This window comes from Dasypus novemcinctus, chromosome 1 (genome assembly GCF_030445035.2).
Source record: "Dasypus novemcinctus isolate mDasNov1 chromosome 1, mDasNov1.1.hap2, whole genome shotgun sequence".
In the NCBI taxonomy this organism is placed as follows: domain Eukaryota; kingdom Metazoa; phylum Chordata; class Mammalia; order Cingulata; family Dasypodidae; genus Dasypus; species Dasypus novemcinctus.
Window position 1 is genome coordinate 93137502 of NC_080673.1, and position 144179 is coordinate 93281680.

The window sequence follows — 144179 nt, forward strand, 5'->3', positions numbered from 1 at the left end:
TTGGACTGGTGTTTCTGTTTTTCTCTTTCTTCCCCTTTTTCTTTTTCCCCTTCTTCCTTCCTTATTTTTACCCAGTGTACCACAGTGCAGAGTCATTATGTAAACCCCTGTCCTCCTGATGACCATCATGTAGTCTTAGCTCTACAGATAAATACATATTTAATACCAGACCTTATTTGTATTTCCCTCCAAAACGGGAAGAGTTTATGAAACAATATTCTCTGACTTCTTGCATTCACAACTATCTTGTCTATAACAAAATATGTCGCAGTGTGGTTTAGCCTGGTTTGACCTTCCCATATGTAATGTTACAATATGTAGTTTCAAATATTTTTGTAGTTCTTCTTATTTTAGAACAATTTCTTAAATTATAGACTTTAGTTTTGTTCTGTTTCATTGCTTGGGTTTTTTGAGGAATACTGTTAAGAATATGTTGGATCTTCTTTTCTTATCTCCTCTATTCATTATTGTTCTTGAACTTTATCTCTTTCTTACTTCATTTTCCTTTTTATAATTTTCCTCCTTTCCATCTTCTATTTCTCTTAAGGCATAGCATGTTACTCTTCTGTTCTTTCCAGTTTAATCTTCATTTCTGAAATGATTTATCTCTCTTTACAAATCTTTCTTTACTTGAAAAATATTACTGAGGTTCTTCTAATTCTGATTTATGTTGTTCTTTCATAGTATCTACTTTTTATTAATTTATTTTAGCATATTTTGAAATATTAGGCTATCGTTTTTAGGTGTTTTGTTGGCATTGCTTTTGACAATCAAATTTGACATATTAAATTCATACAGAACTTTGTCAGAATTCTTTATTTATTGTTATAGACAATTTTTATGTTAAATATGCTTTTCTTTACTATCAGAGAGAGGGTTGAGCCAGAGCAGTTTTCTAGCTTCAGCGCTGTAGTATTACCTGTTGTTTTTATGAGATGATTTTTAAAGTGGCTTCATACTTTTTATGATCTACCTTCCCCCTTCAAGCTTTTATCAAGACTTTGTGTGTTTCCCTATTTCCTTGAACTACTCAATTTAGATTGAGCATCTTTATTCCTTGATTTAGAACATGCATAACCTACCCCTTCTAGTTTTATCAGCTGTTCTTTGGATTAACTCTGTGCTTTAATGAGTTGGAGAGTTTGGACTTCTGTTGTTTTCAGAGCCCCATTGCTTTCCCTTAACTTCTCTTTCACAGAAATGGATACTATGTGGGACCTTTTATTGATTCCTTCCACCACCACCCCCTTATCACCTAATTTTATAACAGATATTTGGGCTGTGTTTTGTTTTTGCTATTCTACTGTGTTTTTTACTAGTTTTATGTAGCACTATGGGAGTAAAGAAATAAATAAATAAAACACTGCTGTGTCCATAGTCCATGATCCTATCTTAAACATTTTACCCATTGACTTTTTGAATAACAACACCCCTTTCTGGGGGGCTGCTATGTTTGATGGTTTATCTGAAATAGTAGAACAAAGGTTATATCAGGATGAATGGAGTGAGAAGGAGAGTAGCTTGTAGAAATAGTTTTTGACAGAACCAAGACAAAAAAATATGTAAATATTGTTTATTAGCATAGTGGGGCAGTCACAGGAACGAAAGTAAAGATAAATACCAAGGACTTCAATTTTTGTTTTACTTTTGCTGACTGCCAGAGTATATGAGAATCAAATGGTAGGAAATGAATTAAGTAGATTTTATTAATTTCCATTGCATTCTGGACATTCATAACACCAGTTGCAGCACTGCACCTCTACCTTCATTTCTGAGTAGTTTGGAAGAGCTGTATGGTAGATTTTAATGTCCCATAAGGAACCTCTGCATAGGTTCTAAGAAAAGAATATGAGGAGTGTATGTGGCTCAAGTGGTTGAACTCCTGCCTCCCACATGGGAGGCCCCAGGTTTGGTTCCTGGTGTCTCCTGAAAAACAAAAATAAAAACAACAAGCAAAATAAATGAAAAAAAAACAAAAACAAAACAACTCAGGGGAGCTGATGTGGCTCAGTCGTTGAGCTCCAGCTTCCCACATATGAGGTCCCGGAGTTCAATCCCTGGCCCATAGTACCTAAAAAAAAATATGGTTTTTGTGTTTATTCATATAAGGTAAAGCTTTCTTATTTTAGTTTTTTAACTATGCAATGTAACATTTGAGGAAATTTGCAACCTTTTCATGAGAAGTGTAGGTGGAATTTTTTGTCAAGCCTTCTTTCAATAACACTGGTATAGGAAAGGCCTTTAAACACTTTTCGCCAGGAAAGTTATTTGAATAATCTCTAGCTCATCATTTTACTCTTACCATTGGTATATTTGCATTACTGCATGAACTTGGACCTCTCAAAGTCTTTCTGACTGAAGGTTGTTAATTACAGTATAAGGTCATTATTTTCTTCTCAACCCATTATTAAAAGTTAACAAGAACTTTTCTGTTGTGAGAGAATAATATGATGGATTAAAATGTGTGTCCCCTATATGTATAGATTTGCTGACACTGGTTTACTTAGAGGCATTTGAACATTAATGACCTTTGAAACAAGAAAATCAGATAATCATATCTGCTATATTCAGACTTTGCTTTACAAATAAGTGGCAATACTATACAAATTAATGTATAATTAGCAGTCTTCAGCATGTTAAAGAGAATGATGCGTGTGGACTGTACTAAATATTGCTTTTTTTGTGGGAGCTTGGAGCTGTGGGCTTTTCAAATGGAGGACTTGCTAAAATTGTTCTAAATTATAGAGAAATAATCAGTTGATTTAGCGAATTTGAAAGTAATACTTACAAGGTTCTAAAAAGTATTTTGCCTTCTCATGGTAGTAATGTCCCAGTTTGCATATCCCTGGTCATAGTACTAGTTCTAGCTTTGGAGGGGGAGGGGGGGGGGAGAAGCATACCCATAATTGTAAAACAAAAGGATAGTTTTCAAGATTTGAATAATTCTATGACTATTATACAATACACCTGAATACTTAAAATGTAAGTTGATCTAAGATTTTAAAACTTCATTTTCTTTTTAATTAAATTTATGATATTGAAAATCAGAGAACAAGGCCCATGTAACTCTAGCTTTCAGTTATAACATAGAATATTCCAGGAGTTATTACTTGATCTCTGGTGTATACAAAGCTGAGCATATATTCTTCATAATAATTACAAAAATAGTGTTTTGTGATCTTCAGAAAGAACAGTAACATACCAAATTTGAGTTTATGCCAATTCGGATTTCTTGATAATTTAAAGACTCAGTGTTCAAGTGCACAAAAAATAAAAAAGGATTTCACACGCAGTTTCAATGAAATTAGATATTCCCTCTGCTTTCATATATTTAGCACTGCCTTGAGCTAATTAAAGGTACTATGATTCCAAGCGGCTATTAATTTACTGGGTAAATTGAACAAATCAAATTAAGTAAACGGACAAATTAAGTTAGTAACAGAACAACTTGCTGATTGCTAGATCACTTGATATTTGTCATTTCCTTTTACTTTGATCTACAATGATTTCATATTTGTATCATTTACTCCTCTGTCTTATTGTTTCCATCTTTCATTAACTAGGGACATTTTTAAAATACAGAAATGGCCTTATCGTCTTGGCAAATATCCTGATACCGTATTCTTTGTTTTCTTCAGGGCCCTGGTAGAATATTAACAATCACATTCAGACTCAGTTGGCTGTGTTTAAGCTTGCCCATAAATCTTACATAGAGGGAAGGTGAGAGAGTTAATATCATTAACACAAGCCCAAAGTTAAAATGATAATAGAAAAGATTTAGATAACATTTTTTAAGTAGGCATATGACAAATCTTTCCTGCTAAGTTCAGGAACTGTGAAGACTGCTATATATCGTCATACAGAAATGCTACTCTACACACAATGGGTTTAATATGCACTAGGTATATAAAATCATCCTTATAGCAGAGTGCCCTTTTTGGTTCTTTGCTATAAAATCATTCAGTCTCTATAAAGCTTTATTACATTAGGCAAAGCTGCAATACATGTGCTTATCTACTCATATTTTTGGTGTTATTTGTAACCCTCTCCCAGTGATTTATCCTGTCTTTTTCAGAAGAAACAGTTTTGGGTTCTGCAGCAATGAGGCAAAGGCAGTTCCATTTTCTTCTGATGGATTCTCCTTTTTTTATAAGCACTCATTTTTATTGTTGCCATAACTCCCATCTATAACTACAAATAGGACCCACTCTGCTGTAAGCTACTCATTGAACTGTACATTCATATTTTCAAAGACACTAATTATTGGATACAAATATGAGATAATATACTTAAAGTACTTAACAAGCCTGACACATAGTAAGCATTCAATGTATTTTGACTATTATTTTTATTATTGTTATATATTCCAAATCAGTTACCTATACAACTCTTTAAGCTGATTGAAGTTTAACATCTTGACTTTTTTCATACCCTCAACATGTTTTTAAGCTAAGGCATTGTAACCCATTCTTAGATTATCAAATGGTAAAATCTATGATAGAGTGATCTTCCAAAGACAAACTACACACGATTTACATTTCCTATTACCAAGCCTAACTGTGCTTCAAATACAAAGTTTGTATTGGCATTTGGGAACCTATTTCTTTATTATTTGCAAATAGTTTTCCCACTATTTTTCAATCCATGCCACGTTTATTTTATGCCTGGTATGAGTACAATTCAAATTTTTCCATGTTCATTGGTCATAGATTCTGAAAACTGATCAGGAACAAACTCACTCTATTATGACTGGATTTTTTAATATTCTGTATTTCAAATTACCGAATTCATTTTTAAATGAATAGATTGTCAGATTTTAAATAGTTTCCCCATTTGAGTAATATGTGTTTTGGAAATAATCTGTAACAATAACAGGGTTGAAATCAATCCGTCTTGTTGTTGGCAGGTTGAGGGCTCACAGATCATTTTGCCCAGTTCACTGTGGTTTCCAACTCTGGGCAGTTACCAGTTGATTAAAACCAATGAACCAACCAATGCAATTCTCCTCCAAATAACAACAAGATGAAAAACAGGCACTTTAAACTTACTGGTACTGGATTCCTCTCCTGGGAGGTCCTGTGAAAAATACAGCAGCTTTCATCTCCATTGTGAAACCCCTTTGGGACCTGGAGCTTGAAGGAACTAGCTTGAAAACCACTAGCTCAGATCATCTTAAAGATGAGATTTCATGCAATAGAACCTCATGTAAGAATTAACCATATTTCCATTTTTACCACCAATGGATTACTTGGTACTTTGGTTTCCAAAGATGAATTTTGAAACTGCCTGCCAGAACTCAGCAGTGAAAGTGAGTGGACGAAGAAAGACATGCAGTGTGTAGAACCAGAAGAAATTGAGCATCATGAATGGAAAGGTATGAGCTCAAACATTTGGAGACTGTTTTTAATTCTAACTCCACCTAAGATCTCTTACATGTACAACAGTGAGTAGAATTTTATTCACGTGAATTTCAGATTATGCTATTTGCATTTTTTATTATTTGGTTTCTGACTTGAGGGGAAGGATCTATTTAGTAATTCTCTTTCATTTAGTGATAGGGAAATAATTTAGAAAATGTCTGATTTGCCAAAGATGAAAAAAACAAACCAAAACCAACAAGCCATGGTCTAAGCATTTGTTATGTTTCTAATTGATTACTGTGAAATCCCTTGAAATGTTTCACATAGGCATGCTGTGTCAAGCACAGCTAGTGACTCATGTGAGTGAATGAGGCCTCTCATTAGTTGATTCTGTTGAAATAAGATACAGGCAGAAAAGGGTTAACAACTGAAACTAAGATAGGGATCAAACAGGAGATGCAATTTTTCATATCTGGTATGGAAATTACTCCTACCAAGAAACACACAAAAATCACAACATCAGTGCTAACTTACAATTATTGCAAATTGTTTAAAATATAATTGACAGAGCCACACGGTAGAGTTTTTCCTTAGGCAGGATGAGAAACATAAATCTCTCATGTGATAATACCCAGACTGTGAGAATATGGTACCAGGTAACTTGTTTACCGTGGAGAGAGGATATCCATGTAGCCACCTTTTCCAAATCCTTAGCATCATCAAGATCCAACCATATCGTGGAGTACTTTCATGTTCATTCTGTATGGGCAGGATATTTGGGGTCCTACAGGACCTACCAAAAAGTAATTCCCCTTCCCAAGTTTGCCATGGCACCATACTTCTGTTCTCTCTAATCTAAAATGACCCTCATTCGTATCATTTCTTTGGGTTCAACCACAAATGTAGAAGTTTTGTCTTCAGAGGGCACTATAGAAATATACACATAATGTCTGAAGAAAGGAAAGTCTCTGGAGAAATGTCTCTAATCTTTTATTTCTCCCTCATAATTGCATGAACTCAAGCCAGCTTGGAAGTTGCAATAAGAGGGAACTCTGAGACTGACAGCTTTCAGTGGAGAGTAAGAACAGAAGGCTCACAGCAGTAATTTCTGAGAGGGGCCAGAAACAGATTTTAGTCAGGCCTTGTTTGACAGTGGCTGCAAGCTTCTCCAGGGCCAACATCCTGACTTACTCACCTCTATATCCTCAGGGCCCTTCACTTAATAAATGTGCAGGGAATGCATAAGCAACTGCTAAACAGACTTTTGCAGGAACTGATCTCTAATACAGGGAGGCAAATAATGGGATGAAAGACAGTAATGACTAGTAATCCAGAAAGAGGGAAGGAGGCATACAATCTCAGTGATTAAATATTCAGAAGGAAACCAGAATCTGGAAACAAATCCTGAGAATGTTGTGGCTTTTTTATGGAATCAAAATGACTCCACAGATGGAGGAAAAGAGGGAAGAGGGAATTCACAGCTAAAGGAGAAATTGTTCATAGAAGCACTTTCTTCTGTGTAAGAAGACCCTATCCTTACTTCTGTACAATATCGTTTTAATATATTTACTCGCTAATGATGCTATTGCAAAAAGCATGACAATCTATTTAAAATTTTAGAAACTTAAATATTTTGAAGTAGGCCGCAAATACTGGCTTACAGGCAATATGGCACTCTGGTGAAGAGCACAGACCCTGGGGTCTGGAAGCTTGAAGTTGAATCATGGCTCCACCATCCTTAGCTGTCTGTGTTTGGATATACTGCTTAGCCTCTTACAAGAAGAATCATCTGAGGGTTAGCCCCAAGATCAGAAGTACATATTAGTGCATTTCTTTAAGATAAACTATTATGCTATCTGTAAAATCTTTTGAACTTACATCTTCTAATACTGGTGTTACTTGGTGGGTCAGAGCATGGCCTCTGGAACAAGTTCTCTGGTGCATATTCTGAGTCTAAGAGTTAATGTGTCTGTGTGGCTGGGGGTCAGTTCATTGCTTTGTGCTTTGTTTTCCTCATCTATAAAATGAGAATAATTTAGTATCTACCTCATGTGGTTGTTCTGAGGATTTCTCAGAATAAGACAGATCAAACACTTAGCACAGAGCCTTGCACAGTTCTCAGTAAGGTTTGCTGTATTTACGTAGATTACCGATGGCTTATATGCTTTATGCAAGCACACAAGCATACACATCAAGATATATTTTCTACCATCAAAAAATGAGTGTCTTCTGTGTTAAGAATCTATGCAAAGCATAATATATAATCTAATATATAAATAATATATAATTGAATATATAATCTATATAAAGATTCTAAGACCTTGCATTTGGTTCTTAGGCAAGGCCTTTAATACAAGTACCAGATATGTACAGACAATACAGACAACAAAACAAATGTAAACTAGGACAGAATGAGATGTATCTCCCATCTTCTGCATCACCTCCCTCAGGGTAGCTATGGTGGATTCCAATCCTGGGCCTTCTCGCAGCTCCCTGCCATCTTCCATGACTTCCCACTTGCAGTGCCTGGCTTCTCCTTCTTGTTTCTACACCTTTCCACTGCTGGTCCAGGATTTTGAGGGTTCTGACAAATGCAGAGGAAATTGAAGTCACTGTTCCACATCAGTCTCACATAGAAAAGTTCTCTTTGCTTTTCAAATCAGATGATCTTTTCCAACCAACAAAATGAAAGGTGAAAGACTTGTGAAAAATGTAAAAACAAACTACAACAAACAACCTCATTTATGGGAGAGAGCTAGTGTGGAATAAGGATGTGCGTTCCTGATGATAATAACCAAGTGAAAAAATATAGACTAATGTAAGATGGTTACATTAATAATCTGAAGATTAATAATCTGAAGGAAATCACCAACAAAAGAAATCCTTGTTCTAGCTCCTTACATGCTTAGCTCCTTTTTATTTAATTTTATTTTTTATTTTTTGATCTGATAGATCATAAGGTAATGTTTTGAGATGGGATCAAGGGGAAAACTTATATTTGAAAAGGAGAAATAAAAAAGACAAATATTTATTCCTTTATTCCCAAGTAAAATGTGCAACTTTTATCTTCATACTTAGGGAAAAAATACTAGAAAAAACACATGGGGGTTATGACAGTAATCCAAAGAATTATGTTTATTTATAGTGAGTTGATTTTGTGTATGTGAATCTTCTTGTCTACAGATGGGTTATATATGTCTGTTTCTGTTAATGTACATGACATAATTACACAGAAAGCATTTGGGTCATGATTGAAATTACTGTTTGCCTTCTTTTTTAGCCGACAGTGTAATTGTATATTTTTTAGCATTAGATTCCATATTATGATTTTGTTTTATAGAAAGAATGCTTGTGCAAGTAAATTTCATGTGAACTTTAATTTTAACTGTGTTTGTAAAAGTTTGCTTTTAGATCTTTTTTGGCTGTTGTGTTAGCCTGTGAGATAATCTCTTTATTTTGGTACCCAAAGCTGAGGGGGTTCTTTAGAGTAAATGCACTGAGCTTGGCATCACCTTTCATGTCAGCAGTACTTTTGAGAAGAGGTAGGCCTGTGTATTATTTTGGTTGGAAGTAAAGCAATAGGTAAGTGAGAGAAACAGGCCAAGAATCTTCAGATTTTCTCTTGGTTCATCTGAGTTTGTTCTTCACATATGGTTAATATCCACATCCTTCAAAGTGGTTATAGAGTGATTTGTTGCCTTCATATTTAGAATTATTATTTTTTTGTCTTTGCTGCAAAAATTCTCTCCAGAAACATCTGAACCAGTAGAATCCTAACTTGCCTCCATTTCTCTAATGTTTTTCTGCTTGGCAAATCAGAATGAAGGGAAAATACACTGCTTTGTAAAATCTAAGCCCTGAATCCCAAATACATAATCTTTAGGACACTGCTTATTTTTCCCACCTTCTATTGGTGCCTGGTTAGCTTCTTTACAAATTCATTCCTGGGCGTACATTTAAAAAGTGGGAACACCTTTAAAATGTGAAAATCTAAGAAGCCACAAGATGATCTAAATATGAGAAAACTTAGACAGGTCATCAAATTTTAATTTCTGTTTGTTTATTTTAAAAAAAATTTTTTAAATATAAAAACTTTGTTAAAGGGAAGAATTACAGGACTTTGCAGGGCAGACAGACTTACAGGTCCTGGGCAGAGAAACGTGGGATACAGGAACTGCCAGGGAGAAACCAGCTGTAAACACACACTTTAAAATTCCATGCTCTTAAGCGGAAAATAAAGGAGTCACGAACGGTCCCACTTGGCGGCAACATGTTAAATATGTTCTCCTGTACGTGCAAGTGTATGCCAGGACCAGGTGTGAAAGCTGAGAAACCCAGGTCCGAAAATTCTAAAGAGGACTATACAGGGAGCAGCCTCTTTTCCTCCTTGCCAAGCAGCCACCTTTTAACTCCAAATCGCGACGTGCACAGCCTCGATTTCCCGGTGCCTGAAAAGGAGAAATGCAACAACTTCCGGACAACGCCTTCCCTCGCCCACTTCTCCCACTCTCCTCCCACCCCCACTCCCTCCTCCCCCCAGCAAGGATGAGACTATCTTAAAATTGTTTTGGAAGCCTTGATGCTAAGTGGCCAAACCTCTCCAAGCCTGGAGCTAGCCTGGGACAGCTTGTGTGTCCTGCACCGCGTCCGCACTTGGTGCCGCGGCTGCCACTGGCGCCCCCAAGCGCCGCGCTCCCCAATCCCTCCCGTAACTGCCTTCGACCTTCACAGAAGCTAATCCGATCTGGGCGACTCGTGGGCTGGCAGGAAAGGTTTCTTATGGAATTCCCAGGAGCTAGGATGTAGGAAGCTCCCCGCCGTTGCTCATTCTTGCCTGGGATTTCCTTTTCCTAAAGACGACAGTTGATTGGCAAGGGTAAAGAAGTCCAGCCGAATTGTGATGTCCAAACCCTCAGATCTACCCAGGGAAATCTCTTTCCTCCCACTCCCGAAGAGATTAGGCAATCGATGTGCAGGTTGGCGGGTGGGGTGGGATGTGATTAGAAAGACCCATAGGCCTCCTGAAGGGAAGAATCCGAACATCTCTCATCCCATTATTCCAAAGTTCTGATCCCAGTCCGTTGGGTACCCCGTGGCGCACCTACCCAGCCTCACACACCAACCGGGAGCCACTGGCTAAAAACCAAACTGAGTACACACAGACAAATAGTCATACCCCAAGCTTACTTTTCTCAAGCTCCTGTAGGGCTTTTCCAGCGCTTCTCTCGGCGTCAGGGACTCAAACAAGGGTGGTGGATGTTTTGAGGCGAAGTGGCTTGCTTCTCTCCACTTCCACATTTGCCCTCCGCCTGTTTTCAAAGGTCCCTGCACAGACTGAAGCTGTCTTCAGAAATCAGGAGCCCTCAGGCTCCCAATTGTGGAACCGAGATTCAGCAGTGAGGGTGGAGGAGGAGCGGGAGGGTGAAGAGCGGGAGAAGCAGGACCGAAAGCCGAGGAAGGAAAGGGGGGGGGGGGGCGCAGTGTGTGCTGAGAGGAAGGGGGACGGGGCGTGAGGAGGGGTGGGGGAGAGCAGCGTTTTCACTCTTTGTCACTCTTGAACTGGGGGCGGAGGTAAAAAGAAACCCACAGTGGGAAGCTATAAAAAGCAAAAGGGTCGAGGGGAGAGCGCAGAGGGAGAGCGCTAGACCACGCGCAGCGCCAGCCGGCTCCCAGGACACCTCGCAGAGTCTCCTACGGCGCGTGGCTGCCCCCCGTGAACAGGGGACCGACGTTTCGGAGCGAGTGTGTGCGTGGAGGAACTCTTCTGGCTTCGGACCTCGAGCGTCTGTCTCGGTGGCAGATTGCTAACCTTGAAAAGAAGGACTCGTGCCCCTGCAAAGGTTGAACATAAAGGGTAGGGAAAGAAAGGAGAGGAGGGAAGAGCAACTGAAGTCGAAGGAGAAGGAACTAGAGTGGATCACCTGAGCTATTAAGAGAACTCGGCTTCTGGCGGGACTAAGGAGGTGAGGGGCAAAGACGGACGCCAGCGGTGTGGGCAGCGGAGCTGGGTCTACTTGCACCTCGGTCACGCCTCCTTGGCGGAGAAGGCGCCCCGCCTTTGATTGCTTCCAGTTACAGCAGAACTTCCTGCCCTGGTGGAGAAGTGGGTTTCGCTTGGGTCGCACTCGCACTCCTGGCCCGAGGAGTAAGACTGAGTTCACACGGCCCTGGGCTCCCGAAGCCAGGAGGGGTTGGGGGAACAAACTCTGCGAGTCCCCGCGCCCGAGCGAGGGGCTCGGTGTTGGGTCTTGGGCTTTGCGCCTTCCCGGGGACCCCTCGCCAGGAGATGGCCGCGCTGATGCGGGGCAAGGACTCGTCCCGCTGCCTGCTCCTACTGGCCGCGGTGCTGATGGTGGAGAGCTCACAGCTCGGCAGCTCGCGGGCTAAACTCAACTCCATCAAGTCCTCTCTGGGCGGGGAGACGCCTGCCCAGGCCGCCAATCGATCTGCGAGCATTTACCAAGGACTGGCTTTCGGCGGCAGTAAGAAGGGCAAAAACCTGGGGCAGGTAGGAAAACCTCCCAAATACACTCTTCAGCCAGGAGAGGTAGGGAGCAGCTCTCTTGCGCGCGCCGCGCCGTTAGCGTGTGAGCCCCGCGACTGTCCTAGCGCGCTCCCAGGTGTGGCGCACGCCGCCGCGGGGGAGGGCTTCGCTGAGGCGCGGTCTGTGCCGGCTGGGGTGGCTGAGTGACTGCAGGTTCTGCAGGGCGCGGAGGGGAGGTTTAGGGTTTGTGTCCCCTTTGCTCTGGAACTAGGGCATGCACCAACATCTAGTGAGTTCTCATGGAGTGGTCAGAATGGTCCTTCTTCAGATTTAATACTGTGATGACGATGCTGAAGATGGTAAAGCAGCTAACACGTAGCAACTACTATGTGTCAGGCACTGTTACAAGCGTTTTACATATATTCACTCCTTTAATCTTCCCAAGAACTCTGTGAGCTAAGCGCTACTTTTCCCGTTTTGCAAATGAAGAAATTGAGGCACGGAGAGATTGAGTGACCCCCCAAGGTGCACAGCTAGTAGAAGTGGCAGAGCAGGATTTGAATCCTGACAGTTTAACTCCAGGTTCTGGAATCCTAACCATTACATTTTAACGGGTTCTCCTCCCCTCAACCCCTTTCTCCCTTCAGAGAAGTAAAGACACAGAAAACAGCCCTAGTAGACTTGCATTTCTCACTTATGCAGAACTGTAAATAAATCATCCAGAGGAAGCAAAATGATGAGATGACAATGACAGTGTCATAGGCGCCAGCGATAGGGGCGACGGCGACAGCGTAAGGCGGCCGCTGGAGGCGTTTCTGCGTGAGGGAACTTTCCGCCGGCGTCTCACAGAAACTGATTGACAGACACATGCAAACAGTTACACAAACAGACACACAGAGACTCATGAGCGCTCACACTCAGCACCCGCTGTGACCAGCGCGCCCCGGCTAGGAAAGGGGGCCCTGTGGGCCACGGAAACCGCGACAGCTTCCCCTTCCTCTCCTTTTCTTGGAAGCCCAAACCGAAAGCCAGTTTGCCAAACAGCAAACGCACCTCCCACAGCACAAGTGTCAATCAATTCCCTGCAGCAGACTTGCCCTCAGATCTCGGTTTCCTTGTTGCCTCCTGGAGTCTGGTGCGCGCTCTGCGCGCTCTCGTTGTCATTTGCCACCGCCAACCCAGTCCTCAGGGCAGGCGGGAAAATAAACGTTGGCGGCGCGGGCCAGTCCTAGGTGGACAAGGAAGGAAGACTCGGTCCCCACTTGGTCCCCTACTGCCCTCTCACGGGGACAGTTTTGTTTGTTTCTCCGTTCCAGAATGCCTTCGGACTTTGAATTGTCAAAATTTCCAGCAATCCTCTCAAAGGAATACCAAGTCCTCAATTACAGAATTTTTTTTTTTTAAGATTTCAAGGAAAATGAGAAATCATATATGTATACATATACATATCCTTTGTTGTATCCATGCACGTGCACCTTAAGTACTTTCCGCTCTCATCCTCTTTCCTTGGAAACACACTGAAAGTGTGTTTCTTAGAAGTCAGTCCATCATGAGAAGGAGTAAAGTTTAGAAAGAGGATGCTCTTCTTACAAATCAGAGACCCTTTTCTAGTGTTGCTGGCTTCAGTCAGCCTCAAATTCTGCATTACTAGTTGATTAAGAGAATTTAATGCTTAGTTCTGTCAAGGACAGAGGGATGGAACCGCTGATCTTTTTATTCTAAGCCATGTATATTAAGTGAGTTCTTGTAAAGCACTTTCTCTTTCTGTCACATAATTGGGCCCTAATGTCTGATGTTCTTCCGTCTGTTATCAGCCACATCAACACCATTCCTTGACTGACCATGGTGTAAGCCAGAGTAGACTGAGGGATGCACCATAGAAACTAGTTTATCCCTTAGGTTTTAATAATGCTTCTTTATATGCTTATGTGCAAAATATGCATGTTTATTATTCTATCTCTCTAAACATCTACTTAATTATGCTTCTTAAAGAGTTTGCAACTTTACTTATATCTGCTCAAATTGAGGATTTGTTTATTTATTTTTCAAATGTGTTTTTCTGATTATGATATACTCTCCAGAACTTAGAGGTGCTACAAAATATATTTTGTTATATTTGCCACCTATAATATCAGATCCTTGAAATTTAACACTGGGTTGTGAAAAAATTTGTAACAGGTGACAGTAAAATACAAGATTGAATTAATAGCAGGAAGATAGTTGGTAAATGGAAAGATTATCTTTTGTAGATTCTGGCTTCTCACTTGGTTAATGAATGTGTCCTATTATAAAATAACAAATAGAAGAAGTCTCTTTCTTTGAAGAGGGAAGGGCGATTCTTTGAATGTTTATGGTCTCTTTATCTTCTATATTCTGTTGACTATGTGGTCACTAAAACTCTTAATACTCCTATTTTGATTAAGGGAATGAAAATTAGAAAGAATATTTAATTTAAAAAAACAACAACCCTCCATTCAGAAAGGAAGATACCCCTTCCTTTTACAAGGAAAAACTTTTATATTGACCTGTAGCTGAGTTGAATTTTTATCCATCATATGAGAAAAAATAGGATCAAGAAGATGGGGCCAAAGTGCCAACTGACTAAATAGCAAATTATGTAGCATTATCCTGATGTCTGTTCTCCCCATGTCCTTGATTGATGATTTTGAAATACCTCTTGGGGAATACAGGAACAAGAAACTGTGAGGGTGCAACTTCAAGCTGGCAGATAAGAAACTTAGTCCTTCACTGCCCTTTTCTTCAAATGGAAAATCAAGAACTGTCTATTTGAATTTTCTAATTTACTTTAAAGATATAAACTAAAAATATATTTTTCACCATTTTGGGAGAAATTATTAAGCAATTTATTAACTCATTAATCTACAAAGGTGAAAATGAGATTAACGAGGTCCCCAAGGATTTTCAAGATTCATCACAGCTTGAATCCTTAGGAAGAGAAGCATTCATATTTATAAGAATTTGACTTATTCTATAGGTATGGTGGATTATTTGTAAATGGCCTCTGAAGCATGTGTCCTTGAATTTTAGGAAAGATTTAGAGAGCCCAGAGAGAAAACACACAGTTCTCCAGAGTGTTAAAATTCTCAGTTTTAAGTTTGCCTTCCGGGACACAGCTGTGGTATATTATGGAAACTGAAAAATTGAGAGATGGTAGTATTCAGATGAATGATACAGAAATAGCAAAAATGATTTTGCTTGAATTACTTACATAAAATTTTAATTTAACTTTCCTTGGTAGCTCTTATTAACGTGTTTTAATGGATACAGTATGTATGTATATGTATTTACGATAAATTAAGTTGTACAACTGTTACTAAGCTTCACACACACAACATATGTAATTTTAAACAAAATCTTGAACATCATGTGGGTAAATAAATTTTGATTAAATATGCTGTTACTCAACTTCACCTCTAGAGTTTGAACTATCAACTTTTATGGGATACTTCACAAATTTAAAAAGCAATTTTAAAAAATCAACTTGCCTTTGAAATTCCCAATTATTTTATGTGAATTAAAATCCTCGTGGATTTGTGTTTATAATTGCTTTTTTATTCTTTATTCCTCACTTTCTCTTTTTAAGATAAGTAGATGAATTTAATTTTAATCCAATGCTGTAGCATTTTGCAATATTTTAAAAAAGTGATGGATAGAACAGTGACAATTATATTTTAAATGTAGATAAGTTTCTTGGCATGGGTTTTTCAAAAGAATCTGAAACTGGTTTAACATAAATTCAGATTCCATGGTATCTTAATATAACTTGGACACTTGAAGGACAATGGTTTGGATGAAGTTATGTTTTAAGAAAAGAATACTTGAAATATATTGGAACAGAAGCTTGAGGGAGTCAGTTTGAGGGCATTAATATTTGTATATTGCATTTTCTTTAATAAAATTCCTGTATTTATTTGTATATGTGGATACCCATGGAAGTTGAAATAAGCTATATGCTCGATTTTCTGCAGTTGATCTAATCTCTTTTTAAAATTTGCCATGACAAGTTTTTTAACCCCAGCCCAACTTTCCCCTGCCACAGAGCAAATATCTGCTATTTCATCTCAACATCAAACAATGCTAAATATTGAGAAAGTAAATCATTTTTAATGTTAAGTTTTTCAAAAGAATTTTAAAAGATTTTAGAATGAGCCGCACTAAAGTTCCTTTTCATTGATAGTTGATACCAGTGGAAAGTTACCTCATGATGAATAAGAAAAGTATTTTAATAATAATCTAAGTATGAGCATCCATCATTTTATTTTTGTGCTAGACTAGAGAAAGCATAAGGACAAGGTTAGTTAAACTCATTCCAGCTGTGACTCCGACCCTGCCACAGTCTCTGTTAGAATTTCTCCGCTACAAAATTTTGCCCCCTGTCTTCCTTCCCACGATGTTAAAAATCTTATAGTTGCTAATGTAGAGAGAGCAATCTAAGAGAAGGGTGTATTCTGTTCTAGGAAAAGACTGGGGGCTTCCTCTTCTTTTCCCTATACAACCATTTTAAATGTAAGATAAAATAACCTCAAATTCTAGAAGTCACTATAGTATTTTAATCTATGTTTTTTAGACTCCAGGTTTTTACGGCTGTTCGTTCTTCGATATGGATGTAACATTGAACATGAAGTCTTATTTCTGCCTGTGCCCCTGACTACCCTTTAAAATCATTTTACTTCATTAAGCCTATATTCATTTGTATTCATCTATAAAAGGAAATAAATAAACCCACTCCTAGTTTCTTATCTAATTATTGAAAGGATTTATGAGATATTTGTTTCTGCCTGAGCTTATTACTGAATTATTTTTTAAATCTGAAACAAAAAACAAAAGAAAACAAGCTAATATGAATTAATAGATTGTTTTTTGTATTGTGTTTTAACATTGTATAGAAAGATATTAAATATGAAACGTGTAATGAGAAATTAGGATGACTATTTATGGTAAGCACTATTCTATTTTCTTTTTCTCTTCTGTCTGTCCTTGCCAGGGACAAGAATATGGCAAAATATTTTTCTGTAATTGTTGGTTTTGCTAGGACAAATACAAACCATTCTTTCAAAGATAGAATTTAATTGACATAAAATATAAGAGGTCTTTTTGCATGTACGTATGTATGTGTGTGTGTGTGTGTGTATGTGTGAGTGATATGAAAATCTGTCTACCAGAAAAAAATTCAATATCCGAATATTTTAAATAGTGGCTTCCCAATGAGTCTCTAAGGTTAATAACTTTGGGTCACTGCCCACTTTTTTGGGTTGAAATCAATGATGGGAAGGTCATGAAAAAAACACTAATGTTTAATCAAATATCTTGCAAAAACACCCACCTAATAAATTCTTTTCTTAGTAATGGTAATTTAAACCAGAGAAAACTGTAAGGCACAGGAATTTCAATAGCATGCCTAAATTGTTGTATTTTAACTTAAGGAATTAATTTATGTATCCCTAAAAACAGAATTATTACTCTTAACACTTATTCCACAACCACTAACTCTTTATAATAGATTATATGTGGTGGCCTAAATATTAGTTTTGATTTATCTATATTCTCCAAATAAATAAATACAGAAATAAAATCAGCTAAAATACAAAAGTAGTAAAAAGTCAGTCTTACTTATCTCTGCCATGTAGACAAATAAAAGGGATACTTGTGTATCAGATATCTTTTAAAATATATTATAGTACTTTGTTTAATTGGTTCTTTCTATTAATGTATTATGAATTAGTACAGAGAATAAGTTTAAATATTTTGTAATTATAAAACATTTTAAATTTCCCTACCCTGTTGAAAACAAACAAACAAAATCAGTGAATGAATAAGTACATTAAATTGCAGCACAACCAAAACATTACAATTAGGAGAAGTGATTTCTCAAAGTGGTAGATCTGGGAAAACATTTCCTAAGAGACTTTACTTTTTCTTATTATCCTTTATTATTTAGAATAAGAATGTTCTTTCTTCTGTGGACTGGAGGAAGTGAGCGATCCTCAGAACATATTATTTCCCTAAATTGGCTTGCAAGTTAAACTATAACATCAATTAAAATGAGTTACCATCTAACGGTTTCTGTCACTGATCTAAATACTTCACTTGAATTAACTCTTTTAATCCTCTCAGCATCCCTTTGAAGCAGGTCCTAATATCAGCCTTAGTTTATAAATTACTGAATATTTTATAAGTGATGGAACTAATTTCTCTGAGACGTAGAAAGGTTATGCAATTTGCACAAATCACAAAGCAGTATGCGGAGTAAACTAAAATCCAAATCTAGGCAATCTGAAGTTAGAGTCTACTTATCTTTATCTATAAGACTGTACTGAGGTTATTCTGGATTTAAGTGGAAACCTGAATATTTTTTTCACCCTTCCTCTCAAATTTTCCAACGAATAATCCTACTTTCACTAAGAGTTGCAAGAAAATCCATACCCTCAGTTGCTGCCAGCTACTACTCCTAACAGTCCAAAGGAGGTTATGATTTCTTGGATACTAAGGCAGGCACCATAGCTGTTCATTAGTTTTAGCTCTGCTATGGGAATTTGACTGTCATCAAGGGATACACACACATGCATGCACACATGTACACACGCATGCATACACACACCTTTATTTCATCTACTCTCTCCCATTAAATTATGGTACTGGCCCAAGTAGAGGGGGATGCTACTGTGATAAAACCTATCTTCTCTTCTCTTCTCGTGGCAGCGACCACACACTCTCCACCGCCCATTTCCCTGCATCTGGGTGCCCCCAGAGGACCACTGACAGCAGTGAGGAAGAGTCCTTCTCAGTGGCCTCTCCATAACGGCTTCAAATAGATTTGGCTGTCTTCCCTCCCACCGTAATGTGAAAGGGAGAAATTGAGAAACTGTCTAGATTTGGAATTTGCATTTACTTCTGCCTCTTCCCTTACTTTTGACCCCTCCTGCCTGTCTGTCAGAGAATCAGATGATCTGTATCAGCTCTACAACACTACTGGTTTCCAATTGGGGCTCAGCATTGACTAGCTTAATGACTTTTAAAAAGCCACTTAATTTCTCAGCTCCTTTTTTCCTCATCTCTAAAATAGAGATAACAATAACAAAAACAACCATAACGCTAATACGTTACCTGCTGGGCACCTATGAGGATCACATGAAATAACACATATGAAAAACTTTGAAAGAGGAAAGTGCTATATGGCATTGTGCTATCACTGCTGAAATAAAGCCAAGTGATTGTGCACTGAATAGGAAGTGGCTGCTTAAATCTTCCCACAGAGTGGTGCAGGGCAGGGGTGAGTGAACTAATGCATGTCATGTACAAGACAGAAACAAATGAACTTGAAAACACTAAGGTCACATTATGAAAAACAAAACAAAACAAGTTAAACACAGACACATTTCTTGTTTTGCATGCTATCATTAAGAGGGTTGGTAAATCAGGGTTTTCTTGTAGAAACTAAGTGGATTGCTGGTAATTAGTGAACGTTTGGAGAGAACACAGAAGCAAGTGTACCCCAGACATTAAAAATATAACCACCAATAAATGGAGTTGCTCACAGCAAGGAATATTAGTTATTTAACCACAGGAACCAAAATAATTTAACAACCTATTAGGATCTCCTGCCAATAAAATATTTGATATTCTTCAAAGCAAAATAGCCTCTGCAAAGGATAGATTCTTGGCACCTTCTGCATGCGCCGTGTCTGGGGCCCAGCTATCTTGCTGGAAATTTGGAAGGCTGATGACTCTCTTGAATTGTCACTGACAGTCTCTTCTAGAAGGACCAAAAACTTGGTACTCATTATTTCCATCCCTTTTCTTTTGATTTCTTTTTGTTTGTTTGTTTTATTTGAGGTAATTTGGAAATATTTTAATAATGTTAAGAGTGAAGTTTATGTCATTGCAGCATGTTACCAATTTATTTGAGCATATTGAAAACAAGCTGTTTACCAATAAGTCTATCTGGTAATGGACTCAAAAACTTTACTCTTTATTCAAATGGGAAGGCAGAGATAAAAATTGACATTTAAAACCAACTTAAAATGACAGTTCACATTCAAATAATTGTCTTCCTTGTGCATTTTCACATCACTCATCTAACCCTTTGCAATTTGGCTCAACAGTCATTCCATTAATTTGTATCTTGACATCCAAAGCCTTTTTTTTTTTTTAACAGTAACCTTCCTCTGAACTCTGCAGCCTCTTATATATCCCTTATACCTATTTTCTCCCCTTGTTTATGTAACATACACTGTTTCTGTTCTCCTCTCTGGCTCATTCCTCTTTATTTTCTTCTCTGATTCTTCTCAATCGTCTACCCATAAATATAGGCATTTCCTCAGATTCTGTCCTCTGTCCTCTTGTTTATCTGTACCAATATCTTTCCTTTACTATTTGCTTCTTTGGATTAACTGGTCACATGTAAAGTTATTACCTTTAGCTTGATTAAACTCCTGACCTCCATAGCCTGTTCAACTATTTTGGGGGTCCTGACAGGAACAAAAAATTTTCATATCAAAAATTAAAACTATTATGATAAGCTAATAATGTCAGTAGTAAAGAAACAAAATTTTAAGGTTTTTCATGGCTATCAAAATGCCCTCAGTTCGACTAGTGTAAGCCCACAGGAATCAAGCCTGATGCCCAAATTCTTTCCATGCTCTGGTCTGTGAGGAAAGAAAATTGCATAGGCTTTTATCAGGACAGATGTTCTTTTTGTTTCTTTAACCCTCATTATCTGAGTGCTGAGGATTAAATGGCCTTCAATTTCTTTCTCTATGATGGGTCTGTTTTCACAGAGATTTTTGTTTGATTAGAATGTGTAATTATCTGTAGTTTATGCTCATAAAATCTTACATAATTTTAACATACCCATGTATGTTTTAAACAATATATAATTTTAATTTTTGTAGCTTATAAATCTTGAACTATATACTAATGAGTAAATTATTTTGCTATTTTCTCATTTATAAATGGCCAGTTGTTTATAGTGATACCCTCTCTTCTCACTTACTTTCAACCTGATAAACTGATCAAGCAAGGTGGAAACTTAGGTATAAGGGAAAGAGTGGGCTGCGGAATTCAGAGGGTGATTACTGAAGAAGAGACTCTGGATTTTAGGAGAAAAAATAATGCAATATTTAATAGTTGAATAAGAGAATTCTTCAAACGTGTTTAACCATGATTTTTCAGGATGAAGAACTTTATAAAAAGAACCAAGAAAACATGTACAATTGACTAAAATAGGACCTAGTTTAGTGATATGAGACACACTGGAAATCACCTCATTTCATCTGTGCATTTCACATATGAGGGAACCAGACTGCAAGATGCTTCATGATCTGCCCAATGTACTGCACATAGTCAGTACCTGTGACTAAGAAATTTTCTGTGGAACTTGGATCATCCAACTCCAAATAATCAAAAACAATGCTTCCTGTTAAATGTATAAAAACAAATATCTGTAGAAGAATTAAATTCACTTGTGTTGAGCTGATGAGAAAGCTGACAGGAGAAAAATGATAGATATAGCTCTCTTTCATCTCTATGTTTGTGTGAATCAAAATGTATTATCAAAGAAGACAATGTCATGATTTCAGCTGTGTCAGAATTTAAACTAAATTAGCAAAAATGGGTTTGACTATTATTTTTTTGTTTCTTTTGCAATCATCACACTTTAATGTCATGATTAACAAGAAGGCTGGCTGGAGAAAATATGCACTGGAAGAAGAGAAGCAAATCAATGAAGGGAAGAAAATAATGATAGGATACTAAGAATACAGACTGCGTGACCTTTGTCCAAGCATTGTCTAGGATAAAAAAAGCATTTCTGACAGCGATCCACAGAAATAAAGACATTTTGCATTGTGACCTAGCTCTCACACACACTCACACAAACATGTACACACATATACACTCCTGAAAAAGAAGTTTTTAAAAAAAACATGTAAGAATGGGTAATGCATGGTGACATTTTAAATGTTAGCCCTTTCCTCTGTTTTGCTCTGGGTTACACTGTTCTATTGTTCTGTTCTATTATTTTTTAAAAAGCTGGTCATGACTCATTGAATTGATTGGTCAAAAACTGTGGTTTGAAACCACTGATCAGGTAGAGTATTACTCTTACTGCTTAAAAATCAGCAGTATTTCAAGAAGACACTGTCTACCATCTCAAATCTCTCCTACTTTCCCTTTAGCAACTACATTTTGGCCTCTAGCCTACACTTGATGGACTTACTTCCCAAGGGATGTGCTGAACATCTTTCCTCTCTTTACTCCCAGGAATAAATGAACAATAGTGATGGTGTTTTGATATTTTGAAGGTTCAGATATATAGTCTGAATCTTGTTATCCTACACTGATTTTGCTCCCTCTGAGTGTATGCCATGTGTTCAGGCATAAAGTGTATTGTCAAACTTTTTAAAGAAGATTCTGTTGAAGATGATTACAATTTCTACAAGGGACACCTGGTGAACCTGAAAGAACACTGGATTTAGATTCAGAAGATGTGTTTGACCTAGTTTTTAGTGTGATGGACATTAAACCTTTTTTTACTCTTTTATGAGCATTTATGTGAATGATGGAGATATTTTTCCACTATTATCAATTTTACTTTATTTGCCTTTAAATACAATGTTTTCTTTCCGCAAACAAACACTCCCTCTTTCTTCAGCTATTCCCAGGTAACCTCTAAAGTTTATTTTCTATTTGCAAATTTGCCATTTCTAGTCTTCTTTTATAAGTGATATATGAAATTTGTCTTTATGTGCCTTGATTATTTCACTGAGTATAATGTTTTCAAGATTCTTTCATAATACAACATCTCATAATTTCATTCCCTCTTATGGCTAAGTAATGTTCTATTGTGTGTAGGTACCACATTTTGTTTATCCATTCATATGCTAATGGACACTTGGACAGCCTCTATCTTTTGACCATTGTGAATAATGCTGCTGTACACATTGGTGTACAAGTCTCTGCTTAAGACCCTGTTTTCACTTTCTTTGGGTATATACCTAGAAGTAGAATTGCTGGATCATATAACAATTTTATATTTAACCTTTTTTGGAACTGTCATATCGCTTTCCAGAGTGGGTGCTTCATTTTGTATTCCTACCAACAATGCCTTACAGTTCCAATTGCTCTGCATTTTCTCCATTTTTCTTTTTAAAAATAATAGCCATTCTTGTGTGAAGTGGTATTTCATTGTAGTTTTAAGTTGCATTTCCCTAATGGGCAATGATTTTCTCATATGCTCTTTGGTCATTTTATATTTTCTTTGGAGGAATATGTGTTCATGTTCTTTGTCTTTTTGTTGTTAAGTTGTAAGTGTTTTTATTTTTTTTTTATTTTTTTTAAAAAATTTTTTATTTTTTATTGACTTTGTAATAATATTACATTAAAAATATATATGTGAGGTCCCATTCAACCCCACCCCCCCACCCCCCCTCTCCCCCCCCCCCAACAACACTCGTTCCCATCATCATGACACATCCATTGGATTTGGTAAGTACATCTTTGGGCACCTCTGCACCTCATATACATTGGTTCACATCATGGCCCATACTCTCCTCTATTCCATCAAGTGGGCCCTGTGAGGATTTACAATGTCCGGTGATTACCTCTGAAGCACATCCAGGGCAGCTCCATGTCCCGAAGACGCCTCCACCTCTCATCTCTTCCTTCCTTTCCCCATACCCTTGTCCATTATGTCCACTTTTCCCAATCCAATGCCACCTCTTCTATGTGGACATTGGATTGGTTGTGTCCATTGCACCTCTATGTCAAGAGGAGGCTCAGATTCCACCTGGATGCTGGATGCAATCCTCCCATTTTCAGTTGTAATCACTCTAGGCTCCATGGTGTGGTGGTTGTCCTTCTTCAACTCCATCTTAGCTGAGTGTGGTAAGTCCAATAAATCAGATTGTAGGTGCTGGAGTCTGTTGAGGCTCAGGATCTGGCTATCACATTGTCAGTCCAGAGATTCAAATCCCCTAAATATATCTTAAACCCCAATGTTAACTGCACCTCCAGCACATTAGCATGAAAGTCTTATGAAGGGAGATCCCATCTGAGTCCAGATTCATCACACATAAACACCATTTCCAAAGAGGGGCCATCTGCCCTGGTAGTTAACCCCATCGGCCATGACCATAACTCCCATGGGTTGTAAGTGTTTTTAGATATTTTTTGTATTAGACCTTGTATTAATTTCCTACCTGCTAAAACAAATGCCATACAATGGGCTAGTCTAACAACAGGAAGTTATTGGCTTATAGTTTCAAAGTTTAGAAGATTTATTTCCTCCTGGGGACAGTACCTTCTGGGTGGTGGATAATCTCTGGGTATCCTTGGCTTTTCTGTCACATGATAAACCATATGTTGGTGTCTTCTCCTTTCTCTTCTGGGTTTTATTGACTTCTAGCTCTGGCTGCTCCCCATGGCTTCTGTTCTTGTGTCCAATTTCCTTTGCTTGTAAGGATTTTAGTTGTATTGGATTAAGAACCATCCTCATTCACTTTGGGTACATCTTAACTAACAGCATATTCAAACATCCTATTTACAAATGGCTTCACATCCACAGGACCAGGGGTTGGGATCTGAACATGCATTTTGTGGGACATATGAATCAATCTCCACCAGGCCTTTATCTGATACTTAGTTTTATCTAATACCATTAAGCTTTAATTTTCTTATCAGTAAAGTGGTAGTATATTAATGGTGCCTTTTGCCACCTCTTGGTACAGTACAAAACATTGCTTATCTGCATCAACATCGTTAGAGATTGTTTTAAGAAAAGGAAATGTAAAGCCTTTCCAACCTTACTTTATGAAGAACAAACTTAGTTTACATAGTGAGATTCAACCCAAAAAGTAGTTAATCCAGTGCTTTTTATGATTCTGGAATCATAAATTCAGTTTCTATTTTGATGGATTACCCATTTTTAATAAGTGGAGAGACTGAAAGTGGAAGCTGCTTTTAGTTTGTTTTCTTTTATTATTTGTTTTGATTTTCTTGAATTTCTTCAAAATTTCAATATTATTTGTAATAATTATACATTTTTGGTTAAATTTAGTCATTTTTTATTCTTGCAAGCTTCAAACAGCTCTCTTCTATGCTGTTAGAATATCAAGCCAGCAACATTCAAGAAAAGCCCTGTGACTTTTTTTCCTTATCATGTTGGGATATGGTACCATAATGTGTGTGTGTGTTTAAACATCCTGGAAAGGCATGACGAGGGTCAGCTGTAATTGAGAAGGTGAACTTCATAGAAATCAGTGTATTTTAAAGCTCTTAAACTAAACTTGAGGGTCACAGGTCAGACACATTATATTTATGGGCTTCAGAATGGATAAAGTTCAGAGAAAACTCCAATTGTAAAGTCAAGTTGTGAAGGTGTGAAACCACACAGACTGGAATGGGGAAATAAATTTTGTCAAAAACTCTTCAGAAAGGAAAGTGGATGTCTTGCAAGGCTGTTGAAAATATATTCTTGTATTGCTATGCAGCCATTTCCCAGCAAACAATGTAATATCACCAATTATTGATGTTACATGCACAGGAATATCAGAGTAATGTAGTAAATATAAATATACATGTCAAAATATCAGGGTAAAGATACTGTGTTCAGAGATCTAGTATGGCTCCTTCTTTATGCTATAATAGTTTTCCAAAAAAAAAAAAAATGGATAGTTTTAATTCAGTCAGGTCTGAATGCAATTTTTGACTTCCAGTCTCCTTGGTATATGAGTTAAAGTAATTGATTTATAAAACATGATTATAATTCTTTATATATCAATTAAACTTGATGGTTATTATGTCTAGAAAAACTGCAGAGTAAGAAATTATAGTTGGAAAAGTAAGGCAAAAGATTATAGGTTATCAATTATATGATTAGATACTTGGGGATACGGTTTTATCCCCATCTTCCCAAGGGGTACGTACACTTAGATGTCTGACAGGCAACTCAATTTCAACATGTCCAAAGCATTGGGTTAATCAATGGGAATTTATTCGCTCACAGTTTGAAACTGGGAGAAAAGTCTAAATCAAGGTGTTATCAAGGCAATGCTTTCTTCTTGAAGACTGTGGTATTCTGGGTTTGGCTACTGGTGATTCTTGGTCTTTAACTTGTCATATGGTAAGGTACGTGGTGGCATCTCCTCGTATCTCCCTTCTCTTCTGGGTTTTCTTGAGGTTCAGTTAATTGCTTCCTGTAGGTTTCCAGTAACAGAATTAAGACCTATCCTGATTCGGCTTGGCCACTCCTTAACCAAACTAACTTCATTGAGAAGTGTTTACTTGAAATGGCTCACATCTACAGAAATGGATTAAATTTAAGTACATGTTTTTCTGGGGTATATATACAGCTTCAAGCTACTACACTCTACCATCTGGACCTCCAAAACACATATTCTTTCTACATACAAAATACATTCACTCCATTATAACATACCAAAGCCTTAAGACACCACAGCAACAATGCTGAGTATAAGGTCTCATCAGTGTTGATTATGGGTAAGGATATCCAGTTCTCCCAGCACCATTTGTTGAAGGGCATATTCTGTCCCAGTTGAGTGGACTTGGTGGCCTTGTCAAATATCAGTTGGCTGTAGTTGTATAAGTCTATTTCTGGACTTTCAATTTGGTTCCATTAGTCAATATATCCATCCTTGCCTATGATGTCTGGACATCCTTGAATGTCCCTCAGCACTCACTTTTGTTTGAGGATTTGTTTACTCTGACAGTTAGTGAAATCTGCCTGAGGTCTGCATAAATGTAACCTCCAGAATAACCTCCCACCTCTCTTTGAAATCCCTTAGCCATAAAACCTACTTCGCATTTAATGTTCCCCCCACTGGTCAAGGTCTTTCTCCAAATGCATTATTGGTTAGCCCTTAATAATAATACCTCATTGCCAAGAAGGCTCATCCCCGGGAGTTATGTCCTAGAAAACAAGGTTACTGCTTCCGATATATGATGGGGGGATGGAATGGGGATATTGGAAGGAAAACAGGGGCCATAGGTTCCCAACAATTCAGAAAACCAGCAGGGCATACTCAAATTAGCTTTAGCTTTCAAAGTCTGAGAGTCATCTTTGAATCTATGTTTTGTCTTCTGGGCCTGATGAAGCTATAGCTCTACCCTTTTAAAGTACTTGTGCAGTGTCCATGTTCTCTCTGAACACTGGGATGAAGTGTTCCAAGCAGCAGGATGGTGATCATACTTTGCAATCCCCGGGGCACAGATCTCACCATCTCTGAGTACTGGGGTAGCAACACTCTCCCTGAACCATGGGAGGAAGTCCTGTTCCCTCCAAGTGCCGGAGCAAACCAGCTCTTTCCACACATGAGTGGGCCTACTCTCTTAGCTTGAGGGTATGCCTTCAGTCCAAATTTCAGCTTCAATGGTTCTGCCCTTTAAGTTATTCTTTCCTCAATTTGGCCCTTCTCTGTCCCTTTTAGTCCAAGCTGGCAGTGGTTCCACTCATAGAAATCTATCAAGAAACTTGTCAACTTCACGTGAGTTTACAGGTGTCTAAACCATCAGGCAATAGAGACTTCCATAGATCTTTCATGCATAACAGCTTTTCCAGTCTTTATTTCCCCTAATGCGCACTATTTCTATGTTCAGCTAAATCCTTACATGAGAGATTTTTCTAGATAGGCTCAGAATTATCCAAACCATCAATTTCTGTGTTTGTGTCTGTGTGTGTGTACATGGGTGTGCCTAAGAGATCAATTCTCAGTTTATCCATTTCCTCTTTCATTTCACTGTAAGCTGAAGGAGAAATCAGGCTGTGCTTTCCATACTTAGCTTGGAAATCTTCTCAGATAAATATACAAGTTCATCACTGTCAAGTACTGCCTTCCATACAACATCAGAACTCATTTTTGCCAAGTTCTCTGACACTTTAAAACAAGGATCAACTTTCTTCCAGTTTCCCAAAACACATTTATCATTTTCTTCTAAGTCATCATTGGAAGTACCTATAGTGTCACTATGTCTACCAACAGTCTCTTCAAAGCAATCTAGGCTTTTTTTATCGAGTGCCTCACAATTATTCAATCCTCTACCTATTACCCCAGTCTAACATCATTTCCACCTTTTTTTTTTTCCTATTTCCAGTAGCAGTACCCCACTCCTGGTAGGAAAATCTGTGCTCCTTTCATAGGCTGCTCAAGTACATACCATGAAATGGGTTAGGTTAAACAATGGGAATTTATTTGCTCATGGTTTGAACCTGGGGAAAAAGTCCAAATCAAGGCATCATCAGGATGATGCTTTCTTGCCAAAGACTAACATTCTGAGACTGGCTGCCAGCAATCCTTGGTCTTTAGCTTGTCACATGACAAGGTACACAATGGTGTCTTCTAGTCTTTTTCTTTTTTTCTGGGTTCTGTTGAGGTTCAGCTTCTTGCTTCCTGTTGCTTTCTCTCTCTGTGTCTGAATTTCATTCCAGTAATTAAATCCAGTAATAGGATTAAGACCCATTCTGATGGGGACAGACCACACTTTAATTGAAATAACCTCTTTGAAAGGTCCTACTTGCTATGGCTTCACATCCACACAAATGGATTAAATTTAAGAACATGTTTTGCTGTGATATATAAAGCTTCAAACCACCACACCACCCAACCACTTGGCCAAGACAGAGATGGTCTAAATTTCCTTTTTTCTGTCCCTCTTTCTAAGCAATTATTCTCTAAACTATAGTATTCTACTTCATTAATAATGATCCCTTTTGTTACCTCATTGTCATTCCAACTTTCAGTACCTTGATTCAGCCTGTCATCATTTATAAAAGGGCTATTATAATATTGTAAATGTTTTGTACTTCTCCAAACCATCTTCCACACTACTTCAAAAATGAGTTTTCTAGAATAAAAATCTAATCATGCATTCTTCAACTTATGTCCATTTTCTATAACAGGAAGTCTAAATCTCTCAACATGACATGTAATGTCATCAGTTATCTTGCTTCTTATTATTTTTTTGCCTCAAGACACACAGCTGATGAGTGGTAGAGATGGGATTTAAAACCAGGCAGACTTACTTGTGTCTGAATACATAATCTGTATGTTATGCTTCTGCCTTATATAGGTTGGAGGCCAGAGAAATTGGCTAGAGACTTTTTATTGGTAGACTTCAAAATTCGGCTGTAATTAAAATTCTCCATGTAAGGCAGTTAATGTGCTAATTAATTACTTATTTCTTAAGTATGTTTGATGCTATGATAACAGTCAACAAACACTTACTAGACACATGCACTCTTCTGGGTGTCAGGGTATATATAGCCATAATAGCAAATGCAGTGCATTTGAAGAATCTAGTTAGAATGTTAAGTTTCAAAGATGCCCCTAGAAGTTGTCCAGTTTATGCCTCTATTTACAACACAATATTAGAGCTGGACAACTTGATGAATTTTTCCTTTTAAAAAGATGTCTAAGGATGAATATTTAAATATTGCATGTTTTGGTGATATGGCTAATTTTAATGATGTAAAGAATGGGAATATTCCTCTTTCTGCTGTAAGAAGAGCATAAATAAAAGTCATATTCCAGTCTCCATATAACAATCTTTCCTCATTAAGAGAAAATGTAATCAGGTTATTTATTCTTTATTCTTCACTAAATTATACTCTGGTTCCACTAATAGACAATCAGTTGACCTAAGCCAGTAAGACTATTTCTGTAGCCTGTTAAGAAAAAGGGCTGCTAGTGTTGGACATTATGGCAATAATGTATGGAAGTTGTATCTGTTCATCTTTTCCAAAAAATTTGGAACAAATTAATGCATGATTTTTTCTTTTGTAAATCCTTCCCTGCTCCCTGTGGAAGTATTTGTAAACTCATTTGATAGCTTACAAAGCATTAAAGAAGCAATAGTGGGAAAGGCAGGCTCACAAGGAATTAGAAGGATGGTAAGAAATAAAGCAGCTATGACTATACAGGAGTGTAGAAGTCAGTGGTGATCTCAGAATTGGATCACGGAAGGGAGAGCCTTAAGTACAGGGAGTGCATTAAGTAAGGGGACAAGATCTTACCAAGGAACAGACTGTGTGCTGAAATATAGCAAAGAAAGAAATTTGACGCATAAATTTTCAAGTTTAAAATGATAATGATTTTTATCACCCTTAAACTTTTTTTTCCCAAATCAGTCACTGCAGAAAATTCATCCCCTTGATATTGTCATTTAGACAATTCTTGTTCAACTAAATTCAGAAATAGTTTACCTATTTAATTATCTTAGCCCATAAACAATGTTACATGTATTGATTAATATATGATATTCAAAATACTTGTCTCTGAGAGGCTTCCTGTTGTTTGCATAAACCAAATACACTACAAAAGGTGAGGAAGGTTGAAAACTGTGGCACAGTTTTTGAAAACATTTCCAAAAAGTTCCAGAAAGCCTTTTGAGTCATAGAAGCATTATCATGGTTATAATGGTAACCCTTTCAGTGTTGATTGCTTTAAGGTGGAAAACCCCCACTTGGGTCTATAAAGTCTTATAATTAACCCCCCCCCCCCAATAAAAAAGGCTGTCATACTACTTTGTGATCAAGTCTTCTCCATTAGAAGGTCCTGGTCAGAATTTATATAATATGGTTGCTATCTCCCAGAGACTCATGGTGTACAGGAAGCAATTAATGAGTGTAGGCCAGCAACATGTTCCCCACCCAAAACCCACTCTTTTCCTGAAAAAGGAGACAGGAACAAATCACACCCAGTGCAAATCCCTAGAGTCCAGTCTGGGGACACACGCTACTTCATGTGCGCCTTGTTAGTGAAAATGTGTCCACCAAGGGAAACAAAAAAACAAACAAAGCCTGTCAAAAGTTGTGGTTTTTTTTTTTTCAATGCAAACATATCCTATTAAATTTTAAGAGGAAAAGCTAAACTGCCTCACTCAGTAAAAATGTTTTGCAATTGTTCAAATGAATTTAATACTCCCAAACTCTTTGGTTATCTTTATAAATTTCCTTGCTTGTCTATTTGCCTTGCTGCTGTTTTCCCAATACTCTTCAGAAAGAAATGGCTTTTTTTTTTTTACTTGAAAATTACATTTCCAAGGGGGGTCCTTGCCACAGCAGTTGCAACACATTGTAACTGAACTTTAGCCTGTGTTGGATCTCATTGTTAAAATCACAAGTGAGCAACACTTAGGTCTCATGCCATATCCATCCTACTGATTGACAACATATTGGAGTACGCACTGTAAATTTTCTTGTTAGAAAATACAAGTTTTCAACATAAAAGAGCAGGTATATTTGATGGCCTGGCACTTAGAAAATGAAGTAAGTCCTAAAAACGTAACGCTGGTTCTTAGTAGGCATGAATAAAGTAAAGTATACCCCAATCTTATCAGTAATTTGCTTTTTAAAAGTACGTTCCTGGGAAACTCAAGAGATTGTCTGAGAGGATTGTCTAATGGTGGGATAGACATTCTGGATTTTCAAGGAGTACTGAAAATCTAGGAAATCAAAGCAGGGTGAACAAAAGATTGATTTTACCCATGCTATCAGGTGTAAGAATTACTCACTCAATGGAAAGCTCCTAGCAATCATGAGTAGTGTGATTTAATGTAAGGATCTGAAAGAGTGATAGTCTGCAGATGAGATGCTTGAAAAATAAATAATATAGGAGAGTTTTTTTGTTTTTTGTTTTTGCTGAGTTAAGTAGAGAGACCACTTAGTTTTTTGTTTTGTTTTCAGTGTTTAACATCTTTATAGAAGTGTGCCTGCAATCTATGGAAATATTGCTGAAAGCTACTGTGACTCAGAAAAAAAATTATACACGATAAATAGACTGATCTCCAAATCACAGTCATTGCCTATCCATGGGTAACCAAGACTATCTGATATTATTATATATTGCTCTCTATATGGAAACATTGTTGCAGTCCTTATCTGTTCATCTCTGAAGAAGAAACCAAACTTATCATAGCATTCAAGGGGAATAGGTAAAAATCTCCAAATAAAAGCAGAAAGAAGATTTTAAAAACCTGGTAATTACTAATGGTTACTGATAGGTAACAGATTACCAAACAAGCACTTAGAGATAATTCATGGAAAATTCAGTCCCCTAAAATTGCAAGGAAGTGAGTATTGGTTTATATTCTTCTAGCTACAACTTTTAGTGAAGAAAATAAAAGGCGATTAATACTATCTGTTCAATAGATTCAGGATCATCTGCCATGTTTTCTCTGACCATATTTTCATTATGATCAGGAAGTCAAAGTATGGGCTGAATGTGTCATTATGTTTTTGTAGGGCTAGAGAGGAGTAACATTCCCTAGGCATTCTGATTGTTACAAGCCCAGAAACAGGATCATGGATCATTTTTGGAATGTGCACATGCTTAACACCTGGAATTTTCTGAGAGTTATAGTCATATTTCAGAAGTCACCAGAAAGAAAAGTTAAATGCTGATCTGAAGGAAAACTTCTGAGGCAATTTTTCTGGAGTTAGTAATATAGCATCTCATGGACATAATCCTTTAATCCCTTCTTCCTAAATTTGTTTATTTTAAAATGCGAGAGCGGCTAAGGATGTCACTGTCGAGCTGTGGGCTTTCTCTTCAAAGAATCTCATCCTTCAAACCCATCCTTAGCAAAGCCATTGGCATTTCATGTGCCAAGCAGATGGTGTCCTGCCGCACTGGCTGGCCCCATGTGCTGCCGGGTCTATCTGGTACACAGGTGTTCTGATGTGGACCTTCTTGAAATTCTGAAACCACTCTCTTTTCCAATGGGAATTACGACTTGGCTATGCTACTTCCCAAGGACAGCAAATATACTATTGCCCTAATGAGAACAATACTGGCAAAGGTTTTAACATAACCCTGTATCTCAGGTTTAGCTGAGACCAAAGAGGTAGGGTTTGTTCTAAGTCTGGGCCAACTTTCTGGTTTTTATTTCCTCTTTTTATTTCTTTATGTCATACATGTTTCTTCTCTTTACCTTTCAGAATTTTGGGTACTTCTGAAAAGGATGGGAAAGTCCAGATGAGGGAAAAATGCTGCAGGAATAAAACAAACACTAAAAATTATACATGAAATTGGTGGCTTTTATATTAATAAGTAAATATTGGAAAACCATTTTCTAATGTTAAGTTGTTTAATAAGTTTAAAAAAATGAAGAGGACAAGACAAATTAGTAAAAGATTTTTAAAATGTAGGCAACAAAGAAGATTTAGTTGCTTTTCCTTCCACATAATCTTTTACATAATCATTTCAGTCTCACCAAAAATATTTCTCAGTGCAGAGCCCAGATGTTTTGAAAGGTTTTTTTTCCCAAGAAAGCAATATTTAAGAGCTTTCCCATAACTTTCCATCTTAGTAGCAGCTGTCTCTAATAAATGCTTATATTATAATGAATATACTAGGTAGGAAAAACAGTAGTAAAAATAAATGAGAGAAGTAAATGGCACTATATTTTAGAGCTTTAGATTGTGTTCTTCCTCTGTATCCATTTCCCTCTCTCTCTCTTTCACAAAAACAAAGTTTTTCAAATTTCATCTTATTTACTAAAATCTACTCATCTTTACTCAAATATCTCCTACAAAATTGATTGACCTGCCTTTGGGTAAGCAGAAGTAATTACTCAGATCAAAAGGGATATATTGTTTTTGTATTTATTTTCCTTCAGCTCAATCTCTCAAAATCTGAAAGTCTGAGAATGCCCCAATGCCTTCATTGCTTAGTTCATGTGCTGGTAACAAGAGCCGTTTCCTTCCCATACCCAACCCTTAGAACTTTTTCAGTGTTAACTGATATTTCAATTAATTTTTAATATTTGTTTACTTCTTCCCTTTTTGTTCAGAACTCTTTGACCTACCTCTGTTTAAATAGACATTTTTTTCAATATAGTTTGAAATTTACATTCACCCACACAGCCTATATTTTCATATATGTTTTCATACAAATTAATATTTTGGTTACAAACCATTTTCTATCCCTTGGCCTATCTGAATACATATCAATTTCATATATGACCTAATCATTCGAAGCAGGAATTTTGCCTTATCCACAAACCTAGGGACTCTCATCTGCTTAAAAGCAGTGTGGCTAATATATTTTTTATGTGGCTTTTAATTTTTTCCCTAATGATGCTGAGAAGAGTTGAGGGAAATTATAACTCTGGGTTTAATCTTTCCTTACAAAGGAAAATATATTGGCAAAACATAAGTGTAGGGAAATGAGTCCATGGCAACTCAGAATTCATAATGATTAGAAAGAGAGATCAGATATGTAACTTAGATTTGAGTAATCTTGATTTCAAAAACTTTGGAGAAGATATGAATGAATCCACAGCTTAGAATTTCTTAATAAAAAATCAAAATACCTAAGAGTCCTAGTAGACTCTTAACAAAGAAGGTTAGGAGGTATATGGAGATATGTGGAAAGTGTTCTCGGTATGCAACAAAACGGGAGTCTTTAGAGACCTCAAGAAACTGCACAGTGATGAAAATCAGTTCAGAATTCAAGAAACACGTACGTACGCACTCATATATGTATGTACATCCCCTGGAAAAACCAAACCAAAGCAATTTACAATAAAGAATTAACCTTGGGTGAATATAGAAGTAGTTCTGACCACAGAGCATGCTAGTTTAAATGTTGCTTTGAACCAAAAGGGAGTGGTCTATTAATTAGGGCAAGGGCCATAAGGTTAATGGATAAATTATAAGTAGAGTAGAACTTCAAAATTCCTATTTTGCTTGCATACTTTCCCCATCTCAAGCTCCTTAACTTAATCATATCTACAAAGTCCCTTTTACTATGCTAGTAATATATTCACAAATTCTTGAGATTAGGGGATGTACATTTTTGGGAAGTCTACCAGAAATAAAAATGTTATTATAATAAATCTGTAATTTCTTTCAAGATGGGTCATCATGCTACAAAAGAATAAACATTAGTGCACTAGCAATGAGTTCCCAAATAGATGAGCAGATGGAAAATAAGGAAACTAAAAGTTAATTACAGTGGAGTAGATGTAGCTTAGTGGTTGAGCACCTGTCTCCCACATACCAAGTCTCTAGGTTCCATCCTGGGTACCACCAAAAAAAAAAAACCAAACCATAACACATTAATTACAGAGGAGTGACTTTATTCCACCATTGCTGCTAATCTAAAAGGAATCATACAATATGGAGGAAATATGACTTTTATTCTATATAGAATGGTGAATTTGATATTGAATCTGGACTAGATTATAGAACAGATTATAATATAAAATACTTAAGAAACAACACAAGTTTACTCAGAATGAACCATGACAAATTAATGTGAGGAAAGCTCTGATATCAATGTGATGTTTAGTTCTCACCATCCATAATCCCTCCATTTGTGATATAATGGTCTCACAGCTCTAGATTCCATCTATATGTCAATGGTTCCCATATTTATATTTTTTGACAAGAGCTCTCTTCAAAACATCAGTCTATTTCCAAAGTACCTCCTTAACATTTCCACCGATAGATATCTCATACTGAACATTTCCACATCCAATCTTTTCCATTTTCCAAACCTGATACACCTTAGTTTTCCCCATCTCAATTTATGGTAAATCCATTTTTCTAATTGCTCAATCAAAAGCCTTGGATTTAACTTTTTTTTCCTCACATCTAAATTCAGCCCATCAGAATAGTTTATTGGCTTTTCAGAATATAGCCTCAGATCTAAAAAGGCATCAAACCTACAAAGATATGAGAAAGTTACTTCAGAATTTGAATTAGACTGAATAGGATACACAGAGGGCAGTGCAGAACTTCCTAAAAATATAACTTCTTAAAAATGTGAGAAACATCTTTATTGTATAGCCTAGGAGCTGCTTTACCTTTCCACACTTAGAATTTTAAAAGATTAATATTCTAGAAACCAATGAAATCATCAAATCAGCCACTGTCAAGGCAGCAAAAATTACAGAAGTGGCACTTGTTAACCATACTGTATAAAAACAAATGCTTCATAAATCATGTTCTTCGTAAGACTTGGATTCCTCAAAAAATATTTTTAGTAATTAGACTAGATCAAAACCCACAAATTAGCTCTGTTTTCTTGGTGCCTTCCAAGTCTTATTGAGTTTTTATCTGTTAGTATAGCTAGCAGTGGCTGTCACACCAGCAAGAATAGATTCTTGGATTTGCCATTATGTTCTCTAATGGTCTGATGATGAAATGTCATTTATTCCTCAAACCAAAGACTTTCAAGTAACTTTGCGTTAATTTGATTTCTTGATTTTTTTGTCATGTAGGGTTAGGGAAAGTAATATCACACATGAGGTGTTACAATATTGTTATCACATTGTTATCACATGTAATTGTTATAATTGATAATTGTTATCATCCTGCAGAAATGTAATGGGTTCTTTTTTTTTTTTTTTTTTTGGGAGGCACCAGGGATTGAATCCCGGGACCTCATACATAGGAAGCAGGTGCTCAACCACTGATCATTGAGCTACACCTGTTCCCCAAGGGTCTTTACTGTTATCATAAGCATTAAATTTATCTTCATTTATGTCATTCACATTATCTACATGATTTATCTAGCATAGTGGTACATAGGCATTTGAGGAAATCTGTAGTTCATTTAATAACTAAAAATATCTTATTTTGCCTAACTTTAAGGTCATTCTCTGATTTGCATTTGCAGGAATTAATATCTGAGTCTCCAAACAGGAAATATAAAGCTAAATAATTCACACTTTGGTATTGACAAATTAACCAATGGAACAGAATAGAGAACCTGGATATAAATCCAGGCATAGATCATCAAGTGGAGATGGAACTATTTAAAAAGTGATGAAAGAAAAATTGAGTATCCATATGGGAAAAAAATGATATTGTAACTTTAATTTATTCATATAAAATTCAATTCTAAATGGAGTAAGTGTTTAAATGTAAACAGAAAAAATTTTAACATTCAGAAGAAAATATAAAATAATATTTTTCAAAGCTTGGAGTAGGAAAGAATTTCTTGGGCTAGACACTAACCAAAAAGATTGATACATTTTATTACACTAAAAGTAAGAACACTGGTTGATAAAAAAAAAACCATAAAGAAAATAGAAAACAAATCACTGACTGGTAAAAGATGTAAACAGCACATATAATTAACCCAAATCTTCGATGACTAAGGATTAGTATCCAGAATATCCAACAAATTAGTGAGGGATTAAAAGGAAAAAAAAAGATAAGCAATCCAGTAAAGAGAGTAAAAACCATGAAATGTCATTTGATGGAAGAGTTTAAAAAGGAACAATAAATGTTTGAATAAAGTCTCAATTTTATCAATAACAAAGGAAATACAAATTAAGATATTGAGCTTTTATTTTGTACACATTAGGTTATCAAGAATTAAGCAGTTTGACAATATTAAGTATGTAGGAATTTATATGGAACTTTAATATATTGTTCACGGGGGTTTAACTGTTTTGACCACTTGGAAAAATCTTGTAAATCTGAACTTTTATATATCATATGGCCTAGAAATTCTACTCCTAAGAATATAACCTAGAGAAATGTTTGAATGTATGTACCGGGAGATATGTACAAAAAGGACAATCAGCAAAGCAACACAAATATTCATACATTCATACATTAAGGTATATTAACACAATGGAATGTTATTGAGCATTAAAAAATAAATAAATGAACTCCAGTTAAAAGGAAAGCAGACTTGGCCCAGAGGTTAGGGCGTCCGTCTACCACATGGGAGGGCCGTGGTTCAAGCCCCGGGCCTCCTTGACCCGTGTGGAGCTGGCCCATGCATAGTGCTGATGCACAAGGAGTGCCGTGCCATGCAGGTGTGTCCCCCGAGTAGGGGAGCCCCACGCACAAGGAGTGCACCCCATAAGGAGAGCCGCCCTTCGGGAAAGAAAGTGCAGCCTGCCCAGGAATGGCGCCGCCCACACAGAGAGCTGACGCAGCAAGATGATGAAACAAAAAGAAACACAGATTCCCGTGTCGCTGACAACAACAGAAGCCAACAAAGAAGACGACGCAGCAAATAGACACAGAGAACAGACAACGGGGGGTGTGGGGGAGTGGTAAATAAATAAATCTTTAAAAAAAAAAGTGAGCATAAATGATGCTTGGAAATACAAGGTTTAGTGACAGAAACAAATCAAGAAAGACTACATATGACATCTTAAAAAAATAAATTACCAAGACGAGCAAAGGAAAACTAGATAATATTCAGGTTAGTGTTAATTTTGGGGAGAATCAAGAGGTTAGGTGGTACAGGGGCAAAATAATAAATAGAGGCAAATTATTCATCTTGTTCTAGTTCTTGGGGTCGATGATGGGTTCACAGCTGTGCTTGATAACTTTCCAAGGTTTAAATATATTTGCATGGGTCAAATATATTTTAAAGATAAATATTTTTAAAAGGTAATTTAAAAGAAAGAGTTGAAAATCTTTGTTTAACCTAATGTGTACAAAATAAAAGCTCAATGGGGATCTTCCATTCAGGTGGACTATTTACAGATGGGAGTCCAGAGAAAGGTAAATACCTCTGAACACATTCTCCAAAAATAGCATCGCTTTAACCGTAATTTTTAGAGGTCATCTGTTGATTACAGCATGATAAAGAGTATCAGAGAAAGTCACATGAAAGCAGGACTCACATTACAGAGAATGTCATCAAAGCTTTCATGAGTTTGCTCCTCCTCAATGACCAGTCCTATTCCCACTCTCACATAACCCTATCTTCTGGCATATTCCCCTGACATATGAACCTGGATATCCCTCTGCTCATTCACCATCTCTGAAAATATCATAGTTTTGAATGTTTTTCTACCCAACCCAGCATCTATATTAAATTTTCTTTTATTAATAGAAAAAAAAGCATTAATGGCTCCAGGAAATAAAACTTTCTGTACAATGTCTCCATCTTACTTCTGTAACTTCATAGGAAATTGGACAGACGTGAAATAACTTATAATGAATGAGGAGAATAATGAATTTTAAGGTCTCAACCCTGACTGACATAAATACGGAATGACATTGATTTGCATCCTGTTTACACAAAATTGCTGCTGAATTGTTCTACTGGGAATCTTATTAAACCGATTTGCTCCTTGGGTTCCTTACTTGTAAAGTAGGTGATAATTCTTAAGTTGTAGTAAAATGAGTTGAAATCTCTTTAAATTCTGTGCTTAAACGTTCCCTTCAACAATTTTATACATGAAGGATTATGAGCTCTTTCAGGGGTTTCGTTTTGGATGTATTTTGGTTATTATGCTTCCAGAGTAGTAACTTCCTATTATGAAGGTAATGGGGTGCTCCCCTCTTTAAGAGCAAAATAGAAAATTACTTTTTCTAGTTTATTGACATAGAGAGTAGTCTTATTCCAGTGGTTCTCAAAGCTTGGCTCATGGACTCCTAGTGTGCCCTGGACCCTGATAGGTTTCCTGAAAGATCAAAACTCTTTCCAAAATAATACTAAGATGTTATCTGCCTTTTTTCACTGTGATGACATTTGTATTGATGGTGCAAAAGCAACAGTGGGTAAAATTGCAGATTCCTTAACACAAATCAAGATAGTGGTGCCAAACTCTATGAGCAGCCATTGTACTCTTACTGACAAACTCATGTTTTAAAAAATGCCATTTTCTCTGAAGAATGTCATTGATGAAATAGTAAAAATTATTAATATTGTAATATCATTACATCTTGTGTAATACTTGAGTTGTGAGCGGAACTAGCTGCTTTTCTTCAGAACACCATTTTTTACCTGAAAGAATGACTAACAAATTATAGTTACTTAGACTTAGGTATTTAACAGACATTTTTTTCAGAAATGAACAAAGTGAACCTGTTGCTTCAAAGAAAACTACTGACAAAATTTGTTGCCATGGTAAAATTTAAGCTTTCAAGTAAAAATTAAAATTTTGGAAAACTCATATCCACCACCATGTGTGTGACATTTTCAATACTTAAGACTTTTCTGATCAGATGAGTGATGCTCTTAATGAATGTGATTTTTTATATTGTTTAATGAAATACATTAACATTTGGAAAGTCTTGAGAGTTATGAAACAATATTTTCTAAATAATCATTAGATGATGTCACAAAAATTATGGTGTAAGATAGATCAAAGGATTGTAATATAACGGAATATGAAGGGTTCATTAATATGGTTTCAGATTGCATGTTATAATTAGCTTTTACAAAACTACTATTGTCAAGTTTTGGTGTAGTTATCAAAGAAGAATATTCACAATTATCTTAAAAAGGTATTAAAATCCTCCTTTCCTTTCAAACCACATATCTGTGTGAGATCATATTTTTCTAATCTGCTTCAACCAAAACAACATATCAAAAGAGACTGAATGCAGAAGCAGGTAAGAGAATTCAGTTGTCTTCTGTTAAATAAAACATTAAAGAAATTTCCAAAAATGTACATCAATACCATTCTTCTCAGTACACTTTTGTTTTGGAAAATATAGTTATTTTTCATGAAAAATATGTTATCCATGTGGACAAATAATGGGGGTTCTGTTGTTATATTTTAATTAATGAATTAATCTATTTTGAAATTTTATTTCTAATACAGTAACTATAGATAGATAAAACAAACAAAAATATTCTTTGGGACTCAATAATGTTTAAGACTGCAAGGAACCCGAGACCCCCAAATTTTGGAACAAATTCACTATAAAAATTCTCATTCTTTCTCTTCCACTGGTTAGGAGCAAAATAAATAGAAACTTTCAGGGATTTCAGAACTTAACAGGAACACTAGAAAGGCAACTTGATCCATTCTTTTTACATCTCTAATTATATATTCTCTTAACTGACATTTGTTGAAACCCTCTTATATACCAAGGTCTGTCCTAGAACCAAGAAAACAGGAAAAGACAAACATCTCTGTTCAGTCTTAGAAGGAATATTTAAATTAAATATTGGGTTTAGCTTATATTGATAACAGTGAAAGATTAGTGTGAAAGCAGCAATGTGTACTTAGTATGTTATTTAAATTTAAATACAAGAAATTAAGTATTATCTGTTTTTATTGTCTTATGTTTATTATATTTAAGTGTCTTAATACATGATTAACCTATACTATGAAAGGAAATTATTGGAAATTTTATAGTGTTAAGTTTGAGGGGCTTTAACTAAAATTCATGACTGTAATTTAACTCAGAGCACACACCATAAGTACAGACATCGTATCGTTGCAAATGTTTCTTACCCTGTGGGAAGGTAGCCTGCTTGCAAGTAAATCAAATCATTTAAATGGAAAAAAAATAATTTTTTTGGTTTAGTTTTGTCTTGCTGTTTTTTAAAAGTGTATAAAAGAGCTAATTGAAAGCTATAAAGTGATGGTAAACTTAACAGATGGCAAATGCTTTGGGATCTTTAGAGGGAAATAAATCCTTTTGAAATATAAAATTTGTTAAATTGAGGTATAGTCACCTGGGGCCAAATTCTTATTCTCTGTAGTTCTAGAGAATTTCCACAAAATTGCAGACTTAGAAACTGGTTAGCAGTTACTCATTTAAAGAAAAATCTTCCTTAACTAAAGAACCCCAAACTGCTTTTGCATAACAAAATGCCTGATTTCACTTTGATACTCATTCAAGAACATCCTTCCAATGCTGTGTCAAAGTGAGGGCTTGTATATTTTATTAAAGTGACTTACTTGAAAAATACTGCTGTCCCTCTGCCGTCCCCCAGCTGCGAGTTCCCTTGCTGAAATGATTTCATAAATTTATTCTGAAATAAAATTTCATTTTTTTCCTTTGCCCTACCCCTTCCAGCTGCAAACTCTTACCCTGTTTTGTGCAATTAATACATATGTTTAAAATAAAAACTCATCTTCCCCCTCTACCCTTCCAGCTGCAGATTCCCAGCCCTTTTGTGGTGTTTCAGCTTTTTGTTTGTGGTAATATTTCATGAATACAGAAAAAGTTCACAATCTCTGGTACCTCTTTCCAAGCTCATACTGTTATCCAGGACTCTCAGTTTTTCTGATTGCTGCGAGAAGATATAAGCCCAGGCCCTCCCTCAATTGTAAAATTATTTTTAAATTCCATTATTTTAATTTTATTTTTTACTTTTCTCAGGCATCAGTTCATTGTAAAATGAGCTTTAGCCAATGGTATTTTATAATTTTCAAGAGTTTAAGTTTAGGGGAATTTTTTTATCTGTGCTTGAAAATGAGACCTTTGAACTGATATTTCAGTAGATAACTTATAATTCCTTAATGCTAAAAACTCAGGTATATGAAAGCATTTCAGTGTTGCGAAGATGCTTGGTTCAATATGGTATCCCTTGATGTTCACTTTTGTTTCTACTTATTTATATTTGCAAACAAAACATTCTCTGTTATTTGACAGTTCATGCAAAGACATTACAAATGACCAAATATTCTTGCTTATAAAGCAATGAATGAATATTTCTGTTAGAAGATCCAGTTTTGATTATATGTTTTTGCCATCTTTCTACACCTGACAATTACTATTTAATAAAATAGCAAATCTAGAAAACTCTTCTATGCTATTGCTATTATAGCAATTTTGTATGGCTTATAAATTTCATAGACCATTGCCCCTGAGAACTTGGAAACAAGTGTAAGCCCGATTAGGCATTAAATAAATAATTTAAATTTAAGTTTATAGTCATTATGTAAGTTCATGCTTTGACACCTGCTTTGTAGAGAAGGTTCAATTTGAGTGTGTATGTGTGTGTTTTCACAGTATCTTTATTTGTGTGTATGAAACATTGAGGACTTTTCACCCACTCCTTTCTATCCTCTACATTGTGGTTTAATTTCCTTAACATGACTTATCATTAGTCTGTGACTTCCCAGACTGCTTATCTTTGCCTTGCATAGCGTTCTCCTTCTTTTTCCCATTATATTTTCCTTGGATAAATTTTACTTATCTTCCAGATTTTACTTTATACATAATTTTCTCCAGGAAGTCTTTCCAGACAAAACAAGACTCCCTTTTGTGTGTTTCAATAACACCTTTATTTTTACTCTCATTGTAATTGTTGCTAATTTTGGTCAATTTTATTCCTCCTCGCCCACTCCAACCTAAACTGATGGATCATATCCTTTCACCTTTGTATACCCTAAACTAGCACATTAACAGACACAAAGCTGTGTAGTTAACATGACTTGAGTGAATGATTTCTAGGTGAATTAAAAGTCTTTGAAAAGCCCTCTCTACCCTGAAATGTGATTCTATATTGCTTTCATCTATGTGGCTGCTTAGGTTTTAATGTGGATGATTAGAGATTATCCATTTTTCTTCTGGCCTTGTTTTACAAGGGCAGAAATATAACTAAGGATGTTACAGTAGAAAGCATTGGAGATAGATCAAACAAGATGAAGCCAGGAAAGGAGTAAGTTTCAAGGAGTCTAGCTTGTGAAGCTTTCTCAGTCGGGGAATTAATACTTCTCAAGGAATCCACAGTTTTGCATTATCATGGACCTGGGATGCTAGGGTTCCTTCAGCAACTGCCTCCTGCCTTGTGTTTCCCTTGAGCACCAACAGTATCAAGCATGCCTTTGTGCATAAATACTTATCACATAGCATGACTTCACTCACTAGAATACCAGCTCCTGAATTACACACTGGAATCACCTGATGCCCGGGCTGTACCTCTGACCAATTACATCAGATCTCTTGGCATGAAATCCAGGCAGCATTAGTGAGTGAGGTTCTTTGGGTAATTCCAATGTGCAGCTAAATTGTGATCTACTTAAAGATGACACTAGGACTGCTGATTTGGAATCATACCCAAATTTGTAAGCATGTCCAAGGAAAGGCAGGATGACCTCTTTGAGTTAAAAAATCACCTCAGTTTGTGAGCTATAACATCATCACACCTAAAGTATTTGATTTCTTCTCAAATAATTTCTTATTTTGTGGTGGTATAATTTTAAAATGTGTTTATATACATACTGATGGAATATCAATTTTGAATAAATGGAATCATTCTATTTTCAGGAGTGTGAAAATAAATGTGCTGCTTGGGGAAGGAAATGCAATTCATAAGAAATGATCTGTTTCCTTAGTGCTACCTTCCTTGGGTTCATGTTGAAAAAGAAACTTGAAATTATCAGGATCAATGTAAAGAGAAAAGATGTATAATGAGGTTGTCCTTATACGTAAGTGCTTGCTGTTGACATCAAAATAAAGTTCTGTCCAGGAACCTCAATTAACAAAACACAAAGTTAAAACTCAAAACAAACAAATTACCTAAATCATGAATTCAGGATTGTCCTACTTGGTAAAAAATAATCAATAACCTAAAAAGCAAAATTGCTATGATAGTTGCTATTTCAAGGTATTTGCATCCATTTCTTTAACTCATTAGCTCTGAAAAGTTGAAGTGAAGCTCTATTTTTAAAACTATCTGCTCTTTATAATGTCTAAAACATGGTTCTTTTGAAAGTTTTCCGTCTATCAGTGTTTGCCTTATTTGTTATATTAACTCACCTTATTGTCCTTCATTCTCTTCCTGTAAAATAGATACAGATTACAATCAAGGAAGGCATTGAAAACAATATTTTGGCCCAAAAATCTTATTTCACTGTTACATATTTCCTTAATTTTCATTTGATTTTCTTTGTATAAACACAGGCAAAACCAGAGATTCTCAATGGCTTTTTCACTGGTTTTTGTGATGCTTTCATTTAGTCAAATTGGGAGTTATACAGTGTGTATGTGTGATGGTGGTGGTGGTGGGCGGTGGAGCAAGCACCTGCACTCAATTCAGTCATCAAATGAATTATATAGAATTTAACACTTAACAAATAGTGTGCATTTAACATGATCTTGGAGTCACTAAAGATTTCAACCAGATCCTGGAAATTTGACCCAGACAGAGAAAACTTTTTGGTTACCAAAAGATTGTTTGCTGGAGGTTTCTTTTTCCCACAACCAGGTGTTGCTAAATATGGAAAGAGGAGCTGAGACCAGGGAGGACTTGCTCCTTGGGGTTTAGTTAGATATATAGAAAAATAGACTGCTTTGAAATTAACATTGAGATGTTCAAATTCTTCCTTCTGAATCATGCTCTAATACCCTACTCACATTACTGAAAGTATATGTTAAAATATGTTTGTCATTTATAATACAGAAAAAACCGCCTATTCAAGTCTTTTTTAAATATAGTTTTTTATTTTTTATTTTTTTAAAAGATACTTAGATTACATAAGTGTTACGTAAAAAATATAGGGGATTTCTAAATGCCTCACTCCCTAGCCCTCCCACATTTTCCCACATTAACAACATCATTATTAGTGTGGTACATTTGCTATAATTGATTAACACATTTTGGAGCATTGCCACTAAGCATGGATTATAGTTTACATTGTAGTTTACACTCTCTCCCCCACATTTTTGAAAGTTATTACAAGATATATAATGGCCTATATCTGCCATTGCAGTGCCATTCAGATTATTCCCAAGCCTTTTTAATGTGAGCACCAAAATCATTACCTTCTAGCTCTTAATGTTTATTTCCAACATTTATCTCCTAGTTCATTAGCTGCTTTCTAGCTCTTTGATTAGCTTTCAGTGCTTTAGCTTTTATTTCCAAAGTTTTACTTCTAGCTCATTAGCTACCTTTTAGCTCTTTAACTACTTTCTAGTTCTTTGGTTAACTTTTTGCTCCCTAGTTTTTATTTTTAAAATTGAAGAAAACATTTTTTACCCAGAAAGATGTTATTTTCTTAAGCTCCTATTGGCATTATGATCCCTCCTTTTATATAGATATGCTGTTTAAAAGCAGGGAATAATAGTCTTCTCAGAGGAGCTTCTCAAGTGATTCTGATATGCTGCCAATCATTTATTAGATGAGATTGAGTGCCTTTTTTTATATATAACTAGTGCAACTTAATCTATGATAAAAGATAATTTCATGATTCTGTTAGAAATTTAAAAACAACACAATTCTCCTAATTTATATTTTCCACATAAGCAAATCTGTGAAAACATTCTCTTCATCTTTATTTTCAAGTTCAGAACAATAATGCAAATGGCATGCATGGTGTGCTTAAATGAATTAACAGAATGAAAGACATCAAGTATCACCTAAGAAAGAAATGATAGACTGATGCTATAGTACCATCAAAATATCTCCATCTATTTTGGAAAGAGTGACATAAAAGGCATAAGTAAGGAAAGAACAAACAGATCTTTTAGGCTTTTATGCTGTTCCATATGTTCATTAGTTTTCTATCACTGCCATAACAAAGTGCCACATACTTTGTGGTTAAATCTATAGAAATTTATTATCTTACATTTCTATAGACCAGAAGTCCAATAGACATGTGTCTCCCTAGCATAAAAACAATGCTGAGAGAGCTGTGTTCTCTTCAGAGTCCTTTCAGCGAGAGTCCTTTCCTTTCCTATCTATTCCTTTTCTAGAAGCTGTATGCAGTCTTTGGCTTGTGGCCTCCTTCCTTCATCTTCAAAGCCAGCAATGGGCAGTCAAGTCCTTTACCCTTTGCATTGCTCTGATTCGCCTTCCATAGAAACACAGCCTGGAAATCTTAAGGACCCATCTGATTAGATTCAACCCAACCAGATATTTAGGAATATTCCGCCCATTTCAAAGCCCTTAATTTAATCAGATCTACAAAGTCCTTTTTTTGCCATGTAAGGTAATATGTTCACAGTTTTCAGGGAATAGAATGTGAATATCTTTGGGAGCCATTATTCTGTCTACTACAACATGTACAAGTTTTTTGTTTTTGTTTTTGTTTTGTTTGCATGCCACATCTATCTATAGTCATATTAAATTATTACACAATTATAGAGAAAAATGTAGCAATTTTATTAGAAGTATTTTTTGGCATCTGCAGATGATTTGTGATTAATGGTAAAATAAAAGTTAATAGATTCTTAACTGGGGATTAGCTCCAAATCACCTTTGAAAAATTTCTTAGAAGGACATCATTACAACTCCTGGCAGAACTTTAGCGATAATAAAAACAGTCATTCTTTTCTCTAGCAGTGGAATAGATCATTAGAATTGTGATCTGACTGAGCTCCAAATACAGTATTTAGCTTGTGTGAAGGGATGATAAATGCATATCTCTATACACTTTAATCACAGTGAAGTGATATACCAGCAATGTGGGAAGAACTTTAGTCCCACACTCCCTGGTTATAGGTACAGCATGGTTGGCTTAATTAAAAATGTCCCCTCTCTTGCGCTCTACTTTGTGGATTCTTGCTCTCTCACTCTTTCATTCTCTCCTTCTTAATCCAAATAGTATTATGAATATAAGCTAGGTTGAATCATATTGCTTCATTAATTCTAATTTTTGACTATCCTTAATAAGAACAACAAAAATTAAAATAAATATAGAAATTAAATTCCTTCCTGATGAGATTCTTGCCCAACTAATACAGTAGCTCGGTTTGGGATGCAAGACGTATGTAATTTCTAGAGCAATGTTTCCAAAAATTTTAATGTGCATTCAAATTGCATGGTGAGTTTATTAAAATTAAGATTCTGATTCAGCAGGAGTGAAGCCTGATACTTTGTGTTTTAACAAGGTCCCAGATGATGTGGTGATGCTGATGCTGGTCAGGGGATAACATTTTGAGTACCAAGGTTCTAGTGGATTTGAGCTATGAAGGCTCTGTGTTTCAATCTACTCATAATCCTTGAATTAGGTACTATTTATAATTTATGGAATGTGCTTACTTGTCGAACACAAGTCTAAGCTTTTTAGATCTGTTTTCTAATTTAATTCCCACAATCATGCCAAGAGATGGATATAATTCTCCTTTTACAGAAAAGGAAGCTAAAGCTGAAAAGTCAAGTGATTTTCCAAGGTCATGCAATTTATAAGTGGCAAAACTGGATTCAAAAGCATCTATGTTCTAGTGTCTTGACTTTTAATTACTGTATTGTTAACTACTTCAATAGGGGGTAGACCCAGAACCCCAGCTCCGGAAGATAGACTATTAAAGTCAGATTTTGAAAATTTTTATACCATTCTTAGACCATACCAAATTTGCTTTCAACTCAACATTTGTTCAGTGACTAGTGGTTTTAGCTTCTCTTTCCTTTTTCTTTTTTCTTTTTGGCAGTAGAACTCATTAAGCCTGCAAAGCAGTAGCATGTGAAGCCCTCTAGCAGATAAACATTTTCCATTCATATTTTGGAGAGATTTTAAAAAGCCAAAATAAAAGAACTCAAACAGCAAACACTGAAAAGCCATTCTTTCATGAAAACAAATTTTCTGTAAAGAGGTCTTTTATTTGGAAATTTGATGCAATTTCTGCTTAGGGAAAAAGCAAGTAAAAGATACTAGGCCTGCTAATACATGACCATAAAGTGTGACAATGATAGTTCCACAATATAAAAATGGAGACTTAAAAGATGTGATCAATTTGATGGCATATCTATGCACTATCAGAACCAAGCATTGTAGAAAAACAGTGTCTTATAGCTAGTTCAGAATGATATAATTCAGGACAGATTTTTTTTTTCCCCTCCAACACATGGTTTTGAAATTGAAGATTTCTTTTCTTTGAAGGAAGATGGAAAAGTCATTATGTACCAAGTGCAAAAAATTAAGTGTGGAGTAAGATTTTCATGGAACGTAACATTTCACTTCCTGCTTATCTTTGGGTGAGTATATTTCTTGTCAGCATAGACCAGTAGGTTTTCTAGGGTTGAGGTCTGTAATAGTTGAATGGAGGTAATGACAATGCTTTGACTTTCCAAAAGGCAATGATTTATATCTGTTGTGAATTCAAAGTGTTTATTTTTCCTTATTATTCTAGAAATGGTCTTTAATGTGTTGTTACATGCCTTTCCTTAAAGAAAGCAAGTAACTTTTCATTCCTCCAGGTTAAAAAATGATTGTCCATTCTTTCTTTCATATATACAACCTATTGTCATCTATGAACAAGAGAGTGAACAAAACAGTGTGAAAGATGGCAAAATATAGTCTCTGCCCTCGAAGACTTTAAAACCTGCAAATAATCTAAGTTAGAAGAGGAAAAGGAAGAGAATGTGACTACTTACTTAACAGACAGCTCCCAGGTTATGGGAGCTAAGAGCTTTTAATATATTATTTTGTTTGATCCTCACAAGAATTTTCTGAACGTTTTCACAGCTAGAACTGATTTAAACTCCGATTCTGCTGCCCCAACAGTTATTTCCTTAATTTAATCCTGAAATAAGAATATCAACATCTATGATCTAATTGCTTCTTTAGGAAATTCTTAGAAGGAGAAGGACTTTAAGGTTACAAAAAAAAAGAAACTGTGAGGTCTCTTTGTGTGTTGCACAGTTTTATGATGCTGGAAAGTGATAAAGCCTGGTCTCATTTGGGGCTTTGTGTTTCTAAACTGGAAGTTTTGTTCATTTGTTTGTTTTTCTAATTTGAAAAAGGGTACAGGCCCTATTCAAATGATATGGAGAAGTGAAAAGAGGTCAATACACAGCCCAGACATTCCGATTTTTTTCCCTTCCAGGAAACTTTAAATAACTGATATCAGAACCACTAGCAGTTAGTACATTTCAAGTAGGTTTGGAGCTGACTATCCCAACTCTGATGGGTTTTAGAGTTGGTCTAAACTTACTAGCTGTATAGTCATGGACAAGAGACTTAATACAAATTTCAGTTTCTTCATCTGTAAAGTAGAGATAATAAACTCCACCTGAAAATTTTGTGAAACTGCGTTCATGGTGCATAATGGACCATAGGCATTTGTTCTCTGGCTTATATGAGTATAGTATATCTTAAAGGGGTCACAATTTAGGAAATCTGATGTAGGGTACTTTCCTTTAGCATATGAAATTGGAAAAACTGTAAAAAATTGGAATGTCTGGTCTGTGTATTGACCTCTTCACTTCTCCATATCATTTGAACAGGGTCTGTACCCTTTTTTAATTTAAAAATTAAAAATTTCTAACACTAGTGAAGAAGAATCCATAATAAAAATAAAAATTACCATTAATCAGGTACTAATATCTTAAAAAGTAAAGATTTATTAGGTATATGGCAAATCTTAAGTACAATAAAAAAGTTGTAGAGGGTTTTTATCTTTGATTATTCATAAAACTATGCATTGTTTTAAATATTTTTGTCTGCCAAGGTTTATGTTTCTAGGTTATCACTCTGCTACACAATTTCCTTTTCTCCCCTTATTTATGCCCTTATCACCTTTCTGTATATATTCACATTACATATTTCATTATGATATTTATTCATTTTCATGGCCATAAGGTTTTAAAACATTTACCTGCTTTACACAGGCACAGTTCTATCTACTGTGTTGAAATCTTAGCAAACTTAAAACACCCTCGTTTATACTTAAAATTTACAGTTATATATGTGTCTACACAACATTGAAATTTAAAAAGATAAAAAAATACAAAAATTTAACTTAAAAATTTTAAACTAGTTGTTTTGCTGGTATGAAGACATATTTTGTAACTAAGGAAATCAAAACTAATTTCAAAAAATTAGAAAATAAGTCTTCTTTTAAAAAGTTATATGTACACACACACAAACATACAGATATATTCATATACATGCATATATTCTCTTATGTGGGCATATATATGTCTATTTAAATATTTTCTTTATAAAGTAGTGTCACTTCTAATGCATTCTTAAACGTCACTGTGCTCCTTCACTTTTCAAAGTTTTTGATTATCTGAGCTATATTTTGTATCCAACATATATGGGGTGTTGTAATGAGTTGTGAGAGTTCCAGTGACCTTTCCTAAAATATTTCCAGACTCTCTCATGATTCTTCCCCTTGAAGCCTTTGAGATATCACAAATATGGTGCATAAGAGCTTACTCTGTGAGACACCTAATAATCTGGAAATAATGTTATTTACAAGAAGCTTACTCTATAAAGAAAATATTGCTGCTGCTGGAGAAGAGCTTGAACAGCTGCAGGAAAACCTAAATCTTGAGTCATTTTGTTCTATAAAACATCTTCTTTACCCTATCTACTATACCTTCCATCTCCTTTTTATAATGGTTTCTTTCCAGACATTAAAAAGATGGCCCTCCTGTCCCTGGGCTATAACTACATTTGTAGAGTGAGTTCTTCAGTTAAGACTCTTTTTTCTTTTCCCTCAGAATAATTATGCTGCCACTTCCAAGCTGATTTTGATGAGATTTAGAAAAAGAAATGATTCACATAATGCTAATACCCAATCTAAAAATTTATGAAATAAAAAAAAATAACTTGAATATTAGCATGAATAAAATCAGATGATGGAATTTGACATGTGTTAAGCTTGGCACTAGCTTGTGTCTTTCTCCTGTTTAATTATCTGAGTAACTTTAAAAATAAAATAATATCCTTGCTAATCTGAAAACAAAAACAGAACACCAAAAAATTAACTCTCTTTTTTCAGCAATTTACTTAGTAAAATTGTCATGTAGTAATTAGTCATAATCATAGCTTGTAACTACAGTGACCCAGACCTTGTGCTGAGTGATTTATATACTCAGTCTGATGCTCCTAACAACCCTGGAAGGTCAGCTAGAATTGTCAAGAAAGTAAAGTTACTTCCGTATGAACACAAAAACTAAGCTGCATGGTCTGGACATGAATCCAGGTCTTACTGATTCCAAACTTGGTGTGCTTTCCCTGAAACCAATTCCTGTTTTTTCTTTCCTAAAGAAACTTAAAAGTAGATGACTCTGAGGAGTTAATTTACATGCATATAGATTAAGTCAATGAGCCCCATTTTTAAAACTTCAGTTGTACCATTGAAAAATTCACCTAATATACAGTAACCTGTTTTTATCAGTTACAAAATCACATACTTGGAATATGAACTGTTTATGAGATCGTAAGATTATCTGGGATTTTATTGCCTTCCTCAGATACCTCAAATATTGTTTTCTAGGATGGTCCTCAATAGAAAGCACTATTTTGGGTTTTCTGTAATTAGCACAAATAAACTGATGCCAATTTTAAACAGGAAATAGGGCAATTTTTCTGAATAGCTATTCAGATATAGATCATCTTAAGAAAATATGGTGACATTTATTAAACATACTTGGGAAATATTATTGATACTGTATAGAACTATTCCTTTTATTTTTTATTTTTATTTTTTTAAAGATCTATTTTTCATTTGTTTCTCTCCCCTTCCCCGCCCCAGTTGTCTGCTTTTTGTGTCCATTCACTGTGTGTTCTTCTGTGTCAGCTTGTATTCTTGTCAGTGGCACCAGGAATCTGTGTCTGTTCTTGATGCATCATCTTGCTGTATCAGCTCTTCCTGTGTGCGGCCCCACTCCTAGGCAGGCTGCACTTTTTTCACACTCTCCTTACGGGGAACACACCTTGCTCATGGGGCTCCCCTACGTGGGGGACACCCCTGACTGGCATGGCATTCCTTGCACACATCAGCCCTGCCTGTGGGCCAGCTTCACCACATGGGTCAGGAAGCCCTGGGTTTGAACCTTGGACCTCCCATGTGGTAGGCGGAAGCCCTATACATTGAGTCAAATCTGCTTCCCAGAACTATTCCTTTTACATGAATATCCATTGAAGATTTCAGTTCATTTAAAAATACTATTATCTTTTTTTTTTTAAGATTTTTTATTTCCCTCCTTGCAGCTTATTTTTTGCTGTCTGTTCTCTGTGTCCATTTGCTGCACTTTTTTTTTTTCTGTGTCTGCTTGTCTCCCTTTTGTTGTGTCATCTTGCTGCGTCAGCTCTCCATGGCACATGGGCAAGCCTGCCTTCACAAGGGGATGTGAACCCAGGGCCTCCCATATGGTAGATGGGAGCCCAACTGATTGAGCCACAGCTGCTTCCCTGTTATCATTACTTTTTAATCACTGTTCTTACTTTGACTAAGCTGCTGAATAAAGTGAACTTCTTGTAAACTAATTGGTGCCCCTTTTAGAGACTGCAATTGGAAAAGACCTTGACTGTTGTACTTATTAGAGTAAAAGAAGCAATGTATTAAAAAATGAAAAATATTATAAAACTCTGTCTTTGATGTTTTACCTTTCATCTCTTTAATAGGTGTTGCCTTGTATGTACAGTGGCAAGGCAATTTCTTTCATTTCTTCCCCTTAATTTTACTTTTTCTAAATTAGTATATATTCTATTTCTAATCTTTAAACCCATTACTACTATTTCATTTTATAGTAATTGAATTTGGCAATATATTAGGCTTCATTTTTTAAGACGTTTTGGACCACAGAGGGGTTCAACTATGGCAGGGAGGAACACTGGTGTGGGGTGTTATTGATGGGGGGCACATGGCTGGGAGGGAGTTCTCCAGGGCATGTATACAGGGTACATAAAAATGTTTGGATATATATTGGATATTTTCATAGTAGTTACAGTTACAAACGATAACTGAAGGAGTGCTGAGTTCCTACCCAGGGGGGCTCTGTCACATTTCCCAATGAAACAACAACAATTCCCCCAAGTACAAGGGCAAAGACCAATGAAAAAGGATGGTCCAATGATGAGTGCTCGATACTGATGACTGTGCCTATGAGCCTGTGTGCCTGAAATATGAACTAGGCATAGAGCTACAGGGTGCTTAAGAGTTACCTCCTGAGAGCCTCCATGTTGCTCAAATGTGACCACTTTCTAAGCAAAATTCAGCCTGTAAATGCATTACCTTCCCCTCAGCGTAGGACGACTCCCGGTGATGAGTCTTCCTGGCGCTGAGGGATTCCTACCAATCATTAACTGGTGATGCAACCAGAAAGAGACCTTGAATAAAAGGGTCAACTCAGACCAGCAGAATATCTCAGGCTACATATAGGATCATGTGCTAAAAACTGCTTTTTGGCCTTGAATAAAAGGGGGAAATGGCAAAGATAAATGAGTTTATATGGCTAAGAATCTTCAAAAAAGAGTTGGGAGGTCATCAGAGGGGTCATGCTTACGCATGCCTCAGCAGGACCCCAGAGATAGCCAAAGTAGATACAACCCCAGGTACTGGTTCTCCTGAGGGCTACAGAGACACACAGGTTCTATGGTCATGACAGATGGCTCTGAAGTTCAGTGCCATATCAGTGGACCATACTTTGGAATTTGTGTTCCTGAGTGTGATGGAGTTGGACTCAGATGTGACCTTTCTACACATGCCTCATCTTTCACTTTTCCTGAACTGTAGCTAGTGCTAGGGTTGGTGTATCCTCAGGAGACTTGAATTTCTGGACTGTCCATGTGTCAGCTGGGCCCTGAGCCTCAGCAGAGTTGCAGCTCCTACTCTCTGGTTCGTTGGACTTACCCAGGTCAGGTAACAGGGAGGTGAAGATGGTTGACCACCACACCAGGGAACTGAGAGTGCCTGCAACTGCAAGCAGGAGATTACATTCATCCTCTGTGTGGGATCTAAGCCCCTTCTCGATATAGAGGTAGAGTAGATATTACCATCACAGGGTCTACAGGATGGAGGAATAAAATATGGATTAGAGTGGACTTACTGATCTTCTACTAGAGAACTATTGTGACTAGTAATGGAAGAAATTGTAGCATTGATGTGGAGAAAGTGGCCATGGTAGTTGGTGAGGGCGGGGAGAGAGAAGAAGAGATGTGATATGGGCACATTTTTGGAAGTTGGAGCTGTCCTAAATGATATTGCAGGGACAGGTGCTGGACATTATGTATTCTGCCATAACCCACTGAATGTACTGGGGGAGAGTGTAAACTACAACGTAAACTATTATCCAGGTGGTGCAGCAGTGCCCCAAAATGTATTCGCCAAAAGCAATGAATTAGCCACAATGATGAAAGAGGTTGTTGATGTGGGAGAAGTGGGATGGGGGGTTTGAAGGGTATATTGGAATCTCTTATATTTTTAATGTAACATTTTTTGTTTTCTATGTATCTTAAAAAAATACAAGTAAAAAATGATGGGGTGGGGAGTGGGGTATATGGGAACATCTTATGTTTTTTAATGTGATGTTTTGTGAAATCTATTAAATTTAAGAAAAGATAATTAAAAATTAAATTAAATTAAAAAGTGGAATGTAAATATCCTTTCATGCCTTCAGTAATCAAAGTAATTATAATGAGTTGATATAGAAATGAGGATACCCTTTGTGTGCTTTTCTTACAGAAGAAATTTAAACAAAATAATGTGTTTTGGGTCCAGATTGAGGGTTGCCACATTTTGAGATTGAAGCAGAACTGAGTAGAAAAATCTAGTATATTCAAAATGGATTAGAGAAATATGATTCATTTATTTTGTGGAAAAACAGGATGTCATGACAACTAAAAAAAGAAAAAAGATCCTTTTGCTCAGTTATTTCAAGCCTTCTTTACCAGTTGTTCAGCATTCTCCTGCCTCACCTACTTAAACGTTCTCAAAATGGTGTTTCATATGCCGAATGAGCTCCGTCTCATCCTTGTTCATGAACAGTCCTGACAGCTTTAAGACTGTAATTCTAGAAACAGGAGCCTGATGTTAAGCATCTGCATATGTTCTCCATTATTTCTACCCGAAGAAAACAATAGTTGGGTAAGATTACACACTAATGGAATCCATTTTCACTAAATAGGTACATTTAGTCAGATGTAATTTGGTAGCCCATGATAGAGAAAAAGAAGAAACTATTTAAATGAAGACAAGTGTAATGTTTATTAGAAAGTATCTGAGTAAATGATTACATGTACATGCATAATTGTAGACCTGATTATTTATTTCAATAAACCTGAAGCCTTTGAGATTTTTGAGAAGGAAATCCAGTATTAAGTTACCTGGATTTTTATCATAGATGTTTTGGGCTGTAGAATTATGTTCTGCACCCCACTCTACCGCCAAATTAACTGTTTTGGGTGAGATTGTAAGGAAGTTTTTCAGTTGACACTGTTAAGAAAGAGTTGATCTCTAAGGAGATGGAGAAATATATCTCTTGGCCCCAGATAATCTTGTTGACATGCTCAGTGATCTCCTACATTTTGGGAGGAATTAACCATTTGCATATTGACATTACTTGGATAAGTATGATCTATATCTTCCCACAAACACATGTTGGAGTAGGGTGGTAAAAAATATGAAAAACCCTTTCACAGGATGAAAAATAAAGCAATCAAAACTTTTTATCCTTAAGAGAACATCTTGTGGTATTCTCACTATAGATATGGAGAAATTTTCTGTTTATTAATTCACTCACTCACTTAATAAAGATTTATTGAGAGCCACTCCTTATGCTATATGCTGAAGATACAGAAAGAGCTCCCACTTTACATGGCTAATGTGATGGGAATAGTTATTTTTTTTTTGGAAAAATTGAAAGACAGAGCTGGAACTAATGGGTGGGCATTACAGACATTCAAACTTGACTTCTACTTAAGATAGAAATTTCTAAAATCAAAGTTTTTATAAAAATAAATGGGCTGTTTCGTGACAAAGAACTTTCTTGAAGTGTTCTAAAGGCAATTTTGTGCTCATTTGTAGGGGATAGTTAGTATATGATAGATGGCAAAACTTTCTAGCTCCTCTTAGTGCTGTGGATTGTTTATGGTATCATAGATAATTTAATTTTAGTGGAATTAAAATTAGGTTCCCAGATTAATTTGGCCTATAGTAAAAGGCTAAACTAGAGGCCAAAAAATAACTTTTCAGAGAAGCAGGAAAAGAATTACTGGTTGTATTCTTGTCACAACTGCCTTAGAAAGGAGAGTGCCAATCTTGTGCAGCTGTTTTCCTTGGTCTTGTTAGTTTTTAGAATCACAAAACAGGTTACCAAGGGAACCTGTCCCTATCCCAAGACCCTGTAATTTTGTGCATGAGGTTAATCACCAGACTTTGCCCTTTCTTTGATGCCTTGGAAGGCAGGGGTGGCTGTGGCCTTGAAGAACCATTAGCTTCAAAAGCCATGCGATTTCATAGAGTTAAACAAAAGAACTTCATTCAGAAACCTTTCTTGGTAGCACATAACCTTACAATCTGCTGTTCATGCAAGGTATTTTGTTACCTTTCCTAGAAACAGAATGGGACACTTAGCAGAGCACTAGAGTTGCATATTCTGTGTTTTTCATAAATTGAATAACACACACTTTTAATCTGATTTACATATCATTGTAGATGAGGCTAGTTTTGTATCTAAACAATTATCATCTAAAAGAACCTGTGACTCTGAAGATGCAGAATGACAAATTACTTTGTTCCTACACCTATTTGATTTCCATTACAAATGTGAAGCTTCCAAAGTAGACCTTTTTTATGTATTTGTTTTTGTTTTGTTTTGTTTTGAGGCACCAGGGGTTGGGGTTTGATGGTTTTTTCATCCGTTTGCTTTAGGAGGCACCAGGAACTGAACCTGGAATCTCCCAGGTGGGAGACAGGCATTCAATTGCTTGAACTACATCTACTCCCCTGTGTATTTGCTTTTAATTCTCCAGGATTATTTATTCTCCTTTAAGATCTCTCAATATCACAGAATTAAGAGTTTGGGACAGATGTTCACATGGCTATTAGGTGAAATATGAAAGTGAAATTTCTTTTGCATTCCTTGTGGAGAAATGGTACTTAAAGTTACAGAGCATCCTGTTCCTTAGTGAACTCATTTTGCACATGGGAATAATTTGTTTTCCCTACTACATATCAAACAAGGATGATGTAAATTTATAGTGGTGAGTTTGCTTTTTAAAAAATTCCTCAGCAAAAAGTGAATAAACAAGAGCAAAATGAATTCTTTCGGTGCATCGGTTTTCATGAAAATTAACGGGACGTCAATTGAGACTTTTATCTAATCTGAAAATGAAAAATGTTTCAACACAAATGGAACACTGATGAAATTTTTGAAATGATTTCTTTTTTCAATTTACAAATTTTTATATAAAGTAGTTTAATAGGAAAACACTTTTCGGAGCTCTAATCAGCATAATTTCAACAGTATGTATAGCTGAAAAATGAACTAAAAGGATTAGCAAAAATACTGTACACATGAACTCCTGATTCATTAATTCTCTAGGAAGTTGCCTTTGATTATAAGATTAGGAATATTATTAGATTTCAAAAGCATTAAAAGGAAAGATGTTAGTCCTCAAAAAGCAATGTTTTTGTTAACAGTTATGTCATTCTTTGTGATGAATGTTGTTAATAGGCTTAATAGTATTAATTATAACCAATGAAAGCAAATTTTTATAAAATAATGTTCTGGTCTTTAGAAGTTTTCTGCAGTAAAATAACAGCACACTTTACTAGAAAAGCAAATGAGGAAGCATATTCTACTGTCTCCCTACAATTGTTTGACTCTGTGTGTCTAACTATGTGTTGACCAAACAAGAGCTTTTGCAGTAATTCTTGCAGGGTCAGATATAGTATGTAGGACCTTCTATGAAGGAGCATCAGAACTTCAAAGTAAAGCAGCTAGGGACCAGATGGGGCAGTGGTACCTGTGAAGGGATACGATATTTGGTAAATTCCTTAACCTTAGATTTTTTTATTCTTCCCAGGTTAGTCTCTCAATATTAACCCAAAAAAGTCATGGTGTCAAATCATAAAAGAGAAAAAGAGAATTTGTCTCTACCTCTCAAATTATTTTTTGTGCAACAGCAGGTTCATTTAAACATACTTTTCAAATTATTTAATCCAGAATTTATTATAACCGTAACTGTGAATTTTTCCTGAGGATCTTGACTGAGAATGTGTGTAGGTATGCATGTGTGTGTATGCACACGTGCTTGATATGGAAGACTTCTTTCTGGAAGAAAGAGTGATGAATATGTCTAAATCCAGAGCCAAAATGTAAAAGTGGACTCTGAAAAATGATCTCAAGTGAACTTACAGATATTTTCTTGCTACTTTGGTCATCAGAAATACCCTGCATAGGTATTTCATCGCAAGCTCTGAAAACTTGGCTTTTGTCGTCAAAAGGTCTTGGAAAGGTTGTTAACAACCTAAACAACAAACTAAAAGGCCCTAGTTGGTGAGAGGTATGTGAACTCAATAGTGGACAGGCTGCTAAATAGTGTCTGCCAACAGTTTCCATGAACCACAAAATGCTCTTTAAGTTCATCAAACCAAATTACTGCAACCACTAGATAAGGTTACAATGCATGATATTATTAGGCTGCAGGCTTTATTTCCCCACTCCAAGTTAATATCTTTGTTTTTATTTTGGCTGGGGAAGTTCCTTTGTTGGTCGGCCACATTTCCATTAAGTCACATAAATTCCCCATCTCATGACTCCTGCCAGTTTTCTCCATGCCCAAACAAGATAGATAACATTGACAGTGTTGCATGAAACATCTAAAATTAAAATTATTTTTCCCACAGCTTCCGACCACTGGATTGTGAATAACTTTAGTATTATTCACAATGTTCCTAATCAAAGTAGTGAACTTGGGAGGACTTTTTAACTAGGAACTAAATCTTTGTGCCTTATGTTAGAAATTGTTTATAGATTTTAAAAAACTATTGTATAAAGGAGTAATAGAGTTGATTCAGAGATTAGTTTTAACCTTGAGAAATCTAGTTTACCTATTTTGGCTGCCCAAAGCAGTGGTCACCGAGAGCTCATCTGGCTTCCACTTTCAATTCCTAATGGCATGGAGATGCCCATTAGGACTCAAAGAAGGAAGCATGAGGAGGAGTCAGTCAGCAAGCCAACTGGTCAGCCTATTTACTATCTATAAGGTGTAAAGCAAATTGGCCTCATGGATGCTGTGACAGTGACTACATGGGTAAATTTAGCTGGTATTTCAGGACATGGTGTTTAAATAAACTAGAGAAATTAGGAGCTTCTATTTACTGAAAATTTTAGCCATATGCCCGTCCTGGGGCTAGGCACTTTACATACATTCACTCTTGAATTCCTGACAACCCAGAGAGATAAATATTATTAACAAAATTTTACAGATTTAAAGGCGTAGTTCCATTAAACATGCTGCCCTGGGTTATAAGGTCACAAATGGAAGAACCAGGATTTAAGCAAGACTCCAAAGACTATGCTCTGAGCCATAATTTGTTCATGCTACTTAATTTAACCCTGGTTGATAAGGCTTTGGCAAGAGTTATTAAATTGGTTTCTGATTCAGAAGAACCCATAGAGAGACCTATACCAAGTCTGTGTGATATCTTCCTCATAGGGCACATGGACACTTGGTGAGGCCCCATTGGACACCTGCATAATGAAAACAATGGCAATAAACCAAAAGAGTTTTCATCTTGTGCCAGGTACTATTCTAAGTGCTTTCCATATAATAAATAGACCATTTAGTCTCCACACAACCCTATGGGGTATGCTTAAACATCCTGGGGTGAGACTTGTTGGGGGCAGGAACATTTTTTTCTCTATTCAAACAAGTGTGTGAAATGGTATCTACTCTATTATCTTTTTAATGATTCACATTTGCTTGGTAAAGGCTCTAGGTTCTGCAGTAAAGACACTTAACTTTTTTCTAACTAGTATAGTCCAAATTTATTTTAACATATAGCCCTTATCTCCACCAACACCTATTAATTCTCACAAAGATTGAGAATTATTGCCCCAGACCTTCACTAATAACCTGAATTTGGTTGCAAACTCATAGGCAAATCTTCAATGGTCAGGAGGTGGAGATGGGGGGAGCAAATAAGAGGGTAATGGTGTTATTTTTGCAATTCTAGATACCTCACTATAGATACTGGGATCAGGTGAGAAAAGTTGCACTCCAGATGTCAATCAGAAAGTTGTTTGCCAGTGCAGAAACAAAGAAAGAAAAAAACGTTTTATGCAGCACTTATTCAACCCAAATTCAGCATTTCTGCTATTTCCAAATGCAAATCTTTCATCTAATAAAATGGTACTACCAGGACTTAGGGCAGACTAGCGCTGTATATGTAAATTTTACAGGTAGGATAAATCTGTGGAAGCAGAGATAATTTTGTCACATTTACTCATAAAAACCGTTGATCTTTTATAGCCTGCTGATTATCTCAGAACTCTGAGGTTCAGAAAGTAACTTATTAGACCAAAATCTGACTAACACTCTGGTTCCATGCGATCCGTTTTAGGGCTTAATGCTAGGATGGAAACAAAAAGAAGTGATTCAAGGGAGATCATGGGAACAACTAGAAGTCATTATTTGGTCATTTATTCATTTCTTAAAATTTATCAGGCCCCCGTAGTATTTAACTGTGTTCACTAAGGGGACTACGAATATCTTTATCCTTAAATATTATACTACTTGGTGATAGAGGGAACCAACTAGCAAAAGGAATCAGAGAATTAACTCTTACTGGAGTTCAGAATATGGAACTGGTTAGGCAGGCAGAATGGTTATGAGAGCTTCTAAAATCTGAGTTTGAACTTCAGTGATGGGTGGAATTTGGAAAAACACACAGGAGGAAAAGTGGTTTTCTCATGTGTATATGTGGGTGTGTATATGTGGTTTTCTCATGTGTATATGTGGGTGTGTATATGTGGGTTGGGAATAGGACAAAAAGAAGTAGTCATCGCAGAACAAAAGCACAGTGGCAGATTGGGCCTATGTTATAGAAAGGGCAACTAATTGGTCTGACTGCAGGGAAATGCACAGATCAGGACTTTAGAAATGCAGGTTAAATTCAAGTTAAGGAGTACTTTGAAGGCCAGGCCAAAATTTGAACTTGTTTCATAGTCCAGAGAGTCCCTGTAGTTTCTTGAGCAGTGGAAAGGCTTAAGAAGTGGTACTTTAGGAAGAATTGCCTAGTAGTGCAGGCAATCTGGAAGTTAGGAGAGAAGGCAGATGGTCACATCATAGGCAAAGGCATGAAGAATAGAACGATGAAGACCTGAATTAGGATTTTGATGTGATGAAATTAAAAGGAAGGATTTGAAAGACTACTGGTATTATGGGTTGAATTGTGTCCCCCTCTAAAATAAGTGTTCATCTCCTAATCCCTGGTCTTGTAAATGTGACCTTATTTGGGGATAAGGTGTCTGAAAATGTTACTGGTTCAAATGAGGCCTAAATGGAAGGTCCCTAATCCAATATGACTGCTGTCTTTATAAGAACAGAAAATTGAGCATAGAGAGACACAGGTGGGCAGAACACCAGGTGAAGAGACAAATACTGAGAGAGAAAACAGCCATGTGATAATGGAGGTCGAAATCCAGTTAAGCAATAAGCCAAAGAAAGCCAAGGATTGCTGGCATTCTGGGCTGGGTGCTAGTGATTCTTGTTTCTTGAATCCTCTGTCACGTGGCAATGCACATGGCAGCCTCTCTTGGCCTCTTTGCTTCCAGATTCTGTGGATCTTGCTTCTTGTGGTTTTCTCTCTATGTGAATTTTATCCCACTTGTAAAGGACTCCAGTAATAGGAATAAGACCTGTTTTGACTGAAGTGGGTCATACCTTCACTGAAGAAACCTCACCCAAAATTCCTACTTACAATGGGTTTATACCCATGGGAATGGATTAGGTTTAAGGACATGTTTTTTTTTCTGGGATATATACAGCTCCAAACCACCATAATCCTCCAGAACTGTGAGATAATGAAAATCTGTTGTGTTAAGGCAGAGAGTTATTTTTGTTATGGCAGCCCTAAAAACTAAGGCAACTGGGTAGAAGGATGAAGAAAACTGCACAGAAATGCAGGTGTACAAACCTGGGTAAGTCCTAAAATGAAAGTGTCTCTGAAATAATTAACTCTGAACAAAACTTTATCTATGCATTGCCTCAGTTTTGTCAATATACTGAATGATTACACTGTTACTATAAATATGCTCATTGTTCCATACCATAAAAGTAACATTTCAAAATTCGTCTGTTAAAATTCTTATCACAAAGGAATTTTCTTAATCCAACACAAAAAGACATGCTATCTTATAACCTGTGAGACAATATTAACTATTTTTTTCCTAAGTAGTGACCATCATGGATCTATATTGGAAGGATATTCTGCCTTTGCACAAATTCTATACTCACAAAGCTGTATAAACCAGCTTAGCATTAAATTTATACACTACACGTATATGTATGAAAGTTAACACTCAACTATTATAATGCAAGACAGTCTGGGAATTCTAACCTACTCCTTCCTATGTAGAAAACACTAATTACATGATGCTGATAAATCAATTTAATTTGGAGTATATAGTTAATACTAAGTTAAAAGGGTATTTACTCAACAGATTCATAGCACTCTTTTGGGCCTAAAATCTAGTGTACATGGCATGAGATACAAGGTGAAGATAGAGACATGTTCTTTAACTATCTTTATGCCATGGTAATATTTAGAATTTATTCTCCTACATGGGGAGATGGCACTAGCTTTTGAACCAAGAAAGATGAGATGAAATCTGTGTTATAGAAAGAGTGACATGGAAAGAACTTTGGAAGTAGAAACACCACATAGCAAGCTATAACAATAGTCCTCGTAAAAGATGCTAAGTTCTGAAGGGGGTGCAGCATCTAAAATAAAGATGAGAAACATTTCTGGACACAAAGCAAAATTTAGATAGAGTAGTATAAGTTAATGGATAGGTGAACAGTAAGTATTTCACTTCGGTTTGCAATATTTATTAAATATTTGACCAGTTTATAGACTAATCATGGAATTTTGTCACATTTGTGGTATTTAATTTTTTACCTCTGGATCTCCATTTGGCTCTTATTTTCCTTACCTCTTTTAAAAATCTCCCTTTTCTGTATTTGAATCTTTTTTAAAAATTAACACTTTTATTTCAAATTCAAAAAAATAAAAGAACAGAAAAAGTCAGCTTAACAAATTATGGAGGCGGCGGACTTGCCCAGTGTTTAGGGCATCTGTCTACCACATGGGAGGTCCGCGGTTCAAACCCTGGGCCTCCTTGACCCATGTGGAGCTGGCCTGTGCGCAGCGCTGATGTGCGCAAGGAGTGACCTGCCACACAGGGGTGTCCCCGTGTAGGGGAGCCCCACGTGCAAGGAGTGCGCCCCGTAAGGAGAGCCACCCAGCGTGAAAAAAGTACAGCCTGCCCAGGAATGGTGCCGCCCACACGGAGAGCTGACATAAGATGACGCAACAAAAAGAAACACAGATTCCCATGCTGCTGACAACAACAGAAATGGACGAAGAAAAGGCAGCAAAATAGACACAGAGAACAGACAACCGGGTGTGGGGGGGGGAAGGGGAGAGAAATAATTAATTAATTAATTAATTAATTATGGAAACATTACTCTTAAAAATTTGTTTCTTAGGCACTTTTATCTCATCTATTTGCCACTGCTAACTCAGTTGTTCCTCTAGTGTTTAGAAAGGTTCAAAGATGAACACAAATTAAATTACATAGTCAAGCTTCCTTATTAATAAAGGAAATTGAAATAAAAAATGCTTAATCATATTCATATCTTACAAAACCAAACCTATGTTCTTTTTTACCTTTAGAATTAATAGTACCAACTTTGCTTTTGCTATAAAAACCTTACAATATTGTGGTTAACTATAGTCCATAAACTACATTAGTTATATTTTTCCCATGAATCACCACTTTTTTAACACACTGTAGTAGAACATTCCTATATTTATATTATTAACTACATTCCTCATCTACTTCCAAAACCATTGGTATGCATTCCTAATATTACCCTCCAGCTGTCCTCCGACTAACATTAATCTTTCTAGACTACTCGTTACAGTCACAATCATATCCATAAAACCAAGTGTTTGTTACATTAATAATAATATGTTATGATCAAGTCCAAATATTTCCACTTGACCTTATTAAACTTCTACATATATCCATATCTACACTTGACCTTATTAAACTTCTACATATATCCAGCATCTTCTCCACCTTCTTATCCCAAATTCCATCTCCCACCAACCTATACTTCATAGTCCTACTCCATAAGGCTACTCATCTTATTTAGTTCATATCAGTGAGCCCATACATTATTCATCCTTTTGTGTCTGGCTTATTTCACTCAACATAATATCCTGAAGTTTCCTCCATGTTGTCATCTGCTTCCCCAATTAATTTCATCTTACAGCTGAGTAATATTCCATTGTATGAATATATCACATCTTGTGTATCCATTCATCTGTTGATGGACATTTAGGTTGTTTCCATCTTTTAGCAATTGTGAATAGTGCCTCTATGAACATCAGTGTACAAATATCTGTGCACGCCCTTGCTTTCAGTTCTTCTGAATATATTCCTAGTAATAGGTTTTCTGGATCATATGGCAGTTCTACATTTAGTTTTCTGAGGAACTGCCAGATCGTCTTCTATAGTGTTTGTACCATTTTACAATCCCACCAACAGTGAAGGAGTGCTATTTCTCCACATGTATTTGAATCTTAAAGGAAAGAAGACTATAAAAGTTCCTGGATCATGTTTTGGCATTGACTTATATGTCTGCTGCTATGATTATGAGTACATATAACAAATTATCCTTCTTATAAATGTATTGACACATGCTCCTATACATACATGCATATAGTCTTTCCTCAGTTTTCCATCCCTCATTCTTTCGAAACTCATCATTTTTTTCCTGTTCTTATAAATAAATAACCTAATTCAAAAGTAGTACTTTTTAAAAAAAAAGATACTTAGATTACATAAATGTCACATAAAAAGTGTAGGAGATTCCCATATTCCCCACTCCCTACCCCTTCCACAATTTCCCACATTAACAACGTCCTTCATTAGTGTGATATATTTGTTAAAATTGATGAACACATATTGGAGCATTGCCAGTAGGTGTGGATTATAGTTTACATGGTAGTTTTCAGTTTGTCCTACACAATTTTTTAAGTTATGACAAGATATATAATGGCCTGTATCTGTCATTGCAACATCAATCAGCACAATTCCAAAGTCCTGGAAATGCCCCCATATTACACTTGTTTCCCCCTCACCCTCCCCTCAGAACCTCTGGTGGCCACTGCCTCCACATCAGTCATAGAAGTTGTCCCATTGCTAGAATAACAATAAGTCTATAGTAGAATAACAGTAAATAAATTTACTCTAGTCCATCCTTTATTCCCCAATCCTGAGGATTCAGGGATGGTGATGCCCACTCTGCCTCTAATTAAGTGAGGGCTTAGATCCCAAGGGATGGATAGATGGGTCCTGTCTTCAGGTTGATTCAAATTTTCTGTCGTAGTCAAAGATCATCAAAGGCATGTTGGTTTGGATGTGATGTCTGTAGGTCAAAAACATCAAAGTCCAAAGAGCTGAAAAAGGAGCAATAATAAAAGCCTACTTTCTTCCTGTGGTGGCTATGATGACCTGGGTTGCTTAATAGGGATTTAGATAAGTATGGCAGAAGCTAGACAGATTGGTGTTTGATCATAAGTAAAGTATGTGTTTTATTCATAATAACTATAATGAGAAACAGCTTAAATGTTCACAGTACCCTCAATATTGTAAAGTGTTCTCCCACATATACGATATTATCATCCTATAGATGACAGGCAAGACCTGGTTTGGATTTTCTCTAAATGTATAGCACTCACTTGACCCAGCAAGTGGCAAATGATGCTGCCCCAGGAGTCAAATAAGAAGTGGCTCGTCTCCTTCTGAGTTGATCTTGGGCTCTAATGGACCAGAAATTCTAGTTCTGGTGTGTCCTGGGAGAGCATATTCCTCCCTACTTTATACATTAAACTTGCAGGTAAAGTATTTTAAAAGTTGCTACCCATGTTTGCCCTAATTCCTGGTGTGATAGGAGGTATCTTGCATTATACTATCTCGTTTCCAAACTTCTGAGTTCATCTGTCATCTAAGAATAGGGTAAAAAAATAAGAAAATTTCTGAATATTTTAAAATTAACCATCTACAAAAACAATTTTATAACTTTACATTTAGAAATATTGTTCATAAAACAAACTTTTTAGATTTAAGAACTAACTAATCTGATTCCTCCTTTATTCAGCCTTCCACCTTTTAAGTCCCTGCTATAGATTTCAGCTGTTTTATGATAACCCTTTTCTTCTATATGTAAAGCAGTGAAAGAGAAAAAGACAAGGCTTATTTATTCTGAGCATTGTGTATATTTTTCACTTGTCCTTTCCAAGACTTCCCCATACTGGTCAATGCTCTAGGAGGCTAACCTATAAGAAAAACATCAAGGAACTCCCTTGCCTTTGGTCACCAGTCAAATTTGGCCAAGAGAAGATACTAGCAGGGCTTTGCATTGTAGGAAGAGACATAGTGGTATGTAGAAGAGAATTAATTTCTCACATCTTTCCCAACTCCACTTTCAGTGACATCATGTCATTAGCATGAAATCAGCCATGGTAGGAGAATTTACACCATGGAAGTGAACATATGCTACAAATCAGGGCTTCTATTTTCAGAGTCAGGTGAACAGCATGCCACTAGCAGAACATAGTTCTGGGTATTTATTCCTTTATTCTCTTTGTACTGGACATCAGGATCAACTCTGCCCTTTAGCCAAAGGTACTTGGAGAAGTCTCACTCCATACAGTCAATACTCTTCAGTTTCTGTAACCCCTCCTGGGGTTAAAAGAGATCATTATTCCTTGCTCTTGCCTGTTCTGTCCAATATAGGACCCACAAGATTCCTTGGCTATTGACCACTTGATAGTGACTCTCATGATAGCATGACTGAAGAACTATATTTTAAATTTTATTTCATTAATATTATTTAATTAAAATTTAATTTCGATAACAGAAATAGTGTGAAATATTTTTTGGTTGAACAGAACTTTGTTGTTTTGGTAGGACTGCATTTTACTTGAAAATTTAGTATCTGAACTCTGATGAGCTGACTGATTTCAAAGGCTTGCTACAAAAAAAAGAATTAACATATTTTATTAATAACTAGTTTATATTAATTACATGTTGAAATAATATTTTGGATATACTGGATTAAACTAAATATATTGCTAAAATTAATTTCACCAATTTCTTTTTACCTTTTTAATGTTGTTGTAGAAAGTTTTAGATTACTTTGTGCTTCTGATTATTGGACTGTCAGCTCTAAATCTTGTGCACCCCACTGTAAAAAGACTGTTTATTATACTATCCTCAAACACACAATTTAATGCTCTCGTTTCTTCTGGTATCTTAACTGATAGCTCCAAAAACAAACAAACAAAACTTTACTGAAACTAATTTATTTCATTCCTTATGAGCTGATTACCATTCTATTTTGAAAGAAGAAAGAAACAGCCTTCTTTCTGAGGATGCAGTCAGTGGGTGCTACTAGCTTGTCAATACTAAGCTTCGAAACAATTAATAAAATGTTTGCAGTGTGCTCTAGGGAACATCCTCCAAAATTTTTCCTGAATGGAAGGAAGTATTAATATTGTTAAGAAGCTATTATATGCCAACTTTTGAATAGATTATCCAATTTAACTTTCCCAATATCCCGAGAGATAGGAATGCTTTGGAAACCCTTGTTTTACATACCAGGAAACTGAAGGCCAGAGAAGGTCACATAGCTGGTATACATGGAAGTCCTGATCATGCCCAGGTTCACTTGACTTTATAGTCAAGGATCCTTCCAGCACACCATACAATAATTATTCCTCACTCCAAGGCATCTTAAACAAAATTTAGAGGGGGAAGTTGTTGATTTTACTAGAAAATCATTTTAAAACTCTCCTCACAATGTAGGTGGTCTTTAGGATAACTTCTTCCTCCCACGACAATCACTGAGACCACATTCCACTTCTTTCTTTGTCTCAAGGATAACCACATTGAAACAGACTTGAAAAGACTGGAGTTCACAATACTTGCAGGAAAAGTTGCTTCTAGGGGTTGTTATTCAGGTTGGTTTAAGGAAAGGAGAGCCAAAGATTGGGTGAAATAAATCAGGCAAGTTTGGGTAGGTTGCAGTCTGCTGATCTCAGCCCTAAGCCTGGCCTCAGTCTCACCCACCCTGTCCTTGATCCCTTATCCCAGTGTTATGTGGATCATTAGACAGTCTTGCTTCCCTGTTCATGACACAGATAAAGGTTCAGAGGCTCGAGATGGACATTGTACCCAAGTCACAAATGGGACCAATGTCCTTGATTTCTGGATTGGATATTTTATAGTGTTCCCCTCATTCTTATTTTCCTTCTATACATGATTTGAATCTCCTGCATTTGACTCTGGCTTACATAAAATGTAGTTTCTTCAGGGGAATTTTAAAATGATGTTTACACACATGTTAACACTTGTTGCACTGGACTTTGCTTATTGTCCCTTGCTAAATGGGTGTGAAATAAAAATATTTTTAAGGTAAGTAGGGACTGTACTTGAATTCATGCTAATTCTGGAATTATACACAGCTGTGTGACATTAAACCATAAAAGGAGAATGACAGGAACCTCTAGGATCACTGCAAAATTGGTCATGGTTTTATATTCCTTACTTAGTGCAAGGAATCCTGTGGGTGTGTAATAAATACTTACTGTCTTACTAAATGGAACAAAGCAAGGGGTGCTTTCTCCTGTACCAATTTTATATTTTGGTCTGATTGAATATACCATGTATCTACCTGTCTTCTAATCTGAAGTCTTCTGAAATTGAAAACAGAGGCAATCGTAGGGTTTAAGAACAGAGCTTGGATTCAGGCAAAACTGAATTTAGCTGTGTGATTGTGGACAATTTCCTTCACCTTTCCACACCTCAATTTCTTAATTTCTCATATTAGTTAGGGTTCTCTAGGTGCAAGCAATAGAAATAAACTCTTAAGCAATTTAGACAAAATATTTTCAGAAGTAATTTATTGTGAGGCTATGAAGTAGTTGAAAGAACCAGAGGAAGGATAAAACTGGGCCTCAGGAAGGGTAGGAAAGAGAGGAGCGCCAGGGATTTAGGGAACAAAAACATCTGGATGTTCTTATTAGGGCACTATCACCAGGATGAATGGGCTCTAATCAAGCTGCATCCTTGAGTCTCTCAGAAAGCATCTGAGTGGACTTTTTGGGGGTCTTATATCCCCCCCACCTTGGCCAAATGATGGCCCTACCAAAATGTATTCTGTGCACAGAGGCCTAGTTCCGAAATAAAATGTAATGGTGATATTACCAAAGATAGGGAGGTGGATGTTGTATGAGCTAAAGAAACAGAAATTCTTTATAGATTCCTTACTCATTGAATCATTATGTTGTTCAAATGAAGTAATTGATATAGACTCACACTTTGATAGTATGTATCAGAGATCTTTAAAAAAATTATCATTAGGGTTCAGAATCCACCTTATTCCTCTCTATTAAGCATATTTTTATTTGCAAAGAGCATAGTCTCCTTCTCTCTTTATACATATTTTATACCTTTTTTTAGGGGGTTACTGGTAGTAGCCCCTTGGATTTCATTTAAAAGTTTACTCATAGGGCATTGTAACCATTTGCTATTTCATTAGATGGAGATATGTGGAAAACCAAATAAGCAGTAATTATGTCCTAAATAGTTAGCATGAAATCATTTAATAGAAAGATCTGGCTTTGCTATTTCGAACATCAGCCAACAATAAATCCCACGCCATCTATTTTAGTTATGGTAAATCATAGCCGTATGTGGTCATGATTGTGGCTATTTGTGGGACAAGGAATTTAATTTTAGAGTATGAAAGAAATATACTCTTGTTGATATTTATGCAATGCAGTCTGAGAACAAGAGAAGAGCTAAAAGCTATGTGATATAAATTCCTCTACAGAGAAAATAATAAGGAATTTTTAAGTCAAGGATTTTGATTCTTAAGGATAGTACATCCTTAAAAGCCTGGACTCTCCATATTTAGGATATATCAGCTGCTTCAAATTAGGGAGGCAGTAAACTCTTCTTATATGGGTTCACTGATAGTGTTTTCTATGTGATGTGTGTGTGTGTTTATGGCTAAGCCACTCTAGTTATGTGTAAGCAGAAAATCTAGGACACTTTCATGAATTACTTATTTATAGTAGGATGTATTCTGAGGTAAAAGATCTACACTAAAATCACCCATTTACACTTATATTCAATAACTTTTTTCATTTAAAAAATCTTATTGAAGTATATTATTCATACTTGAACATACATAAATATTAGTATATAGTAAAAATCGTGAAATTACAAAACAAACATTCATATCATCAGTGTTTCCATAGATCACTACACCACCACCTTGCATTGTTGTGAAACATTTGTTATAATCTGTGAAAGTGCATCATCAAAATATTACTAACTATAGCCTATATCTTACATTTGATATATTTTCCTCCAACCCATCTGATTATAAACATCTTGTATTAATATTAATTGTACCTTCTTTGACATTGTGGCAAGAATATTACAATATTGCTGTTATCTATAATCTATAAGTTACATTAACTGTATTTTTCCCATGCATGTCCATATTCTTACCACTTTGTAATAGTGAAGTACATTTGTTCTAGTTCATAGAACAGTCTTGTATATGTACTATTAACCACAATCCTCATTGATTTCCAGGTTCACTCTTCACTATGTTGTTCAGTCCCTTATTCTCTAGCTTTCTTTCAATTGACATATACATCCTTAGACTACCCATTTCAGTCACAATCCTATTTATAAATCAGCTGTGTTATACTTGCTATGTGTTACCATCAACTCTATCCATTTCCACAATTTTACAGTCAAACTAACTAAAAATTCTACATACATTAAGCATCATTACCCCTTCTTAGCTCTCATTCTATCTCCTTGTAATCTACACTCTAGGTTATAACTCTGTGTGTATTCTTCGTATTTAGTTCATATTAATGAGACCATACGATATTAGTCCTTTTGTGCCCAGCTTATTTCACTCAGCACAATGTCTTCAAGCAAGTTTCATTCATGTTATCATTTGTGTACCAATGACATTTCTTCTTACAGCAGCATAGAATTTCATTTTATGTATATACCACATTTTGTTTATCCATTCATTGGTTAATGGACACTTGAGTTGTTTCCTTCTTTTGACAATTGTGAATAATGCCACTGTGAACACCGGTGTGCAAATTTCTGTTCACATCACTGTTTTTAATTTTTCTGGATATATTACTAGCGAAGGGACTGCCAGATCATATGACAGTTCTATATTTCACTTCCTGAGAAACTGCCAAACTGTCTTCCACAGAGGCTGCACCATTCTATATTCTCACCAATAGTGAAGGATTGTTCCTATTTCTCCATATCCTCTCCAGCACCTATTGTTTTCTGTTATTTTTTAAATTTTTAATTAATGTCCATTCAGTGAAGTATGAGATGATATCTCAGTGTAGTTTTGATTTCATTTCCCTTATAGCTAATTATATTGAACATTTTTCATGTGCTTTTTGCCATTTGCATATCCTCTTTGGAGAAATGTCAGTTTAAGTCTTTGTCTATTTTTAAATTGGGTTGTTTGCTTTTTTATTGTGGAGTTGTATGATTTCCTTATACAGCATGGAAGTCAAACCCTTATCAGATATGTGGTTTCCAATTATTTTCTCTCATTGAGTGGGCTGCTTTTCAGCTATTTGACAAAGTCCTTTGAATCACAGAAGTGTTTAAGTTGAAGAGGTTCCATTTATCCTTTCATTGCTCATGCTTTTGGTGTAAGATTTAAGAACCTACCACCTATCACCACATCTTGAAGATGTTTCCCTACATTTTCTTCTACAAGTTTTATGGTTCTAGCTTTTATACTTAAGCCTTTGATCCATTTTTGAGTTAATTTTTGTATAAAGTGTGAGATAGGGTCCTCTTTTTTTCTTTTGGCTATTGATATCCAGTTCTTCCTATACCATTTTTTGAACAGACTGTTCTGCCCCAGCTGGGTGGGTTTGACAGCCTTGTCAAAATACACTTGACCATTTATGTGAAGGTTTGTTTCTGAACCATTAATTTTGTCCCATTCATCTATATGTCTATCTTTATGTCAGTACCATGCTGTTTTTACCACTGTAGCTAAGTAACAATATGACTTAAAGCCTGCAAGTGAGACTCCTCCAATTTTGTTCTTCCTTTTTAACATATTTCTGCCTATTCAGAACCCCTTACTCTTCCAAATAAATTTGATAGTTCTGTTTTCCATTTCTTTAAAAAAAAGGGTCTTGGAGTTTTTATAGGGATTGTATTGAATCTGTATATCAATTTGTTTAGAATTGACATCTTAACAATATTTAGTCTTCCACAGAATGGTCTTCCACTTATTTAAGTGTTCTTTGAATTCTTTTAGCAATGCACTGTAGTTTTCTGAATACAAGTGCTTTACATCTTTGGTTAAGTTTATTCCTAAATATTTATTTCTTTTTTACACTACTGTAAAATGAATTTTTTTTCCTATCACCTCAGTTTGCTCATTACTAATATGAGCTTATCACTACTGACTTTTGTGTATTAATCTTGTATCCTGCCACTCTGCTGAACTCATTTATTCTCTCTAGTAGCTTTTTTGTAGATTTTTCAGGACTTTCTAGGTATAGAATCATATCATCTGAGAATAATGAAAGTTTTACTTCCTCCTTTCCAGTTCAGACAGTTTTATTTATTTTTCTTGCCTGAATTCTCTAGCCCAAATCTCTAGCACCATGTTGAAAAAAAGTGGTGACAATGGACATTCTTGTCTTGTTCCTGATCTCAACGGTAAAGCTTTTAGTCTTTCACTGTTAAGTACAATGTTAGTTGTGGGTTTTTCATATATGCCTTTTATCATGTTGATAATATTTCCTTCAATTCCCATCTTTTGTAGTATTTTTATCAAGAAAGGATGCTGTATTTTGCCAAATGCCTTTTCTGCATCAGTCAGGATGATCATAGGATTTTTCTTCTTTGATTTATTATTGTGGCACATTATGCTGATTCATTTTCTTGTATTGAACCACCCTTTCATGCCTGATATAAAATCCACTTGTTCAAGATGAATAATTCTTTTAGTGTCTTGTTGGATTCAATTAACAAGTAATTTGTTGAGGATTTTTGCATTGGTATTCATTAGGGAAATGGATCTATAATTTTCTTTTTCTGCAATATCTTTATCTGGTATTATTTGGTATTAGGGTGATCTTGGCTTCATAGAATGAGTTTTGTAGTGTTCCTTTATTTTCAGTTTTTTGGAAGAGTTTGCGTTAGATTGGTATTAAATCCTCTTTGAATGCCTTGTAGAATTCACCTCTGAAGCCACCTGGTCCTTGGTTTTTCATTTTGGGGAGTTGTTTGATGACATTTCAATCTCTTTACTTGTGTGATTGTTTTGTTGGTCTTCTATTTATTCTAGGGTCATTGTAGGTTCCTAGGAATTTTCCCATTTCATCTACATTGTCTAGTGTGTTGCATACACTTGTCCACAGTATTCACGTATGGTCTTTCTAATTTCTGTGGGGTCAGTAGTAATGTCGCCATCTTCATTTTTTATTTTATTTATTTGCATCTTCTATTTTGAGTTGATTTTTGTGTAAACTGTGAAACTTAGATTAAGACTTTTTCCCCTATGGATGTCCAATTATTTCTTCAGCACCATTTGTTAAAAATCTATCATTATTTTGTTTTTTAAATTACCCTAAAACTTTATCCCTTCCTCCCTCCCTCTCTCCCTCCCTCCTTTCTTTCTTTCTTTCTTTCTTTCTTTCTTTCTTTCTTTCTTTCTTTCTTTCTTTCTTTCTTTCTTTCTTTCTTTCTTTCTTTCTCCTTCCTCCCTCCCTCCCTCCCTCCCTCCCTCCCTCCCTCCCTCCCTTCCTTCCTTCCTTCCCAATTGCTTTGAATAACATACAATATCTTCACCATGCAATAATAGTAAGGGGAAAAGGTAGTTTTTTCTTTTATAAACTTAGGCTTCAACAGATCTGTGTAACGGGTTTTGGGAAGGCATGGAATCTATATTTTCTTATATGTTTACAAAAGACTTAAATTGGCTTTTCAGTGGTAGACTTATTGTTATTACTTTAATTAATTAACAAGAAAGAGACAAACCAGTATGTTTTCAGTCTTCTCTTTGTTATAAAATGTAATCTGTGTCAGCAGTTGCAAATCATCTGGCTTTATTTCTGATATTGGTATATTAGGAGCCCCAGAAACTAGGCAATGGGATAGTGATGTTCCATTTAGCAAATGTGGTAATAGCAGGAATTTATATAACCAGATCTTATACATTCCTTCTTCCTTCCCTCCTTTTCTTCCTTCCTTCCTGATACATGGACTTAGTAAGTGCTTGGGAATAAACATTGACCAAAATAGACAAGGTTTTGTTTTCATAGAACTTCTAGTCTCATGAAGAAAGAAAAAAATAAACAAGTAAATAAATGAAATAATCACAAATTGGATTAAGTGCCATTTCGTAAGGCACTGGAATACTTTGAGTTATTACAAATCTTGGAATATTAATTGTGTTAGTTGTAATGTCTGAATTACAAGATTTGTCATTAGTGTGATATTAATGTTGAATTCATTGACAATATTGCTTTTTATCATTCAATGTTTATTGAGTACTTCTACATTTTAGTTATTTCCCTAGTTGCTACTATGACTCCAACGATGCCTAATTTCTGGTATCCAAAAACTTATAATTTAGTTGCAGAGGTAAGACATATTCCTAAAAGCATAAATACATTCAAATAAGTATCATATAAATATGATCAATTACACACAAAGGTAAAAACAAAAATGGTTCAGTGACAAGGAAAAATCATTTCTCTCTGGGATCATTATGGAAATCATTGTTGATCAAATTATAAAGACAGACTTTGTAGTAAAACTTAACATGTAGGTAGGATTTCAAATAGTCAGAGACCAGGGAGAAGGCAAAGGGAGTGAAGGAGAAAATAATCACGAAAAGAAAGTCTCAATGTATAGAGAGAATGAGGCTTCTCTGTTTTAGAGAATGATAGTAAGGCCATTTTGGCATTCTAGTTTAAAGGCAGGTGATAAAGTAGAAAGGGCAAACATACATGGTAACACATGTAGACCTTGTACTCACAGTTTCCAAAGGAATTCAAACAAAAGTACAGGCTTTAAGCAGCAAAGGAGGGTGTTTGCATTTGTGTAATAACCTTTTTTAAGAGTTTAGATCGAATGATAGATGAAATGTTACATTTTGTAAGGGAAGTCTTTATTTTATCAGTCTAAGGCTGCAAATACTTATTTGCCAAATGTGACAAACTGAAATCAGAATTATTTTATTGCTGATTCAATTTTTTTCAATTCAGACCATTCCTTCAAGTATTCACAGGATACAAATTTCCTTTCTCTGATAACATGCATTTTTTTCCATATAAGAAGATCCTGTGGTAATTAAATAACAGAATAATCAATAATTTAAATAACTCTTAAATATCTGTTCTATGCTGCATGGGCAAAATCATAAATACACTCTTTTTATCCACTTGCTTTTTCAATTGGACAGCATGTTCTAAGGTTGAAGCTATGACCTGTATTGAATCATTGTTCACATCACTTGTCCTCTTTGAGTGGCAAGATAATAATAATTCTTAGTACATATTGTTGTTGTAAGGATAAATGAAAATATATATAAGACTTATTTTCCAAAAAAGACAAATTTCTCATTATTAAGTAATGCATTCTATTTAATATTTTAATTTTGATAACCTATATATATATATATACATGGGTATATAAATGGATACATACATATATCTTAGGCATATATCTATGTCTAAATATAGAGATTTATATCTATTATACATATACAACCATATATTCTAAGTTGGAATAAATAATATTGGTGCCTTAGAATGTGCTACGTTTAAAACCTCATTAATAGTGAAACAAAATAAACATGTCTAGCTGTACAGCAATAGTCTTGCTAAAATTTAAGACTTTGAGATGTCTTACAGCATCCTATATGAAAAAACATTTGATAATATAGATTGGTGTAGCAGTAATGATAATAAATACCCCCAAATGAAGTTTTATGTGCAAGTTTGTGGATGAGTAATTTAAGACTTATGGCAGGAAAATACTTAAGGTGACTAGTTTTATGAATTATTCCCTTATGAATCTATCTGACAATTCAAGAAGGTCTTAGGTGGTCAAATGTCAAGGTTTAACAAACAAACACCTGGATACCATGATGCATGGGAGAGACAGAAATTGCATCTGTGCATAAGTGCAACTTATTTGAGTAAGTCAGTAGTAAGGTTGGGAATAACATAGCATCTACCGTGTGTAACACATTTGGCAGAGCAGATCCTGAACACGTGCAAGACCTGATGGTTTGGGCCATGTTCAGCAACACTGTCCAACAGTGATATGGGGCTCTTCTAGGATCAGTCAGGAGTACATAATTTACCATGGAATTGCCTATTTATGGGACACAGGGGAATACCTTGCCGGTTGTTTTTTCCACAGTTATTAAATCTTAGTGGCAGTTAAAATCCAAGATACAGCATGATTTTACACAAGATGACAGGATGCTTTCTAAACTCTTCCTGTCAGTGAAAAAAATTATATTAAACAATCTAACTAGAATTCAAGGAATGAAAAGAGCAAATTTTGAGCCAGATGAACTTGCCTTCAAATTCTCACTCCTTGGGTAAATTATTTAACATTTTTTTTGTTTTTATTGTTATTATTATTGCAAAAGAAACAAAAGAGTATGTAACATAGGAGACCACTGTGAATAATAAATGTGATAATGAAGACAGATATACCAACATAATGACCAACATATATTAGATGGTCACATTCCCTCATCCTCCAGGGCTGCATCTCCATTCCATTCCCTGTTATGGATGGGGATATTAAGAAAAGAGTTTGAGTTTTATACATTGCAAAATAAAAATCTTTGAATGCTTTCTTAATGAAAATGAATGCTGATACATATAAAAAGAATAAAATAGCTTCTCATATACTTACTTATAGTAAAAAGCCAGCTACTGTTCTAAGATCTTTACATGTTATAAGTTTGATTCCTATATTAGTAAATATCCAACCAAATAAACATTATTATGATAGGCACTTTTCATAATATTAACCATGAGGAAAAATTACCAGTTTACATATATTGGCTTCATAGCAAGGATGCATAGATAACAAGAATAAAGAGACAAGTCTTATCACCTTATATTTTAACAGTACTTTACATTGCATTTAATAGAGAGTCAAGAAACATTAACTGGGTTTTTTTTTCTTGAGAGTTTTCATTGCTGAATCTAGAAAGATGATGAAATTCTAGACCACTTCTTTGATCCAATAGTAACTAATCTAGAAGCTCAAGGTAATAAAGATTTATATAGGTAGTAAATGAAGAAGCAAGAGTTGTGCTTTTTAATTGTGAGTAACCATGATAAATTTGCTTCCGTGAACAGGTTTGTTCATTTACATAAAGATGAGGGGACAGGAAGAGGAAGGGAGAGAAAGAGGTGGGAGGGGTGGAGGGTGGGATGAAGGCAAGGATTCTCTAAATCGTCAATTCTTTAAATTTTCAGGTATGAGAAATTACCAGTGAAGTATCTTTGAAGTGATCAGAGTGCATTTCAGGAGGTTGCACTGAAAAAGATATGTTAGCAAAAAATTTATTATAGCAGTCCTTCCTTCTCTGAATCTGTTAATTAGAATTACAAATAAGTGGATGTTCCTTTACAATGAACTTAGAGTACCAAAAAAGTAGTATCAATAAATCAGTACTATAAATCTGGATTATTTTCTGGAATGGAAAATATAATAATGAGGATGCCAACTGGGCCACCCATTGCAAAATGTAGGTGGCCAATCTGAGCCAATGGGACCTGTAGTGAGTATTTACTCTAAAGGACTCTGCATGTAAACTACTTCCAGACTGATGTGGTGCCAAGCTTAGAGGAATAAGTCTTTCAATGGCTTTGCTTGATTAGCAGCCAAGGCATCTAGGAACAAAGGAGGGGTCTCCTTATTAAATATATCAAGAATATTACTTTCAGACAAGAAAAATGCAAAGACTGGATCAAAGAACACTACAGAGTAGAAAGAAGACAGAAATAGGTAATAACATCATTCCAACTCAAGATGTATTGTGATTTTGTTTAGTTAAGGCATTACGTTTTGAGAATACTTTAAAGCATCATGTAGCATTTTTGTGGTCTTACCTACCTTATAGGTAGTTGCATACATACATTACTTTGGTTTTGATGATCTTGGGTCAGGGATTTCTATCCTCTCTCCCATCAGTGTGCCATTAATCATATAGTTCTTTCCTTTACCAGTACTTAGTAGGACATACATAAGCTAATTAATAATTACTTTTGAAATACATGAAATTGAATTATTTGGCTACTATTTCTTTAAAGTTCTACTTTATAGTATAGAAATTATGAAGAGAAACATAGCATAGTTTTCTTTTAGGAGAAATAAATCTGTAGTACAAAGAAATTGCATATCTAGAGGGAATAGCTAATATCTCTTAGAAAGTTAATGTCAGGGCATTTTCCTGACTCATGTATCCGGTATATCTCAGACTATTCAAATCCCAAAGCGTGCAAATGACAGATCCATGTGGAAAATCATGTTCTCTATATGTTTATTCAGAGAAAACACAAAGAAAGAGCATGTTTGCACTCTGTGACAAGGTCAGTGGTAGAATAGATTTTAAGGTAGACACTTAAACAAATGTTTACTTCAGTAAAACAGGGCAAAGCAAAACAAAATCTAATTTGGTAATTTAACAGTTTAAAATATAACAATGGCAGGAATTTGATTCTTTTTTCTGTTTCCAAATAATTGTGTTGATTTTTTGAAAACCTCATCTCTTTGGTCCTTTTCAAAGAATGAGTCAATTGCATTTAATAGCAAGATTTCTTAAGGAACCCTGTCAGATATGAATTGTAGTCAACACTTTCCCATATTTAGGTACAATGTAACCAGATTAGTTTTAGGTATTGACCAATAATTTCTGAACTGATTATAGATTTTTCCTGTTATCAGCAATGTCAGTATTGCCACAGTTCTAACATTTTTTATGGATACAATAATGCCCTGTGAAGATGTAACAACTCACAAACTACACCACAGCAGTGAGTAACAATAAGAGTACATTTGGACCAAAAGCAATCTACCTGTTGAGTCAATCATTTGGGAAATTCTATAATATAAATAGGGATCGCCAATCATGATCTGTTCTGCGGGGAAAAGAAGGTCGTCATGTAACAATAATGAAAATAATAATAATAATAGTAGTGATAGTAATACTAACAGCTACTGTTGAGTGTCTGTTCAATGCCAAGCTTGACAATTTAGTATACATCATCTCATTCAAACTTTAATGCAATAATAGCAAAAATGGATAGCTATTATTCTATCTTCTAAATGAACTACAATTCCATGCTTTCGGTTATACAGTATTCAGATCCAAAAATTTTTTAAAATTTATTTCACAATCCCAAATAGTTCCAGATAGTGTTCTCAGTTCTTTATATTTGTTAATTCATTCAATTCTTATAATAGCCCTGTGATATAGACAGCAGATCATGGATATGAAAACTGAGGTTAAATAAATTGTTCACTGCTATGCATTTCCTAAGTGTTAGAAATGGTATTCAAAACTAAACCTCCTGGTGTGAGCTTAAGTGGAATTGAGTTTGACCCAAACTGTAAATATATGTTCTGCTTGTAAAAGGATAGCAGTTGGAGTTTCATAAAGTTCTATCCTACTCATAATAATCCTGAAACTGTATATTAAAAGTCTTCCTCCTTTATTTCCCATCCAGCTCTGTAGTGGAAATGGGAATTTCTCCATGCTCTTACTTACTGATTTAGTTCCTAAGATGGGGTCCCACAGAGTCGATCTGGGGGAAAGTATGAGGCATGAGTGTAGGGAGGTTCAGTGACCAATTTAAACTCCTGAAGATATTTCTCTGCTCTCAAAGACCTTATTTCCTTTTGTAAGTCTCTTTCCACTGCTTACCAGTAGTCAATTCCATATTGTGTTTATTCCCTGCCTTCTTTAGTTCAGAAGTCAGTAGTGTGTTTCTCACTCCTGAAGTAAGTGCCCAGCATAAATTCCAAAGGCTTTCAAAGGTTTATTGCCAGGAGCCATAAAGAAATCCAGGTGAAAATACATCAGAAGGGAAAACACATCCCACAATTTTTTTAACTGTCCCTTTCTTCTTCTCCCCCTACCCCACTAAAAAATGACACTTGATGCAAGTTATTCCATTGATTTCCAGAGTAAAACTCTTCTTGAGGAATTCTGGAGTTGGCATAGGGCTGGATTTCTGGGTGTAGCACTGGGAATTATGGGAAATGATTGATTAGGAAAAGGGAACATCAGCAATTCAGAGACATCTGGTCCTGAAGGCAGGAAAGCCAGAGAAAATACTCATTGATAAAAAGTAGAAGTAGCTGGGATGAACCCTAGACTATATGGGATGACAGAGTGAAGAGGGTTCACAAAGTACAGACTAAAAGTTTGAGTAAAGTAGCAGCATGAGAATATTAGCATCAACTCTGAAAGAAGTTTATCAAATCACTTCTTTGAGGTAATTGAATCTTATGTTAAAAAGAAAAAAAAAAAACCCAAATTATCCTTTTCCTCTGGGATCCAAGTGCTCAAGTTAATTCCAGAAATAAACTGAGATTTATTTTAGGTCAAATGCTAAAACTTTTCCTGGAGTTTTTTGCTTAATTTTGGGCATGTCCATTAGTTGACCAGTTATGCTTCTGTGAAATCCAAATTGGCAATGTGAGAAAAGGAGGAAGACTATGACAGTGTTTCTTGAAAGAGTGTCTTTTTATTTTCTCTTGAGTAGAGGAGTCAGTAATATTAACTCCATTCCTCTTAACCCGAAGAAACTATAACCAGAGCCAGGTATTCAATTTTCTGTAAGCCTCATGTGTGACAACAGCTCAATCTTGCCAACATGCACAAATCTAAACTGCCCAGAAAGTCATATGGAAAATGAAGAGTCAATTACTTAATCATGCAGTCCATTTTATACATTATGTATTTCTGGTGTCTGTTGGACACACTATTCTTCACAGCAACATTAACTTAAAAGTATATATGATCTAGTGACCAAGAAGGCAGTATAAGGTGATCCAGGGTGCTGTTCCTCCACTTAATCTTTGAACAACTAGCAAAAACTGGCACAATAATCTTCCTCAAAAGTTTGGAAAACTGTTAGGGGTTGCAGTAAGTGGGTAAGTGCCAAATTTAGAAACAGCTTTGTAAAAGGTAGGAGGAGACTGTGGTGCCATTGGTGGCTCCTCCCATCCCCTTTCATGGTGTGGTCTGGAGCCAGCCAGAGTGCCCATTGTGGACCCTTGGCCCTGTTCCAAAAGGAGTGGAGTAATTCCAATATACATATTAGAGTTCCTTTATGGTGGTGTCTATCTACTGAGTGGAAAGCTAAAAGACTGAACCAGAAAAGGCAGGGGCAGCTTACAGACAGCTAAAGTACTGTAAGAATCAATTAAGTCAAAACATTCTATAACAAAGGATTACCTACTTTAAGACATACAATAGAGCACCCTGGATGGGGTTTGGGAGAGAGACTATTTTTAGAGAGTAGGGGGGCATTCAAATTCCTATAAATGGGGAAATTCCTAAGGCCACAAACTAGCACAGCCCAGGACAAGACAAAGGCTCAAAAAAGAGGGAGAAGACACTGAACTTCACTTTCACTTTGGGCCTATCTTCCTGATAAGAGGACTAAATTCTGAGACAGAGCACACTAGTCAATGCAGAGATAATTTGAAAACATTGTTAAAGGTAATTTTGTTTTGCACTGGTTTATTTCTTTTGGTTAGTTCCTGAAATTCAAGGAAATCTCTGTCCTACTAGCAGCTGTATACAAATCTAAGGAAAAGGGAGCTCAGGGACTAAATCCCATAGTTAACACTTTAAAATATTAAAATGTATGGAATGCCACAAGAGATTACAAGGTAAATACAGAAACAGGAAATGATGGCCCATCCAAAGGAACAAGATAAAAATACAGAAACCATCAATGAATAAATCAGACTTTGGACTTGCTGACAAAGACCAAACAAATGATCAAAGATATGAAAGAAAACATGGAGAAAGAAATAAAGGTTATGAGGAAATCAATGGGTAAACAAAAGGAAAAGATCAATTAAGCAAGATACATTTTAAAAAGCAACCCAACAGAAATATTGGAGTTGAAAAACAAGTGAAATAAAAAATTCCTCATGGGATTTCAGCAGCAGACTAGAGATAGCAGAAGAAAGAGTCAGTGAATTTGGAGACAGGACAATTGAAAAAAAAAAAAAAAAAGAACTGTAAGACACAATAAAGTATACCAATATATGCATTATGAGAGTTTCAGAAGGAGAAAACATAAAAAGTGGCAGAAGGAATATTCAAAGAAATAATGGCAGAAAACTTCCTAAATTTACCAAAAGACATGAATATACACATTAGAGAATCCCAATCAATGCCAAACTAGATAAACTTAAAAACAAACAGACAAACAAAAAAAAACAAGTGTGCAGATGAATTAATGAACAATATATGATGTGTTCATACAATGGAATATTATTAAGCAATGAAAAGGAATGAAGTTCTGTGTGACAATGTGACAGCATGGATGAACCTTGAAGAAATCACGTTGAATAAAGTAAGTCAGATATAAGAAGACAGATATTGTATGATCTCACTGATATGAAATAATTAGAATAAGCGAATTCATAGTAACAGAAACTAGAATATAGGTTATCAGGATCTGTAGTTGGTATATAATAAAAAAGTAAATGTGATAATTGTATCATGTTCAAGAATATATGAAGCATGATACCATTATTGAGACTCTTACTTGAAATCTTTATCACAATCAAGACCTCTCCAGTGTAGAGAACAATATATTTTTGTGTATGCATGTAATGCTGGAGAAAGGGTTGGTTAGATAAGTGATTGCATCGCTTTATGCATGTTGCTTAACTATCCTGAGTTTATTATTGACCTCTGTAAAAATGGAATAACAAACAAAATGAAGTGATCTGGAAACCGGAAAATGTTTGTGGAGCCACAAAGTAGATGGGCTCTAATTGACTTAGTTATCTTTAAATCTTGTACCTCTATTATCTCATTCTCTGAGGTTTTCTTCCTTCTTTGTCCTTCTCTCCTTCCTTTCTTCCTTCCTTCTTCCTAAAGAAGGAAATATTTATCAAATCTTTTAAGTGCCACATAATGTGTGTTAGGTACAAGATTTATTAAAATCTCCAGCGAGGAAGACAGACCTTCTGGCTAGGATCAGCCCACCAATGGGGTGGGGACTCAACCTGAGTCACACCTTACTGAGTGGTCAAATCAGAGTCTTAATCTTAACAGGTAATTTAATCATGGGTCCCTCAACTGAGTCAAATATAATTAAAGGGTATCACATCCAGAAGAATAGATTAATTTACAAACATAATCTTTTTCTTTTTGGGGTCAAAAAAATAATCTCAGACTGTCACACTATCTCTTTTAGGATAAAGACAAGAATGAGGAATATGGCTGAGCAAACCTCAACCTACTCTGCTATCACTACCCTGCTCTCATCCTTCTCACTTACTTGGCCTTCTTTCGAACCATGCTATCTTGCCACAAGAACTTTACAAGAACCTTTTCACTTTCTGACAATTTTCCCCTCCAGCAACTCCTCCTTCAGCTAGGGAAATCATAGACATCCTTCTGTCTCAACTCAATGATTACCTATTTGGAATGTCTTTCTCTGACTCTTAATCTGGAACAGGTCCTTTTTCTATGTGCTTCCACAGACTGTATCACTAATACTTAAAGTAGTTATCTAAGTTTATATTATTTATTCTCTATCCACTCCCCTAAATGGTAAACTCCACGTGAGCAAACATTGTTCCTATCTTCTGCCACTATTGCACAGCTGGTGCCTACCACATTGCCTGGCCCTTGATAAGTAATGAATGTAGAATGAATGAATGAATGAATGAATGAATGACTTCACTGAATATTTTCAGTGTCATCAATTCTTGTAATGCTTTAAAGAATGTATTTCCTCCTTTAAAAATAAAAAAAAAATATTGTGTGCTTCTGTAATACACAAATGGATTACAACAATGAAGCTAATTCTTTGAAGACAGCTCTTCACTGTGACCTTTCTTCTACTTGCACTTTATTATAAACCAGAAACCTATGGCTAAAAGGCCTCCAGAGAATTATGACTTCCAGGCTCTTCATTAGGATGCACAGTGTTTGAAGAAAGAAAGAACCCAGAGTCTTACAATATGCTCTTTCAAACATGACAATTTGTGAACAATGGTCAAGACATTTAGTTTACTTCCTAATAGATGAGATTTAAATAAAAAACACATACGTTCTTGGGAAAATCAGAGTGGTTGAAAATTTAAGAGGGATAGAGAGTTGGCTATTAAAGGGAAAACCCCCAGGAAATTGATTAGTTTGTTATTCAGTGGGAGTTTTGTGACTAGAGCTTAAAGTATATGCTACATAAATTTTGACCTATTGCCCATTCTCACATAAATTCCAGTGTGTGAAAAGTTCATGAAAAAAAAATCAATGAATTGCATGCTTTTCTTTAAACTCAGAATCTGATTTAAAGTGAAAAACTTTGGTTGTTATTTTTCAGTGAAGGAATATTACGTCACAAAAGCAAACTTTTACGAGTGGTGGTACATTAGCCATTTCACCTTACTAATATAAATTAATTATCTGTAACATCTAAACCCAAGTTCATTTGAAGCTACATACTTAAAATCCTTTCTGTTTTCCCAAATTACTTTTAAATCTTAAATTACTCTATATACCACTAGATTTTTCACTGAACATCAAATATAAGCAAGATCTTTTTCTCAGAAGAATTAATATTCTTGGAAGAAAACTGGAATTTTTATACAGCATATTAAAGCAAATGAAGTAGGATACATGCATTAAGTCTTATTTTTTGTCTGATGCTCCAAAAAGTTTTATTTCTTTTTTATTGGAAAGGCCTGTATAACTCTTGGCTTTGGTATTCTTGGGAAACCCATTGTTACCAGACTTTTAGAAATAATACGTTAGGTTCACAAAAAGGTAGGCTGTCTAAGTTTAAAACACAATGACTAATTATAAGCTATCAAAAAACTATGAACTATTAACTTTCTGGATACTAGCTAAGCAAGGTATATTGGTATTTTGTGTCTTGAAATCTGCTGTTTTAGTGGAATTTAAATATCAAGAAATAAAATGTATAAGACATAAATGAAGAAGAACATGGGAGTGGAAGAAAAATAAAGAAGGAGAAAGATGAATATTTTTCTTCTGTTACCTTTGTTCTGTTTGAAATTAAGTAGTTTGAGGGGGTAATGAACACCAAGTTGCTTACTATTCTCCAGGTTTCTTGAGCAGAAATCTGCCCTGTTCACAAACCAATTCAGTCTTAATTTAAATTCCAAAACATAGAAATTCTAGGAACTCTGATATTTGTGAGTAATCATATCTTTTCATTCTTCACCCTTTCATTATTTTTGTGGTATATTGATATGTCCACCCAAGTGTCAGAAAGAAAGTAGAGAGTGATTAAAGCTCAGCTCTACTCATTCATGTATGTGATCAGTAGGGCGAGTATATGACCCCTTTGGCAATCTGGTGAATCCTAGGGATCATTTCTCAGGATAATGTTTAAATAAAGTAATTGAATTTAAAAAAAGGACGCCAAATTTGTGATACAGAATGTATGTATTTCCTTATTTTTATACTACATAACAAATCTAACTGTAGGTTTCATAACTATCATAATTTTAAATGGGGATGAATGGAAACAATATTTTGAGATCCAGTAATAACTTGTAAAATGATCTGAACACATCTGTGATTTCTGTTGTTGGTGAGGTCACAGATACTTTTAATACCACTGTGATGTGTTGCGTGCATTCATAATTAAAAGCCATGCAGTTGGGGGTTAGTGAAAATAAGGGTGTCATTTTTTCACGTTTGAGATCAGAGACGCCGAAACCAGTTTATTGTTTGATAATGGGAAAAAGTGATGTTTTGAATAACTGAATCATGGACACTGTCTGTGGATTTAATTTCACCATTTTCCCCATTTTAGTTCTAATGGCTAGAAATTAGAACTGATGACATTTAACTCTAATGACAAAAATAATAAGAGCAAATAGCTAAAATTTACAGCATTTATGTTTCAGACATTGTCCTAAGTGTTTTACATATTTCACATCACATCATTCTCAGAGTAAATCCATGAGGTAAGATTTCACAGATGAGGAAATTCAGGCACAGAGAGGTGAAGTAATTTGCCCAGAGTCATACGGTTTTGTAATTGGTAAAACCAAGAGGTGTAACTTGCAAAAATCATACAGTTTTGTAATTAGTAGAACCAAAACTCCAATTGTACATGATCTTAACTACTGAGCTATAAAATTGACAGCTGGTTTCTTTGTATTGCCTGAGTTGTACAAGAGATGGAGTAGAAAGATTGTGCAACATTTTTCTTTCAATAGAAAAAGTTATGAAACATAGTTTGAACACCTATAACTTTGCCTAAAGGGTTGATTATTGTCTAAACTAAAATCTATAAATGATTGAAAGTCAATCGTTAATGTAGAGGCACAAGGGAAAAAAAATACTTTCAAAGAAAGTCTGTGACTCTTAACTATTACCAGATTTTTTTTAGTACAAGATGTTGGTGGTTGCAAATTTAAAGTTTAAATTTCTTTATAAGGTTAAAACTTGATAGTTTATTGTTAAATGGTTCCTCAAATGTTGGAATTATAAGCCACTTTATTGTAAAAATGCAAGGTCTTAGGAGTTTTAATAAGATTAAAAATTTAGGAAAACTATATGGAGTTTAAAAACATGGTTACTAAATTAAATATTGAATATTTTCTACTGTAAAAAATTGCAAAAGAGACAACCCTCAACATATCTGAGATTTTCAACAGGATCAAAATATATTTTTTTCTTGAAAGCCTTGTGAGTACTATTTTAGAACAAACAGAAAGTTAATTGTCTTTTAATTTTTCCAGAGAAAGAGAATATAAGATAGCATGAATATTCACATATAATGTCAAGAAAAATTAATACTTACTATTAATATAAACATTCTCCTTTATCAAAATATTATTAATAGATAAGCTTCTAACAAGTAGATGGATTATTTAAATGGAATTTAATGTATCAACCTGTAAAAAAAAAGAAAAATTTAGATAAAAAGAAAAACAAGGAAAAAACGAAATGTCCGGATCCCTCTAAATATGTATAATTATAGTGAATACTAAAGATATAGTGAATTATGCTGTTAAATATGCTCCATAAATAGAGTGGACTTTTGACAATAGAATGAACAAACCAGTGGGGAAGAAGAAAATAGGAAACATATTATCCTGGCCACTTCATTGTTCTTTTACAGTTTAATTAGTTACCATTGTTAAGAATGTCTGAGTAAAGAGAATTTAATTAATTAATAATAAGCCTTTATTCAAATTATAAATCACGACAATGCAAAGAAATTTTGCACCTTTTATAATAATATGAATGTCAAATGACACATGCTGAACTCCAGGCAGTATGTACAAAAGCAGACTGGCCATTTATTTAATGTGACATAAATCACTGTTTATAAAATAAATTTATTTTTATGACTACCTAGACATTCAAGTTTTTTGTCTATGCATAACTAGTTTTATCATTTTTGTCTGTTTGCAACCCTCAGTTCAGTTTTCACCTCAGTGAGCAAATTATTTCATAAAATGATGTCATATTGAATACATTCTAAAGCACATTTTTAAAATTAATTGAGTTTCATCGTTTATGAGCTTAATTGAGGCTCTATGTTCTCTGTGGTAGGAAGGGCAAATAGACTTTACAATAAACAAACTTTGCTGAACAGGGCAACAATAAACTGCTGAATGAATGAATGAGTAAGGACTGGGTGAAAGGAGTAAGATTTTATCAATTATAACTTTAAACACACTACACATTTACAAACTTCTCTTTTTGTGGCTTTGCTCATGATTGACATTTTTACTTTATTCCTTTTCAAGAAGATTCCACTTTTTAAAAAATAATTTTGTAATTCCCATTTGATCATTCTGTTTCAAAAATGAAGTTACTTACAGAAATTTAAAAATTTGTGGGTCTAGGTCCCAATTTATGTTTGTATTCTCTTAAATAACATTTGAAAAGATAAGCATGAAGGATCAAGTAGACTTTCCAGATAAATGAAAAGTATTACATTAAAGAAAAGAGGCAATTTCCTTGCAATAAATACTGTAAGCCAACCATTTTTTAATGGCATGGCGACCAATTTTCTACATTCCCTAAGAAGGAATAATGAGATCACGCAACAACATAAACTTATATGAGGGGATCAGGCAGTCATAAAAAACTTAATGTAATGAATTGTTGTGATATTGAGACTTAGGATATTTCATTACTAATTCACCAAGAAAATCCTTCTGTATATTTAGAACAGTTTCCCAAAAAAAGCAAATAAAATCTCTTTTTACAGACACCTTGTGATTTCAAAAAGTCAAAAACACTAATTGGGCATATATTTTTGGTTTTCCAAAATATTGTCTACTTGATATGTCAACTACTAAGATATATGTCTGCATTTAATGTCATTATTTTGATCTACTAATAAGAGCCTTTCTGGTCATTTTCTTTTACTTATGAAATGGAGAGAACATGAGGAAAACAATCTGTTAGGCATACAGCAATTGATTGAACTGACCAAAAATTAGAAACAGACATACTCAAATATACCATTTGTGCCCCACCCCTACCCCAGCCAATTAATATTAGAGAACTATATCTTTTAAAAATCTTACCAGGCATATATGTCTATGAATTCAGATTTCACATGCCTATGATACACTCAGTCCAGTAGGATTATTTCATTTAATGTGCATGTGTGAGATGGGGAAGGTATAGCATGAATAGAGAAATAGTGACAATATCACCCTTATTTTGTGAATATATGTGCAAGTATAACAAATCATAGGTAATATATAATGCTGGACTAATAAATCTCATAGATCTCAGGTTTGCGTCTATTTTTGACTGCTCCTTTAAGAAAGACTCATGATTAATAGTCATTTTTGAGATTGGAATGATTAATATTTTGATAATAAAGCTCTCAACCAAGATAAAAGAGTATGACAGTCTTATCCAAGGACCCTGTCATATCAACTATATAAACATGTGATTTAAAAGACATTTTCATGGCATAAATCATTTCTATCCTAGATCATAGGCATTGCCAAAAGAAAAGGATGGAAAAGAAAAAAGTTTGGAATATAGACAATTTTGAATATTCTCAGTCCTTTTACTTCAATAGAGTAGTCAGCTAAATTTTCCAAAGAGAATCTTTTTTTAAATCCTAAGAAACTATCATCTTTGCAAATAGGAACTATATTCTCTTAATCTCTAGATTAAATTATTAATAATCTCAGAGTCCTGTAATTATTCACTGAATATCTGAATATTAGAAACTGTTTCATTGACTTGCATCCAGTGAGGAGCTAAATACCTTCCTTGCCCTTTTGCACACTTCTAAGCAAATTAGAGTATAAAGTGATTAATGCCACAAGAGAGGCAAATGTGTTCAATGGGAGCAGGCAGGGCGTTTTGTCTCTGGGGCTAGGGTGTGAGAGAGGGGAATGGAAAAGAAGGCTCCACAGAAGGATGAGAGTTGCTTAAATCTTCACTAGGTTAAGTTGTAACTTAATCTAGTATTTCTGTTTTTATCAGTATTCTGTAGTTAATTGTAATAACTTATTACTGAGAAACATTTTCATTTGCTCTCTTTGCCTTTTTGATTATGACAAATAAAACCATTTGTTATATCTAGGGTCCACTGTAATTTGGACAAAGTTTTCCATGATACATGACAAATTTGCTGACCTTTGTGGAAAACAGTAATAGCTTGATTCTTTTTTTGTATTTTTGGGTGTGAAAGATGTGTTCTGGGTTGTTTGTTGATTTATGTTGGGTTCGATGCCATAGGAGGGATAACAATTGTCCAAGAGCCACATTGTGGTGTGGTGTGCAAGCCCTATAAAACACCCCAATATCATGCTCTACCTGAGTCAATGGAGACAGCAAATGAGTCTGTTTAAAATGTGTTCACAAGACATATTTTCAGAGACTTTTAGCTATATGGATAGCTTACCTTCTGAATTCAAAAAGAAGAGTTAGGAAAATATGAGTGGGGAAAAGGTTCAAAATTACCCTTCAGTTTTTGGAAGGACATCAGCGTAACATTAAAAGAAAAAATAAAACTCATTATATTTCCAGTAGGTTTTTATTTTCAAAGATAATTAACAATAAAATTTCACACATGTTGTCTTATTATTACTTGATTCATGAATAAAACAAATTTCATTGGGAAGGCATGCAAAGTTGCCTCATTGCACAATTTCTCAAGGCTTTCAAATTGAAGCAATCAATGTTACTAATTATGAACTTCTGAGGTCATATTCCATAATGGGGAAATCTCTTCAAAGTGTCCAGAAATGTTTGCTTTCTAGTCCCTACAAACATGGTCTTCTGTTTAACACTGATGGTGCTTTTAATATACCATGAATTTCCAAAGATCTGCTTTTTTTGTCACATAAAAATGGACATTTCTCAAATCTAATTTAGGCACTGTCATTTCAAATCATGGGGTGGTATGTTAAAGAATTAATTGTGATTTGAAGAAAATGCAATTACAATAGTCATCACACCACTGACAACAACAGAAGCAGACAAAGAAGAAGAGGCAGTGAAAAAACACAGAGAACAGACAACTGGGGTGGGGGTGGGAAGGGGAGAGAAATGAGTAAATAAATAAATCTTAAAAAAAAACCCAAAAAAACAACAACAAAACTCCATTATTTAAAAATAAGTAGTCATCACTTTGTCCTTTCTAATTTTCCTATGATAAACTTTTTGGAAGTTTAAATGGAAAATATAAGGAGGTGAGGATAATATTATGTCAGGAAAAATGAATCAGCAAACACAATGGCAACTCAAAGGCTCAAAGTTCATAGGCGAAGTCATAATAATTTCTTGCCTTCTAAGTCTTTTATCTGTGCAATTTTAAGCTGGCACAGTGGTGACATTCACTCTATCTGGGAGGCAAGGCTGACTCCGTCATGCAGGTTATTTTCTATTCTCTTTTTAATATAAATTGATGAGAATAATATTAACATTTAGTATTTTAAATAATACATTACCTCACTTTGCTGTTCAATGTTATAGTAAGTAGACCAGTAATTATTATTATTGCATCTTGTATATTTGTGGAAACTGAGGCTTGGCTGTCACTTAGTGAAAGATGGTACTCATATGTTATCCAACACTTGGATTTTTCTGCCACGTTGCATAGCAAGACTTTTGCAGCATAGAAAGCTCATGTCAAGAGCTTAAGATAAATTGACTAGAATCTTAAGAAAAGTGAGTAGAGGTTTGTATGTAGGTTAAAATATTTAATATTGTTACCTGATAATGAAAGGGTTGTCCTAAATTATTGTAAGCTCTTTGTTCTCTGATTCTGTGTCTATTCCCCTTCCTGCAGGGAAAACCCTGAATCTCATGGACTGCCCTACCTAGACACACACAGAGTCTCTTAGCCTCTGAGCTACTGAGGGAAGGGTAGGAAGGATAAGTAGACTCAAAGTTTCCCTTGTCATCCTCAGAGTGAGACAAGTCATTGAAAATCTTCAAAATGTAAATGATCCTCCAAGAGACACTGGTTAGAGCTTTCTGTCTCCTATTGTTCTTTATGAAATATTTGCTACTTTGTTCTTTATTTTTTTTTCCATATGGTAAACTTTACTTTTAAAGAAGTTTTAGATTACAGAAAATTTACATTGAAATTATTGAAGATTCCCATAAACCTCACCCCACCCCCTCTCACATCTTCCCCTATTAATAATATCTTACATTAGTGTGGAACATTTGTTACAATTGATGAATGAATATTGAAACATTGCTACTAACCAAGGTCTATAGTTTACATTATGGTTTACACTTTATATCATACAATTATATTGTTTGACAAAATGTATCATGGCCTGTATCTATCATTGCAATGTCATGCAGGATGATTCCAATGCCCTAAAAATGCCCTGTATTCCAACTATTTTTCCTTCCTCCTTCCCTCAGAATCTCTGGTAACTACTATCTTTACATCAATGTTACAAGTTCTTTCATTACTACAATAATAGTAAGTCTACTTTAGTCCGTGGTTACATTCCATGGACTAAAGGTAAGCCCAACCCTTCCTTTGGTGTAGTGATGGGGATAAGTAGGTGCTTGATTTTGGTTGCCCTTGTAACAGCATCTCTAAATTTTATGCTAACATCTGGTGTTCGTAAGCTTAACAACTGGTTGTCTACAGAGAAAAATGAGCAAGGAGTTGAAACACAAATCAGAATACCACCAAATAAAAGGGGTTACCAAGAAGGAATACCAAGAAATAACTAAGCTAAAGCAGGAAATTAGATGCAACTTACAAAAGACAGAGAAGAATATATTAGGGATTTTTTAAAAAAGGTAAAAGAGAATGTTGTCTCTTTAAAAAATAAAATTAATATTACATGTTTAAGTTTTGCATATTTTTTTTGACAATCTGACATGTTGGGAAGATGAAAGATCCAGAGATTCAGATAAAAGTTTGGAGAATTTGGACTAACAAAAGCAGACTGATTTCTACAATCTCTACAAATCCTATCAGAACTAGTCATTATTACTGATTCCTTTCGTGAAATCATAGATATGGTGCTTGAAGATTAGAAAATGTGGAGGTCTTTCTCTAGAAGTAGTTGACTAATAAATTTTAACTTCTTTTTTCTATTCATGGATTTAAAGAAGTCATCATCATTTTAAGGATTGGGGGGCTATTTTTATGTTTGAGAAGCTTGTTTTTACTTTGTGGATTCACTGAATACTTATCGACAATTAAGTAGCTGTCATTTAAACTTTAACTTTAATAAAAATAAGAAATTTTGGCCTCAATATTACTTTCATTTTGAAGGGGACAGGACCTGATTACTTACCACAAAGTTGTTGGGAGAGAAATCAGTGAAGGCTTTTCAAATTCATCACTTTTAAGTTGGGGAGTTCATTGAATTCCCAATTCCTATGGTTTAAAAAAAATGTGCCGCCATACCTACTCTTATGCTAGGTGATACCAGAATATCTGAAATAGAAGCTGGTAATTTCCAATGACGAAATCACCCAAAGCTAAGAGGAAATTTTCTGGTGGTTTAAGAAGCAGTCACAGAAGTTAATGAAATCACTGTACTAATAAGTGTATGAGTTTTATTCTGAATAAATTCACTAAGCAGAACGAATGACACTGCATAGGAATTGAAGGAGAATCCAATTTTCAGCTGATATAGAGAAGAGCAGATTAGTAATTCATTTTCCAAAATGGAATGGGAAGCCTCTTAAGGTCATGATTTCCTCACTGGAGTCAAGGCTGGATGGCCACAAGTCAAAGATGCTGAGCAAAAGAAACAATGTTAAATTAAATAACTGCTAAGATCTCATCCAAATCCAAGATGCTTCAGTTTTTTAGATATGTAGTCAACTCCAAACCAAAATGCAGTTGTTTCCAATTATATTTGTGTTTAATGTATTTAGAAAAAATAAAGGAAAATAATGACTGCATTATTTTTCATTTAATACAAATACTTTTTTCAAATGATAGGCATATCAATGATTTTTTCTTGAAACATAAATATTTTCTGAAAATTTTAAAATACAAAAAGAATAATTCAGTCCCCAGATTTCTACCATCGAGAATGTTAGAAAGTAAGACTGTTTTCCATATCTGCTTAAGAAAGTAAAATGTTAGAGATATAGTTTAAAATTCTCTGAACACTATTTCATTTCCCTTCATCCAAAATTTCTTGCCCTACTCCCTGAGTCACAAGGTTTTCCACATCTCCCTTTTACCATTTCAAATTACTCTAAATGTTCACTTTGTTTGGAGGACTTTTTTTTTTTTAAGAAATAGGAAAGTCATGAAGAAGAGATGGAGTTGATTGAATTTTAATGAGTGCAAATAAATGTAAACATGTGGCATTTAAGATGCCAGAAGACATTCAGAAGAAGGTAGGCTGGCAATGGGAAATGTCCAGAGTCTCAAGAGACAAGTTTTAGTAGCCATTATTGTTTATGGCACCATCTGCTCAAGATATTCAAAGCTATAAAAGTGGATAGAATTCTGGAAAGAAGTTATAGGAAAATAAAATTTCTGAGGCCAGACCCGCCCAGAATTACTGTGTTAGAAAGGTTAGAGAATAATGTGGTTCCTTCTAAGATGGAGAGGTGAATCAGGATGATGTAGGCTAGAAGCTAAGGGGAAAATGATTTGTTTATAACGGTAATTCCTACAATAACAATAGGGAATAATACAGTTAAGAATAACACTTTGAATTTAACTATTGGAATGTTTTAAGGATGACCAGGTGTGAGTGATGAGTTTCTGTACACTGGGAGCATCAGTTTTAGGTTAAATGGTGAATTAAGGAATGAACTAGTGACAGTAAAGAGAAGGTTACATTTCAATAGGGATTTTGTAGAGGAAAAAAAAGTTAGTATATGGGGCAAATGAAAAAAAAATACACTCTCTTTATATCTAAACACTCACTACCCAAATTCAGGATAACAATTTACTTAGGTAGTGGGGCAAACTTGAGGAGAGAAAAGAAAAAATAGCTGAAGGAGCAAGAGTCTATAGACCCTAAAAAGGAAAGATCAATGGGGAGGAAAAATTATCTCTTTAATGTGGAATGTTCAAAACTAAGATTATAAAATATATCCATTCATTCATACCTTAAGCATCTACTATATTCCTGACACAATTCTAGAGTTTGGAGATAGACTCATTAAAAAAATCTCTGCCCTCATTCATGGGACTTATATTCCATTGAGAGGAGTTAGACAATAAATACATAAAACATACAGCATATTAGATCATGATAAATGCTATAGATAGAGAAAAAGCAGGGAAAGGGGAGTAGGGCAGTAAATTTGGTTTTCAGGAAGGCATTGATAGGGAGATGATATTTGAGCAGAGTTTTGAAGGAGGTGAGGTAGTGAGCCATTTGGCTTTCTGGGGCAAAGCCTTGAGAATTGCCACTGTGGAAGCCCTAAGTCCGAGGATAGCTCATATGCAGGAATAATAGCAAGGAGACCAATGTGGCTAGAGCAGAGTGAGCCATGGGGTGACATAGTAATAAGGATCAGCAGGTGAGATCATATCAAACAGCATGACCGCAGGTCTTCATGCTGAGTGAGATGGGAGCCACTGGACAGTTTTTAGCAAATGAACTGATAAATCACACTACCATTCCACAGGCCCACTCTGGCTGCTCTGTTGAGATTAAAAAGATGTAGGAGAATATTGGGATGGAAGGCCAAGGATGGAAGACTTGGACCTGAGTGGTTGCAGTACAGATGGTGAGAAGAGCTGGATTCTAAAAACTCTTTGAAGACAGAGCTGACAGAATTTGCAGATGGATTTGAAGTTTAAATCCCAGGCACTTTTTACACTATCCACGGGCCTTCATACATAAGTCATTTCTTAGAAATGTAAAGTACTTAACACAGAGCATGGTACATAGCAAACACTTAATAAATATTATTATTAACAGAATTTTCTTGTAATGCCAGGCTGTGTTGACAATGTTGATGCTCTTTCATATTTATCAAATGTTATTTCACTAGATGGAAACAAACAGTGAAAGGATGTCATGTTATACTCTTTCTGTAATGTTAAAAAAAAAAGCAGATTAATGACTAATTGCCTCTGGGAATATGGTAACTTTTTATAGCAGGAAAAAATTAAACACACTTTATGTTAAGAACCGATTTTTAAAAGCTGGTAACCTGTCTTCTGTGTATGAGAAACCAGAAGCCCACAGAGGTTAAGTGATGTGCGCAGTGTCCCTGCTAATTGAGGCCAGAGTTAAAACTGAACCCAGAACTCTGACAGTCCAGAGCTACTTTGACCACAAAACATCATCTCTCTTGTTTGAGTAAAAAACAAAACAAAACAAAACAAAACAAAACATTTGAATCAAGATTCTCTGTGTTTGCAGTTTGCAACAAACTACTTTTATATTCATAAGAGCTATAAAGAGCTGTTTGTATATGTGTGTGATGTTCCTGTTTCTTCCCTCCTTTTTTGATGTTTGGGCAGAGAATAAATAGAAACCATAGAAATAGAAATAAATAGAAATGTGACAAGAGCGGTCATATTTTTAGCCGTGGTGGGAAAAAAAGGGGTCAAAACAGCCGTCACAGAGCAGAGATCTAGAAATGTGTGAGTAATTCAAGTCACCTGGTATCACAGACTCTGCAGGTGTTTGTAACACACACCCTTTACTGCTAAATGGTTTCCTGGTGTAACATTTAGTCCCACTGTCACAGCATAAAGAAAGATATCTCAGACATCAAAGAAAGAAGGAAGATTAAAGGATCCCAGCACTTTAGAAACAAGACATTGTCAGCTCTACCGTTTGCTCTCGTGCAATGCTCTCCCTTACCCAACCTCAAGTTAAGTGGCCAGAAGGAGGAACACGTGGTGTCCTGCAGATCTGGTGGGCAGATGTTGGAATATACGTTAGCTATTCTATATGCATAGACAAACATCTAGTGAGGCGGGGCAAAGAAAATGGTTTGGGGTTGATGCTAGAACGTTGGCATCAACTCAGCTGAGATGCATTGTTTCAGCTCTAGGAGGGCAGAGGACGCCTTCAGTGCTTTAAAAAAAGACCTGTTAGTGCCATTAGACTGACACTGGCATGAACCCAAATCCAACTAAGGAGTAATCTATGTGTAAACTCTTTCCAGACTGTAAATTATATCATTTGCTTCACAGCCACAAATTCGGCAGGGCCTCAAGTTTTACCAGAAGTCCTTTTACCTTTGATGGTTAGTAAAGTAATTCTTCATCAAGTATTTCATGATCATCATATACCCAGCTTTGTGTTTCATTCCCACAATAAGAGATAGTTCCCAGTTCTGGCCTTCTGGAAATAAAAACGTATGCATTTTATCAGTCCTTAGACAGGCTAGGAGAAGATAATAAGCTCAGGAAGTTTAGTAAAAGAACTTACCTCCAGCAAGAAATTCGAATCTAATTCACGTAACTTTTAAGCTGACAAAGGGCTTTGTGCTACATGTTTTCATTTTAATGTTGATCCAGCTAGTAAACTTGCTGAGAAAGCAGACATCTTCTATAAACCTACTTGTTTAAATGTATAGCCATCATGATTAATTATCAAAATCTATAGTTAGAATATAAGCAAATGAGCAACTGAGTTTAGCAAAGTTCTTGAAGCATGGTCCCTAGAAATCAATAACTTCAGTATGATCTGGGAATTTATTAGAATTGCAAATTCTAAGGTCCCTTTCCAGATCTTCTGAATCAAAAGATTTGAAGGTGAGGCCCTGCAATGTGTGTTTAAGCAAGGCATTAAGGTGATTCTGATGCAGACTCACATTTGACAACCACTGGTCTGATAAAGAATTTCGAGTTTAAAAACCAGGGTTTTGTTTCAGGCTCTAGGATTTACTAACCACAGCTTACTTTAAAATTTTGGGGTATGCCTCCTCATCTGTAAAACTGAAATTCATAAAGTCTACCCAGCGTATCTCCCTAATCAAATGAGAGAATGTTTGTGAAGGCTGTTTACCAGCCAGGTGTATGAGTTTATGGGAGGGCTACTCAGGGAATAACTATGCTTTGCTACTTTTATTTTTCTTGAAAAACAGAGAAGTCAGTCATTCCTATTAGACACACATTCAATGAACGTTTCCAAATGAGGTGGCATTTTAAAAAAATACATTTTATCTTTACAGTATCTTTCAAATGGCTATTACTGCGTGTAGGGTTGGGGTGGAAGGAGGGGAACATTGGCTTCGGCTGATGTAGTTAATAAAGAAGATACAATCTTATACCCCTGGGTCATACACACACCTCACTTATTCCAAGACCAAAACAAAACAAAACAAAACAAAAAAAGAGGCAAAAGACTTCATGTATCGAGAACATTTTCACTCTGGGTGAGCGTATCAAATCTTGTCTTTTCCCTCCTTTGCCCATTCTAAAATGATGGCATTCCTGTGTATTCCCTGAAAAGCCAAGGGCTGAGAGAAAGCATGTCATCACCAATGGAGTTACGACTACCCACAAAAACAATTGTTTATTTCTGGCCCATTTAATGTGAATCTCTTGAGGGCAGAGATCAAATCTTAATGATCTTTACTTCCCCTAAAATGCCTTTACCAGTAAATAGTCAGTAAACCCCAATGGCTTGGAATGGGTTATTTTTCTGGTGGTTCCTGGGATAATTTGCACTTTAGAGATTTGAGGACCAGGGGCAGGAGCAGCAATTTAAAAATCCACTTAAGTCACGGATGCCTTGGCCTAGTTGATTGTGAACAATCCAACTGGGGGAAGCTCATACTCTTGAAGGTCTTTTCAGCCCGATTCAACCTTTTTAGAGTCTGCCTTTTCAGTCTCTCCAAGGTGGCATTGGAATCAGGAGAGGGAGAGACTTTTGATTCCACATTGGCAGGATGCTGCCTGTGCCTCATGTATGGAAACCAAATGATTTGAGATTACGTCTGAGTAGGCTGCTCCTTGAAGATCAGTTTTGGAGTCCTGTTTTTTATGTTGCAGAAATTCTTTAGTTGTTGTTGTTATTGTTTTTAGTGGAAATTTCAAACATACACACAATTTCAGCTTCAACAATTTTCATCTCATGGTTAATCTTGTTTCATCCACATTTTCTCACTCATCCTTGGCTCCCATGGAGCATTTAAAAATAAATCTTACACATTGCATTATTTTACCCATAAACATTTTGGTTGTTTCCCTAGTAGAAAAACACTCTAAAGATCATGGCAATCTGGTTATCAAAACTCAGAATGAACAAAAATCCCTTAATGCCATTAACAATCCAGTAAATGAATTTTTTTAATTTTAAAAATTTTGGAAATCATCAAAGAAAAATTATTACAATTAAAACTTGCCATGGGTTTCCATCAGTGGTTGGTCTTTGTTGGTCTATGGTGATACTTCAATAAAGTGCCTACACAAATTGTGAAATTGTTCCATAAAGAGCACATCTGCAAAATATCTGTAGTTTCCAGAAGCCTGTTATTTTGAGGGTCTCATGAAAATACATGCAGTCTTTAGAGAAGATCTAACAACTGTAGCGTCTGTTAACAGGAGGAATCTTTTTGGCTGGTGAGATGGTAAATTTAAGGATCTGTGGCTGGGCTGAGGTTATGTGGAGAATTACTGAACTCTAGTGAGAATTGTGGAAAGCTCATCCCCACCACACCCAGGTTATGCACCCAAATTCCCAGACAATTTTTGCATTATTTTCGGCAAAGTCTCTCCTCAATGAAAACCATACAGCTCTATCACTGGAAACACATTTCTGCCTTTGACTGGGTATTGGTTAAAGACTCAGCAACGAGCCAGCCAGACACTGGGACATGGGTGTATTTTATTACTCCATCTCTGTACATCCAAACTTGTTTATCTAGCAATGGAAGAATCCCACTGCAAACGTTAACAGGACAAAACACATGGACGTTAAAGTTCTCCCTAGAGCTCCTTAAACATATGTTGGCAGATTGCGACAGAGATAATTTGTTAGTACTTAAGTATTTCACTCTTTTGAAAACAAGAGCTCCATGCAAAGTTGCTGTTAAATATTAATACTAATTTTTATTATCTAATCAGCCACTGGTTAATTATACCTCTAACTGATTCATCCTGTGAAATTGTCTTAAAGATCTATTTCTTTTTTGGAAGGTTCCCCAGAAAATAGGACTGGACTTTTTAGCAAATTTGCTGTTATTTATTAATGTCTCTATATAAGAAAGGCATCCTAATGTTTCTTGGAAGCATCCTTGCAAGTTGTAAACAGTTTTCAATGTGCCACATGTACATGGAAGTACAGTTCCAGTTCTCATTATGATGGAATAAGCGGTCCTATTTCAAGCATTTATTCTTGGCTTTTTTGAGTCATCTTATTTTAAAATCCCACGCAAAATGTGATCAGCGTGTATTAGACAGGGCTGCGCTCCGGGAGGAAAGATGAAAAGCGGTATGTGACCAGATCCTTATGCTTTTGATCTGCCCTCAGATGAGAGCTGGGTTAATGCTGGCTTTTGTAATAAAAATCACTTCATCCAATGTTAATGTGGAAACAACTTAACTTGTTTGCATGAATAAAGTTCTGGTGATCTCATTAAAACCCAGGAAATGTTACAGTCAGGCTGTAATCCATCCTGTCTGATACCTGCTGTGCCCAGGTGTGTGACAGTGTCTTTCCTATCCCTACAGAACAAGAGAATCCAATCACTCTAATCTCTAGACTGGGTGGCTACACTGCACAGGAGGCTTATAAGGATTTAACATTTTCATATACACAGTGACATCCCTGCCTGAACTTAAAATATGGAGTAAATATGTAACGTAGGAAACTTGACCTAGAATGCAAAATTCTTCTTTCTTGCCTCTTTGTGCAGGCTTATATCATCTTTCTACAAATACCAATTACAACTTATAGCTTAGGCTGAAGAAATATTTTTGCAAATTGCCATACTTTCTTATTCTTGGCACAAGCCTGAAATATATGTAGGTGTTTCTAAAATTCCAGTAGGGTAGGCAGAACAAGGAAGTTAGATAAGTACAAGAATTGTAGATATTTGAAATGAACTTGCTTCAAAATCTAGGAGCACTGTCCATATTTTTGGTGAAAATTTACATGCAGTGAGGTTTAACTAATTTATCTAAGCTGGTGAGAACCTTGTCTAACTGAATTTGTGGAAACATACACAAATTAGTTATCGAATAAATATTTTAGTGATGGCATTCCATGAGGCAGGCGTCTGAATAAAGAGCTTTAATTGTTATGTGCTGGTTGCTTTGTTGCTGCGACTAAGGAATATCAGGAAATGTGATCCCCTTAGTATTTCACCTACATACAAACACGATGTTTAAAATAGCCGTAATGAGTTAATCACTTTCTTGCTTCATTGCAATAATACCACATAGTGGTGGAGGTTAACTGGGAACACTATCAGATGTGATCTACCAATAAGAAAAGTCCTTAAACAAAGGCAATGAACAGTTAAAAGCATGTAGGGTAGGGAGTGTCAACAGCTCCCTCTGATCATCAGTAGTGCCCATGGCCATATTTCCCATCCCCACTAGGCTAAAATAATTTCCAGAAGCATTTCGGAAAGGGGTGAAATGCAGTTACTGCTATGACTGGCTTCTAGCACAGCTCTATTGCTGTGGCAGAGATCATTGATACTATTTAGAAATGAAAGAGCCTAGTTTCAAATTTAGATAATTTATATGTGGAAACTATGATCTATATAAGGTAATCTTTGTAATCTAAAGGAACTGATAATACCACTTGAAATTTTCATCTGATGACTCAACATCAAAGACTTGCAGTCAAGTTGCTGACTGGGAAATTGCTCATCAGCCAATTTCCTTTCTTCTTGGACACATATAATGTCCCTAGCTATATAGCTGTAGGTTTATATAAATTTTAGTTGATTTTTAAAAATTGATCTCAAAGTATCTACAAAACTACCCCCTAATCTTCAAGCTCTCTCTTATGCTCTTATATGAGCGTAAGGACCAGTCAGGAGATGTCTAAATTTCCAGCCACTTATGCAACAAAATCTCATTCATTGTTTCATTAGTGGACAAAATAAGGAATGCCAAATATTTTCCATGTATTATGTGAGCACTGGGAATATGGAGTGTAACAATTGAAGCTTTTGTGAATCCCAGGAAAGATCATGTTCTTAGCACTAATCCATTCACATGACTGTGTCACCCTTTGGTTGGATTGTACTTGGTTGGGGGATCTTTTGATTAAATCACTTTTGATTAGATCGATTCGGTTGGGGATCTCTGACAGGACTACTTTAGTGAGGGATGACCCAGGGTGGGTCTTGGCCCTCTTGCTGCTTTCTTATATAAGTGGAGGAGACATAGAGAAAGAGAGCCGCCATTTTACCCTGCCATGTGAGAGAGGACTTCATGACTGCCTGTAGGCACAGAATGACAGAAAAACCATGAGAGGCTGAGAATGTGCTTGGAGGCTGGAATCAGGAAAACAGCCAAAACTGAAGCAATGAGGAGAGGGAGAGACAAGCTGTATGCTTGATAGCCCACAGTTACAACTAGGTAAGGCAGCATCTCTTGATGATGCCTTGGTTTAGATATTTTCACAGCCTTGGAATTGTAAGATTTTACCCTAATAAATTTCCATTATAAAAGCCAACCCATTTCTGGTATTTTTTCATTGGCAGCCTTTGGCAAACTAAAACACAGAGATAAAAGAGAATTTAGGTACACAAAGAATAAGTACAAAGTAAGCAGATTAAGAACTCAGTAGCACATGATCTATAACATTATACAGGAAATGAGAGGTGGTAACAGGGTACAAGTTCAAAGGGGCATTCAACTTTTAGCTGAGATTTGGGAAGTCAGCCAAGAAGGTTTCTCAGACATGAAGTAATGACCCAATCTCTGAATGATGAGTCAGAAATAATTCTGTTGATGAAGCGAATGGAGGAAGAGGGTTCTTGGCAGAGGAAAAATATCTACAAAGGCACAGACTCATGAAGGAGTGTGACTGACCAAGTGACGTGCAAGTGGTCTTGTGTGCACATGATGCAGGCCCTGGAGAGGGAGGGAGGGCACAGTGGAATTTTATGTCATGCGAAGAACAAAAGTGTTTTCTGGTCTTTTCTGTTATAATATAGATTCCTTCTTTTTAAACTTTTTATTGTGTTAAAATATATATAACACAAATCATTTTAACCATTTTTAAGTTTGCATTTTTGTGACATTAAGTATATTGACAATGCTGTGTAACATTTACCATTATTATCACCAGAATATTTGCATCATCCAAAACAGAAATTGGTACCAATCCAATAAATTTTAATGAAAGCAATTCTTTTAACAAAACTGTTGTTATTTATTTATTGAAAATCGAATTTTTATTATCTTTTTTAAAAGATTCATAGGCCACATAAAATGTTACATTAAAAAACATGAGGTTCCCATATCCCCACTTCCCACCCCCACCCCACTCCTCCCATATCAACAACCTCTTTCATCAGTGTGGCACATTCATTGCATTTGATGAATACATTTTGGAGCAGAGAATTTGTAGATTTATAGAAAAGTCATGTAAAAAATATAATGTTCCCGTATAACTCCCTATTGTTGACATTTTGCATTAGTATAGTAACTTTGTTATTACAATCCATGAAAGAATATTAAAATAGTACTATTAACTATAGTCTGCAGTTTATATTAGGTGTATTTCCTCAACTACCTCCCTGTTATTAGCACCGTGTACCACTGTCATGCATTTACTATATTTCATGAAAAACCACCCTTATACTTGTCCTATTAAGCCTAGTCCATCATCCACAACAGGGTTCATTGTGTTATGCAGTTCTGTGTTTTATCTTCTAACTTTCGTTCTGGTAACATACACATCCCCCAATTTCCCCTTTCAACTACAGTCAGATAAATGTTATAGTACTGTTAATTGCATTCAAAATAATGTGCTATGCTCATCACCAACTGTTTCCAAACATTTACAATCAAACTAAATATAATCCTGTTATATTTAACGTAATTTCTTTCTTAAGTTAAAAAAAGAAAGAAAGGACAGAATTTCATATAGCATTCTAAACACTGGATGTGAGGAAAGAAAATTTAAAAATTATGGGATTAGAGACTGACCCTAGCAAAGTTGTATAAAAACTCTATTAAACATATGGCTAATAATTTTGTTCTCTTTGGTTGCCTAGATTTCATATTAACAAAAATAGCACTTGAATTGCCTTGAGGCAGAACATATCTATCTTATTCCCTTGGAAGATCCTCACCTTCTTGACTGTACCCTACTTCTCTTTCCCACTCTCCCTTTCTCACTGCACATTTTTAAAGCCCCATACTTGCTGCAAAGGATGCTGGAATGTGACCCCAGACACAGAGTTGTTAAAGAGAGCCCAGTGAAGTACAACTGGGGATCTTTAACAATGAACAAAGGCCAACAAAAGAGGCAGCAGAAATACAGGGGAACACACACTTTGGATAGGTTGAAAGAACCAACGGATGGAAGGAAAGTTACTTAAACTGTGAGACATAATTTCATATTTTTCATTTAGTAACAAATCATCTGACCTCTCTTGCACTCTTGAGAATGTGCTTGTCATTACACCAAGGCAGATGTACTGGGTTGTGGGTGGTGGGAGTAGGGAACCAACATCTTCAGTGTATTCTCTTTGGGATTACTAACACATTGAGTATGTCATCACAAGATGTACCACATTTCTGAAGCTGAGATTTGAGCACCAGGTTCACAAACCAAAGGATCTGTCATCTGGCTCATAATTCCCTCCCTTTCCAATCCTCTAGCACAGAATTTAAATAGATTTTTTTGATAGAAATAAATTATAAGACAATGACCAATGTCTTTCTATACATGAGGTTGTTCATTAGATGTAAAATGTCCTTTGCTTTTTTGTGCTGACCTTTCCTTCAACAAAATAGGAATTGAAATAGGCTCTTTAGAGTAGGAAGTTGAGGAATAAGGCCATATAGTGACATATAGGTTATTTTTTGTAAAAGTGTTTTTATTTTAATAAACAACACACGGTCCTATAATTGTCCTCAGAAAGTGAAAATAAAAATATTCCAAGTTTGGACTTTTTAACCCAATCAGTTTATACATTTCTAAAATAGGTTAGTAGCCTTGACCACTGAAATTTCATTTGTCAGGATATCAAGCAACTATTCCACCAAGATACTCTAACTCTATCCTTACATTAGAGACTTGGAATGATTCAAACTCTTCCAATTTGTCATGATCTTCGGAAAGCAAAGATTGATTAGATTTACAAGAGTGCCTTTCATAAATTGCTATATGAGGTCTTACCTTATCAGCTGAACATTCCTTATACATGAAAATGAAACACTGGCAGGGAGCACAGACCCTTATCTATTTTACGAGTTTTATAAAGATTCTATTGAGATACCTATACAAGAAATAAGGTTAATAAATGGGAAAGCATAAGGATGTCAAAATAACATTACATGAAATAACTTTACTCCTTTCTCTTACTAACTGTCAAGTTAGTTTGTTCAAAGTCCAGGAGTTAAAGTCCTTCATCCTGTTCCAGATAGAACTTGCATCTTAGTCCTTCCATACCACAGGCAATACACAGTGTCATAGTGGTTCTAGTACAAAAGTTTTCTGACTTATTTTTTTCTTCCAAATGGTAGAAGCAAACTTAGGCAAGTTCTATGCTAAAATTGTGAACCACCTCTTCATCTTAGGTTTTTAATAAGAAGTTTTTTTCAGTCAAACTAATCTTTGTGGCTATCACTGTTAAGGAAATTTCTTGCTCCAACCCTCCAGGTAATCATTTTGGACCATGCTTCTTCTTAAGTCATTGCCTCTCCACACCAACACACCTGGAATAATAAAACACTGCCTGTCTTCTTGTTTACACCTCTAAACACAAATAGGAACAGTTTATATTTTTGAGTAATATTGATATAGGCCTTAATGTGTAAAACAGTAATTAAAATTCACTACATCACAGACTGAATATGGAGGAATATGTTTTTCTGTGCTTTTATCCATCTTCCAAAACATAAACAAGCAGTCTTTCAAATTTTACTGGCTTCCATCAGCTGTTTCCTCAAAATAAGACTAGAATGTGGTGAGTGACTATGTATTTCTTAGTGTGTCCAAATTCCTAGAGTAAATGAAAGAGAATTGTTAAAATTTGCACGTCCTATACTAAATGAAATCAGCCAAGACACAAAACATTGGTTCAAATAATTGTTTGAACAATACATTGCTTTCATATACGTGTGTGTATGTATATGTATGTATGTATATACAATTTGAATGTTGGTTTGAGAGTCTGATTGTTTTAGTTTCTTAAGCTGCTCAAAGCAGATACCATAATATGGGTTAGCAGTTTGAGGCCAGGGAAACATCCAAATCAAGGCATCATCAAGACCATGGTTATTTCCTAAATATCACCTGCGGTCACTCCCTGACTTCTCTGCCACATTGCAAAGCACATGGCAAAGCACAAGGCAGCAGCTGCTAAGCTCTCCTTTCTCTTTTAAGATTTGTTGACTTCAGTTTTTTGCTTCAGTGGCTTTTTCTAGATATTTTTCATCTTGTTTATAAAGGATTTAGGAATAAAATTAAGGTACAGCCTGAAAGATGAGGGTCACACCTTTACTGAAGCAGTCTCATCAATAGCTCCTATTTATAATGGATTTATACCCAGGGAATGGATTATATTTTAAAACATGTTTTTCTGGGGGTACATACAGCTTCAAATCACCACACTGATTCTGCTAATAAGGTGATTTTTATGGAACAAAACAGAAAAGTTTTAATCAAGAAACTTCTAACTGGTAACTTCTTGCCAAGAGCCTGGATTTGGGAAACCCAAGGTCTTATAAGCCTCCAAGTCTTCCTAATATGAAAATTAAGGGGCATGAGTTAGCAGGAATTGAGAAAGTTCACTTTGAATCCTATATCATAACTTGTTTTCAAAATTGTAGTAATTTTAATAGATAATACATTTGCCTAGATAAGGTTATAAAATGTTTAAAAGGATTTTACTTAGAAATCAAATTTTCCTCTTTCTTGTATTCTCAGGAACACTGAACTTCTTCCCGTGGGTAAATTTTGTATTTCTTGGGTATACTTCCTTAGATAACTTTGTTTACATATACATACATATGTCTATATTCACATGAATTTCATTTTGTAAGAGAAAAATGACAAACTCAAATCACATTTAAACTTATAAAATGTTTAGATTTTGGGCACAAATATTTAACAGCCTTGACTTATTCTATGATCATAAAGAATGTCCTTTCTAAACAATAGTTTTAAAGTATGTTGCTTTCCTATCTACCTGGGCATGTATTTTTTAATTTTAAATATGTGATTTTCATGGAAAAGAGATTTTTGATGCTATACAAATAATAGAAAATAATAAACGCACATCTTCTATTTATCATGCTTGATATGGGGAGGGTGAGTAATTGTTTTGTAAAGACCCACAGGATACAAGATGCAAAGCCAACCACAAGGCTCTGCCTTGCCAACAACACACAGGTGTACACCACATGAGAATATGAAACAATCCAGCCTTAATGCAAGTGTTGACAGTTCTGAGTCCACACTGTTCCTCCCAAAGTATACTGGTGTGTTTGTTAAATATTTTACTTTACTTTTTTATATAGCTTTAAAAAAGTCTCCTTAAACACAGTGGCTAAGTTCTAAGAGTGAAGATGAACCTTCGTGGAAATAGTTGTTGTCAGTGAGTCTCTTACTTGACTCAATTTGTTGTCAGGGAATCAATCCCCTACTTGGACTCATGTCTTTCTGGGAGATGATTTTGAGTCCATACCGAAGAGACCAGGCATGATCTATATGACCTATGCACAGGATGTATCATTAATTCTTGCAACAATTCTATAAAGCAATGTTTCCACAGCTTACCTTATCATAAGAACAATGAGGCAGGGCTTACTAAAATTCAGATTTCCTAAACTGCTTTCAGTTCTACAGAATTAGAAACTCTAGGAAAAGGAGTCAGTGAATAAGAGTTTTCAAAGAAATTCCATGGGATTTTTATTATTAGATAAATTGGGAAAATTGCTGTAAGATAGGAGTTATATTCATTTTATCAAGGAGGAAACTAAGACTCAGTTAAGTAATTATCTAGGGTCATACAACAAATTAACTTTGGAGGCATAATTCAATTTCCAGTATAACTCCAAAATTCTTCCTACCATGTTACTCTTCTGAGGATCATAAGGTCAGGCAAACTTTTAAAACTACAGTGAAAAATTTTATTAAAGACGTTTCAATCCATTCAATCCTATATTTGGAACTGATCTTAAAATTGTGCCGTTTCTTCCTTTGTTATGTTGAAGACAATTGCACTCAACCAATCACAGAATTATAAAGGGCTTTATAATTATACGTGGAGAATAGAGAACTCTAGCCACTGTTTCAAACCACTTCCCGCGATGCTGCTTCTTGAGCATGGGAGAGAAGTCGTTGTCACATATAGTCCAGATGAGGGGAACATGGGTCAAAACAAACTAAGTAATCAAAAGCCAGGTGAACCACATAGTTTAGATTTCTCTAGGTGCTGAGACCATATGGAAAGTGTTAGCTCTCTCCATTCACAAAACCATCCATAACAATAATATACATATTACAGTTGAGGATGTGGTCTATGTACAAAGAAGGGAATTCCTTAGAATCTCCTTCTGTTTAATGATTACATAGAAGAGTGTGGGGCAACCCAAGTTAGAAAAGACCTTGCCTTTATTTCTTAGAATTCTTGTATCTTAGGTTTTAAGTGAGGATTTCTGAATACATTAGGCAAGTTAATAAACCACTGGAAAATATCCGTCATACCTAATTTATACTCCAAATGGTGGTAGTTGAAAGGCTCTAAACTTTGAATTTTTATATCAAAACTAAATGTCTAAACACTTTAGTCTATAAACTGAAAGTATGTAGTATGTACTCAAATTGAGTGCACAGCATGGTTTTAAGAGAATCAATTTCCAGATTTTCAACTTCCATGTGTTTTTCCTAAAATTACCTAAAATTACCTGGGAGTATGACAGAAATTACAATGTCTTCTGCCATTTTATGAAAAAGGAAAAAAAAAAGGCAAAACCTTCATGCATTCCCAATCATAATATTCTGCATTAGCCAAAGGTACAAAAACCTTTTGGATGAGAAAATAAAATTTAGAATATGGGCTTTAACAAAGACATTCTTAAACCTACAAGGATCCTTTTTTCTCGTGTCTTATTCTTAATTCTTTAGAAGTAAATCTCAGCCCTAGTTGGAAAGTTGTGATTATAGAACACCAAACCAGTGGAGATTGACTTGTATCAACTATACCTGAATATTTCCCTGACTGCCTCATTTTTTCAAGAAAAAAACAAACAATGGATAAATATATTAGGATTTGCTTCAAGATCTGTATGAATTGATCAATATGGTGGTCAAAAGTTATTTTATTGAATTGTATCAAATTACAGTAAACTTGTTTATAGGACATCTGGCAGTCTTTATTTTTATTAATACAAACTTAAACTTCTGGAAATTTTAGATGTCAAATATGTGAAAGGATATGAGTTTTTCAAAATTATTTAAGAGTTACATAAGCAAAACATTTGTAGATAGAACTGGTTTATAATTTGAAGCTCAATAAATAAATGTTGAATAAATACTTACTGAATGTTAAACGGATACTCATGCAGCTGCCTTATGAAACCTATAGCTACACATCCAAAACACAAAATATCTGAACTTTTTCCCTCAAATTTAATGTAGCTCTAGCCTCCTGACCATATGTTCACGAATCCTTAAGATGTATTTTGTACATCCCAAGCCCCTAGAGGTAATTATGGACAAAGGAAAAGATCAGATCGCATAGCCTTTGTCATGTAGTATGTAACTGTGCACTAGCCAGATACTTATATGTCCCTGCACCTTCTGCAGTTGTAATTTTAGCATTTGATTTTGAAATGACTGCCTTGAAGAGTAGCATGTCTTGTGTGTCCATGGTCATGAACTTCTATCATGTGGAATGCCATGTCAAAGGAAATTAATCTTTTCTCTAAGAGCAGTGGAGAAGCTGATTGGATCTGGTTCCCCAAGTGTAACTTCCAACCTTCTGATATACTCAGACAACCCGCTTATGGTCCAGTCCCCAGCCTTTTGCTGCTACCTCTCTCTATCCTCTCGCCTCAAATGTTTTTCATTCCCACAGCTGGGTCATCCCCTGCAGGCTTTCTTCTTCCTACCCAGCTGATGACGTTTTTCTGGCTCCAGAAAACTTCCGTGATTTTTCACGAACAGTGCTGCTTGTGGGAACAAGGGACCGTCCCGAATAAACCACCACCAACAAAACTAGGACGGTCTTGAAGAATCCAGATGGATGGTCATCCCACATGAATACTTCGTTTCTCTTCTTTTCTCCCCCATTATTAAATAGGAACAACTTTTCTGAAAACTTGGTAAACTCAGTGGCCATGGGTCTATTCAATGGTCAGTACTGATGGGATACCTGAAACACTTTTTCTCATTTCATTTTTTATAGGGAAATTATTACCTCATTTCAACATTTGTATGTTCTAGGTGATGGTAAGTTTTGAACCAATAAATCTTTTCTCCCTGCAATTTTGAGAATAATTGAAAAAAAAAACCCAGTCAAAATAAGATGTATAATTGCATTTAATTTTACTGTGCTCTTTAGAATATTATTTCATTATCATTTTTGCATGAAGAGCGTCTCTTATAATTCTAATTTACATTGAGTTTAAGTGGAGATAAAACTGTTGTAGAGAAATGGAATGAAGAATTGTTTACAGACTTGTCAGTGTTTTCTGCCAGTGTTCTATTTTTCTAACAGCTGCAGCAGACATGATGTTGGTATTTGGAGGCTTCTAGAAAAGAGATGTGGCCAAGTTTATTTTTCTAATATCTAAATTCAGCATCTAGGTCATCATTCAAGTACCTTATCTAAGAGTGTGTTACACCCTTATTCTTAAATGTGCTTAATTGTGACAGAAAGGCAGATCAGGGCTGAGGACTCCCAAGCCCTTATCTTTAAACAAACCTTGCTTTGAAGAAGTTACTTAACCTCACTTCAGTTCAATAGTAACATTTTAAATAATGATTCCAAATTATCACAGAAGGAATGGACTTTAAAAATAAATCTTTTGTGCCAAGAAGAAACAATCATTTCTGATAAACTTTAATTTCAAGTTGTGTCCAAAGTCTTCACTCTTTTTAGTTCATGTTGTGGTTGTAGTGATAACTAGCACTCCTATTTGTGGAAACCATTCTGTTTTTAGGCCAGAAATGGGGTTGGACAAACTTTGTTTTTTGGCCCAATTACAGACAGCTCTTTTACATTTTTAATTTATGGCCAATCATCTGCTATTATTACACATCTCTAATTCATCTCCTAACTATGACTGAGGTTGAGTAATGAATGCCCATGCATCAAGATGAGCATCCCCGGATCAGCACACAGCTGATTTTCTAATTTGATTGTGGAACATTTGATTATGAGACAGGCATGCTAAGATCTTTCCCCAATTCTTTCACTCTATTCCTAGCAGCCTTCCATATGGCCTGTCAGTGTACCTTAGAAAAAGAGAGAAAAGATTTCTAACCTGTTCACTACAGTTCAATGAAGAGCCATCAAAAAAAAAAAAAAAAAATCCACCATTAATAATTTTCATAGTAATTTAAAAAATTGACCATCTTAGTCACCAGCAGAATAAGTAGTAGGGAAACATTTCATTGTTTTTGTTACATGAAAACTTAGACCACTTTCTGTTTGTCACAAAGCCATTATCAAACGGAACCAAGGACAGACTTTGGAACCCGAAGTAAATAGAAAATAAAGATTTTCTATGTGGAAGTTTCTGAATGGCTCTTGTATTAGTGATTGCAATTCCCATTAACTGTATTTTCATTGTTAGTCATCACTTCATCAAAGTCCATTCCATAACTGTTCTTAATCATGTGTCCCTCATTATCTCTCTTTTTGGCCTACTATGTTACTATTCCTAGACAAGTTAAAGGGGTTAGTGTAAGAAACGATCCAATGGCAAACTGCAGAGACTGCACACTTGAGTTGAAAAATGTCTGTTTCAAAACATTTTAGTGAAAAATAATGCATTAGATTAAAAATATGAGAACTACAATAATGGGTCAGATCCATATTTCCTCATGCTCTATATTTTCTTGCTAATCCTCATGCCAAGACAAGATTTGCGATTAAGTAAAACTGTGCTGGGGAATATTGATTTCATAACATGAGGCATGACCCAAATATCACTTACTTTAACTAAATCCTGCTTTAAACCAATTTATCTACTCTCCTCTTGAAATCACTCAAATATAAAGGCTGTTTATTGAAGTCAGTAGTTCCATAAGCTTATAAGAAGCTGCATAATTTAACCTAGCATTTCAATTCTCATAAATATATTTCTTAAAATTTCAAAAAAATTCAAATACAGTGTCCTGGGACTTCATTCCAAGTCCAAGTTCACTTTATCTAAAATCTTCAGTTTTTTAAAACACATTTCCTATATTATTTCTTTGTCTGCATCATTTCTACCTCAAGCTAATTAAAAGATATATTGGAGCATAATAAAACTACACGTCCTGTATATATATTCTGACTTAGACAAAGTGAGCGTCCCTCTTTAAAAACTGAATTTTTTGTGAGAATTTTACTGTGATCTCATTCATATAACTGGACTCGTGTACATTTTGCTTTTTCTAATATCATTTGTATCATTGATGTACCTTCTCCATTTTTCTGCTTAAATGAATTACTTTTAGAAAACAACTTGTTCTCTACCACATAGATTATTTTTAGGGATGGAGCCAAGTATTATTCCATATTCAGAATCCCTTGAAGATCTGTTGCTTGAGTTGTAAATTGCACATGTTTAGGTGGTGTATATTTCTGTTGAAAGAATATGTCCTCTTTTTTGAGCAAGGGAAGAAAACTTAAGACATCAAATGATCCTTAGGAAACAATTGGTGAAATAAATGTAAATGAATCAGAAACATGTGAGTTGTATTTCAATTAAAATTAATTGATTTAAATATGAAGGGGATAAAGTGCCTGGGGGAAAAGAGTGTGGTAAGGCAGGAAGTGGCATTTGTTTTTTGTTTTCATTAGTCTGTGAATCTTGAAAAAGCAACTAATACTTTGAATTAAATCTCATTCAGATTCTCTTGACTAAATTACAAAATGGACAATGATATGCAAATTCGTTGCAAAGCTTTATCTGGCTCCAATTAAAAAGCATGCATCAAATATTGCTACTGTGCAATCTTTCAAAAGCAATATTTCAATTTGAAGTTAGTGCTTTTTAAATGTCATTCTTTTAAGGCTAAACAGTAACTTTAAACGATAAACATGTATTTTCCCACAGAACACACTTGTAATGTTTCAAACTCACACATCAACTTCATATTTAATTTCTCTTTTTAACTGAAAATGACCAGATCCAAGTGGAAAACATGTGAGGGTGACTGTGTATACATATACATACTAGATGGGCAGAGGGAGAAGAGGCGATGGAAGAAACAGAAAATGAAAGGAGAGAAAAAAGGGGGAAAGAATAACCAACACCGGCAGAGTTTGACCACCAATCCTAATTTCATAAGTAAAGCAGTCAAATCTCACTGATTACTTGAGGGTCACAAAAGTTTTATCCCTTAGTTTTGTATTCACATCATTTAGGCTTGCTTAAAAATGACTGGGAAAAAAAAGATTTTCATCACTCTGAAAATCAGAAAAAACAATCAACTAAAAAAGAGGCTTGTAAATAAGTCTTTGTCTCAAAGCGCCTTGAAATATGAATAAGTTTGATGTATATTGTGACCTTCTAGTTTCTCAGACTCTGTCTCTGAAAATGGACATTTTAAAAGTCCCCAAAACTTCCAAGAGGCAAAGAATACCTAATTGGAGCACATACTTTATTTTTTTTAAATAATATGTAACAATACTTTAAGTAGCCTTTTGGTCATCTAACTTGGTAGAGAAATGCATGAACAACAGTCCTTTCTGTATAAGCTGCAGGTGCAGTAGCCTGTTGGGCTATTTTTGCTTCTTGAGAACATGATGCTCTAAATTGAGTTTAGCATCTCTGACCACTCAGAACTCTGCTGCTGTACATTGCCTTGTTTGGAATGAGGATGCTGCTCCTTGATTTCTTTGTGCCAAATAGTTCACTGCCTCAAACTGGTTCTTCTCCTTGTTCCCCATAGGCAGGAATTGTGAGGAGTCACTCTTAAAATATTTGTTTCATGTTTCGGAAGGAGCATAGTTTTTTCCAGAGTTATTTATCCATTCCCTCATCCTCAACAACAAAATCGAAATCCTAATTCCAAAGTTGTTTCAATGATGATATATGAATAGTGTTGACTTTTTCTTTATCTTTGTCACTATCAACACTCAATATTGGCCCCTATACAGGGTCTATGTTCAGAATATTATTTACATTGGTATATTTCCATTTCCACAATAATTTTTCATCAGTGTTACAGATCTTATATACTTTGCTTTTCCTGTTGTTGCTTTACTTCATGATAGGCCTACCCTTGTAGCAGTGATAAGGAATGTGAAGTTGGAAGATATTGCCACAGTCCACACCAAGGATCATCAGCCTGCATGGTGTGTCGAAGGAAAAAGAAGCGCTGTCATAGAGATGGCATGTGTTGCCCTGGTACCCGCTGCAATAATGGTGAGCAATCTCCCCATGTATTGATAGGTTCTTTCTTTACATGTAAGAAGCCTGCATTGCAAGTGAGACTCATTTCTCCTTAGTCAGATTTCCTGAAGTATAGGGAGAACTTCAGGACTAGCAAGAGTTAGATTATGGGTTAAGTGTGTGGGAGTGACCTGGATTACCTCCCATCACATAGTTTTCCTTCTGAATGTTATGAGCTATGCTGATCTAGGGGTTGCCATATGGAAGCATTGCATATAAATAGCTACATGTTTTATTTCACCAAGCACATAAGTGGATACATGCAAAAGAACCAAAGAAAGGAATCTGTTGAAATTTCGAAATGCAGTTTGAGTACCTCTTCCAGTTTCATACCTTTGCTCTTAAACTCTAGGCCTCTTCTTTAGAAGGCTCCACTTGTGATGATGGCATGATGGGTTTCTCCAAAAAAAGACACAGAATGCCATCCTCCTCAGCCTTTGCATAAGCATAGCTCCAACCAATCTCAGTGAATTTATAGGGAGGCAATTCTGCATTAATGAGGGAATGGAGCAATCACAGACAACACATGATAAAAACATTAAATCATAGCAGAAAGTAATCAGACACATATGTTCAGTGACATGAAACATCATTAAACTCATTATTTCCATGCCTAATCCTGACCTATGAGTATAGCCCTACTGTGAATACTTTTGGACTGGTGGTAAATGGAAGAACACTTCACATTATCAGAGTTGTTTACAGTGTAGACTAGGATTGTAAGGTTGATTGAGCTAAAGTAATCTGGATCCTGAGGATAGATCTCTGATCAGATCATTTAAAGACGACTAGCTAATATTAATTTAGTTCTTTATTATGTCATTTTTCTAAGCACTTTGCATGTATTCATAATGACCCAAGGAAGTTGATTCTGTTTTAATTCTTATATTTGTTCAAGCTCACTTGTTCTTTAGAGAGCCAGGATTCACTTCAAAGACGCCTGGCTTCAAATCCAAACTATTTATACTCATTCTCCATAAGCAATGGATGGATGGATGTACAGAGGAATGACTACATGCTTCACATCAGAATAAGAGTTGGATAAATACCACACTGAGGAATTGAATTAGTCTAATCTCTTGCATGAATCCCCAGGTATCTGCATCCCGGTCACTGAGAGCATCTTGACTCCTCACATCCCAGCTCTGGATGGCACTCGGCACAGAGATAAAAACCACGGTCATTACTCAAACCACGACTTGGGATGGCAGAATCTAGGAAGACCGCACTCCAAGATGTCACACATAAAAGGTAGAGCTATCTGTACTACTAAATTTATTTTTTTTCTTGTTTGATAATGAAGCAACAGAAAAATCTAGGGAATTAATCCTCTGATTTTTAAGGGGAAAAGTTACAAGGAAGCTACTTCAATGGTGAGATTTTAACAAAAATGATTAATTCCTACTTTTGAGGATGCAAGAGGTTTCTGAGAGATCTTAAAATTCTAGAAAATATATCTCAGGAGAATTGCAATACCCTGATCAGCTGTGCCATTGTCTAAACAGACAAAATTCATACATAAAATTTAGAAGAAACCTACTCTACAAGCATTTTGGTCTTGTATACAAGGAAAAAGCATTCCAAAAAATTAAGGAAGAGTTTACTAGTATATGATTTACTGGTAAAGATCCCTAATCTTTTGAAACTTTTTCTCACCTTTGCACATTCAGAAACTTTATTTCACTAAACAAGCACAATTTATTAATCATAAACCAATCTACCAAAAATAACTGATATTTTAGTAGGATTATGTATGGCCATACAATTACTTTTAGTGTCAAAATATTTGGGAGACCTAGTCGCTATTAGTAAAATTTTGAAAGCACAAAACTATGTAGTCTAAGGAGTTCAATAGTTTTAAAGGAGAGCTTTCCCAAGTGTATTCTGTAAAATACTACTCATTCAAGATATTCTGCAAATAAAAGTGCTCTTTGGTCTTCTAAGTTTTGTAATAATGCATCACCCTCTTTTTGAAACTTTATAATAAAGATTGGTATAGAGAAAGCTCTGAGGATTACAGCAATGAGGAGAATTGGTTAGCTTTTTCATTTTTAATGTGATATAGTTCCCTCCTGCACCCCCCCCCCAATGGCTCCCTCATCTGTCTGTTCATTGTGTCAGCTCACTGTGTCTGCTGATTGTCTCTGCTTATTGTGTCTGCTTATTGTGTCTACTTGTTGTCTACTCTTCTTTTTAGGAGGCACAAGGAACCAGACTTGAGACCTCCCTTGTGGGAGGCAGGCATGCAACAACTTGAACAACATCCACTCCCCTAATGTTTTTTTAATGCTGTATTTTCCCTGCTTGTTTGACCACTGAACCATTTCCCCACATATTCATGTCCTACAAAGCTAATGCTCTGTAGTATATCTGACCTGTTTTTCTGTTCTGAAACACTAGTAGTCACATAGATAGTGCTGAAGAGATTAACAGTAATTTCTCTTCAGTTACCCTTTGTTTCTACTCTCTGAAAGTCTAAGTCTTTTCCCATGTCTCCTATTTCTTTTCCACCAAATTCACATACATTTGTTATTACAACAGTGTCCTTCTTTATTCCAGCTGATATCTATGTCACAGTACAGTTCCAAATTTACTAATTATTTTTATTTAATTTTTCTTATAATTTTCTGATGATAGGAAAGAATCTTACACTGATGACTAGTGAGTTGTGTCCATATGACACAATTGGTCATCCAGGTCATCCAGGATGACAGAATTTTAGAAAAGACATTGTACACTATGGCCCAAAAGTCCAATCTGCCCTGCCACCTGTTTATGTGAACAGTGTTTTACTGGAACACAGACATGCCTGTTCATGTACGCATTCTGCCTGGCTGCTTTTGCAATGTAATGGCAGGGCCGAGGCATTGAAAACCTAAAATATTTACTATCATTTTCCAAAAAAAATTTGCTGATCCCTACTTTGGACAGATTACAGCCCAACTGTGATGGGTGGGTGTTAGTTGCTGGCTTACTCTTTTGTTCTAAATAAAATACCCAGATTTGTGACAGCATTTTTTTTTTTTAATAATGTATCCCTTTACCTGTTAAGACCCCTCCCCCCATGAATTATTTGCCCTTTTTTTCCTGTGCTCCAGACTCAGCATTTCCCAGGCTCCCTTCTGTCTGGATGTGGCCACAGTGGGATGTTGAAACATAGAAGTTAACAAGCCAGTGTATTCCCCCATTTTACCTGCTCAGGTAGCGTTTCTGGCTCAGTGGCTTCAGCTGCTGCCAGATAGGCCTGTTAGGATTACAGTCTTGGCTCATGATTGTAGTTTCGGGATTTGACCCTCTGGTCTCAGTGTGATAATGATGTGCTGTCATGCTAATCTCTGGGTGGCCTTGCCATCCTCTGATACTTCTTACCTCTATCACTAATTGTGTGACCGAATCTCTGCATTAAATGGGAGCTTCCATTTTCCTGGCTGGACACTAATACATGGTCTCAGGATTCCCTGAGAATTTTACCCTTCTCCTTCAATTAGAGATTTTTTCAGACCTTCCCAGAAGATATCTACTCAACTAATTTGAAAATACTCACCTAGTAGGAAAAAAATGATCAGAGAAATATCTAAAAAGCAGACCTTGACAAAGGAAAGAAAAGATAAAAAACAAAGTAAAGAGAAGATAGACTTGATATTCAGACCCCAAATATTGGAAATAAATAATAATGGATTTGAGAGATGAGATGATGATATAATGAGTTATGAATCTAAGACCTTCCATTATAAATGGCAAATCATGAAGGGTAGTATAAGTAAAAATATTTTATGTACTTCTGATTTCAAAGAATTTTTTTTAGAGTGTCGTGGTAATGGCTTTTGGTTGTCATTTCTGTAGGGCATGAAGGAGACCCCTGCCTGAGATCGTCAGACTGCATTGAAGGGTTTTGCTGTGCTCGTCATTTCTGGACCAAAATCTGCAAACCAGTACTCCATCAGGGAGAAGTCTGTACCAAACAGCGCAAGAAGGGCTCTCATGGGCTGGAAATCTTCCAGCGGTGTGACTGTGCAAAGGGCCTGTCTTGCAAAGTATGGAAAGATGCCACCTATTCCTCCAAAGCCAGACTCCATGTGTGTCAGAAAATCTGATCACTGATGGGGAAGAGCAACACTAGCAGACTGTGAATTTGTGTATTTAATGCATTATAGCATGGTGGAAAATGAGGGTTGGAACTCATAAGAAGATCTAAAATGAGGCGAATGATATAGTACAGGTCACATAAAGAGAGAGAAAAAGGAAATGAGTGATTTAGAATGGGTGACAAATGCAGTGCAACCAGTGTATTTCTATTTTGCAAATTTTTTATGTAAATAATGTATACATTTGTGGAAATGCCATTATGAAAAAGCACATGATGGAATTAACTGACAGATAACTTTTGACTCTGGAAGTTTAGATGGTGCTGGAGGATAGGTTTCTTTCAGGTTGCTGATTTCCTATAAAAATAACCAAAAAGCCATATTTCTATTCAAAGTTGTAGTTTAACAAAATATTCTTCTTCCAGTATACTTTGACATACAATAGGCTTTACAATGTGAAAAGAGTTGGTGAACAGGGAGTGAAAGATTGGATCATAGTTAATTTGCAACATAAAGTCACTTATTCATTTGGAACACTATTTCTACTATCCAATTAAAGACTTTGGTAGGTGGGAAAAAAAGCTGTCAAAACTCTCCAAATAATTTCCAATTAATGGCAGGTCTTTTATCAAGGACTTTGGGGTTAAAAAGCATTTTTCCTCAATCTGCTTATTCCCATTTTTCAAAAATTTAATTTCACCAGTAATTAATAAGAACTGGCAAAAAACAAAAACAAACAAAAAACCCGAACTCATTCAGATGTAAAAGGAAATCATTGATCTCTTGACTGTATGCAATTCCTACCCTGAATATTTTTTATTTACCAAATTATAGCCAATAATTGTGGATAACATAGCATAGCACAGAGCAGAATTTTCAGATTGCCAAAAATTTCAAGATCCCCAAAATGTCTAGGAATTAAGGCTAACGGAAAGATCATTAATTTGTAAAGCTCTGGCAAATCCCTATATTTTCATGGAATTAGACTGACAAATACCTTTATTATTTACATACTTTGTAGTATAATTGGGTAAAGCTGATAATAGAGACTTGAGCTTTACCTGTCCTTCATTCAGTCACAGCAAGGAAGTGGGGAAAACTTTGTATCCACATTAGGACAACATGTCACTCTTATGTCTGAAACACATGCTGACTCTTTGACTACTTTGAACCCAGAGTACACAGACTAAATGGAAATAATTCACTATCACAACATTTACTATGGAGATAAATTTAATAGGAGATTGGTTACCCTTATTATCCTCAAAAGTTTTATTTTGTATTTTTGAGGTCCTAAAATAATTTTAATATGAGGAGGTCTCATGAGATGGACTTCCAAGGAAGACAGTGAAGTAAGGTTCTATTGCCCACCATAAGCTTCTGACTGCATCATTCTCCTGCTGCAACAGCCGTTTTATTGCCAAAGATATATTTTATGCCTTCTGCATTCACTAAGGTTAAAAAATATAAATGAAATAACTTGCAATATCTTCATATTGCTAACCTATAGAAACCATAGTTTCTAAATTCCTTGAAACCACCTTATTACCTTTTTATTCAGTTCTAAATATTATGTCTAGAGCATAAAAAGGTTTATCTAATAACTGTTAATTTTGACTTTTTCTTTTATAAACAAGTCACTCCTTAATTTTCTTTCACTTAAACCCCATTTGCTGTCCAAATTCATTTCTCCCAGTAGAAATTGAACCTGTGCCTGAATATCTATTAAGAATTTCAGCTTCCTACACCCATTTACATTTACTAGGATGATGAAGATTTATACTTTCCCCACATGTTGGCTAAAAAATAAATTATGAGCTAACCTACCCAAGAACCAAAGTCTCTACAAACTGATTTTTATGAGCTTGGAGACGCGAAAATGGAGCATTTCAGCCAAGCATTTCCTATAAAGCAATTACATTTTCAATCTGGGTTCTGAGTTATTCCCCTTATGTTCACCCATCAAAAATTATTATTTTGAAATAATTTATTTACAGGAAATGTTAATGAGATGTATTTTCTTATAGAGATATTTCTTACAGAAAGCTTTGTAGCAGAATATATTTGCAGCTGTTGACTTTGTAATTTAGGGGAAATGTATAATAAGATAAAATATATTAAAATTTCTCTTCCAAAAAATGACTACAAATTTCCCTGTGTTTGTTTATGGGGAGGATGTTCATAGAATCATAAATACCTGGAGTTGAGTTTGACTTGGTCAATTTGACCACATCACCAAGGCAGTGTACTGTTACTTAAGATAGGTTATTTACTATCAGGACAGCTAAAATTATTAGAAAGTTATTTTTTTCATTAACCAAACTATTACAGCTTGTGATTTCTTCCCATTTATCCTTAATTTGCCTTCTGGAATGTCTCAGAAAAAGGGCTCTACACAAACTTCTTTAGTAGCAAATGGAGACTAGCTTAGTCACCTGGCCTGAAGAATCTCAAACCCTCCTCCTGGGAAGGGGTCTTTACTCTGCAGCCTGAACCCAGATATGTTGGGAATGTTTGACAAATAGCACTCTAAATTATGACACAGGGATGGCTGTAAGAGCCTATGTTGAATTAGAGATGGTAATGGGCTGGAAATGTGGAAAATAAACATTCTGTGATATAACAGACTGGATTAAGGACAGCTATGGCAGCTTAATGAACCTGAAGCAGTCCCAAAGCTGGAGGTCAGAGTTGAAGATACTTCAAGCACTGTTGAAAATAATTCCCACATCATTTTAAATAGTCACTAGAGTATATTTTAAAATAGTTATCCATTTCCTCAAATTGAGAACACTCATATTTCCTAGTGAAAGTGTATTTTCAGACCATAACAATCATATGGGGGTAATTTTTCTCAGAGCTCAGTGATGCTCTAAAAAGTGACAAATCATCCTGACTTCCCTTTTTAGTCAACACACAAAAATCCTATTGTGGGGTTAGGGTTTGAGAAAGGAACCAAACAATTATACATTTCCTCATCTGAATTCAGACCTTATGAGAAATAAGTTAAGACATTACAGATTAGCCTTATTGTTGATAAAGTCAGTATTGGAGAATATGACCTGTAACCCTGGGTGAGTGACATCCTCACTCCAACACCAGAAGTAGATTCCACACCTATTCACAGACAGTACCAGACAACCTTAGTTCTTGCCTTATGGGAACTGCCCTGATAAAATTTATAACAGTCTGGAGCAGGAGAGAATGACTTCCTTTAGGCAGTTTTCTCCAAGGAAGAAGAGGTGGGGAAGAGATTGAGCTATCCATTTCTCATTCCAGAAACTCATTCAAAATTCTCCCAAACTGGATAATTTATAACACATGAGAAAGGTAAGTAAGGGGATAGAGTGAAGCCGAAATTATCATGCTACTTCACATTAAATTAGCATTAAGGATTGGGAAGAATAACCCCCAGATAGTTCCCCAGATATTTATATTCTTCATCCACTATACATAACATTTTGTCTAACATGAAGATATGGGTTAACCAAAAATTGACCAGCTGTATATAGGGCAGTCCTTGATGAGCACAGTCCTCCAATGCCAAACACTCCTTCTTGTGGATTCTTTGAGGACCAATGATGAGCAATTCAGATTTTGTCCCCAAAAGGTTATAAAACTGGATGAGAATAGCACAATAATTAAATCATCTTTAAAACCACTGTACAATCAGGGCTGGAAAATCACTCCTTATTCTTAGTATCATCCCAAATTATGCCTGGTCACATAATTCAATACAGTCTATCAGAAGTTCAGCAGTGAGATTAAATGGCACATTTGTATTGGATAATAAATGTTTAAGTGCATTTCAGAAATAAAATTACAACAATATAGAGCTGCCCCACATTTGGATATAAATCTTCTTCCATTAAAAAAATCCCCAGGGAGAAACTAACATACAAAAGTTAAATCCCCTTGGCATGTTAAAGTCAAAATAAGTTGAAGTCCAAAGGAATCTAAAGGCTGCAATTGTTATTCTTCTCTTGAGAATAAAGAATCCAAAGAAATCAAAGTTCAAAATCCTTAAGTTAATGATTATGATTGAAGTTTACTATTCCATATTCTGTTCTGTCTCAGCTAGAGGGGTTCTTGACACTTGGGTGAAGTGGACACCTATAACTGAGGTCTGGGAAATCTCACAAAAAAAGAGCTAGCGTAGACCAGATAAATGTAAAATAACAATATTATAGTATTTGAACAAGAATTAGTGCAATTAGCAAATTGTTTCTGTGATCAGTATTCTGAAAGTTTCTTCATTAAAAAAGAAAAGAATGTGTACAGATCCTATAGGACTTCAGAGACTCTTAGCTTGACCACAACCTCTAATATAGCTCACTTTTAATAGAGTCAATTGAATTATTAGTATACACAAGATTCACCAAAGATACTACAACATTTAAGAATGCTGTTAACAGATCTAGGACTTAGTGTTGCCAAAAACCATGGTAGAGATGCATGGAATTTAAGTGAAAGAAAATAGAATGGAGAAAAATCTCTGTGTGTTGCTTTGTTTAAAATGTCAGCCAAATCCAAACCTGTTGTCTAGACCTCATGACCTAGCAACCTAGACTCTGCTGAGAAAATGCACCATCAAAAAGTTAGATATGACACTATATTTCACCATATGGTAAGGTGGGAGGAGAATCTACCTGTATAGTCTGTTTCCTTTCAGAGTGAGTGGTATTTGAGGCATTGCTGTTCTCATGTAATACTTGTCAAGTTTAGGAATTGCCATGGTGCTAGCCTCATTTGGCTTCTTTCTTATGTACCTAGCATATTCAAAGCATTGCCAGTACCTAATTGAGTAAAGGCTTTGTCTAGCCATGTGACCTCCACAATATCTCATAAGCTGACCTTCATTGGGTTGTACGACAGTGGCTGATTTCACTGCTTCATGCTGTGAAATTACTCACTCTTTCATTTCTGCATTTGTTGTAAGCACATCAACAAATCCCTGAACTAAAATTGTTTTACTTCTGAAGTCTGCACTCCTGGGAGCCTAGAGGACACTCCCAAATTATACTCCTTTACTCAACACATATTCATTGTGCACCTACTATGCTCCAGGCATCTTTATAGTACAGTGGGTAGAATCAGAGATATACATCGATGAAGTCTGTCCTCACATCATTTTTATACTTCAGTTATTTTTTAGGGAAATATCTAGGAGACAGAAAATAAATGACAAATATATACATAATACAGGAGGCAGGGATGAGTATTGTGAAGAAAATTGAAGCAAGGTACTAATAGAGAGTGACACTTTGTGCTATTTTAGATTCTGTGGTCAAGGAACATCTCTTTGGGGAGGCAAAATATAAAGAGAAACTAGAGCAAAGTGAGGAATTGGCAATGAAAAACCTGGGGAAACAATGTGAAAGAGAGTAGAAGATCAAGGGCAATCACTTGACTTGAGGAGGATGTTGGGGGTGACTTGGATGTAGTAGATAAGGAGGGGGATGGGACCAGAAAGGGAACTGGGTCAGGTTGTGTAGAGCCGTCTTGATTATCATAATGGCTTTTATTTTGAGAGAAGATGGAGCCGGAGGTAGCTTATGATCAGGTAACCGGCATGATCTGATTTATGTTTTCATAAACAGTGTTGGGCATCCAAGCATTCAGGCAAGAACTGCTGGATTAGTGAGTAGGGTGGAGGTAAGAACTGGTTTAATTCAGGGTATGTGAAGAAGAGGCCCTGGATTTGCTGCTGGATTGGATGAAGGGTGTGAGAGACAATCTCTTTAGCATGAGGATCAGGATCACAGGAAGAGAAATTGTTGATAAGAGAAGAAAACAAATACAAAACAAATGTATTTAATGCATGCACAAAAAATGCCCCCAATAGAATACTGAAAATTCTTTAGAAAGTTGCCCTTTGTTAGTTTTTTACCAGCCCCCTGAGATCTTAAGGAAACATTCTCTGAGGAGGGATTGAACCTCGGAGTAGAAGCAGCTTATTGGATGTACTAAGAGGAGAGGTTGCAGACAAATGGAAAGATGAGGGGGTGAGAGGAAAATACAGAAATGAACAAATGAGGACCAGAGCTGTGCCTGAGCAGAGATCCAAACACAGAGCAAGAAAGAGATGCATCAAGTGAAATGCTGGAAATACTAAAAGGTGCTAATCAGAAGCTTAAATTTAATACAGATGTCAAATGGTGTCAAGGAAATCTTAAGAGATGCAGAAGTTCGATTCACAGCAGTAGGTTTAGAAAATTATTTTAGCAAAGGGTGTAGCTCAGGCAACACTCCCACTGACATTGGGCCAATGAATTGCATTAAAGGGTAATTTGTCAAAGCAAGCTATAGTTCTCTTTGAGTCTTAAGTAATTGTACAGCTTAGGGCCTGGGAATTCTAAAGAAATGACAATATGCAAGTAATTGAAGTACTTTCATGAGAAATACACTTTGCCATCGTACCTCTCACACATATGTCATTAATACCACAATGTACAACTTTTAAAAATTTCCTTGGGGTCATCGTTTCTCATAGATGCCATGGACTTGTTTTATTTGCTCCACACCTTCCCACTTCACTGCACCTGCTACACCAGTCATCATTCTGTGTTTAATAGCCAGTCAGCCTCTAGGGCCTAGTAACAGATGGAGAACATCAGATCAGCTAGTACATGTAAAAAATTCTAAGTCCTACTTAAGCTTTCCATGCAGACCTTGAAATGGAGATTGTTTTGTCTTTCCTTTCTTTTCCTACCATGACTCTCAAGCTTGCCAGCTGGTTTCTTGTCTGTTCCAATAGCCATTTATTCTGCATCCAATAGTATGCCATATTTGAATTTGATTTAGATAACAGTAAAACCGAGCAATTGTCTATGAGTGTCTCACAATAATGTTCAAGCTGTTCAGCGTATGTCCATGTTTTACAGCTATCCAAGACCCAAACGCAGTGATTCTATCTTTTACAATGCCTGAGAGGACTACACAGCAAACCACTTTAAACATGTTTCAAGGGGCCTTCAATTCTGTGGGGAGTCAAGTCCCCAATACGGTTATGAACTTCAGTTTGGGATAATGTTAGCTGTGGAGGAATGTGGGAATGCTGTGGAAAACTTTCATTAAAATAAAAGAGGTGAAAGCTTGGAAACAGGATCTATTTCTTTAACGAGCATGAAGTTGCTGAAAACAGTTTCAAAGTTACAGAAGAGAAGAGGTATCTGTTAATTAGCAGAGGAAAGCAATCACAGGAAAAGCCTCCTCAGGTTGGGAGTGGGAAAGATTGAGGAGATTGACCACGTGGAAGAAAGGGCAGGCAGAAGAGGTTCAAAACAATGTTTAGGGAACAGGGAATATATGGAGTTTCCTTTTGGAAAAACTTTTATTTTACAGAAATGACAGTCTGAAATAGGTCAAAGAAAGGGAGCACTTAAAGAAAAGTATGGTATAAGGGTGAAAACCTTTTTTCAGGTGCAGGTTTCACAGGAAAAAAAAGGCAATGATTTAGGGACTTTCCAAAGAGAATATTGTCCTAGACCACATTTTCTGATTCTTCAGGTCATCTTACCAAGAATCCATCTCTTTTCATCAATTAGCAAGGATTGTTCATAATTTTGCTCTCCTAGGATACAGAAGATAACAGTAATGATAATAAGCTTAAATGTATATAGGACCTTCAACTTGGCCTCAGAATGCCATCATTGTGTTACTACACTTTAGTCCTCCAGTAAGCTCATAACTCTTCCCTCTTTTGAATGTTTACTATGGCTTAGGTGCCGGCTTAGTGTTCTCTACCACAGCATATGTCCCTCCTCACTGTAAACCTTCTACAGCTGATTTGAGCTGTAATTTTAAAGATTTGAGACACTGACTTTTTGAGGCCATAGTTTGCACTATTAACCAAGAGTTTATCCATTCCCTTTGGGATTATAGGGAATTATGTGGCTTGTATACTGTCACCGAGTTCCTTAGTTTATAGAGCCATGGCTAAAGGCTATCTTTTATAATCACTTCTTTTCTCCTAGCTTTGCTGATTACTACCTGGAGCTGTTTCCTAACTTTCCCCCGAACTAGAGGAGTTATTACTGAAATTAGGGCAGAAGTGACCCCTCGTCTTTTTTCAGAGGACAAACTTGCCCATCAGTTAATATTTTGGACAACACTAACAAGAACAGCTTATGGGTACAATGCTCTTCAGTTTACAAAGCATATTTAGAAACTTGGTTTGTGGCAAATAGAAAGGTATTTCAAATTTCAAAATTTCTCAAGACTGGAAAGGAGGAATGGGGCTTTTTCAAAGCAGGATTTGGGGAATATGTGGTTGGAATTAGCCTTAAGCGTAACTAACACACAAAAATAGCAAGTGAATCTTTATCCCACACCACCTTATGTCCTACTATGATGATATGGTTCTGAGTAGAAAAGTAATAATTATTTCTTCCAAAATATTAACTTTTTAAAGAGTCAATTTAAGATTCCATCGAACTTGTACTCTGTTCTATGACCTTTATCAAAGCACTACCTCTATTTAGATAATAAAGTTTTTAAATATGCATATAATTCTTTGACAGCATATATTTTAAAAATAAATCTCCAAATATCCTGTCAACAAAACTGAAATGCAGACTGATTAAAATGACTTGCCAAAGCCACTGGAAAGAAGAGGTGAAGGTGGGAGTTTGTTCAAACCATAACTAATATACTTTGATTTTACTCCTGTGTTTTATTGGACCAAGTTCTCTTACGTATTCTTTTTAAATAGGATTATACTTTTTGTTTCTTTGGATAGCATGGCCTAGAGAATTTATCCCCTTCTGTAGGGGTGTTGATTCCTTTTATTATAAACAGATTTTTCATTGATGACATTCATTCATATTTGACTCCTTAAAGAAAAAAAGCGAGTTGATTGCGAGTTCAGTTTTTCTTTTCTTAAAAATACTGAGGAATAATGGTTACCATATTATGAAATGTACTCTCAAAAAACATTTCTTTCCTCAAGGATAAACAACTTGAAAATTAAGAGTTAGGTGAGAAAAGCCTGTGCACAATGACCATAAATACTAAAAAATAAGCTATATAAGTAGAAAATAAACAACTTTAGTTCACAGCTAGTTTCCATAAAAAATGTCCCCAATTGGAAGATCTGTATAGCTTATCAATTTGATTTATTATTATCATTAAATGTAGTAATGGATTTGATATCACTTTAGAAAATGTACTAGATGGTCTCTTGCTGCCCCCCTGTGCCCCCCAAAATTGATGCATATGAACTTAGTGGGCTCCCTAAATCTCTAACTCCTTCCTGGGTTTGGTCAAAGGGAATCCCTTAAGTGTAGAGGGCACAGAGTATTTCAGAGTATTATCCTCTTGGTTTCTTCCTTGCTAGGACATAGTTTGGCAGTGGTTTTCTTCCTCCACCAAAGGCCTCAGAGCCACAGCAGCACACTTTTTCTAATGCTTTGCTGGGTTTCAGGAACAATTCCTTCCTACCTACTGGTGGTTACTCCTGCTCTGCTTGCCTGGGTCTTCGAGATCCCTCTAACCCTGGCTGCACAGTATACGCCATCTCCTCATCAATCCCCCCTGCCCACGACTGCTTTCTCTTTCTTGCGAGGGCCTGACTGACACCTAACCTATGTTTCAATCTGCTTTCTTTTTTCACTCTTCTCACAAACTATGAAAGTCAAGATGTAACATCATAAAGCTGGTAAATTATTAAGGCCAGGGCTTTTCTGGCTTCCAAACATGTTGAGCTTTATCTACAGATGCTGGCTTATATACTCACTTTGGGAAAATTTGCATTATGTGCCTATATTTTTAAAAATTAGAACTTACCACATAAAATTCTAGATTTCTGGATTCTACCTCTACCCCCCAACACACACCCTACCCCCCAAAAAAAAGCATGTAGGAAAATTCTAGACCTTCCTTTTGTCTATCGACCATTATACTGGAGCTAAGATAGGGCTTGAGTTCTCCAGTTCTCTTCAGTCCCCACCACTCCTTCTTTTTCCTTTGAACTTGTGCTTTTTTGCTTTTTGTACATTAAGGGGAAAAACAAATTAAATCACATCATTCCTCTGCTCCAAGTACTCTAAAACTCCCCTTTACCCTCAGAGTAGCTTTCAAATCCAATGTATTCTGGACTTCGCCTTCCTTTTTTTTTGTCTCTATTTATTTTTTTTAATATTACATTAAAAAAATATGAGGTCCCCATATACACCCCACCCCCCTCACCCCACTCCTCCCCCCATAACAACAATCTCCTCCGTCATCATGAGACATTCATTGCATTTGGTGAATACATCTCTGAGCACCGCTGCACCTCATGGTCAATGGTCTACACCATAGCCCACACTCTCCCACAGTCCACCCAGTGGGCCATGGGAAGACATACAATGTGCAGTAACTGTCCCCACAGCACTCCCAGGACAACTCCAAGTCCCGAAAACGCCCCACATCACATCTCTTCCTCCCACTCCCTACCTCTAGCAGCCACCATGGCTACTTTCTCCATACCAATGCCACATTTTCTTCGATTACTAATCACAATAGTTCATGAATGGAATATCAGTAAGTCCACTCTAATCCATACTCTATTCCTCCATCCTGTGGACCTTAGAATGGTTGTGCCCACACCACATCTATATCAAGAGGGGGCTTAGATTCCACATGGATGCTGGATGCAATTCTCCTGCTTTCAGTTGTAGGCACTCTTGGCTCCCTGGTGTGGTGGTTGACCTTCTTCACCTCCATGTTAGCTGAGTGGGTAAGTCCAATAAACCAGAGTGTAGGAGCTGCAAGTCTGTTGAGGCTCAGGGCCTGGCTATCACATGACCAGTCCAGAGATTCAGGTCCTCTGGGTATACATTAAACCCCAGCACCAACTACAGTTCTGGTAAAAGTAAAAGGAGAGACTTGCCTTCCTTCTTGATTTCATCTCCTACCTCTCTCTCTTTCCCTCACTCCACTCCAGTCTAGCTTATTTTCTTTCTCTTCTGTGAACTCACTTAGCTTGTTTCCACCGAACTCATGCCCTCCTTCAGTCCTTTCCCCTGACAGAGTTTCCACATACATACCCGCTGCCTGAACTTTATATGGCTTGTTTCATCCTCAAAGAACTCCACCAGGGAAGCGGACTTTGCCCCATGGTTAGGGCACCAGTCTACCTCATGGGAGGTCCGCGGTTCAAACCCCCGGCTTCCTTGACCCGTGTGGAGCTGGCCCATGTGCAGTGCTGATGCGCGCAAGGAGTGCCCTGCCACGCAGGGGTGTCCCTGCGTAGGGGAGTCCCACGCACAAGGAGTGCGCCCCGTAAGGAGAGCCGCCCAGCGCGAAAGAAAGTGCAGCCTGCCCAGGAATGGCGCCGCACACACGGAGAGCTGACACAACAAGATGACGTAACAAAAAGAAACACAGATTCCCGTGCTGCTGACAACAACAGAAGCGGACAAAGAACACACAGCAAATAGACACAGAGAACAAGCAACTGGGACGGGGGGGAGGAGAGAGAAATAAATAAATAAATCTTTAAAAATAAAAAAGAAAGAAGATTAAAAAAAAGGAATAAGATCCCAGAATTGTACACATGCATGCTAGATTCTCCTCTCTAAAGAGAGACCTCCGTGGTCTGGAGGGAAGACCTCTCTGAAACACATAGCTTTTGGTGCAGTTTTTTTATTTTTTTTTAATCTCTATCACCACTACCTCCCAGTCTCCCACACCAACATATCTATAAATGTATAAGCAAGAGAACTAATGCTACATAAATTCCATATGGTCCAGATTGTGAATGGTGCATCAGTCCTGGGATTGAGGAGTATAAGAGCTATTGTACAGAATTAAAACCAGATGGTGTTATTTTAATTAGAGTAATGGAGGTTCTTTATCAGGAAAGAGGCATTAAAAATCGGCAAATAATTGCAAAGCCATTACATTAGAATATCCTTAAAAAAACTTAAGAGTAAATATCTCTGTTCCATTAACATGTACTTGAAAGCCTTTTCCAAAATTCCTTCCAAAATGTTTAATTTAAATTCTTTCACTGAAGAGACAAAATGCATAAATGTCTTAAAAGGCACATAAAACAGAGTTTTAAGCTTCATTTTTGGTGACGCGTGGGTGTACATGCGTGTATCTTTTCTGTGTGCAAATGGTATGTTTTCCTCATAAATAAATAAAACAAAAGACAAATCCTCCCTTTGGAACCATTACCCACAAAAGATTCCTAAGAGAAAAGTGAAATTTAATTTGGGAGGGATGAATGGGACAATCTGGCATCATAAGTAGTGCAATATACTTAGCTCCACTCCAATCATCTTAATAACTCACACCCACTCTTTATCCTTTCACTCGTCTGTGTTTTAGCACTTCTATGTTTACCTCTAGAGACCCAAGCATTCTTTCCATGTTTCTGACACTTGAGCTTATACATTCTGGGGCTGATCCTCTCTCTTCCATTAGATTTTAAATTTATGGTTCACCAAGAACTATATAACTCCCCACTCCACTTAGTAGCCCCACAGCTGAAGTCTTACCTCCCCCATGAACTCTCCCTTTGACCCTTCTGACCCTGGTGATCCGTTCCTTCTCCAAATTCATATAACATTGTTCATTGCATCACATGCTCCAGCACTGTGCTGTAATAACATTTACTGAGCACTTTTCTCTGTACTTTATGTGCATTACTTATTTAATTGTCACAAGAACCCTATGCAGCAAGTGCCATTTTTATGCCAGTTCTATAGACCAGAAAACTGGGACCTAGAGAAATTAAAATATTTGCTCAAGTCACACAGCCAGTAAAAGTCAGTCTTCTGAATTTAGAGTTATTCTTTTTTGCCTTGATCATCTGGAGCTATCTCCCATACATATAATGTCTGCTTTCATTTATTAATTATGCCCTAGAAATTAGTTGGGTCTCAGTAAAATGTCATAATATACTCTAATAGGCCTTACAGTGCCTAGATCTGTTCTATGGGAGATACTCAATAAATATATCATAATTAATTTAGAAGTTTTAATTAGAAGTAAACAGTCCTCATGAGAATCTCTACAGTCCCACCTCTGCTCACCTAACTGAACAGTGCCAAGTTTTTAAATCTATGAAACTTTCACATTTCTATTTTTTAGATCATCAGAATATTCCGAAGAATTGGATTTATGTTGTGCAATTGAGGTTATTACTTTCAGGATCTAAGAAATAAAAGCTGAACCTACAAAGGCTTTCATACATGACTGGAAACAATACTTCTGGCAGAGAATGAGTTGCAATGTATCTAGAAATGCTTTGCTTTAATTGATACTATCGAGAGACACAGGGATTCCAGGAGAGGGAGAAGGAAAAGGAACTATGATTTATTAAACTTTCTTCTTTCTTATTGCCCAAATTTACACTGCCCTTTAAAACATAGCTTTAAAACAACTAAAGAAGTCAATCACAAGAAACCAGGGTATCTCTGAGTTCCTTTCTATGTTCTTGTGAGTAAGAGTTCTTAGACCCTGTAAAGGCAAAAGGCAGGGTTCATGGTATTCAAAAGCAGTGTGAAATTATTAATACTTGAACAATTTTGTGTATTTTTTTAGGTGAGAGAATGCAGAGACTTCAGTTTCTCAATAGGACTTTGACTAATATATATAAGAACTACTGCTTTCCTGGTAACTATGATATGTCAGAAATTACCTAAAATATTCATTTTGCCCATGATCAAAGAGAATAACTAATATGAACTTCTGTGAACAAATTTCTTTCAGGTTTGAATACCAAGAAAGTGTTAACAGACAAACTTAATTGTTCAAATTTTAAAACAACAGTAATCAGGATACCTTAATACTTTTAATCATTATTGAGGACTCCCTCAAAGCACTTTTGTTTATGTGGGCTATATCTATTAATATTTATAGTATTAGAAATTAAAACGGAAATTTTAAAACATGAGCACATATTCCATTAGTCATCAGAGTGATGAAATCATCACATGCCATAGCGTATACTGAACACTGTGAGAGAGAGAAAAAATACAAACAAATTCTTCATCCTATTATGCAAATAGTTTACAGTTCACAGTCACCTGAAGACATCTAAGGGATACTCAGGTGTTCCAAGACCACATTTTGAGAAACACTGCTTTAGAAACACTGAAAATAGTATCACTGGTAATGTTTTCCCATTTTATTTTGGCTTTTGGAAAGATAAGATCCAAATGTGCAACTCATCTCTAAGAAATGGAGTAAATTTATGACAAGTGTTAATGAATCATGTTACCTCCATTCTACTGTAATTTCATACCTTATTTTCCTTTTGCCTCACTTTTATTATATATTTATTTCATGTTACTATAATGAACACATATTCTAAATCCCCTTAAGTCCTTTTTGAAACAAGAAAGTGTTTAAACCAACAAACAGACGAAATAAGAAATAAATGACTGTAAAATGATGAGATGGGAACAATGACTTTCGAAAGCAGTTTATTCTGAAACTACTAAGTGCAGTGCTATGATGCTATTCAAAAATCTGTTATCTTGTTCTCACCTCAGTGAACATGGGAGAGTAAGATGCTGCAGGGCTCCATTCCATATAGGCACTGCGAGCAACCAGTAAGAGCTGGCATAAACATCTTTCTAAAGGAAAATTGAAATCATCCAGTGTGAGGAGCAAAAAGAAGAAAAAATGAAGAAAAGGAAACAGAGCCCGAGAAAACTGTGGGACCAATGTACACATTGTGGAAGTCCCAGAAGGAGAATAAAGAAAGGGGCATAGAGAATATTCAAAGAAATAATTTAACAAAAAACATGAATGTATGCATCCAAGATGCTCAACAAACTCCAAATAGGATAAACCTAAATAGACCCACACCATGCCATTTATAATCAAACTGTCAAATGGCAAAGATAAAGAGAGAATTCTGAGAGCCACAAGAGAGAAGCAACATGTCATGTACAATGGAGCTTCAGTAAGATTAAGTGCCAATTTCTCAGAAACTATGGAGGCAAGAGCGTAGTGCAAAACATATTTAAACGTGTTTAAAGCAAAAACATGCCAATCAAGAATTCTGTGTCTGACAAAACTGCTTTTCAAAAATGAGGAAGGAATTGAGACATTCCCAGATAAACAAAAGCTGAGGGGCATCATCACAATTAGACTGGTCCTGCAAGAAATGTCAAAGGGAGTTCTACAGGTTGAAAGGAAAGGGCACTAGACTATTGCCTGAAGACACCTGAAGAAATAAATGTATCCGGCAAAGGTAATGAGATGAGTAAATATAAGTACCAATACTATTATATTTTTTTATTTGTAACTCCACATTTTACTTCCTACGGGATATAAAAGGCAAATGTATAATATGTAATGCTGGTTTTAGATTCATAATGTATAAACATGTGATTTGTGACAAGAACTAGAAAAGGTGGAGGGTTATAGGAACAGAATTTAGGTATGCTATTGAGGTTGGTATCAAAACAATTGTTATTGTTATAGATTTAAGATGTTAAATTTAAGCTCCATGGTAACCACAAAGAAAATATCAGAGGATATGCAAACCGAGAGAATATAGTTTACCAGGGGTGGAGGGCAAAGTCAATAGGAGTCTACTGAAAAATGAGTGTAGGATTTCTGTTTGGGATGGAGGGAAATTTTTAGCAATGAGTGGTGGTGAGGGTACTGCAACATTGTGAATGTGTTTAATGCTATGGTATACTTGGGACTGGTTGGAATGGGAAGATTTATGTAGTGTATGTATTTCCACAATTAAAAAAAAAAGAGAGAAAGAAACTAAGGAGACAATGAAAATTGAATGCAATGCATGGTACTAAAAGGAATCTAAGAATGAAGAAGTAAAGGCTCAAAAGGATATTATGGGAACAAAATAAAAATCAGAATATAGAATGTAAGCTTTCTATCAATGTTAAATTTCTCACATTTGATAAGGTCTTTATGTAAATTAATATCCTTGTTGTGGGAATGTACATGGAAATATTATTTATCCAAGGTGTAGCATGTGTGCAACCTGCTTTCAAATGTTCAGAAAATAGATTAGATAGATAGATAATTGATAAAGGCAGGCAGAAAGAAAGAAGGGAAAGAGGGAGGGAGTGAGGAAGGAAGGAAGAAAGGAAAGAAAGAAGGAAATCCAAAGATGTCAAAATGTTAAAATGGGGGGGGGTGTTGGGGTGAGTAGAGCTATATTGGAGTTCTCTATATGGGATTTGTATTATTTTTGCAACTGACTTATAAGTTTGAAATTATTTCAATATAAAAATTTAATAAAAAACACAATTGTAAAATGTCTATTATTTTTAACACATATTTTTAAAAATTGTGTAATGGACTAACTTTAAAGCCAAAAGAAGTTTTGGTGTTTTATCAAATTCCATCTTTTTACAGAGGAACAAACTGACATAATGATATTTTTGCTTCAGTTTCCTCCATATTTCTTAAGAGTACTTCAACCATAAAAATTACCTTGATATAAATACTAGGTATTCTATCCTATTTTCATTGTTAACAATAATGAACTTCTGATAATTCTCATACATAATGTGATATCATTTCTCTTATGTGAACTCGATATTATAATTGCTAATGTTACACATATTAAAAAGTAGAGTTCTTGCATGGTAGTGATACAACAAAAGTAACCAGTATCTGTATATCTGTATATTGCTCATCATTGACAACTAAAATATTGTATCTTTTATGTGCAACTGGCAGCTTTCCTTCCCCACCAGTAGCTTATTGTTAAAGATAAATGTTTAAAAACAGGAAATTTCTCCCATGAAACCATAAATCTGTGTTTGTGGTATTGTCTAATCTCTGTTATGGGAATGGATCTGACATCACCATCTGAAAATTATGACTTCTTTCAACCCAAAACCAGGATGCAGAAGACAATGCAGAACATTTTCCTTCTTTATATTCAGGCAAAACTCATAATCATGTATAATTCTGTTACCCACATTGAGAGACAAATGGATTTAGGGTTTACTGCCCTTTAATTAGAATTATCTTCCAGGAGATGTCATGGTTTATGTGCTCACTAAAGCAATTGAACTGAACCTTTACTTCCCCTGTAGCTAATCCTGGGCTGGAGAATGCAATTGTCATCACTGTAATATTACAAGTCATGGAAACAACCCAGAAAAGAGAATTTTTATACAAAGGTTCAAATGGAGTCCATATTTCCAGGTCTCCAATCCCTTCCCTGCATTCTTTCAACAAGCCATTCCAGTGTATATCACACCTTGCTAGGAATATTCTTAAATTCCCCTTGTCAAAATGACTTGATGCAAAAGTTGTGTTTTATGGTAAGCAAACAACCTGCCACCTCCTTATCTGTGCACCCCTCCTTCAATCCTTGACAACATCTTCCAAGAAAATAGTTATTTCCTTAGTCATCCACCGCCCCCCCCCCTTCTTTTTATAACAACTGAGCATATGTTGGAAGTGATGACATCATGTGTTAGCCTTTCTCTCTCAAAGAGCATGCAACACCTTTCAGGCAACATGCTTGGAGTGAGCATTAAACATACATCCTACCTTTTCCCCGCATGTGGTTAACCATCTCCACATCACAACAGAGAAGCTGACTTATGGAGGGTCACCTCATGATCTGATGGGGCAGCTGGGAATAGAAGTCAGAAACCCTGGCTCTCGGTAAAGTGTTTCAACCAGAAAACACGTGGCCTGTTTCTTCAGGGAAGAAAGTGCACTTTGGGAGCAGGCCAAAGATGGGGAGAGAGGGGAGGGGGTCAGGCTTCCCTAGCCCTGGGCGAGAACACTCTTTAAGATGCTTTCACAGTGTTTATTAGGCAGGTGTAACCTTTGCTGTGTAACTATTTCTGTTAGTACAAGGAAGGCTCCTCTCCATGTCTGGCAAGAACATGGGGGCAATTTTCTTGTTTCAAAGGGAGAAGCACCACTTTGTCTAGAAAATCCCAAACTCATTCCTTGGCTTATAAAACAAAAACAAACAAGCAAAAAGCCCATTGTATACCTGTTTGAACATTAAGCAAGAAATATATTCACCTATTCTCTTGAATTTGTTAAGTTTTGTTGCTATAAGTTGAACCAAGTATTTTGGGCAGCTACTTGAAAAAGTTGCATATTTTGAAGTTGTTCAGGCTTTAGGATTTGAAAGTTCAATACACCCACTACTATGGCTTCCCTGCACTCTTCAATTAAATTTTTCACCAGAAGATCTATAAGTATCATAAAGGAAACATTCAGTTAAATGAAAAATATGATTTGTTTTCCATCTGTATTTCCAGCTCAAAACAGATTCTCAATAAATATTTGTTGACTATAGTATCAAAACTTTCTGTCAAAACCCATGCCTGAGAGGTATGATCATTTCTCATGCTCATTTTACAGGAAGAATGAGGTAGTTCATGGGCACTGAACAATAATTTGATAACAAATGCTGCAAAAATACCTTGAGATGTATTTTACTCATGCAGGCATGGATGCCACTATTGAATTTAACATGTTCTAGAGCTTGATCTCAGTTTCTCATTTTGGTAATTATTCTTCATTGGCAATAATCTAATTAACAAAGGCACTGAAATCACTTTGTCCATTTAAGTCTTATTTTTCAGGAAGGCAAGACCCAAAGGAGGAGTTAGAATTTTTTCCTTATATACAAGCAGCAGAAGAGTCAGATTTTAAAGTCGTTTTATTTTTATTTGTTAGTTTTTCTTATAAACTGCTTTCTATACTGTTGCAAAATCTTCAACTTAAATAGATATTATATTTTATGTGAGTAGACATAAGCAAACATTTGTCAACCAGTAGCCTGGAATCCAGGATATACATATAAACTTGTATAATGAGTGATAAGTACAAATTAATTACCAGGGCAAGGGGAAGGGGTAGGATAGGACAGAAAATAATCAAAGTAACTTTTAAATTAGTGACCTTTCACCTGACTCACATGGGTTAGGATCCAATATTGACCAGCGGGACTAGAACTTACTCTGATGATGTGATGGTAAAGAGTTGTGAGTTCAATGAGTCTGGTGGTCTTGGCACAATTCCCAGAGAACTAGAGTTCCCAGAACATAACTAAAGGACTTCAACTTTGGTCCAACTGGCAGTCTTTGTTCGGTAAAAAATAAAAAAGACTCAGGATGGAAATGGCCCATGGGGACACATTTTTTTCTTCCTACTGACAGGCTTCATCTCTGAATGAGTGGAAGGCACTCTGGCATTCACTTCTGGAGAAGTAATGTCCAGGAACCTATTCTAAACCTGACCTGCGGATGTAGTGGACTTCGACTTTGAAGAAGTCCATCTCAAAGCCCAAAGCTAACTTTGGGGAACATAAAGGAACATAAAATTTATCACTTGAAAAGATAGAATGATTTCATGTGCAGCTTTCACATCAGAGTCCTCTAGGAGAAATGATGAATAAGCTGAGAAATTTTGTTCAGCAGAACTATTCCCCTGGGTGTGGGGAAGAGCCAGCCATGGTCATCTTTATTAGAAATTATGCACCTGAAGGCTCCCAGGCAGAGTAAGAGAGCATGCACAACCGCATTCTAAAACACTTTTTGAAAATCTTTGGAATGCATTAGTGCATTAAAGCACAGGCGTTTAGTTCTGATTGCCTGATATGGAAATCCCAGCTGCTCATCTTTAAAAAGCTAACACTTTGCATTAAAAAATATTCCCCCCACCACTGTTTTTTCTTTCTCTACAATTCATGATATTCATCTATAAAGTCCTATATGGACGCTATGGTTTCTAAAATTTTTAAAAGAAGAAACTTTTTCCAAAAGTTATAAGCAGTAGGGTGAGTGATCTTGTTCACAGATCAAGCTCTAATATATATACAAACAACAATGCAAACTAGGTAATGGTTAAGTGATTCTAGACTGTATAATTGTACTCTCCCACAGTTGTTCCAATTCAAATAAATTATCTTCAAGAGAATGTGCAAAGCTCAGAAGTTCCTTGGATAGGTTCAATGCCAGTGTGAAGAGGATGGAGGCAATTAGAAAACAAATTACAAAATTAATTCTATAATAGGAAAAGAAGTGCCTAGATAATGCTCACAAAAATAATAACATGCTTAGCAACAAGATATAAGATGAAAATTTTAGATCAGTTCCTACAACTTTTATCTTATTTGGCTTCCTGATAAAATCTGACATTTTTCATACCTTCTGTCTTGAAACATTCTCTTCTCTTGAATTCCATAATATTACTCTCCTATCCCACTCCTTTGCTGTGCTTCTGCCTAAAAATCTGATGTTTTCAAGGACCTAGAATCTCCTTTCTGCCTGTTATACAGACTTTCCAAAGGACCATCTTGTCCTATCCTTTGTCCCAAATTCCATCCATAACTCCTGATTCAGTTATGGCTCTTTCAGAATCCAGTGGTTGAAATCCAAATTAAACTAAATAAAGTATACATGAAAAAAGATGCTTATTAGCTCACACAACTGAAAAATCTATGTATACCTACATAAAGGTACTCAATTTATTCATTCATTTAACAACTTTTTATTGAGGATCTACTATGAGCAAAGCACTATTTTAAAGATGGGAAATAAGAAAATGAACTACATAAGCAACAATCTCTGATATGTGATTGAAAATAAACACATAAATGAACAATAAATAAAATATATTGTATGTGAGATGTTAGTGATATGGAGAAAAATAAGGCAGGGATTAGAGATAAGAAGACTGGGGTGCATTTTAAATAAGTTAATGAGGGGAAATATCTCATTGAAAAAAGTGGCATTTGAGTAAAGATCTGAAGGAACTGAACAAGTGACCCATGTGTATAGCTGGAGAAAGAACATTATTGATAGAAGAAACAGTGATGATAAATGATTGGGATTATGTTTAGAAAGTGTGAGAGCTGCAAGGAGTCCAAGGTAACTTCAGCAAAGTGAGTAAAGGAGTGACTAATAAATGAAATTAGAGAGGTAGCCCTTGCCCAGACAATGTGGGCATTTGTAGGGATCTTAGCTCTCACTCTGAATTAAATCAGAACTATTGCTATGTTTTGAATAGAGGAGGGTCATGTCCTACCGTATATTTGACAAGATTATTCTGGTGGACAAATAAGAGAAGAAAGTTGGAGTCAAGAAGCAAGTTGATAGATGTATCAATCCCAAATACAGGGGATTAAAAAATAAGCATAATAATAAGGAAATAAAAATAGATCTCCAATAAATGTAAACAATTGGGTAATTATAATTTCCAGTACTACTGTATTCTAATTTTTATATGCAACCCATGTTTTACTACTTACAGGTTCTAACATGCAACTACATAAAAATTAATGATAAATATATGATTCTGGACATACAGTGAAGAAAGATGTAGTTTATAGAATTAAATGAAAAAGTGGGGTGATGTAGGCATATAGGAACAATGTTTGTGATTGCTATTGAAGTTAAATTGGTATCAAATCTAACCATGAATGTATGGATTTAGGATGTTATATTTAATCTCCAAAATAACTACAAGAAAATATCTGAAAAATATATACAGAAAGCAATGGAAAGGGACTCAAACTGGTACACTAAAAAAAATCCACAACTTACTACAAAATTACAGTAATCAAACCAGTGTGGTACTGGCAGAAAGACAGACAAATAGACCAATGGAATAGAATTGAAAGTTCAGAAATAAATACCCACATCTATAGCCAATTGATGACTGATATGAGTAGCAAGTCCACTGAATTGGGAAAGAATGATCTCTTCAACAAATGGTGCTGGGAAAACTGGAAAAAAAAATGCAAAAGAATGAAGTTGGACTCCTACACTATGGCTATATAAAACTTAACTCAAAATGGATCAACTACCTAAATATATGAGCTAAAATCATAAAACCCTTAGAGGAAAACATGAAGGAAAACCTTTAGGACCTGGACCACAATTGTGCAATGGTTTCTTAGACTTTAAAGCAAAAACATGAACAGCAAAAGAAAAAAAATAGGTTTTAAGTAGATTTCATCCAAATTAAAAACTTTTGTCTATCGATGGATATCATCAAGGAAGTGAAAAGACAAAAGAATGGGAAATATATTTGGAAATTATATCTGATAAGAGTTTAATATGCTTACTGAAAAACCTTTATTTCTTCACATGGCTTCAAGCTACTGTCTAATTTCCTTTCAATTCAAACTGAAGAATTTCCTATAGCATTTCTTATAGGACAGATATAGTTGTGATGAACTCCATCAGCTTTTGTTTAACTGGAAATGTCTCAATCTCACCCTCACTTCTAAGGAAGAGTTTTACCAGGTATTGAATTCTTACTTGACACTATTTTTTCTTTTAACACTCAAATATATCCTATTGCCTCTCACCTCCATAGTTTTTAATGAGAAATCAGTATTTAATCTTATTGAAACTCTCTGGTACTTGACATGTTGCTTCTTTCTTGCCACTTTCAGGATTTTCTCTATTTTTGTCATTCAACAGTTTAGTTATAATGTGTCTTGGTGTGGATTTGCTGAACTTCTTGCATTTGTATAATCATGTCTCATTAAATTTTGGAACTTTCCAGCCATTGTGTCTTCAAATATTCTTTCTGACTCTTTCTCTATTTTTCCTTGGCACTCTTACAATTAGTTTTTTGGTGCACTTAATGGTGTCCCACAAATTTTGAGGCTGTGTTCACTTTTTTCATTTTTTAAAATTTCTCTTCTTCAGACTGGATAACTGCAATTGTCCTAACTCCAGTTCACTGATTCTTCTTCCAGCTCCAATTTGTTGTTGAACTTCTCTAAGGATAATATATTTTTTTAATTTCCATGATTGTATTTTCATCTCCAGTATTTGTGTTTGGTTCTTTTATTGAAATTTTAATTGGTCCATAATCCTTTTCCTGATTCCCTTTAGTTCCTCCCACCTGTGTTTTCTTTATTTCTTTGAGCATTTTTAAGATAGTTTTTAAAAAGTCTTTGTCTGATATGTCCAATGCCTAGTCTTCCTAAATGATATTTATTCTAGCTTTATTTTGTTCCTGTGATGGGCCATCTTTTCCTGTTTTGTTTTTTTATATGTTGTGATTTTATGCAGAAATATGGACATTTAAATATTTCAACATGTTAATTCCAGAAATCAGATTCTTTCTGTTCCCCAGGCATTTGCTGCTTAATTTCCCCTTCCTTATTATTCAAGGCTTTTGAAGGCTATTTGTTTAGTGATTATTCGAAACTGTTTATGCAAAGACTGCATTCCTTGCTATGTGTAGTTTCTGAAGTCCTTATTCTTAATATCTTGTATTCACTTATTTTTATGACAAGGATTACCTTGAATGTCTAGGAGCTAATAACAACATAAAACAAAAACAGAAAAAAGTAATCTAAACATCTTTCCCCGTCTTCTCAGATTGGCTCTGTGGTTGCACCCTCCTTCAGCTCTTAGCCATCCTTATAGTGGACCCAAAGAACAGCCTGAAGCAAAAGTGTAGACTCTCTCAAGTCTTTTCTGAGCATGTGTATTATCTGTGCATGTACACATGGACTTACCAATTTTCAACCCTACCCCTATGCCCATGGCTACTCAAGATGCATCAACTTCCGTCAGGAAATTCACATTCTTACTTATTGGTCAGGAATGCTATTTTATGTCTAAATCAGTAGTCCAAGGCAACTGTGGTTTGATTTTTCCCTTATGATGGTTTGGTGGTCCCATCAGCTGCTTCTACATCCAGAGCAAATTCTGAGAGTGGCAAGAGAGAGATGAACATCCTGGATCAGTTCTTCAGGCTTTCACTAAATGGATTGGTACAGACATACATGACCTCAAAATTCACATGTAGGTTACTCTGCTTCCTCAGGTACCTGGGACCAAAGACCCACAAGGCAAGTAGGGGGTGGTGCTGCACCAAACCAAGGAGGGGTTGGGAAGGCCATTAAAGATGCCATGAAATATTCATACCATTTTAAAGTTACACTTTTCTTTATTCAGTGCTAACCTACTTACTGCTTGCCTTTAACTGTTTTTGAGAGCTCTCAGAAAGTTGGTTTTGCCAGTCTCTGTTGGTTTTAGAACCTTACTTTTGGGAATAGAACTCAGGAGCCTTCTCACTCCACCATCTTGCTACCATTACTATCATGATCCATTTTATGTTGGGTTTTATTGACTATACGCTTATCAGTAATCAGCTACTAGACTTTAAGTTTCATGAGAGTAATATCATGTCTCTTTTGTTTAATATTTTCTCCCTCAAAATTAGTGAATACTAAACAGTCAAAATATCAAATGGATCAATGAATAAAAGAAATCTTCCTTTAAAACTCTATGTAAGGCAAGTTTTATCAGAGCATACCAGGCATAGGCTTTATGAAAGTATTTTTAGTATTACAAAGTTTACTATTGGAAAAAATCATGAAGGAGCCATTACAAAGACTAACCTGAAGCTCACACTGAATGCAATAGAGAATGAGAAAAGAGTTATGACAGTTTGGGTCAATTTTTCAAAATATCAATATGGTCGAATTCCCATTGTATTGGTTAAGTTCAGCCAGAGGAGCAGCGATATGAGTGTTATTAAAAATTTCTTATAGGGAAGCAGACTTGGCCCAGTGATTAGGGAGTCCATCTACCACATGGGAGGTCCATGGTTCAAACCCTGGGCCTCCTTGACCTGTGTGGAGCTGGCCCATGTGCAGTGCTGATGTGCGCAGGGAGTGCTGCATGGCGTCCCCTGTGTGGAGGAGCCCCACATGCCAGGAGTGTGTCCCATAAAGAGAGCTGCCCAACGCGAAAGAAAGTGCAGCCTGCCTAAGAATGGTGCCGCCCACACGGAGACCTGACACAACAAGATGATGCAAAAAAAGGAAACACAGATTCCGGTGTGCCACTGACAACAACAGAAGCCGACAAAGAAGCAGCAGCAAAGAGACACAGAGAATAGACAATCGGGGTTGGGGGGGGAGGGAAATAAATAAATAAATAAATCTTTAAAAAATTTTCTTATATTAATTACATCTTAGTCAATTGTGAGAGGAGCTGGGAAACGAAGGTCTGGAAGCTGGGGCTGGAAGATCAAAGAAGGAGTCAGTAATTAGCTACTCTAAGAAGCCAATTATGTCCAGCTGTTAAAGTAGGTCCATGCAGTAGGAGCTAGTGGTAAGCTGTATGGGCAGCTCTTTCTTCAATGTAGTTACAGCC

The 144179-nt window shown here is 35.8% G+C and overlaps 1 protein-coding gene and 1 long non-coding RNA gene across 3 annotated transcripts; one reads left to right on the plus strand and one right to left on the minus strand.

The window, feature by feature from the left end:
* Positions 1-9404: 9404 nt before the first annotated feature.
* Positions 9405-11360, minus strand: LOC111759912 (uncharacterized). 2 transcript variants are annotated; one of them, XR_002793749.2, is made up of 3 exons: positions 11282-11360; positions 10548-11192; positions 9405-10210 (listed from the first exon to the last, which is right to left on the minus strand). It is a non-coding gene; the product is annotated as an uncharacterized lncRNA (long non-coding RNA). The 2 variants fall into 2 exon arrangements; XR_011648836.1 differs by lacking the exon at positions 11282-11360 and having other exon boundaries at positions 9405-9808; positions 10084-10210; positions 10548-10888.
* Positions 10908-121227, plus strand: DKK2 (dickkopf WNT signaling pathway inhibitor 2). The gene is made up of 4 exons (XM_004476199.4): positions 10908-11868; positions 114823-114973; positions 116096-116251; positions 118844-121227. The coding sequence occupies exons 1-4, from the start codon at positions 11647-11649 to the stop codon at positions 119092-119094; spliced, it is 780 nt and encodes a 259-aa protein (XP_004476256.1). The 5' UTR covers positions 10908-11646; the 3' UTR covers positions 119095-121227.
* Positions 121228-144179: the final 22952 nt, after the last annotated feature.

Bases quoted from the DNA above. Each gene is read 5' to 3' on its own strand.
- DKK2 (XM_004476199.4), top strand. From the start codon at position 11,647: ATGGCCGCGCTGATGCGGGGCAAGGACTCGTCCCGCTGCCTGCTCCTA. The intron at 114,974-116,095 runs GTGAGCAATCTC...ATGAATCCCCAG, and splicing joins TGGTACCCGCTGCAATAATG to GTATCTGCATCCCGGTCACT. The intron at 116,252-118,843 runs GTAGAGCTATCT...TCATTTCTGTAG, and splicing joins CAAGATGTCACACATAAAAG to GGCATGAAGGAGACCCCTGC.